The 144179-nt window shown below is 39.7% G+C and overlaps 1 protein-coding gene and 1 pseudogene across 4 annotated transcripts; both read left to right on the forward strand.

Annotated features, from left to right (window-relative positions):
* The first annotated feature begins 17769 nt into the window (after positions 1–17769).
* On the forward strand, positions 17770–88600 carry FAM110B (family with sequence similarity 110 member B). Of its 4 annotated transcripts, none has more exons than XM_075213548.1 (3): positions 17770–17916; positions 52956–53034; positions 85148–88600. In XM_075213548.1, exon 3 carries the CDS (start codon positions 85465–85467, stop codon positions 86575–86577), a length of 1113 nt encoding a protein of 370 aa, XP_075069649.1. In that variant the 5' UTR covers positions 17770–17916; positions 52956–53034; positions 85148–85464; the 3' UTR covers positions 86578–88600. The 4 variants fall into 4 exon arrangements, with proteins under 4 accessions (XP_075069649.1, XP_075069650.1, XP_075069651.1 ...); XM_075213549.1 differs by having other exon boundaries at positions 17770–17875; XM_075213550.1 differs by lacking the exon at positions 17770–17916 and adding an exon at positions 34098–34156.
* On the forward strand, positions 60410–61247 carry LOC142159528 (cyclin-dependent kinase 1-A-like; annotated as a pseudogene).
* Positions 88601–144179: the final 55579 nt, after the last annotated feature.

Below are 144179 nucleotides of genomic sequence, written 5' to 3' on the forward strand. Positions count from 1 at the left end.
AAGTGCCTCAGTGGTTATGAAGTGCCTCAGTGGTTATGAAGTGCCTCAGTGGTTATGAAGTGCCTCAGTGATGCCGCTAGTTTCTTGTGTTCTCCTAAATACTGGTTCAGCCTCCTTTTTGGCAACAAATGCAATGTAAATTCTCAGGATGCTTTAATATAGGACAGTAGATGTACCCAGGACTGTGAACACCTCTCTTTATAGTAGAAACCTCGTCCTTGCATGTGTTCTAGAACTCTGACTATCACATGTTACATCTAAAAGAATCATTATGGCTTTTATAGATGGAACAAACTTCAAGTCACATCAAAGTCCTGATTTTCTGTTAAAGAAAAAGAATTGGGACCATGTAGAACACAATTTGCTGTGTCCTGTAATTATAACTTTGGATTCTTATGTTCAGTTTGCTTCAAAATGTCTTTTTATTCGATTGCATTAATCTTTTGAACATTACAGTAACTTTCTTTAGTTGTCATTGTGACCTTTCTTACAGTAAAACATTGCATTTATCTTTTCTATACGTCCCTCTACCAGCTAATAATGGTTTTTAGATGACTTGGTTCTGAAGTATTTTTATCTTTTGGAATATTTCCTTATTTTAATTTGTGATGGGTTTTCCCCCTCTTCTTGCAGTCACAAGGTGACAATGACAGTTTTATAGGAGAGGAGGGAGAAGCTTTGTAGTTTGTTAATAACCAAGAGTTGCTGAGAATAATGACTTATTGCTTGCAACATAATTGTTTAATAATTTGATATCTTAGGAGAGTAATGGATAAGGAAAGCATAACTGCACTCTTCATCAGGATACATGATGTTGTTATGATATACAACATAAAGCATAAACTCATTTTATTTTATTTAGCTAGAACCAGAAATAATCAATTTCCAGAAAAGATCATGTTTTAAGGTAATAGATAAGTTCCCACTTCCCCATATAATGTCATCAGTCAACCTGAATTTCTATTCTGTCCAGCCATTCTTTGTTGATTCATATAGATGGTTTGGACTCTCATGTGGAGCAATTTTTGACCACTTTGGTCAAATGCAACCAAGTCCTGCACTGTGCAGAGGAGGTCACATGACGAGGTAGTCTACTGTCTCATTCAGGTCCTGGGCAAAGCCTCACAATGAGTGTAGTGGTTATAGGGCATCTTAGAAAGTGACTACTACATCATTGTCTTCTATGTAAAATCCTAAATGGGTGAAGGGGTGTGCAATCCCCTTGCAGTAGAATTATCATAGTAGCTTTTTCCAAAGTTCAGACATGTTTCTGGTTTTCTCATTCTATCCTATTGATTAGCCAGGCTGTGTGTATTTTATATTAAGTACAGACAGTTAAATTTTTAAAAGTACTGGAACATCTGCACTTCTTTGTCACTGTTTGTCTTCTAACCTGTGACTGAGCGGAGACTCAATCTACTGTAGTTGTTTCTTAAAAACATCCTGAGATGTGTATTCAACTTAACAGAAGATGTGTGTTTTTCTTAGACATACGTTTTGGATTCCTAATAGAAACCTTTTCTTGAAAGAGCTACAGTACCTAGACTAAGCTGAATATAGTTTTTATGAGAAATGCTTTGCAATGCTATTCGAGTTTCCTGTTCCTCTATTCTGCACAAGAGGAATGTTCAGTTGTCATAATGATTCCAGTATGTGACTTACTAACTGACTGAGAGCCAGCAAAATCTAACAAGGTATGTATGACGTTGTGGGAAGGATTGGATGTGTTTAGTTAGCTTATGTACAGATTGGTTTGTTGCGTCAGTGGTTAGGTAAATGTATAAATTAACTTTTTAGGCAACTCTGCTATGACAGCGTTTGTTTGTGGTTCTTTCACGGTTCTATAATGTAGTTTTAAAACCTTTTTGGACAAATCTAATTCAGCATTGAGAATGAGATAGATAGATAGATAGATACAGTAGGTATTGTATGAGACCCCATGATTTTTCAGATATTTTTATAGAGATATCACAATATGCAAATTTCAGTGTAACCAACTTTTCTTTTATATCTGAGTAGAACAAAGATTCTTTGTTTTTTGCAAATGTAGTTAATGTATTCATGACATGGAAATGGGCAAATAAATACAAATCTCTGTTCACAGTTCAAAATTAGTTTTTCTGGCCGCTTATAGAAAATAAACTACTTTTAAAACCAAATTTTCTTGTTATTTTATTGTGTTTTTAAAAAACAGCCAAAAAACAAAACCTCTTTATCATGTAACGTTGAGGTGTCTGTGAATCCCTATGCTTGCGCTCTGAGTTTTCTAGGCAGTATGAACAGTGATCATATGAGAAAAATGTATTCCGAATGGAGAAATAATTAGATCCGTTTCTGTGTTCTAAATGCTTAGGATATGGAGACAAACGTTTAATTTAACTCAGACAGTTTGTGGGGTAATATCTGCGCAAACAACCAGTATAGATAGGAGATAGCTGCCAAAAACGGGGACACTGTAAAGGGGGGGACCTCTCCCCCTGGTTGTATTATAGAGAACCACAAGAAAAGACTTGGGGTTATCCCCAGGCGCCTGTAGTAATGGGACAATCAAGGAATATGTATTAGATGTTTAATGTGATCAAAACCTAATTTAACTCGGATACTATAATCTACAATACACGCATGTTTGACACACAGACATTTTGAGCTAACTTAGAGTTTGATGAATTTGCGTAAATTACTCTGCACAGAAATATCCCGCGCTATTAGGTGTACATTTTGAAATGCTCATATCTTGGGACACGGCAAATCAAAACGGACTCGTAAATGCGTCCGTTTGAGGGAATGTTTCAAAAGTATCAAAATATGGTTTAGCATATCCTCATTTGGCGGTATACTTGAGACACCATTTAGTGTTCTCCACAGCTGGGATGGCATTAAGAAGTAGCTAGGTGGGAACAGTAGCAATGATATTGAAAAAAGTTGGAGGTTATTGCCCCACACTTTCCAGGATTGGTGGTCAGTGGTCTAACACACACTGCTGGCTGTAGTGCTCACAGAGCGCCTGTTCTAATAGGAGAAACAATGGTTTATTCTATTATATTAGGACTGTTGATCGCTAAGAGCTGGGTTGCAAGTAAAACCAGCTGGGTGGAGCACCTGAGAAATGGGTGCTTGGGGGGCACTAGTGAAGTGGGCACTTCCATGCCGCGATTCACGGGGAATCGCATCACTTTGGCCAAAATGACGTGATCCATTGTGACCCTCCACTCTTCGTCTCCACACTTCTCCCGGAGGTGAGGAATAAGAAGGTGGTAAGTATGATATAGCTCAAGCTACATACTATAGTGTTTTAGAATAATGTTTTTAAATTGAGTACTTCTTGAGCAATGTATGTATTGTTAATTTGTAAAGATAAATGGCTATGACTGTAAGAGTCCAATACAAATCCTGCTTTCTGGTGATAAGCAAACACAAGATTGATGGTTTTAGGAAATGAACTCTTCACTCTTCTAAACAATGACAATGAATGATCCGGGATTAAGTGCCATTCATTGTGTCATTGCTCACAGGAATACCTGAATGTGACATCGTCCTACCTGGTTATCTATTCAGAAGATATACAATAAAATAAAGGGGACTAGGAAACATTGCTTGTTTCTGTCAAATTCAACAGTAATGCAAAATAAAATTTGTTTTGAAGAAAAGATAGTGATGTTTGGGTGTCTTGCAGCTGTGAAGAGGTTTGTGTTTGAAAACCTTGACTGTATAGATTGCTGGAGGAAGAACGTAATTGGGTGCTAGACGAGGTCTCTAAGAGTGCGTCGTTGAGTAATTATGTGAGAGATTCAGGGATCGGATTTCCACAGATTTCTTCCATCTGGCAGCTGTAAAACAAGGGATGAGAAAATAATACTCTGCTATTTCACATAGTGTTGGAGAAGGCCCATTGTATAGAAGTTCCAGTAGAGTAAGTAGCACAGGGTATAAGCCACTAAGGCTATGTACCACTGGTACAATGTTTTTCTAAAGCAAGGTATGGGCATGTAGTCTAAATAGATGTGAAAATAAACCACTCTACACAATGAGACCATACATATTTACATGCGTTTGTACTATGTTATATTGAACATTTCTTATATCATTTCAGCACATTTGATGCATGACAATGCATCCAATATGGTCATTAAGCATTTCAGCACAAGTTTGTCTCCTAACGGAACAACATTGCTGTTAAGGACTACAGATAAGCTTCATTATAATTGTTTTAATGTACAGGCATTTGATTATCTGTTCTTTTGCTTATTATGGTTATAAGTGTTTTGGTTTTTTTATTGGCAGCTTTGATCTATTTTGGGTATAAGCTTTAACGTTCTCTATATGGTACACATATTTGGAAAGGTCTTCTGATGGGAGGTTATAGTTCGTACATATTGCACTATATTGTTGTTTTGGGAGTTTCTAGACTAACTTGGATCCACTTTTGTGAAAAATTGAAGAGGAGTCGTCTTTGTTTTCACCTTCATTCATGGTTTATCACTGATAATAAGTTTGTATTGCGCTATGTGTGGCGCTTCTGTTTTTTCGCTTTTTTTATTGTAGGTATTGCATTCCCTAACAGTTGCTCAAGAATGGGAAGCAGCCTATTGTATGTTTAATTATTTTTGTTGGGTTTGATATAGAACCAATCACTCAATTGTCACTGAGCGTCTTTTATTATATTTTTATTTTTTGTAAAAATAGAGATATAGATAGATAAATAATTAGAGAGAGATATCTCACAATGTACACAAAAGCATTTAATAGTTACCATATGCGGTATCCTATTAATGTATGTAGCATAATATAGTGTGTAATGCTAGGATTACCATATTTGTGCTAAAATGTAGAAGGAGAGAGTCATTGCTTTAGTGTAATTTTTCCTATTTTAACAATTTTGTATGGTTGCTGTTTTGGTTGGTTTGTAAACCACACATGTTAAATAGTTAGCCAGCATTCTAGCTAAAGGCCGAGCCCCTCCGTTTCCTATCCTCCAAACTCCACCTATCTCTCATTTTAGCTGTTCCTAGGAAGCCCTGTTCACATTTACCCCTTAGCCCGCAGTAATGGGCCTCAAGATTGTGATCACACAGGATTGCAACTTCCAGTGGTATTACTATAATTATGACAAACTTGACAACTCTCCTGGAATGTCCTGGAAACTCCCGAATTCCAGGTAGGACTTCCGGGAGAATAAGGCATCTTCCCACTTCCTAGTGAAATTAGAGCCACAATGACGATTCTCATGGAATTGCGTAATTTTAGCCCTGCCCCCGCTGTAAAATGATGCAAACGGATCATTACATCACAGGGCGGAGCCAAAAATGACACAATTTGTCAAGGCCCGCCCCCTCCACTCATTTCCTACCCCCTCCACCCTCCACCCTTTCCCTACCCTCTCCACCCGGGAACTCCCGGAGGCAAAGATGAAAAAGTTGGCAAGTATGAATTCTGCTTATCCAGAAAATCGTACTCGTAGGGTAAGAAATACATAGTTATGGTAATACTGTTGTACCCAATATTTCTAGTGTTGAACAGTAATGACCTCATTACTTCCTTCATAATATGGATATTACAAGACACTTTGGTTTTCTTTGACTTGCATAAAAGCGCTTCGACTAGTAGCTTTGTTCTTTTATGTTGCATAAAACTTTGGATGCTTACGATATCCCTTATTATGTTCGGGTGAGCTAGATCCTATATAATTTGCTAGTCTCAAATTTCCCTCATGTTCCCTTTGTATAGACATACTTGATATGCGGTCTACTGCATTGTATGGTCAGAGAAGACTTTGATAGAGAGTACATGATCACATGTCTAAAATCAGCATAGCATTGTATTAAAATATTTTGCTGACTGCTAAAGCTAAGATCTGTTCTGGTTGTATGCAAAAACATCATATTGGTAGTTGGAGGCACTTGTCTTGTAGTTAGTGCATTATGAAACTGTCTAATGGAGATCATCAATGTAACCTTTTTACCTTCAGGCTTCGTGCAGATTATCTCTTAAGACTTTGACATTAGCACCTTTAACTTGGAGAAGTGGTTCAGGATTCCCTGTGCGGTCTCTACGGCCAGACATTGTATTTATAGTTCTTAAAATAACATTTGATACCATGAGCTGCATTACATAATGCACTTTCAGCTTGTGAAAGGTAATGCCAGCCTGAGACTCTCAAACCCTCTTCGAGCATTTAATTACAAGCAAATTAACTTGGTGTTCTAGGTTGCAGTTTTCATAAAACAAAGCACATTACAAATTATGGTCTTTGTGCTTTTTATCCATGGTGATAGCCGTAGATTCATCGCCTAAAAAAGACTTGAGAATATAAACACTATGGGGGAAAATGAATATTGTAGTACACTATACGAGTTATTTTGTTTATATAACATAACTTGCACACAGATGACATTTTACAGTTGATTTATTCATACTGTGCTTATTAGCGATCACGCAGCTTCTGATTTCTGTGTGAGTAGTTTGAATGATCTCCCGTCATTTTAACATCCCCAAAACACTTGCCTCATTTTATTTCAACGACTCTGGCAGTGTTAATGTTGCATCTGGATGCCAGCAGCCTGTGTTTGTGAAGTATAGCGTATGCATAGTACACAGACAGAAGGTCGGTCATACCTTCCAACATCTTAGAATCGTGACATTAGGGAGGTTTGTCATTGTGCTGCTGCCATCGGAATGCTGGTCAATGTACTTTAGCTGTGGACATGCAGGTTGCACTTTCCAGTGACTTCATCCCATGTTGAAAGAACGTTAAACATAAAATACATGTTGGCTTCTATAAAGGAGCCACTAATAACATTCAAACGTGTGTTTTTGGGAGCGACTGCAAGTCACCAGTAACAAGTGAGCGCAAAGTTCTCATGGATTTTTATTGCACCCCTGGTTCCTGAAGGCCTGGCACTCCCGTTGTATTAAATTGTGAGTTAAGAGTAGCATTTTTTTTGTGTTCACAAGCAGCTACCAACAATCCTCCTTAAATAGCATACCAGACTAAAAGAAAAACATAAGTTAAAGAATCAGCACTTGGAAAATCTTCTGCACTATTTCACGTGGCTGCTTGGAAGGAATGAGTAGTGTCGTTTCCTTTATTCTTTGTGGCTGTTACCTATTGATGTGTGTTTCTGTCTTGATGTTTTGACTTTCTGTGCCGTGCTTCATATAGGAATCCCACATTTACTAATTGTGCTGGAATGCACAAGAGATTACATTGACTTGCTTCTGATCTTGCGGTTAGCCACTTGTTGTGAAACATTTTATGTACTAATCATATTGGCAATATGAATGTATATTAAGTGAGATTAACTGGTCTATGGAACTGACATTACCATACAGTCCAGACTATTATTTTTATATATTGTTGAAGGAAAATAATGTATTTGTAGCGGAATTTCTCTTTTTGCAGAAAAATCCCCACTGGAGCCAACTTTTTAAAATGATTGGTGATGCTCTCGTTACCCCCCCCCCCCATGCTTTTATCCGTGATTAACCAGACTGATTTTTAGGTAACATGATTTTTTTTTTTTTTTTTTTTTATATATACTATACAAATTCAATTAAGAAAAACATGTCTCCTATGCATTTCTCTTCTTTGAAAATGCTGCTGGGAGGAAATCAAAAGAGAGAGGTTGGTGGTCACAAGTAGAAAAATAGCCAATGCACAAGTTGTGTTTTTTTCAATTAGTTATGTTAAAAATTTATATTGTTTTTATTAACTTTTATTTACAATACTGCAGCAACGTACAGAGCGGTAGTACAAAGAGGTTGGAGACAATTCAATAAGGTTAACATAGTGCAAATCCCAGTGAAGAAACGAGGGAGACTTAAAACAAGAAGGATGACAAAGACGAGTGTAACAAACAGTCGTATAACAAAAAAGGAAATAACCAGGATGACATGGGCAGCAGGATGGAGGAAGCAACGCTGGGTAACAATGTAGCAGAGTGCATAAGAGACAGGAGGAGGGTAAAGCCTGGAAGAAGTAGGGTAGGAAACAAGGAGGGTGGGGGGGCAGAGGAGACAAGAGGAAGTATATAGAAGAATATTTATTATATAATGTCCTATGAAGTATCTATTAGTTTATTCTATTTAGAGAGTAGTGCTGTTACCCGTTGGCCCATATAAATCTGGATATGAGGATTGCCTCGTTGCTTTGAAACTTGTGTATTATAAGCAGTAATAAACCATCTATTGTAAAATAGATGGTATTAGAAGTCACTTTGTATAAAGTCACTTGTCATTTTTCATTGGCTACAAAAGTAATCTGGCATCTAATATCGTTTGTTTACAGTAGCGTGAATATTGTTCTCATTATAGCCATGCTGAATACATTGAAGGTACTCCCTTTTTATCAATGTGTTATTGAAACATTCATTCCACAACTTCATTTTTGACTAGACCATAGAAGTGAGCTATTTGTAAATCTCATGCAGTACCCACAGATAATGGGAGGTGTTTAATCACCAGGAATAATTTTAAAACCACACAAAGAACCACTAGACCTAAAATATAATTTGTATTGCATGAATAAGCTACTTATAACTTTCACAAATGTGTAACTGTCTCCATATCATGATGGAGTTTTAAATATTCTACATTGGTTTTGTTTGCTATGTTTAAATGATTGTGTTCTCAGACTCTTCAGATAAATGAGTCTGGCCGCAATGTCTTTTCAGTGGTATTATTGGCTGCAAGTCTGATCTGCAGAGGAAAGAAATCTTCCCTACATGTTATATAAAATTTCTCCCTAAAACTTTTTACATACATATTTGTGGATTATATTTTCTAGAAGTCAGTTTGTTCTTTAAGTTTAGTGTTTCCTATTAATGTGTAGTATTTTTCCCATGGTAGAAGCCAACACTGTCTTCCAGCTACATACTTACTTATCCCAAGATAAACATTAGGTACAGACTTTGCTTTTTATATCTGTCTTGCTGACAATGTTTGATTTATTTATTTTTATTTTTATTGCTTAATCTATTTATTTGTTTTCCTAACAGCAATAACATGGCATTCATAGATGGAGTTTAGATTTTCAGAATGTTTACTTACTGAATTAAATTAAAGCCAGATGTATGATATGTCACAGGAAAGTAATTTGAAACCATGTTAGCAGTTTTTCAAAGGAAACCCCACATGAGAGTTTTAGTGAGTGTTTATAAAAAAATGTTGCTGAGTCTCTCTGCAATTCATAGCCCTTATTTAGTTCCAGCACCTAACTTAGAGACAATTTTGTGTTAACTGGGGACCTAGTGACCTCTGGGAAATCTTAGTCCTGGACTTCCTTTTCTAAATGTCTTTCTCATCACATTGAAGTTTTACTGCAGTTGTAAACGAAATGTGAGCTTCAGTTTCGCCTAACGGGTGCTAAATTTTATATAGTTCACGATTAGTTGTTTCCCTTCCGCCCCCCAAACATTCTTGTATAGCCACTCGACCGGGTGGTTTCGCCCATCATGAACAGATCAGATTTTACGATTAAGGATACACATGTTTAAATGGGAATAACTTTTTTTATTTTGCAAATGAGTTATATATTTGTTCTAGTCTTGATTGTGCTTTTTTGGTAGCAGATTGGAACAAATATCCGTATTAATAAAAATTTCTAATGCAAGCAAAAATAGGAAAAAAAAATAATTTTTTTTTGTGATGCTTCTCAATTCACTCTGTTCAGCCCATGAAATTTACCCTATGAGTAATTGGCTAGTTCTCTTTAGTACAAGTGTGTTCACTATATTTTAGGTCTGCCTTAGTTACAGGGCCACGGGGAAACAAAATACACACCTGCGGGCATAAAGCATTGGCATTGCACATGGTGATATGAGCTTAAATGCGAGGCTACATGGAAACTTAATCCATGAAGCTCTAGACAAACCGTTGTTGTGCCGACGTTGACTCCAGAGGCAGTTTGTGAGCTTGTTTGGCTCACCGCTTTGCAGCTGCGCTGTTGTTTCTCCAGGACGTTTCCGCTTCACACTAACAGCCCTTAAAGTTGACTGGGGTAACTCTAGCAGAGTGGAAATTTGACAAATTGACTTGCCGTAAAGGTGACATCCTAGGACGGTGCCACATTGGGTCATACTGAAGAGCTCAGTAACATTCATTCTACTGCCAATGGTTGGCTATGAAGGCTGTATGCTTAAGTTTATGCACCTGTTGTCAATGAGTGTGGCTGAAATGGCCAAACATATGAATAAGAAGTGGTGTACACATACTTTTGGCTATGTAATGTACTGTCCATCCCATGTTCAAAGGCTGGGACAGCCCTCTAATAGAACAAGTAGCCCAAAGTGATCTGGGTAAACAAGAGTCTTGTAAACTTAAATGATTTGAATTTTGAAATATATGAGAGAGAAGAGATAATGGTAAGAGCCATGAAATGGGAGATTGTAAAGTACATTAAAGTACACATTTATTTAAATCTTATGGAATTGACTCTGTGGTAAAGTATGACCGTTCCGTGGCATTGATTTATAGTTTAGCAGAAGTCCTTGATTATAAACACCAATATATATATATAATATATATATATATATATATATATATATATATATAATATTTTTGCAATTAGGACAATTATTGTCAACGCTTTTAGAGAACACTAAAAGTAGAGAAAAAAATTCTCAACCTTTTCAGATAATAAATACATAACTTAAAAAAGGGCACCGACTTCATGATTTCTAAGATCTCAGTTTTTTTTTTTTTAGAAAAGGGGTGCTTTAAGAGTCCATGCACACTCAGTGATTATATGTGTGTGTGTATACATAGTGTGCATACATTTATAATATATACATGTAATATTTATAAATATTATTTTGAGAATAACATTGCACCTACAGGCTCCAAGGTGCCTAGCAGTAGTCAGAAAATGACTACAGACACACAGGTTTATAGAGGTCATCTTCCAACCAGATGTACTGGAGTGCGAAATAAACATCCTAGCAAATACAGTTGCATAGTTTTGGCTGCTGCAGTGAATACAGTCAGGAGGTTTGCAGACATTTTTCTCACTGCACTTGCAGGCCCCAATATGTTTTGGACATGATTTGTTCCCATGGTCCAATCTTCTCCAAGTTGTCCACCCATGTGCGTGCCTGAATTGCAAAGTGATCCTGTTGCTGAACGCGGCATTATCGCCATGTATATGGCCGGCTTTAGTCCATATAAACCACTGACTGTACACTTAGGTTTAAGCTGTATTAGAAACTGTAACTGACCATAGTGCCCGCAGGCCCCTCCCTTGACCATGCAGGATACTTATGGGGTCTGGTAGGTCGTTCGAGAAACAACAAAGAGCATCTTGTCACACTGGGGAGTGGTGGGCTCACATGTTGCATGTGAGCGAGTGCTGCATTTGCATGAATCCCTGACAGGCTCTGTTCTAGTGTGGCCTAAAACTAACATGCCAAATAATTCTGTAAATGCTTGTTTGGTTGTGTAATGACAATGAGATTTACATTTTCCATATGTTTTGTAATGCAATATACCACTGTACATTGGAGTATTATTTTATCCTATGTTGTATTGCAAGGTTTAGGTTTATTTTCTTTACTGGACTTTTCTTACTGCTACAAAAGAGCTATTTTCATCTGACCTTTTTTGTTCACTTCGCTGACGAGGATATGCCTAGCGAGAAGCTTTCCATGGTCCAGCAGCCCCAATATGGTTTTGTAGAGTAACATTAATCAGTCACACAGGTTGCAGCTTGCGGCAGCTGATGACTACCTATTTCTAGGAAAATGCTTTGCTATCTGCAGACATTAAAGGAGAAAAACAAACTAAAGCAATGTTGCAGAATAAACTACAATTTGACATGGCTTAAAAACAAAAAAAACTTTGGGGGGAATTCAATTCCAGATTAACGTAGCATTAATCCTACTACCGTTATTGGGGTAAATTTAACCCCTGAGCTGTGAACAAAAAGCCGGCGTTGGAACTACCATAATAACGGTATTTAAGCGCATTATTACTGTAATAGTGTGCAGGCCGCATTACTTTTTACGGTATCACGGCCAATTGAATTCCTCCCTTCATGTCTTACGGAATAGTAAAATTATATTAAATTATAATACAACATACTATTGAGTCAACCAAATCAAGTTGGTGAATACCTACATAGCTTTTCCCACTATTGATAGAAAAAAATTACATTTCCCATGGCATATAGTGTGCTGCTGACCTCTTTTTTTTGCCTGGTCATTTGCAAGTGCTGATGTCTCCCGAAGGTGCCTGAAATGCCAAGAGCTGTCCTAGAAATCCCTCCATGGTTTAGAGACAAAACTATTGCATTTTATTGGACAGATCGTCCTATTCAGCCTATCATTTTAATCTAATCTAATAAATTAGTGATGGGCAAACCAATATACTTAAAGGGCCCATGTGTGGCCCTTTTGGAGGTGGGGGGGGCCACATATTGCCTAATTTCAAAACCACTTTGGCACCCCCACGTCACTCATGTCAAAATGCACCCACATGCCCACCTGCTCCAAAATTCCACCACATGCCACTCCGATCTTCCACTTGCTCCAAAATAGTCCCATATGCACTTGCCCCCACATCTATTCCAAAACAGCACATGCCACTCTGGCCTCCTCACATATGCCACTCTGATTATCCCACAAGCCTCTCAGAATTCCCCACACTTGCCTGCACAGACAGAGCCCGCTGAGAAAAGAGGGAGAGATGTGGTCCAGAATGCACTGCAGTAACTCCTCCTCTGATTGGATGTGCAGTGTGCTTAGTAGGTCACATGATGAGGAAGCCAGCTTTCAGTTTTATTCTTTGCTTGCAGATAAATACGGTAAGTAAGATTGAGAGCAGCTGGCTGGGGGCCACAGGTGAAGACTCAGTGGGCCGACTGTTGCCCACCACACTGCTCTAAGCATGTTTTGCGCATGTTCAATATATTAAGTGTTGTTATTACTAATAATAATAACAAAAAAATATTGGACAAGTAAAGTGCAGGCTATTATAATTTTGATTATCATTTATTGTTTGTGTGTATTTCCTTTTTATGTGTTTTTGTTTTTATTTATTTTTAATGTTCATGCCACTCTGTTAATGGACACATTATATGAACGTTTTCCAGAAACGAATCCTGTCCCGGTTGTGGTGGGGAGCAGCAATTTTAATCTGTTTGGCTATATTTACTCTTGTGGGCACTTTTCTTTTTTTTTTTTAATACCAGTTTCCCAGTGGGAATATCAGATTTAGCTCCTTAACCAATGAGCCGACTATGAAAAGAGGGTGGAATAAGCTGCGATCATGGGAAACACAATGTATACACACATCTGTTTTTTATGTAAGTGAAACATCAATTGCTGATTTTTCCTAAAAGCTAAACACGTGTTTAATGGAAATTACTTGGTTAAACTTTCCATTATTTCATACATGTAGAAAGCGAAGCAGGCTGCTATAAGGTGTTTTTTACGTTTCTGTACGTTTGCTCATTGGGTTAGTTTATTGAATTTATTTCAGTAAGTGACATGAGGTGACGTAACTGTTTGGATACAAGAGATCCTGTATGTTCTCATCACATTCCATAATGCTGTTCTGAAGACCTCTGAAATTGTTGTAGAGCTCTGTACCCTCCTTATTATGAAGCTCCATGCACATTTTCTATAGTGAGTTTGTCAGTGTCATTAAGCACAAGTGTGGCAAACAGAAAGATGACCACAAGCTACATTATCCCTTGGGCAGTTGGTATGATATTGCAGCGTTCATGGCCCCAAAGCATGCAAGATGCCCAATGATACAGCAAATATTGATCAGATAACTATATAGGGCATGTTGTAAAATATGTTTGGAAAATGAGTCTTCAGCCTGTTTATGCTGATTTCCTTTAGAATGCAGTAATAGACCCAACAAAATCCAGAGGAGAACTGGAGCCAATATGACCACACGTGTGTAGCCAAATTGCATAGTGATCGTGCCACTTGGCACTCAAGCAAATATTTGCACTTATATGGCCACCTTTACACTGCATGTGTGGTGTGCACATATATAAATAAATGTGTTTAATTTTGCTATTAATATGTTAAGAGTTAATATTTAAGTGTGCCTCACTGATGTATAATTCAGACCTCCTGACATGCCATCAATGTGCGTTGTTGTTGTTGTTAATAATATACATTTTTATTTGTAAGGCCTCACAAAGTGTCCACAGCGCCGTACAGGAACAAACAATGTTGTGATAATCCCAATCTAGTTAAGGTATGAGGATTTCTGATTACAGATTCGCAGTTCCTCTGGCCTTGACCTTTATCTTGAGGAAAAGATGTAGTAAATGTGATAGGTCAGGCTACAGCAGAAGTAGGATCGCTGTCAGACATACATCTTCCCTTGGGGATGTCATGTACTTGTATGATATTTTTATTTTTTTATTATTCTATCCTGTAGTGAAAGAAAAAGGGCGGTTCATTGTGTAAATAATTTTATTAACAGCGGCTTTAGAAACTGTTGTGTGCCAGATAGTTATATGCTTATTGTAAGCCTCCTGGGAAGTGGCTTGCTGCAGTATATGCCTCAGTTCAATTGGCAGTGGAACCTGTATTAAATCCTGCCTGCCCTGAACAAAGTTCGCTTTTTGTTTTGTTGTCTTGGATGGAAAATCAGTTTATCTTTAAATTGATTGTTAATAAAATCTTTTATCTACAATATATATATATATATATATATATATATATATATATATATATATATATATATATATATATAATTTATTATTACTGCAAGGTATTCCAGCTTAGTGTTTTTGGCTCAGAGTGATCATATGAACTTTGTGTCACAGGATCTTCAGCCCACACAAAGAAGCCCTTTAAATAATGCCTACGGCATTTATGTCATTGGGGCATTTTATTGCTGATTTTTATGAAGAATGTTGTGTACTAAAAGTTGTACATTGCAATTAGGCATTTGCTAGGGCCAGAGCAGACTCCACACATGTTCTGACCGAGAACACTGCATGATGGGTTAACAGTATTGGGATTTCCTGTTCCGCTGTGTGTCTAAATCACACCTGACCAAATATGGCTCTTCGCTTACATAGCAGAAGTTGGCGTAGGCCCAGCATCTGGTCACATGATGATGGTGCAGCTCCCAGGCTCTGATAGGCTGGGATCGCGGTTCTGTGCAAATCAGCTGGAAGCTGCATCATGTGATTCCGATGCAAGGACTCCTCTATTGTTGTTATTATTTATTTATAAGGCACCACAAGGTTTCCGCAGCGCCAAACACAGTACAAACAATGGACAGTACAGGGAATAACAGTACAGAACAATAAACAAGTAGTACCAAAACTTCAGAGGCTGCAGGCAAAGCAGATGTAATGGAGTAGGAGCAGAAGAGAAGGTAGAGAGACAGGAGGGAGAAGGGCCCTGCTCATAAGAGCTTGCATCCTAAAGGGAGGGGAAACACGCCCGGCACAAAGGGAGTCAGAGGGGGGAGAGCAAGCGCACCCCCCCCCCCCCCCACAGAGGAGGAACAAGGGGATGGGAACGAGCATGGAGAGAGGGTTAGGTGGAAGGCTGGTAGGCTTTAAGGAAGAGATGGGTTTTGAGTGCCCGTTTGAAGGAGCACAAGTTAGGGGACAAACGGATGGAGCGTGGGAGGTCATTCCAGTGGAGGGGGGCAGCTCGGGAGAAGTCTTGAATTCTAGAGTGGGATGAGGTGATCAGAGTGGACGAGAGGCGACGGTCATTGGCCGAATGCAGGGACCGGGCGGGAGTGTGGATGGAGAGGAGATTGGAGATATAGGGGGCAGTAGAGTGGGAGAGGGCCTTGTAGGTAAGGGTAAGAAGTTTGAAAAGGATAGGGTCGGGGAAGGGGAGCCAGTGAAGGGCAAGGCAGAGAGGTGAGGCAGAAGAGGAGCGGCGAGAAAGGAAGATGAGCCTCACAGCTGCATTGACTATAGAACGGAGAGGGGCGAGGCGAGAGCGGGGAAGGCCGGTGAGGAGAAGGTTGCAGTAGTCCAGCCTGGAGATAAGCGCGTGGATAATGGTTTTGGTAGCTTCATGATAAAGTAAGGGCCGGATGCTCTAGCGGTTGCTTCTACTATGAAAGGGGATAGGGAGTGATGAATAACAAGGGTGGGTTATAATGAATAATAGGGATGGGGTGGAAAGAGAGCAGTGATGAAGAAGGGTGGAATATGATGAATTGGAAGGTGGAGGGGTGGAATTACAGGATAGAGTGATGGGGCTATGGTTGGAAATCGAGTTGGCGATATATATTTCCCAATCAGCACTGCCAAACAGTTGAATAAAAATAAATTTTGCATTTTATGGTGAAATTTATTTTATGTTCTGAAATAAATATTTTTGTTTTTAAAGAGTTTGTATGAAACAGATTGGGACACTTGGTTACAGTGATATATACACCAATTACCAGTTAGCCTAGAGGGAGACATCTTAACCTCTCTATGGCATAAATGCTTTTATACCAAATGGGCTCTGTGGGCTCCATTTGTTCCAGGACCTCTAAGTACATGCAATTGTTTGCATAGTTTGCCTTGCTTTGAATCCGTTCCAGCATTGATTGCAGCATTCGATCCTCAATGCTTAACCCAATGTAATGCAATTTACTGGTACGTTTTCTTAGATTTGCATTTACAATAAATAAGTTGATTGATACATTTGGTACTGTTTTGTGGGATGTAATGAAGGCAGATATGGTTTTGTTTTCATGTTGTGTGTGCGTGTGGTTTTGTTTTTTTTTGTTTTGTTTTTTCTTCTTCAATCACAATGCGTGTAAGGGAATTTGGTCTGCACACCACAACAATTCTAATTTTTCTCTGGATGACCCTGCTGTGACAGCAGTGATATAGTTAGGGGATATGGGATCATTATGCGCTTCAGAAAGACTATTGAACACAGCCTGTTTTGTTGCCTGGATAAGAAGAAATTAATGGTGCTTGAACTTGAGAAATACACTGCAGAATCAGAGGGGACATGATTACAAACCCTGCACATTTTTCATGTTTTCATCACTTTCTGTTTCTTATAAATTATAATGGTTTTTCTTTATGCTGCCATTAGAGTGAGGGCTCCTTTTTTCAAAAGTGTAACCTCTATTGCTATTAATATTTATCCACTTTTATTAAGAGCACTTTCGCTGACTGTAGTGAGAAACGGATATATATACAAATAGGGAGAATTGCTTAAAGAAGAACTCCACCCATTTGAGACGTGAGGAGTGAGTGTTGGAGTCCCTCCTCCCAATGAATTTCAGAAGTGGGGCCAGCTCCCAAGTGGCTTCTTTCAACGGTTCCTCTCCACCTACAAGGCTGGGGAGCTGTGTCATTGGAGGAACATAACTCGGACACTAAATCCTCAACATGGTATTTGCATATAGCGTGTGTCAATATATTATGGTCTCTACTCAATAGTGCACCAACCAATGTAAGACTAATCTTCACACAACTGACAGGTTCCTCTTTAATTTTAGACTCGTGTGGAATATCTTCCTTTTTGTCATGTTCCACATTAGATTCCCAGTCTCTAAATCTGAAGGACAGAGCTTTTGGTCACTCAGAGCCTAACTTGACTGATGATCATGATTAAGACACATGCTATATGTCAATATATTTTTAAATATCTATTTATGTGAATGTTAAAGATGGTTCTTTCATCTTCAGGCAATGTGTATTTTAGATGTTGTGTCCATTTAAAAGGAACGTGCAATAGAGATAATTGATAAAAGAAATACAAATATATCACACTCTGACTTTATACTTTTGTGATCATGTCCTTTCTATTGCTTTGTACAGGTACGCAAACACTGAAAACCTGTACCAGCCACGACCGTCCGATGTCCCTCTGCGATAGTGGCGTGATGTCACCAGACGTCTTCTGAGCAGCAGTTCCCAGATATGGTCTTTCCCTCTGTAAGGATTGTTGCAAGCAATGAATAGTAATGTACTTTGAGGTAAATGTGTGAGGCCTCTTCATTTTTCTTTCATAAATGTCTGCTTTATCAGTTAATGAGATCACCTCACCTCGTATAAACACTTAGGAGCTCATGCTGTGTTTGGTTACGCCTGATTGTAAAATATGCAAATTTGTACTGCACATGCCCACATAAAAAGTGTACATCTATGTCCGTATGCAGGACTGGCACTTGCGCCTCCTTACGCTTGGAGAGGAGGAAGGGGAGAGAGAATGAGCATGTACACACAGCGTAAGTGCCTGCTCGCGTAATTACAAACTGTGGCAGACCTGCTTGGAGATGCAGATACGCCTGTCAGTAGGTGTGTCACTTACAGATACAGAGTCGCCAGCACAAGCCGCTTCTGATTGGCTGATTGCGGACAGTGCTTTCTTCGTTGCTCGTACATATATTGATTTTGTGGACGTACTTTAAAACTATTTTTTGTTTGCTTCTTTCATTCGTTCACAAGAAGGAAGATTATACCTGGTTTACTAAAGAGTTTTTTTTTTGTTTTTAAAGTATTATTTAAATCAAACCTAATAGCGAATGTGTTTTCACTATCAAAACAAATATTAAAATTATTTTTTGTGCTTATGACCTGGCTGGGTGTAAGTGCACCTGGGAGTGCGTCTGACGTAAACCTGGCACTTGTGCTTCTGATGAAGAACTTGAGATGCCTCTGACTAAGTATATAGGCGTAAATACAATATTTTTAAGTGTTTGATTTGAGCTCTTTATTTTAAATGCATAGATGTCAGCTCCTTAATCACTGGTATTGGACCAATGCAGAAAAGAAGTTAACTAATTCTATATTCTATTAATGATGTGACCAGAAATTGGTTTAAAATAAAAAATGTAGTTGCCCAAGAATTGTTTTTCCTAACTCTTAATTTTGAGAACAGTGCAAATTGATAGCAATAATTTAGTTTTAAATACAATTTTATTTGTTTTACTTTTTCTAAGCCTATAAGTCTAAGTCCAGCACTTTCCTTTTACTTATCAATATGTGGCTATATACAGTATATGCTTTATTTTTACATTTCTAAAAATGTAAATATATTCTTTAGAACCAAGATCTTACAGAAACATGTTAAAGCTCCACACTGGAACGTTACACTGCTAGGACTGGCAGAATTGCGCTTCACATTAGCCGATAAGAATTCCCGTTAAGCTAAGCTAACCATGCTTCTACTTTTAAGTAGTGTTGATTGTTGCTTATGGGATATGGGGAAACTGGAGTTCAGTTCACTATGCAGAGATATTTCACACGATTTACCACATTTTTGGATAATCTTGCATTGGTAGCTCACAAAAGGCCTATTGTTACAGTTTAACGTTCATTCAATTTGTTTAGGTTGAGTAATAGTAGATCTCTAATGCTACAGTAATTATACTACCAGATGTTCTCTATGCACTAGCACAGCTGATAACATTTGCTATGCCTGGATTACTGATCTGTGGGGAAATGGCAAAATATAGAACACACAAATAAAATAGCTCAAGGGGCTGCATTAGACACATATTTTTTTTTTTTTTTTTTTTTTTTTTTTTTTTTAACATATTTTATCTTATTTTTTCTTATCAGACTTCTGTTTTTTTCTTATGATACAATTTTCTTTTTTTTGTTGCTAATACTTCTCAGTTATCCACAAACTGTATGTGATATTACTCACACTGTTCTTGCTCATTAGCCAGTGGGCGCAGAGATGTTGAAATGACAAGATAAGCATGTCTCTGTGCAATTACCTTTTTGAAGAGTTACTAATGACACATTTTGTTTGGTATGAAGTCGATCTGACTCAAGTAAACTCTTCTCCTAGCAAGGACTCCAGCTGACAGGATTTACAGTCTGTCACATTTAAATCTTTGTGACGTGACACATCTAATACTAAAGGAAACATACAGGATGTTTATATGATGTAATGCTGTTTCTTTAGCACTTGAAACTAATAAGCACAGTGTAGCTCTGTTTCCAGGTGAACGTTGGCAAACGCGTATTGTGCGTTCCTCATACACAGGTGACAGACGCCACCCGCTAGCATGAATTTGACACGATTCCATATGGAAATGTTTTCTGTGAGATAATAGAAGACTCACCAAAAAAAGGCTAGGGCTTATTTAATAAAGGAGAACAAATGGGTATTTTTCCAATTGGCATCTATCCCTAGTAATTGAAATTTCATGGGCCCTAAATTAACTTCTATGTCCGCTCTGTGGTGTTCGAAGAAGAAAAGTGATGCTTGTTTCAACTGAGTTGCCGAAGATCCATTCCACAAAAAGTCCAGTGTCCATTTCTGTGGTTTCCATTCACTTAGTAGAAAGATAACTTTTTAACTTTACCTGTTTTATAATCATTTCAACTCTTTCACACTCCATTCTCAAGATAATTTAAAGCATCTGGAAAATATTATGATTTAAATTTAATAGGAAGATTCTGTTTTCTTCGTGGTCAGCATACTGTATGCGATGTGTCAGTTTATTTGCTTTGTAAGCATTGAGGAAATGTTCCAGATCTACTTGCATGAAATTTTCTTGCACATTTGTTTTGACAAAGTGCAAATTGAAATAATCTGTGGTTTTGCTGGACTCCTGCGTTTCACTCACTGACCATTACAGGTTTCTCATCTTTTATTTATTTATGGCTTTTCCCAGCTCTGTTTTATGTCCGGCCTTAGACTTTTGTGGGAACATGAATCTTAATTTTCTCCAACGTGTGATGTGATTCCTCTACTGTTGCTATGACAACATAGACATTTGGTTTTAGTATGTTGTTTAGAATGTTTGGTTTTCTATTTTGTCTCCTTTTTAGTATTATTTAGTACTGCACACAAGATGTTTCTCTGTACAAATCCTTGTAAGGTCCAATTACAATTTACATTACAATTTTTTGCTTCTTAGAGAGCAATTTGTCTTTTGTGTGTATTTCTTAAATCTAGTATGTCACCAGCACTCAATATTTTAGTTTGTTCAGTGTATATGGAGCTGTTAAAATAAAACTGAATCTATCCTGGGCTTTGTGTAGAGGCTTTATACAGTAGTGTTCTTTTCGGCACTTCTGAAGTGCTGTGTTGCTCTGAGCCACTTAACCCCTACCCTAATAACATCCCTTCAATGCTGTGTGCACCTGCTACTTGTATGGCCAGCATTGGTGGGGTATCACTCAGGGGGACATATCTCCCAACTATCCCTGAATCAGGAGAAAATTGCTGATAATCTTGATGGCGGAACCTTCAAATGGGAACTATCCCAAGTAAATTGGGATAGTTGGGAGGTATTATTTATATTTTGGTTTTATACAATGAGTTGGTCAGATTAGTAGATTTGCAGTATTGGACTGGCCCATTGGGTTCCCGGAGAGATCTCCAGTGGGTCCCACTGCCCGATTGCCCCCACACCCCTTTCGCTAGGGTCCAGGGCTGGAATGCAATCGCCAGGAACCCCACAGAGGTAGAGGTGTAGGAGCAGCCTGTGCTGTTTGGTAATGCAGAGGAACTTCTCATTGTCTCTGCAGCGCTCTGATTGGCTGACAGTTACTCAGCCAATCGGAGCACAAACATGCCCCCTACTCATACAGCCATGGACAAAGCTGAAGGAAGCACTGCAGTTACGTTTATGGGAGTGTGTGTTTGAGAGAGAATGTGTGTCAGTTTGTGTGTGTGAGACCTGTTTTAGTGTGTGCCAGTGTGTATGTGTCACACGCCGGACTCCCGCTGTCTCCCCGGGAGCTGGCGCCTGTCCCCGCTGATTCCGGAGGCCTCCTCCACCAGGATCCCTCCTGTTAAAGTAAACTCGCTTACCTGGTTCCACGCCGCTGCCACCGTCCAGCGCTGTCTGTTCCCTTCTTCCGTTCGGCGCTCAGTGTTCTGCGCATGCGCAGAGCTGTCTAGCCCTTTTCTGTGCTCTCACTGCCCTCTATTGGCTGCCTAATAGGAACTGCACTATATCTAACCCCTATGACCAGAACTCAATGTTGGTTCTTTCAGTCAGTCCCTGACTCTAGTATTGGATACAGCTCCCGTGTTTTTGCTCCTCTCCGAGTTTCCAAGCCTCTATCCCTCCGGGAACACCACCTCTAGGTGGCTACGCTACCGAAGCTCCGGTCAGCACCCCCAAGGGGCAACTATATTCCACTTCTGCAAACCAACTTCCGAGTATCTACGTTGCAGTACCTTCCTGCTATTTCCACTCCCAAGTGGCAAACGTCGCTGAACATTACCGGCATCATCAATATCAAGTGGCAAGTTTATTCCTAATTGATTCTACGCTCTCTCTATTGTGGTTCACTGGGAACTTCCTTAGGGGACCGCGACCTGCAAGTGGAAGCCGCAAAAGCCCATATTCCCTTGCGGGAATCACTGGTGAACACCTTTCACTTGTTAGACTCCGCGCCCCTAGCGAATGTAACGCCAATCCCGGCTGAACTACTAGGATCCGGTTTTAACCCTACTGGTACGTGACAGTATGAGACCGGCATTAGTGTGTGCCAGTGTGTATGAGACCGGCATTAGTGTATGAGACCGGCATTAGTGTGTGCCAGTGTGTATGAGACCTGTTTTAGTGTGTGCCAGTGTGTATGAGACCTGTTTTAGTGTGTGCCAGTGTGTATGAGACCGGCATTAGTGTGTGCCAGTGTGTATGAGACCGGCATTAGTGTGTGCCAGTGTGCATGAGACCGGCATTAGTGTGTGCCAGTGTGCATGAGACCGGCATTAGTGTGTGCCAGTGTGTATGAGACCGGCATTAGTGTGTGCCAGTGTGTATGAGACCGGCATTAGTGTGTGCCAGTGTGCATGAGACCGGCATTAGTGTGTGCCAGTGTGTATGAGACCGGCATTAGTGTGTGCCAGTGTGCATGAGACCGGCATTAGTGTGTGCCAGTGTGCATGAGACCGGCATTAGTGTGTGCCAGTGTGTATGAGACCGGCATTAGTGTGTGCCAGTGTGCATGAGACCGGCATTAGTGTGTGCCAGTGTGCATGAGACCGGCATTAGTGTGTGCCAGTGTGCATGAGACCGGCATTAGTGTTTGCCAGTGTGCATGAGACCGGCATTAGTGTTTGCCAGTGTGCATGAGACCGGCATTAGTGTTTGCCAGTGTGCATGAGACCGGCATTAGTGTGTGCCAGTGTGCATGAGACCGGCATTAGTGTGTGCCAGTGTGTATGAGACCGGCATTAGTGTTTGCCAGTGTGTATGAGACCGGCATTAGTGTGTGCCAGTGTGCATGAGACCGGCATTAGTGTGTGCCAGTGTGCATGAGACCGGCATTAGTGTGTGCCAGTGTGCATGAGACCGGCATTAGTGTGTGCCAGTGTGCATGAGACCGGCATTAGTGTTTGCCAGTGTGTATGAGACCGGCATTAGTGTTTGCCAGTGTGTATGAGACCGGCATTAGTGTGTGCCAGTGTGCATGAGACCGGCATTAGAGTGTGCATGAGACCGGCATTAGTGTGTGCCAGTGTGCATGAGACCGGCATTAGTGTGTGCCAGTGTGCATGAGACCGGCATTAGTGTGTGCCAGTGTGCATGAGACCGGCATTAGTGTGTGCCAGTGTGCATGAGACCGGCATTAGTGTTTGCCAGTGTGTATGAGACCGGCATTAGTGTTTGCCAGTGTGTATGAGACCGGCATTAGTGTGTGCCAGTGTGTATGAGACCGGCATTAGTGTGTGCCAGTGTGTATGAGACCGGCATTAGTGTTGGTCGGACTGGCCCACCAGGGAAATCCTTGGAGGGTCCCAAAGCCAGATGGACCCACATCCTACACTATGGTTGATGGACAGGCTGGTCCCTTCCACTGGACCAGTCGTCCTATTGTTTTGCTGGCACAGATTGAAGTGATCTGGATTCTCCCCTCCTGTCCTCTTCTAGTGATCTCATCACGTCTCAGCTCATCACGCACCAGGGCACATGTGCAAAGGGTGGAAAAGAGGTTAGAAGTCTCGGCTTGTGCAGTGCCGGTTGAAAAATAGAGAGAGGACCAGTCGAAAAACTTCTTGCTTCATCACACAAGAGATACAGCATATACAAATGCATTAAAGTTTTGCAAGAGGGAACTTTCTTGTTCCATGTGGCGTTGTGACAGGGGCTCATCTGTAGGATGAGATATTACTACATGCTACATGATATACTACAATATGACACTAGTCATGTCCTCTGTGGGCTAGCCCACTAGTCACACACTCAGGTGACTGGCCACACCTCTCTGGAGGACACATACTATTATATCCCCCAGTGGGCCCTTCATGTCTCAGTCCGACACTGTAGATTTGTATTGTATTTTAGTGAAACTAGAGTAAGACCCATCCGTATAATGTATATATGTTTTATTCTGAACAGATCTTTTTGTTATTTACTTCCACCCCTTCACTTCAAATCAACAAGGTGAATGAACAACAACTCTATGTAGACTGATTCATATGGGAAACTCAGATCTGCCAACACCCTTTTCTCCTATAAAAATATCTTGTTTCACGTTCTTGAAATGCCTTTTGCTTTGCACTTAGTTTAATCCAATTATTTATCCAAGTGAAAAGCATTGAGCAAGCTCATTTACAAAGTAGACCTGCGTTAAGCCAAGTAACAATAAATTTACATATAGACAATAGTTGAGTATACAATAACATGGGTAGACATTTAATAGATAGGATGAATAAAAATACACTTGGGTAAAAAGGATATTTATAACAATGGAGTAGCAAGTCCTTAACCATCTATGTTGTTTTTTAATGCATAAATCTTTAGTTTTTCTGTAATAAATTATAGTCCAGCAAGGAGATTAAAGTTGATGCTACAAACTATGAGGCGCACATAGTCCATTTAACGTGAACCCAGGCATATCATGGCGGAGCACACAGTGTTAGCTGTGCTAGGGGGTATTGTGTGTTCACGCTAAGTTCATTAGTACATCCGTAATATCATGGAGGGACATGTCGGGAGAGCTGGGCAACCAGATGGGACGGGGGTGTCCGGATATTGGAAATTATTCGGAGTGCAGGAACTGATGCTAGAAGTATACAAGGAATAAATGAGTAAAGGTGATATTTAGGGCAGTAGAGAAGTTGAGGTCTCGGGGGATAAGTTATGCACTGAGGGAAGGGGGATTTGAAAAACAGGGATGTTGTGCAAGTGGAGGGAAATATGCTATGATCATTGAAAGACGTTATAGGCTTCTGTTATGTATATTATTTTAGAAACGGTGTTCGTTTCAGTGATTACTGTAACACATAAAGTAAATGTCATTCTCCCTGATCCTAAAGGAGTTTTTCACTGTTGGTGGTTGGTTTTCATTCCCTGCCCACCTCACCCCTCTAGCACATCCTTGAGTTGGTAGGGTTACTGTGTATAGGGGTCTCTCCTGGACTACTGATGTATTAATATATATAAGCTGCAGGAGAGAGTTGGCAAGGACAAAAATGACAGCTGACTGCTTATTGCAGAAGTCGTGTTCATTTAGTCAAGAACCAGTTGGCATTACTACCCATGCTTCTGATCTTTTTCTTTCCTACAGGTTTACATTAACTTTACATTGAGTTTTCCATTGTGGAACTCGTGGTGGGGTGAGGGGCGCTTTAAACTCCATCAGATGACAGATCATCTGTTGTTCTCTTCTCCCAGCTTCATTTCTAATCTTTATCTGCCTAACCCTTGCTCCAGGCCTTCCTTATTTAGCAGGAATTGTTGCCTCTTTGTATTTTTGACATACGCTAACATTTTTAAATCTTATTAGTGTTAGGGGTTGAAATACAGTGATAACTTATGGTTTCTACCCGCTAACCATGTAATGAGCTACTTTTGGGAATGATGAAGAGTGGGACACATTTTATGTCACAATCTCAGTTGTAAAATACTGCAAATATGGAGGTGTGCTGAGCTGCACATATCTTAAGATACGGCATACTACATAAAATACCTATGCTAGAGGAAGATATGTTTAAAGCGCATGATGCACTTTAAGCATGTGACAACTATAAGCATATCCTGCAGTATGGGGACTCCAGTGATCATCATTAACTTGATGATAATTGGTGTTTTAAAAAAAAACATGCCCACAACCCCTCCCCTTCCAAAAGAGCTACTAGCACTCATAGCATAGACTGGTATCAGCAATCTCGGAACACGAAGAGTGTGGGGCCCCCCTGAAAATTCCACTACCAGCACTATGGCAGGGAATCCTGCTGCATGGGATTCCCCTGTCATAACCGTTCTAGATTGTTCAGCACTGGGCAAAACTCCCTAGGGAAATTGAGCCCTCATCACATGGAAAACAGTCCAGTGCTGAAAGCACTAGGGCTCTTCTCACACTGCTGGGATGGTGGGTGTTTAACAAATTATTTTTTTTATGGTGCACTACTGTTCTCAGCAAGCCCTAAACTGCTTGAATATGCTGACGCTTATAGAACTACAAGTGCCACATACTCACTACAAGTGCCACATACGAGCACGCTGGAGCTCACTGGGACCTGTAGTGTACCTGTCAAAACAAAAGACAGGAGGGGAGGTGCCATGCTGTTCATGGTAGTGGGGAGCTTTTTTTTTTTATTTTTTTGCTTAGACTTATTTAGGTCTTCTTCTTAGACCCATTAAATCTCTAACTCGTCACTAATGGTTGTAGTGCCCAGTAATACCCCCTAATATGCCAGAAGTAAAAGTAATAGGCCAGCAAAAATGCAATGTCCCTTTCAAAGCCAGAAGTGGTGTTACTGTATTTTCCTATAGAAACGCTGCCTCACCGTAAGCATCGCAGTCAAGAAAATAGCCCCCGAAAACCCCAATAAAATTCAGCATTATTTGCAGAAGTGTTAACAGATTTTTATGATTCAGAAACCCAATTCATCACTTCTTCAAACTTGGCTTTCTGCATTTTACCTCCATTTGTAAATGTGAGATCCATTCCTCATCCACTCTTCTCATTGTTTCCGTACTTGGCTTTTGAATGCTTTGTTAACAGCAAGATCTAACGTTTGAAGTATTTTTGTTTATCCCAAGAGTATTATCGCTAATGACGCACTGATTTTCACACACTAATTTTTCACAGACGGTAGTAAATGAGAACGCGTTGGATCATGATTAAAAGTCCATGGGGGTATAAAAAAAAATCCAAACCAAAAAAAAACCCTTTTCCTTTTGTGCCAGATTTCATGAAGCCAATGAAGCATAATAATTTTGCACATCCATCCTTTCTCATTTCGCCAAATTACTTTATCTTTTGAGAAGTCCAACTTTTGGAACAGTTTTACGTTTGAATATGAGCATTGGATTTAATTTGTCGCCGTTTGAGGCACAAGCAAGATGATTTTTAATTTCCTGTGGTGCTTATGGAGACTGTTTTCTAATTGCGGCCAGGCCACACCACTTTGTCTAGTACGTTTAGGCCACGGCATCTTTTCTATGTAGTTTTTCTCTCTTCTCCAGCGTCTAACACATCATTCATCGATTTCATTTTCACGTCCTGTAGCTCTATTTCAATCTCTTCTGCTCTTTTTACTACCAACAGTTTAAAACTGGAAGTATAACTTGTGCCATCTTTAAACATCGTAAAATCTGATCCACCCATTGGTAGGTCAGGTGACTGACTTGCCCATTTCTATGGCAACAATAACATTCCTTGTTTTATTTGCGTATAGACGTAAGCGCCACAGCGTTTCTACACGGAAGTATAGTAGTGCCCAGTATTCTGCCTGGAACACCATCTCTGGAGAAGAAACCAGAGACAGGTGAACACCTAAAGCCTGGATACCTTGGAATCCTCCCTGGACCTCTGATTTGTGATTTTGAGGACAGAAAGCTTTGGTGGTTGGACGGTTACTAGTGTCGGCAAGCCTCTTCCAGCATCCCCAGACTTCTTTCCCTTGTGGTTAAAACACACTAAACCTTTGTCTGCAGCAACTGTGAATCAAAAGTGATTAACCCTCAATGGTTGGGCTATTTATGTATTTTGACAGAATACTTGTATTTACATTCAAATGGCGTACGTGTTTTAATATGTGGTTATCAGCAAGTCTTTAAACTATAAGAAGCTGGCTATATATAGTTAAGTGTGATCATTTAACAATGTCAAATAGCTGTAAATAGCTGCTTATGGAAGAACTTAAGTTGTAAAAATAACCCAAAAACCTGCAAACATAGTAGATTTAGGCAGTTAGTAATTGCTGGATTCCGTTTTATTTATTTTTTGTCATTGCTTTATTTCAGGGGTTAGAATTGTGTTTATACACTACTCGCGCACATCTATCTGCTAAGGGAATGAGAGACGACTCCTGTCTATTTTATTGGTTATCCTACTGAAAACATCCTAGAATAGATAGTTTACTACATGTACAACAATTCATATGCTAATGCTGGGAAGGAACACAAAGCCTTGCTTGAATGAGAGAGAAGGAACAAAGAATGTGTTCCATAGGATGGTAATAATGTAGACACGGATGCTTACAAGATTCCAGGCTACCGCACTGAAATATTTTTGAACATTACTTTGTTAACCTTGGCTCTTTGTTTAAAGGAAGCTTATTTTAAAAGGTGCGTTTGAACGAATGTGTTTCATTTTATGTCATTGAAATGTCCATTTCCACTGTTTCTATTGAAATAATGTTATATGTATCGTTATCTTTTCTTTTCACTGGCTTGTAACAGTAAGTAACTTTTGATCGGTTAAAGCTCTCCAAAACCCTATTTCATTGCTTCAATCTGGCTGTCTCTAAATTGTTTCAGAGGCCAAGTAAGGCTATCTGCATACTACACGTTTTTCAGCTAATTATTGTGCTAAACACCAGTTAAACGATTGTTTAACCCGATATCACATTAGTGTGTGTACTTGCATGATGACTGACAGTCGTTCCAAAGTACTGATTTTCGTTTCATTTGATTGCTCGTTCTGTTTAAAAATCTCGTTCCAACCACATTTCGATCCTGCAGTGTATGTGCACCTCACACGACTGTCTCTCCAGAGAGAGAGTAAGAACCTGTCACTGTGTCTGTGGTGTTATATGTAGTGTGCGCTGTAGGTGGATTAATTTGTCTGTTCTGAGACTGAATATTTTGTTGTCACAGCAGCTAACGAAATTTATAATGACATTGGGGAAAAGTCAAAGTTTATTTCACTTGTTCTAATCAATGTGACTGGAATGACCGACTACACTGCTCTTGGACCAGATGAAGAGCACAGATCTGAAGGTAAATAGTGTATAGTGTGTAACATGAATCTGCAGACTTATTGGAACTTCAGTTGTTTGTAAAATCATTAGTGATAACAAATTGGTCAAAAGCTTTTGCATTGTGTACCTAGTCTAAGTAATCGCCTAAACTGCACTCATTGATTAGCCCCAATATGGTGAGATTCAGCCCTTGTTTGACTTCTCACTCAATATTCTATATGAATTTTGTCCTATTATAGTCATATAAACTATATATGTGCTCCTTTGTGTGGGGGTCACAAGTGGCAGTACAGTGTTTTTGGAGTTTTATCTTGACTTGGGGAACTCTAGACACCTCACTCCCACACCCAACTCTACATCTCCAAACCCACTAGTGATGCCTCATTATGCTTCTTCTGCACTTCCTGAGGCTTAAGGATGGTATGGGGGCTCACAATGCAATCTATGTTGTTGTTGTTGTTTGTTCTGTGGCGCCACAGATTCTGTAGTGCCTAACGTAGTACAAATTTGACATACATGAAAATGAAAGCAGTAGTAGTGACCTGTATATGGGTACAGAGCAGAATAATAAAAGCATGGATGCAGTTAACAGAACAAATCACATGGCATACAGAAACAATTCAGCAGAAGAGATGAGGACAAGCGAGGAAGACAGAGACTAGAAAGATAGGGTATAGGGCCTTGCCTGTCAGAGCTTATATTCTTTGTGATTGGTAAATTAGATGTTTCCCATAGGTTCTCTTCCTGAGACAAACTTGTATTAAGTGTCTGTGTGAAAAGCAGGGCTTCATTGTGCTTATGTGTCTATTTAAGTTGCATTAGTACCAAGGGAAATATTTTCTTGACATACTCCCTCCTGATAGCTGGAGCACTTGGGACTTCTACATGCAGTAGCTTTTCCCGGGAACTCCAATTTGTCTCACAACTCTGACCAGAAACCTGGAGTATCTGTGAGTGAAAGGACCAATAACAAGCCAAGGTAAAGAGATTGAGAGGACCAATCACAAGCAACACTCGGACACCCTCCCCATGTCCTGCCACCTTCCTGTACAATGGTTAACTTAATGGAATTGCCGTTTCTGTGTTTTACAGGGGAACAAAAAAAAAAAAAGACATCAGAGCCCTGGCAAAAATGGGTGCATATAGCAGTCCAAAGGGCTTCAGGAGGGGGCAGGTTAAGAAAATAATTTTCCTAGGTGCTACTGCAGCTTTAAAGAGAGCAGTTACGTGTTACTTATAAAATTGACTAGCTTTTAAGTTGTGTAAATATAGTTGGAGCTTTGGCTAATTGAGAACCCTTTTAAAACTTATAAATGGTATGCAATATATAATAGGAGTATGACCCTTTAAGATAATTCAAAGTCCTTTTTAGAAAATGAATTTGTGGACAACTGTATATCACTTGTCTTTGTCGTTTTGCTGCTAGCTTCAATGAATTAATAATGATATATAGTCTATTTATGCATGCAGTATTGCCATTCAGACTCCTAGAGATGATGTGTGTCTATAATCTGATCAATTACCTTCCCTATACCAGTAAGAGTTTGACATCTAATGTTTGTTAACGATCTTTCCTAGAACTGACTGGCAATGAGTTTGAGAACTACATATAGCGGTCACTAGGCCAGCTAAAAGGATAGTTATATAAATCTACAACTAAGCCTCAGTGGAATGGTCTTTTATCCCTGAAGATGGTGTTCCCTTCACCAACCCACAGATATTTTGTAAGCTGAACCAATGTTCTTGAGTCATAAATTCCCTAGAGTCCAAGTTAATGGTCTTACTATCTCTTCTTTGCTACTATAAGACCATATTAATGCACCAAGGAATTCAGAAATAATACATTTTTGACTTTTGAAGTTATTACAAATATAGTAACATTACAATTATCATTGGTGAATTTGTCACAGCATACTTGCTACCAGTGCTTTTTTTTGTAAGAAAAAATGTGCTGGAACTCGCATCACGTAGTCAATCACTGTACACGCACCCACACACGTCAGTTGTGTAACGAAACATAATGGTCACTGCCCACAAGTAAGCACTTGGCACGCGACCACACGACTAATCACAAGCTGAGCAGTGCCACAAGCCGAGCAGTGCCATCACAACCAGTGCGGACGAAGTACGCATGCATCGGGCTCCACACACAAGCAGCCTGCATGCACCGTTTTAATGATTTTTCCGCCGACCTGCTACGCTCGACAGCGATTGAATCAAAAGTTGCTTTTAAAACTTTGAAAATCTGTTGAAAAAAGGCGCTGGAACTTTTTTTCGGTGAGTTCTATGACAAAAAAAAGCACTGCTTGGTACACAGTGATTTTTATGACGCCTTGGCACCCGAAAACAGACCAAAAATCTGCATAGTATATTCTTCAGTTTCCTTTTTGGGGGGATTGGTTAAATATGCAAGATCTTTAGGGTCTATTTCGCAAATATAACCACTATCCTATATCTAAGCATTTGCATTAGACTTCAGTAAGTTTCCCTTAAAGGCCCCCTAAGAGTTTCTTCTTTTATGCTGCTATGCATTTTAATTAGTCTTGTTGCTTCCTCTTTGAAAATTAAAATTGCACTAAGCGATAACCTGTCTGGAATCATATACGTTATCTCTACATCATATATTCCATGTTGTATATTTTAGTAACCTTCTAAATGGGAAAACTGGAAGGGTTGCCCATATCAACCAATCAGGTTCTAGCAATCATTTTTCTATAATGTATTAGATAAATGATAGCTAGAATATGATTGGTTGTTATAGGCAACACCTCCACTTTTACTATGTAGAATATTTTATATGTGTAGTAAAGTACTATGGAGAATGTCGGGTTATGCGAGTGCTTTACATGTTTACATTTTGTAATGATGTTGGCAGCAGATATAATTATTTTATTGCTTTATTTTACAATCCAGCAAATTGTTTGGATAATTTATCTCTTTGCTGGATGATAGAGCAATTTAGTATCAAATGAAGAGGCTCTGTGTGTTATTGTGGCCTCCTCTCTGACCCTTCTGATGTAATAACTAATTTCATGTTACTCCTGGCAAAACAAGTGCCCTAGATTAGTGCTGTTTGCTTAGAGTGAGGAAGAATATGAATGTGTTCGCAGAGAGTAGAAATATCCAATTACTTAAATTCATCTTTGAAACCTGGAAAAGATAAAGTGTCAACTATGGTAATGAAATCACAAAAAAAGCACAAGAACACAGATGGCACTGAGACTGTAACTTTGACCTGTGGAAGGTTATAAGAAGTGTAATAAATCCCTGACATAGTCTGATTCTCTCAGGCTCCTATACCTCCATATATTCTGAATATTTCTTTATGTCCAATACTTGAGGGAGATTTAAGAATCCGTACACAGGTGTATATTTTTATGAACCAACCTTATAAAATTTGAATCAATATTATTAACTGGTGGATTCAGCGCTTTGCTATATTTCTTTTTTTCTAACTTTTTATGGTAACAGATTTTTTTCAAAACGGGATTGACAATTCCTGCCCAGTATATTTTCAGAATGCCCCCCCAAATGATGTTTATTCCCCAAGCCTTATGCATTCTGGATAAAAGATCCCATACCTGCTTTGTATGTACAAGGTAGTTCTACAAGTACTGGAGTACCAGCGTTTCCTGTCTCTGCTGCAGATAATGAAAGGGTTGGGGGGTCTATTTGGCAAATGTCATCTATTTTTTTAAGCTTGCCATTAGTAGAAGCTCAATTTAAATGACTTTATGCACTGTGATGGCAGCTTCCTCCAACTTTATCTGTCTCTTGTAAAATCATCTTTTCCAAACTGTGTCTGGTCACGTTTATGGTTTGCCTACATGTCTGGCATGTTTACAGTGGAAACTGCTAGATGTCTACTCTGATCACATCTCGGAGACACTTTGTCATAGCTATGAGGCAGTATGAGGAGGATAACTAGCAGAACATTTACTGTGTCTTGGTGCCCACCCCCCTCAAGCCCGATGCCTCCATCATGGTGCTGTCACAACCAAGTCGCCTTTGACATATTACACAAAGTGCTTCCTTGTGATAGAGTAGGAAACACATACTTTTCCCAGAAATACGCTTTCTATGCTGTAAACTCATACTGACAATCCAGTTGGCAACATTTTCAAGCAATTTCCAGAGACCCTTTGAGGCTAAGCGGGTGCTTCAAAGCACGTCCTGTATGATATGATCTTGGTAGATATTGGGAGACTACAGACCCCATCATGGTTTTCAATATGATTAGAATGTAATTTAGTTGCATGTTCAGTGCTCCTGTTCAATAAATATGCATTTGTGAATAAGAATGAATAGTCAATATAGTGGGTATATAAAATAGCAGATGGTCAATATAGTAACCCAGGGACATTTCCAGGGGAAACAATTACAGGGACAAATCTTCAAAACCTGGCACTGTCTCTGTAAATGGGGGACGTTTGGCAGCTACACAGTAAGTGCTGTAAACTGCAAGTTTGAAATACACCCCCAGCCCAGAAAAGGTCCATCCTACCTGCTGTAGTCCACTTTTACAGAAGGCCATTAACCTCTTGTGGGTCTGACCATGTGTATTGATAACTGCTTTTATCTAGTCAGAGTAAATAAGCGCAGGGGCTCCTAGTGTGTGCACACTGAGTTAATGAATTATGCATATGTAGGTTAAAGTGACAAGTTATTTTCATGATTTAAGCGGGAAGAAAAATAAAAAGCTGTTTGGCAACATGGTTTTATAATAACAGAAGCAAATAAATTAAAGCTGAGCAGTGATGGCGAACCAGAATCTTTATATTATCTGAAAAGGTTTTCACTTATTAAAATTTAATTTGCTCATGGGCTCTGCTTCAGTAGTATAGTTCTAGCAAATGGCTATAATTAGATTAGGAGCCTTCTAAGCGATGGTGACAGTATCAGAGCCTCTGTGAGCATGTGCTAAATTCTGCCTGGATCGCTTTCCTATTGGCTGCTGATGTTGCTACTTTACTCCCTTCCATAGGTTTTCACTGTAATCTTTTTATGCTGCATTAGAGACACAGAGGAATTGTATGTTCTGTCAGTGGTGAAGGTGCTCGTAGCAGAGACTAAGAGACCAACCGGTGAGACACATTATTCTCCCTTGGAGGATATTGCCACTTTGGGGCTCTTGTCTGCAAGCAGAGGTCAAACAAGAGGGTACATCTGCCCTTTGTAATTTGTTCTGTATTATACAGGCAAGCGTAAATGAATGGTCTTGATCATACAAGCTGTTTAATGTGCTTTGGGGTATTTAATTTGATTTATATTGTATTATGAGAATGTCACAGCAGAGGATGTATGGTGGCAGTCTGTTTCCAGCAGGTTTTATTGTTTGTTTGTTTTGTTTGATGTGAATTCTGTTAACTTTTAGCACTTATTTGTCTTCTATTAGCCATGTTGTTTGGATGTGCACAGAACAATTGAAGAATAATTTCGTAAGTTAGTATTTTCATGGAAAGGAATACATTTTATTGTCTGTATATGATTTTAAAATCGACTTTACTTTAATATACACTGCCTTTTTATGAACGTATTAAGCTTTTGCTGTCCTGGTTAGTTTTGCAGCTTTTTGTTATTTATTTTCGTGTGTGTGTGTGTATATATAGATATGTATTTATGTTGCAGGTTAGTGACACGTTGTATAAATGGTGATTTGTGTGGGTGCAAGTGGTTTAATTGTAAACATTATAGTAGGCGTGATGATTTCTAAAATGTGACTAAAACACAAACTTCACAATTATGTAGATGTCAGAAGGAAGCTTCTCCCAGGAAAAGGATGTCACTCCACTAATGCAATGCTTGTTCATTTAGCAACTAATCTATAAACACATATTTTTAGTGTACTTTTGTGAAAGCCGTTTCCTGTGTCGCTAAATAAAGGCAGACCATATTAATATCTGTTAAGTCGCTAGGTCATAATGCTGGCTCCCTGCCACCATGTGTTTGGTGGTTTTGTCTAGATAAAAATGAAATGCTAAATGGCTGAATTGTTTGTGTCTGAAAGTGTGTGTGTGTGTGTTTGTGTGTTATGATAGATCACGTGCTTATCTAGCACAGCTTTCAGCCTCTAAACTTTAACTTGTGTAGACATCACAACAGTTTATGTAAGGTAATACAAATATTTACTTTCAATCTACTAAAAATTACTTTAGTACATAGAAACATTGTTGCACTGTCATTTTATACATGCTTGATTGAAAGTTGAAAAGATGGGTCACAAATGGTGTGCCAGATATTTTAGCTGCCTTTTTTTGGCATTACAGAGTAATGACATACTGTCACTTAGGGCCTTGACACAATGGGGCCCCAACACTCATTTATCTTAAAAAAAAAAAGAAATAATAAAAAAATAATATATATATATATATATATAATTATTTTGTTTTTTAAATAAAGATTTTAACAAGATCTCTTGTAAGCAGTAAAATGGAAAAGCTTAAAATTGTATGTACTTTAGTTCATCTAGCGATTTGAAAACTTCCTGTTATTCTATAGACCCTCATACAGATGTCTGCTGTACATAGACACCACTTAGTCCTGGCAGAAAACATATTGTGATGTGCTATTGATGGAAGTGCTAATGGTTTTAAACCAATATGGATGAAACTGCATCTTTAAGACGCATTGTGCCTGCACGCCCGTATATCCAGGAGACTTCTGGAATATTGGGTGACCTGTCAATAAGTTTAAGCTATCCCCACTGTGCTGCCAAACTACCAATATGTGCACGTGATGACACCACAGGTGCACTTGCCAGTATGTGCATATATCAAGGAACAGCAAGAACAATTGAGGATTCTTGTGAGTCCGCACAAGGCTTGCCCTTTATTTATCAAGCCCTATTCATTTATTCACCCCCTTACCACAAGCGATTGGACCCCATGCTTCTGCATGGAAAATATCCTTTATCAAGCAGTGTGGCAATAATTACACATCTGCTCTTCTTGATTATTACTGGAGTTGCCATAACTTTTGTAGTAAAATAAATGAAATCTTCCTTTCCGTCCGATTACACTATACAGCCTTCGGTGGCAGTCCACCCATACACAAACCCCATCTGGCAACATGCTGCGCACAGTACTATAGATTCCACATGTATTACTGATTAGTGGTTACGCTCCGGAACGGCCAACAAAGGTACAACGCACAGCCGTGTTGTAACCACGATCTCCGGACTTAATTGATTACCCCCCCACAGTGTGAATGTGACATACCAGAATAGGCACTGCAATGTCTACTCTATTGTTTGTTGCTCTCTGTACATGGTCACCAAATACAGCCACATGAACCTATTCCTATATTTACCACATAGTACAGCGCCATCTGATTATTCCACCACATTTCACAGAGTAGGACTCGATTCTTGTGTCCCAATAATGTTACTGCCCACAGCATGGTCATTGGTTACAGGACTTTTTACGGGCTGCACCCACTTTATGGATGTCAATCCCTCGCACCACAAGACTTTTCTCTAGTCTTCAAGCGTTCTCTGAAAACCCACCTCTTCAGACAAGCTTATAATATTCCTCTACCACCCTCTTAATCCCCCCTAGGTCACCCTATTATCACCCTCTACACAGCTAACATAAGACAACAACCCTCTGACCAACATAGTTGTGTGACTGAGCATACAGCCCACTAAATACTTTGTAACCTTTGCATTCTAGCTGGACAAATATTCAATATGATGTAGCACTTACACTTGTGCATCAAATCATTGTCCCATAGATTATAAGCTTGTGAGCTGGGCCCTGTTGCCTCTGTCTGTTATGTATTACCCAGTATTGTTTTATTACTGTTTGTTCCCAATTGTAAAGCGCTATGGATTCTGTTTGCACTATATAAATAAATGTTGATGATGATGTGGAGATAAAGTTTTGCCTTCTTGGTGAACTCTTAATTGGCAGAAGATCACCATAGAAATGTAAAGGCTAATGTCAGGATGTTTTAGTAGATAGTCCTGTTTTCAGTATATTTACTTTTGGTGGAAGATGAGGGCTTACAAAAAACACTACTTTTTTTTTTTTTTTTCTTTTTTTTAAGGCAGCATATCAATAATAAGTTAGATGCTGCTGTTATCAGTAGCATCAGCAAGTAATTCAATACAGATGGTGAGAAGTGAATAGGGACTGGATAGACTATTAAAATGTGAAAGAATAATGAAAATAATTAAATGAAGCGATTTATTAATAAATGGTTAAGAAGTGAATAGAAGAAGTGAATAGATTTGTGATTAAATCAAAATAAGGATTAAGTGTGGAAAACTACTGGCTCTGTGTGGGTCCTGTTGGTTTGCTGCTGTTTGGGCTCATTGATGTTGAATTATCTTAAATTCTGCAAGTTCCTCGCCTTGCAATAGTTTAATCTGATGGATCGAAAATTGCTCAGTTTGTTCTCATTTGCCTGTAGCAGAATACAACCAGACAGTTGGGGCAGTACATTCTAGCCAGGCCTCAGTAAGTTAAGTTAGCACCATTCTCAGATGGCGTTACATGAAAAATGTGAAAAATTTTACAGCCAAATGCAGAACCCTGCTATTAAAAGGAGCAACATTTTCAAAAATGTTCCACTTAAGTTCCCAATAAACATTTACTAACTGAGCAAAATTATTAGAGAAGGTGAGATACTGTAAATGCTGATTTCCAAGTCATTTAATCATGGCTCAGTGATTCCCACTTGTATGATGCTTATTACCATAATTCTGTTCCATTTTCCAGCTGACCCCATCATAAATAATGTTATGAGTTCTACTCTTACAATGAAGAATGAGGGGGTGGAGATGTGTTACTAATTCCTCCGTATGAGTCACTGAGCCATAACTGTTCACCTTCACTTCTAACTGGAACACTCTGTATGTCTTCTAATAACCTCCTCTGGTACATGTCTCCTAATTTTATAGCCAATGAAATGACATTTAAAAAAGTTCCCAAAGGTCTATGTCTCTTGTACAGATTAGGGTTCCTCATCCTGGGGTATGCTAATCATTCCCTTAGACAGATTTTTTCTTATTGGTTAGGAACCAAAGCTTCATAAAAACAAATTAAAATGCATAATTTTAAACCATTACAAACATAAGTGTTCACTAAAAGTTTGCAAAAATTGGGGGAGAAACTGTGTCGCCCTCTTCTATTGTAATGGCTATATCATTAATGAAACAAACAGGTATACGTGTTTATGGATACAAACCATTTTGATTCTGTAAATTTCTGACTGAATATTATTTTAAGGACAGCTTGAGATGTGATGACATTATTCTTTCATATGTGCATTGTATGTCAAAAGTAGTCTGAAAAGGTGTAGTGACTCCCTTTACAGTAGCTCTATAGAAAACATGGTTTTCGTGTGGTATTATGTTGGCACAGAGGATAAATGTTATATTGTTGGTGTCTTGGTGATTAAGTCCTTTTTGTTGTAAATCAGAATTCCTTCCTGTCACCACTTGGTACACTCTTCTTTTTGGAGCATGTACATGTGCCTTGTGTCTAAACATGCAGCTTTGGCTCCTTCCTATTCCACTAGTTATACCGCTTTCATACTGCCGCCCCGGCAATATCCTGGGTTTTTCAAGCCGGGTTTTTGCCGGGGCTCGGAGCGTCCCAGCTCAGAAACACCATTCATACTGCACCTCGGACCCGGGAATTTCCCGGGTTGACCCCATTCATACTGCACAAGTCTGTGCCCTGGCAATTTGTGGGAGTCATCACCAGAGCAGTTTTCATTGGCTGAAAAATGGTGATGTCATTGAAAGGTGACTGGTTTTTTTTTGTTTTTTTTTTTCTTCCACGGGCTCCCACCGATGACATCATTCTCCAGAGACAGGCAGACAGCCAATCAGCTTGTTTTCTGTGCAACCCGGGTTGAAAAACCCGGGTTGCACCATTCATAGTGCGGGCAACCCGGGTCCGACCTGGGAATTACCCCTCGATAAATCCTGGGTTGAATACCCGGGTTTTTAGACCCGGGATTTTTGACTTGTACCATTCATACTGCACCAAGACCCGGGTCATTTGAGCTCGCACCGGCAAAAACCCGGGATTTTGGTGCAGTATGAATGGGGTATCATATGGAGTTCTCTGTAGCCTAACTCTTAAACTTTGAAGATACAGTCTGTCGTGATTGCTTCACCTCCAATGTGGTGTTGACATAAATGCATGAAAGAGCAAATCTCGCCTCACTTGGGCCTGAGTCATTAAGGAGAGCAAGGCAAAAATAAGGCGTACATTTGATCCTGGACAAACTGTTATAATGCAAGTGGTGCAAAGTAGTTTATTACTTTGCACATAAGTTAAATACTGGCTGTTTTCATGTAGCACACAAATACTTGAAAGCTGCTGCATAGCTAATGTCTTTATTGCATGATTATTTCTATGTCTTTAGATGTCTGTGCCACATTGATGTAATTCATATGTCTATGTCCTGCTTGGTGGTGTTGACCAACTTTTTGCACTTCAGCTGGTATAATTCTGCAGTGATTTTTCTTCCATTCTGCGAGTCCCTTTTTATGATTATGTGAATGTCGTCTTACTTTTCTCTGAGTTTCTTCACTTACAAATTGCTTTCAAGACTAGATACATATTTATAGTACATTTACTGTTTAAATGTAGTGTAGACTGGGCAGGAAAGGTGACCTTGTCCTGTTCCTTCTAAGTCAATATACTGCCCATTAGCTATGGTAATTCTTACTTTATTTAAGGAGAGAGTATAAGCTTTTATTATTGGTCATATGAACCTTTGTTTTGTTTTCTTGTGAATTGATAGGTTGATCATTGGTTCAACCCATATAATTCCTGTCTACTCTGTTTAGGTGAAAGGTTCACTTTAAATGGTAAAAAAGGGCTTAATCTAGGACCTAATGCTTTGTCTGAAGTATATTCTCCCCAACTTTGAGATGAGAGATACTATGTTGTTTATTCTGCATCCCAGAGATATGATCTTAGTCTAACAATATATTTGACATTGAAACTCTGCTTTTATGATTTCAAATTAATTTCAGTAATTTGGGATTAAATAAGGACACAGTGCCATGGTATTGAAGGCTAAGCCAACAACTTACAGGGGTAATAATAAATAAATTTAGGTGTACTATGAATATAGAAAGTGGGGGAAACATTATTTTAAAAGGATGAAATATCGGAGGTTCCATTGCTCAATAATGCAGGTTTATTTTGTTTTTGTTTTTTGTTATGTTGTATAATAATGAAATGATCCACATATGCAATAAGTTTCTCAGCTACACACATAAAGGTAAAGTGCTTTCTTCCTCTCTGTGCCTGCACTGCACACACTTGATTTGTTAATGCCACAGAAGGATGTCAGTTTTGAAAAATTGTCTGCTGACCAGGAATGCAGTCAGTCGATAGCTGCAGATGAATCTCTATTGATTCAGTGACATGACTTAAAACGTAAGCGCCAGAACTGCTCTGCCATGTAATCATTCTTATAAATGCTTATTTTTTATCATTGCGCAAATAGCGCATATATGCTATAATTTATAGTTAACAAGTAGGCTCTTTCGAATATAGTTCATGTAAATAAAAATAAGTGTTCAATTGTTTGCTGTGGTGTTCCTGCATATATGATATTAAATAAGCTTCTTCGCATTTCTTTCAGTACTTTATAATCTACTCTAATGTGTATTTGAATGCCCATAATGATTCATTAACTAGAGGAGATTGTAGGTATACAGACAATCCCTTGAAAGGACATATATGTAGTGGGGACGTTCGAAGTTGCTGCAAATATTTCGGAAATCCATTCATGTGCTGGAACGTGCTGTTCCACAGAGGTGCATAGTACTGACAATACAATCTTTTGAGTCTATTTTACTTCTTTAATCCACAGAATGCCATGTTGCACTGTTTGTTAATTCACATTTCACAGAAGTTATAGTCTATGAATAAAGTATAGATGAATATGACGGGCAAGTCATTCTGCTATGTGGTGTGGTTGGGGTAGAACTGTAAGAATTTTAGGGCAAAATTGCGGTGGTGAGATTTTGTGGCCAGAGGTAGAAGGAGGTGAATATCTCCATACACGGTCCTGTTTGCTCATCTCTAATAGGTAAGTATAGTTTTCCTGGTCAGTGGCCCATTGGAACTGCTCCCTTCATTCCGTAAAGTGATCTCAATATCCTTCAGGGTGATGTGACACAACAATCATCCATGGATTATGTAGTCTTATTTATGGCTGCCGTCTGTCCAGTGGCTCAGTTTGAAGGTTCTAATGGTCTAGTGCTACTCCCACTAGATACTTTTTGGGGCCCCTTTTACAGCCACTGAAGAGGGCTTGCTAACAGGTCAGTGGCTCCTCCCACTACGTCCTGGTTATTTCTATCTAAATACCCTGTACCCTCCTCTCGGTGGCCCTGGCTTCTACTGCTTGCCTGCTGTAAACAAGCAACAGTATTATCGCTATCCCCCACTTTGAACTTCCAATTTGTTCATGACAGCAGTGCAGGACCATTGGAGCCTTTGCAGGGATCTGCTAGTTCATGGCAGGTAGGGGGTTAGGAGGAGCACACCAATCTAGATCTATTTAATAAATGCAATTATGCAGAAAAATGTGGGGGGTATTTTTTTGCAAAATGACTTGTCCACACATTTTACTGAATATTTATGGAAAGCTAAATAAAAAGGCAACTTCTTAAAAGTAGGGTACATTTTCCCTATAAAATGAGTGGATTTGAGCTGTTCCCTCGTTGAGCTACTTCCTCTACGATGAGAGGTCCGTTCCTGGATGACCGATCATGCTTCGGATTGTAATTGTACAAGAGCTAGAACTCTGCCAGTTGCTTGCCTGTAGTTTGCAACATCGAGTTCATCAACTTACACCATGAAAACCAACAGGAGGAAATTAACAAATTAGTATTTCATACAAACCCATAATCACTGTAGATTATTCTCTTGCAGGAGTGGATGGAATTTAAACTACATGTCACAAATGATCTGGTACAGTGTCACACATTAAGCCTTAACCTGTACTACTCCCTCCCGCAGTGTGCATACTTCACCTGCCAAGAATGTCATACACTGCCTGTGATACACTAAAAATAGGCTTCCACACTATGAAAACAAATGAAACCGCCTCATCTGCAACAGTGCTTAATTGCATGATTTCACAAGCACCTAGGACAATGCAGTCTCCCCTGTAGGTGACACTTAATGCCAGAACTATGAACATGTATTAAAAACATTGGAATGTGGTATTATAATGTTCCTCTAATATTTGAACTCAGATAAAAGGGGCTTCACATATGTATGTGTGTTTTTGAGAGAATGAAGAAGTAAAGCTGAAACTGGTCAATACAGCATATGGGTCTTGATAAAGAGAATTTATTTTTCATAAATCCAATACATTTGTACACCATATAAATGCCCTATAGTTGGGTATGTAAATACAGCAAAACCTCAGGTTTTTTTTTTGTTTTTTTTAGAAAGATTGGTTTGAACACTGGGAAGGTTGAAAAGAGAGAGCTTAAAAACACCAAACTTCTAGTAATACAAGGATAAAAATACACGCAGGGCAATTTGTAATTGACTAATGTGGTTCATTGGGGCATATTCAATTGTTGAATATGCCCGTGGCGTTAAAAACTATTACCGTTATTACGGTAATAGGAAGCCAGATTTTAGCTCGCAGCTCCCTGAGCCGCGAGCTGAAATCCACCGAGAAATGTACCGTAATACCGGTATTTACGCACACTATTACCGTAATGATGGTAATAGTGCATGGGGCGCGTTAAATTTGGCTGTACCGCCAACAATTCAATATGCCCCATTGTGTAAGACTTTGTTTCAGTAAAGTTGTTAAAAAAATAACAACAAAAAACATCTAATTTTCATGCTAATTTTAAACTACAATTGAATATCTGTGATTCAGCTTCTGATGCAGCTTTGGCAAGTAAAAGGCACTGATGGCGAGTACTGTTGTGTGCTGCTAGAATATTTATGAATACATTTGGAACTGTAAAGATTTCGGGGACATTTACTGGAAAACAGGAATTTACGATTTTAGCTGTCATGAGGGACTAGCAAGATCGGCCTTGATTTTGTTAGAAAAGATGTGTATGCGAGCGGATACTGTAACTTAGTACATGTATATTCAAGGTCGGTGCAAAAAAAAATGCTTTATTGGAACTTCCAATTCAAGGACTGTACAAATGACACCAGAATTTACCCTGAGATTAGAGAAAAATCGTGTTTTGTTTTTGTTTGTAAAGAACAATTTTCTGTGTTTAAAAACAAAAAACAAAAAAACAGATATGTCAACAGGACTATGGAAAGCTGAGTGGTGTTGTGCTGAAAGGCACAATAAAGGAGATATGAACAGTCATGGCCAAAAGTTTTGAGAATGACACAAATATTATTTTTCACAAAGTCTGCTGCCTCAGTTTTTATGGTGGCAGTTTGCATATACTCCAGAATGTTATGAAGAGTGATCAGATGAGTTGCAATTAATTTCTAAGTCCCTCTTTGCCATGAGAATGAGCTTAATTCCAAAAACATTTCCACTGCTTTTCAGCCCTGCCACAAAAGGACCAGCTGACATCAGGTCAGTGATTCTCTCGTTAACACAGGTGAGAGTGTTGAAATCATTTGTCCTTCCTCAGTTAACCATGGTTATGTGCAAGGAAACGTGCAGTCATCATTGCTTTGCACAAAAAGGGCTTCACAGGTAAGGATATTGCTGCTAGTAAGATTGAAGTTCTTGTTGACCAGATAAATGGTTGATTTAGGTGCAAAGGAGAGAAGTTTAATAGTTGTGAAGAGGGCTTCAGGGCACCCAAGAACATCCAGCAAGCATCAGGACAGTCTTCTAAAGTTGATTCAGCTGCGGATTCGGGGCACCACCAGTGCAGAGTTTGCTCAGCAATGGCAGCAGGCAGGTCTGAGTGCATCTTCACACACAGTGAGGCGAAGACTTTTGGAGGATGGCCTGGCGTCAAGAAGGCCAGCAAAGAAGCCACTTCTCTCCAGTAGAAACATCAGAGACAGACTGATATTCTGCAAAAGGTACAGGGATTGAACTACTGAGGACTGGGGTAAAGTCATTTTCTCTGATGAATCCCCTTTCAGATTGTTTGGGGCATCTGGAAAAACGCTTGTCTGGAGAAAGAAAGGTGAGCGCTACCATCAGTCCTGTGTCATGCCAACAGTAAAGCATCCTGAGATCATTCATGATGGAGTACCTTGCCATAAGGCAAAAGTGATATCGAGATGGCTCTGGATTCAAAACATCAAAAGTTTGGGTCCAGGGCCAGGAAACTCCCCAGACCTTAATCCCATTGAGAACTTGTGGTCAATCCTCAAGAGGCAGGTGGACAAACAAAACCCCACAAATTCTGACAAACTCCAAGCATTGATTAGGCAAGAATGGGCGGCCATCAGTCAGTATGTGGCCCAGAAGTTGATTGACAGCATGCCAGGGCGAATTGCAGAGGTCTTCGAAAAGAAGGGTCAATACTGCAAATGTTGACTCTTTGTATAAACTTAATGTAATTGTCAATAAAAAAACCTTTGACACTTATGAAATGCTTGTAATATTACTTCAGTATACCATAGCAACATCTGACAAAAGGTCTAAAAACGCTGAAGCAGCAAACCTTGTGAAAACCAATACTTGTGTCATGACTGTACCTTTAAGGCAGACCTGAACAAATCTATATCGTATCTAACAATGACCAGCAAATGATTGCTGGAAATATTATATAGTCTAAAGACCAATCCTTAATAGACAGCTGTCCAACACATTTTACAACATGGTGCCCCTCACAAATAATTACATCGGCCTGCGGTCCCACAAAACTATAATATCAGCTGGTCTCCTGGTTATACTGTATCGCCAGAAATATATACACCAGCATGTGTGCCTCAAAATAACGATGAACCAGCCGGTTCCTCAGTGTTAAAGGATTAAACACCAGCCTGTGTCATGCTTACGCCGGCCCATCTCCCCTTATTGTGCACCAGCCTGTGTCATGCTTACGCCGGAGCATCTCCCCTTATTGCGCACCAGCCTGTGTCATGCTTACGCCGGCCCATCTCCCCTTATTGCGCACCAGCCTGTGTCATGCTTACGCCGGAGCATCTCCCCTTATTGCGCACCAGCCTGTGTCATGCTTACGCCGGCCCATCTCCCCTTATTGCGCACCAGCCTGTGTCATGCTTACACCGGCCCATCTCCCCTTATTGCGCACCAGCCTGTGTCATGCTTACGCCGGCCCATCTCCCCTTATTGCGCACCAGCCTGTGTCATGCTTACGCCGGAGCATCTCCCCTTATTGCGCACCAGCCTGTGTCATGCTTACGCCGGAGCATCTCCCCTTATTACCTTATTACGCACCAGCCTGTGTCATGCTTAGGCCGGCCCATCTCCCCTTATTACGCACCAGCCTGTGTCGTGTTTACGCCGGCCCATCTCCCCTTATTGCGCACCAGCCTGTGTCGTGCTTATGCCGGCCCATCTCCCCTTATTACGCACCAGCCTGTGTCGTGCTTACGCCGGCCCATCTGCCCTTATTACGCACCAGCCTGTGTCGTGCTTACGCCGGCCCATCTGCCCTTATTACGCACCAGCCTGTGTCGTGCTTACGCCGGCCCATCTGCCCTTATTACGCACCAGCCTGTGTCGTGCTTACGCCGGCCCATCTCCCCTTATTACGCACCAGCCTGTGTCGTGCTTACGCCGGCCCATCTGCCCTTATTACGCACCAGCCTGTGTCGTGCTTACGCCGGCCCATCTGCCCTTATTACGCACCAGCCTGTGTCGTGCTTACGCCGGCCCATCTCCCCTTATTGCACACCAGCCTGTGTCGTGCTTACGCCAGCCCATCTGCCCTTATTAGACACCATCCTTTTCCACCAAACCATTTTTTTGCAAACCGTTCTGGGCACCCACAATAGTATTATACTTAGTAATTGCAATTTTACATTTTTGGCACCCTGAAAATTTAAACACCAGCCTGGTACACTGAATACACTGCCAAGCTTGCTCCCCTCCACCATGTCACTGCAAGGCACCTGCTTGGGAACCATTAAAATTGAGTTATGCAAATTGTGCTACACATGTCTCCTGTGTAGAAAAGAGGGGAGCGCACAGAGCAAGGTACTTCTCTGCAGCCGCCAGGGCATATTGGTCACCGTGGCTACCTGGCAACCAGGATTTGTTATACAACCTCTTGTAATGTAGCAAGTAAAATGCATAGGTTATGAATTTTATTTGCCATTTTTGAGGTTTGTAATTAGTTTACAGAACTCCAATAATAGTCACCTGTATATAAAACTGATCATTAAAATGCACCCTGTGATTTTATGTTGATAGAGTAGGAAATTGTACATTTTGTCATAGCTGCTTCAATACGTAACTGAGTGCGTGCTTGGCTTTCCATGTGGTAGAAAAAACGGCTGACTAAGTTGGGCTGACACATTACCGTTTTGCCAATTTTCTGTTTCTTTTAAAAAAATCTACTGAGCAGTCTTTGTGCTTTTATCCCTGCAGACAGAGGGTAGTGTCTATAAAATGATGTGGGTGGGTGTTTTATACATAGTGAATTACATGCCCCTTATTGAAAGTAAACTTATTTTTCCCAACCTTCTTCCCTCATTCCCAAAAAATGTCAGTAGTTTCTGGAAACCTATTCATTCTTATGGCTAGTTGATAGGTACAGGATGTGAGTTCATCTGATTTGGACACTTGAAGAAAGAAATAAAAATAGAACATATTTTTCTGCTTCTTTAAGATTAGAAAACATTTAGAAATCAATAAGTTAAAAAAATCACCATTATATATGACGGGTACTTTTAAATGCTTTTCAACCTCTTTATCTGTCCTTGAGTGAAGTGAAGACATTGTCTCCCACTTCACCCGTTAGATATTCACAGGCAATGAAATTCAACATGTCTGTTTCCAAAACAAAAAAATTCAATGTTAGGATAACAATTTATTTAGCAAATTACTTGTTAAATGTGTCCTCTATAGTTAAAACAACTTTCAGATACAGTAAACATATTTTGAATGAAAAAGGAGAAAAAAAAATAATTTCCTTGCATACTTGTAAGATCGAGTAACTGCGTCATTGCCTGTGGGATAAGAATTTGCCAGTCAAGGCTAGTTTTAGATATGTATGTAGCATAATATAAGTGCTGATATTACGTGGAATGTGACATAGTATAGTGGGGAGAAAGAAGCTTAGAATATGGGCTCTGGCACATTGTGATGACTAAATGATTTCCACTGATTGCAGGAGGACTGCTGTATAATGTGGGAACATAGGTGGGTGTTTAGGTGCAATAAACATGAGGGGAATATAGAATGTGATTCAATGTGTGTTATAATGTAAGTAGTGCGTGACAGTCTGTTGGTTATCACATTGTATGTATTGCAAGTCCTAGCTGGGCTGATGCAGAGGAAGGCAAAACAAAACCCCAGTTTGTAGAGAGAAAAGTTCCTCCATAAATAGTAATCGGTTTAATTCCCTTTAATCACCTTTTAATAAGGCATCTATTAAGCTGGGTACACACTACACTGTTTTCGTCCAATAATCGTCTCAAACAGCTGACATACGACCACTGGTTCAAAAGTCGGGTCAGTGTGTGCAGTGACACAATGGTCGAAAGTCTGCCCAAATGGACGATTATCGCCTCATTTGGTTGTTCGTACCGTTTAATATTTTCGTTCCAATCTCGTTTCCGCTGTGTAGTGTGTTTTTTTTTAAACATAATCTGCCATTTCTCCTCCCAACTTCCAATTTCTCAATGCCTTTGTAGCAACATACCTTCCTCTCGTCTATTAATAATGTTGCGTGGTTTAGTGTCATCTGCAAATTAGAACTATTTTTAGCCACCGCTAGTTTATATAGCGGTGGACATAGGATCTGATGCTGTGCAAAATGCGTTCACACCAAAACCTGCAGTACGCGTATATTCTGAATCCCACAGATCTTAATATCTAAATCTGCATATGCACGTAATTGCGTGTCAGTGTTTAATGCTTTATGATGTGCTATTAGGCATATCCTCATACCGTCATGGTAAGGTACAAGTCATCAGTTTGACAACTGGTGCTTTTTTTATTACACTAATATAAAGTGTAAACAGCCCGGGCGGCATTTCATGTTGTATATGAGGCTGTATCCAGGTCATACTCGACCACATTTATGCGAACACTTCTTTACTGTACGCTGCCTTCACTTGCCTGTTTCTTAAATCCGTCATCCAGCCTCTCTTTTAGAGAAATGAGTTGTAAGTCTCACAGATGCGAGCAAATCTGCATATGCGTGCGTTCCCTTTGTGGGCATGTGCAATGCAAATTTGCAGCTTTTACGCTGCACAAACAGGAGTACGTTTCGCTCTGCATCAGCCCCTTAGTGTAAAGTGTGACCTTGCATAATGCCCATGTGTATGTTTAATACAGTAGACTATGGAATCTAGTGATTTTGTGTTGGTAATGTAGAGTGGGAAACACTGTGTAATGTGCAGGGTTCAATGGTGCAATTAATCCATGGCCAAATCACCAGCCCTCACTAAACACTGGTCATATTGCCATCCTCCACTCTGGCAACCACTTCTATACACTGCTTCAGTGCAATGTTTACACAAGTGCCGCATTTATCTTACACAACATTATTAATACTTTGGGTATTCAGGTTTCTAGATTGATTGCAAAGTGAATTAAAACTATTTTTTTTTTTTTTATATACATATCTACCACTGTTAAATAGAACTCACAGATCATCCCAACTACACATATTCAATTTAACAGGTTTTCCCATTTGGTCATAACCACTTGTGACAAACTCCGCCTGGAATTGCGATACAAAACGTGACCTGACACTCTGGTTTGGAATGCCTGGTGTAAAGGAATATCAATCATGTGAACGCTGCACTTGTAGAAGTGCGTTAATTGGTGGATTAGCAGGAATCTTTACTTCACATTCTTCTTGGACTAGCAAAACCTGCAGATCATTGGTATGTCCTTTCCCCGTTAAAAGAATAACACCAAGGAATTGGTATATCATTCAATATACGGAAATGACTTCTTCTGTTACAGTCTACAACAAAGGAAGGAAAAGATAAAATGTTTGTTTGTGGTAATGTTTTTGTATTTTCAGCCCTTTAAATGTGCATTGCATAGGAAGATTAGGAAGCGACAAAAGCTGCTTTGCTTGAGCTGTTTTGTTTTCCGTGTATGACAGATAGATAGTCCGTGTGTGGGGTCTTTTTAGAGGTTTTGTATTTTTTTTTTTTTGCCTGCAGAAAAAGTTAAGGTATTTGAAAAACACTGACTGCTTAGCTGTGGGTCCTACGTTGAGTCCTGTGTCATCTTTGTGGCCAGAGGCAAATTACTTTAGGTGGTGGGGGGTTCACTTTAAATAACCCATGTAACCCCTTCCTTACTAGTTCTTTGGTGGGGCTCCCATTCACCCTATTTAGCAGGATCCCAGCACTTGCATAGGGTCCATCACCTTTCATACACTTTAGCTTTAATTTAAATCATTAGAACTACTGCTCCCCTGCTACAGAAAACCAATGATTACTGTCCGCAGCTATTTCTCAATGTTGTTTTATGCTTGACAGGGGAAAAGCGGCTAAAACTCAAATGAATATAAGAGAATTTGTAACTTTGATCACTATAGACTTAAGGGATTTAAACTTTTTTTGGTCACAGTGTGTGCTATACTGAGAATTCTACTTGCAGATTAATACTGAAGTGCTCTACGAATTCTTCATTGTCTTCTATGTATGTTTGCAGGTGTAAGTAGTGAAATGCTAACTGCTGCCACCATATTTATAAGGCAAGTGCAATTAAGCTGTTTTTTAAGCTGAAAAGAATCTAATTGTTTTGTTACACTTGATTTTAGTTACCATTGTATTAATGATATTGTATTTTTAAATTGTAAGTCACTGTATTTGCAGGTAAAACATAGAACCATTAGCACCTTACAGTATATCCTGTCTTTACATTTCAGTATCAGGTTTTTAATCGGATTGAGTAGTCCCATGATGTTTTTAATCCGTGCTTTAAACTCTTGAGTATAGAATGGAAATCCAGATTTTAAACTGGCCTCCAAAGGCTCTCTTAGATCCAAAAATAGCCCGTATTAGTGAATAACTTCAGCTAATTACTTTTAAGTCCCTTAATTTAACCTTTTCTTTACATAGCAACACAAGTTGTAGGAGTCATGTGTTTGTCTCCGAAAATGAATCAAACATTCCTAATAAGCCCTAAATGCCCTGACACATTGACTGACTTGTAAAGGGAACATATACAATAACCTGATTTTAAATAGAATTTGTAATAAATCCATATGTCAATACCATTTTAAGTTGTAACGCCATCGGGTTATAATAATTTAGGATTTTTTTAAAGCCCTAATAGTTTTAGAGTAGTGCACACAGACTTTCCCATTGTACTTTCCTAATGGAGCATAAGAACTTTTACATGATCACTGTGACTAATATACAGTACCAGATCTATGACCAGTGGTGGGGGTGTATATGGTGATATACCATACCGCCACTTCTTCTACTACCTTCATTATAAAACTATCAAATTCACTTACATTCCCATTACATTTTCCATACCGCCACTTAAAATTTCCACTTCGACCACTGTCTGTGCCCATTATACATTGCAGCTTATATGGTATATAGGGCAGCCCCATCTAATTAGTAAATAATGACCGAACATGGCCTTATCTGTGTAGTTTGTATGTTCTCCCTCTGTTTGCGCGGGTTTCCTCCAGGTACTCCGGTTTCCTCCCACACTCCAAAAACATACTAGTAGGTTAATTTGCTGCTATTAAATCGACCTTAGTCTCTCTAAGTCTGTGTGTATGTTAGGGAATTTAGACTGTAAACTCCAATGGGACAGGAACTAATGTGAATGAGTTCTCTGTGCAGCGCTGCGGAATTAGTGGCGCTATATAAATAGCTGATGATGATCAACACTGACACCATCCATCCTTGGACAGATTGAGACAGCAGCTAATTACAATTAACCAGCTCTGTGACTGATTGTGCCTGTTGCAATCCTTTGTGTTTGTGTCTGTCTGTAAAAAATAAAAGTAAGATAATAGTAATGAGAGGCCTAATTCTAATTATAAGATACCTAATAAATTAAACAATAACTCAAAAAGTAGCAATTCAGCTCCTACCATACAGCAAGAGGATATGAAAGATCCGCGCTTCCCTATATGTATGAATATGGTAGGTGCTGCCTTGTTGGAGAATAATAGTATGCCGGGGGCGGGTACTACATACTACTGCAAATGTAAATATCTTTTCCACTACTGTAAGTGAGGTTTGTGGTTAATACAGGATCATGCTGATCTACTTTTCATATCTTCTAAATATAATGGCTTTCCCTCCCTCCCTCCCTCTATACTGTGGGCCAGCAATAGCGGAATAAAAAAATATTTTATTGGCAAACTGGTTTTTTGGGGTTTTTTTTCAGTTTTGCTCGAGTGGCAGACTAAGCTCAACAATCAGCAAAAGTTGTATCCTCCAACCAGTGCTGCTAATCATTTGTTTTTACATTTGCCTCATTATGGCTTTCCACAGGTTAATACAATCAAGTTACTAAGCTAACCGTTGAAAATGTGGTTCAATTAACAGAGTGAAACATCAAAGCAGAAGGTGTTTGTGTATGGGGCTTTGAGTCACGATAATTATACAGTAGGCAGAAGGAGAGCACCTAACAAAATCATTTCATGACTGTTTGCTAGTTGTCATTTTGACACAGAGTTATTTTCTTGAAAATCCAAAGACAACAAAATATCCAGCATTTGATTAGAGGGGTTATAATGACAGTAATCTAAATGCGTGATGAGACTGCCAGTATGATACTGGGCAATGTGGTTTCTGAGCTCACTACGGCTGTCTTATATTTCAGGTCTTTTGAGTACACAGGCTGCTTTTTAGTGACTAGTGTAGTAATTTGCAACCCTAGAGATCCATTTTTGTGTTGGCGATATTTTGGAAGATTACGTAATTATTTTATTTTTTAACCTTAAACTGACCTTGACTAACAATGTTTTGCTTATTTATTTTACTTTTTTCTATTTCAGTTATAGTATAGAATATTCAGTCTTACAGTCATAGTATTCTTTGGCAGTAAATGTACAAGAGCTGTGATATTTGAGAGGTAACACCTATTTTATGTGGTTATAGAATTGCATATATTTTGGTACCGCGTTTATTTTAGTTATGTCGTCAGATATATGGAAGAAGGCGGTAGTGTGTGAGTAGGTTACATTTTCCTTTTACTTAGGTTTAAAAAGAAAATAAAAAAAATCTGATTTAAAAAAACCCCAAAAAAACCATGTAGGGTCTTCCGTTTTCTAGGGCCCCCATTTATTCGTAAAGTAAATCCATGTTCTCTTTCAAGTGATATCTGTAGAGCAATGTTGAGCAACAGGCAACCTTCTGAGGCTTCACCTGTGTCCTCAGCTCCTTCCTGCATTATTGTCTGATCTGTTGGTTATAGCTTGTAACATTTTCCTAAAATGCTTGCCGATATGTTATTACTGATATCTGTCTTTCTTTAACTTATTACTGTGTTTAAGGTTAATGTGCAGCCCGTTTTGAAGGTTAGAGAGCCTCCTCCATGTGGACCCTGAAGTGCATCCGGTTGCTGTACAGTGTCCGGTCCTTACATACTTTGCAACAATTTTAAAATAAAAGAATACTCAAACTCCATTACACCATTTATCGCCATAGAGTGGAAAAAGTTGTAACAAGTTTGTAATTTCTTCTAGACAATGGAGAAATTAACTGGATAATTTTGTCATTCCTCATGGTCTATCTTTAACCAAATACAACTTGATAGGTCACTAGTTTACACAAATGTTTACCTTTTCTATATATTTTTTTGGTCTTGCAGATCTGTGATGCCTTGAATATCGAAGTGAAACACTGGGAACAAACTGTGTGTCTCCAGGACGAATCCATGCTTTTGGCTGGTGAGTAATAATGAGAAATGACCATGGAGATGGAGGTTCCCAACCCCGGCACACTGCTATAGAATAGCTTTTTTTTATGTGGCAATGAGTAGCGAAGAGGTTAAAAATACAGTGATTGAATGTCTGTAACACCCAGAGACTTGATGAAGGCCCAGCTGAGCACTAGCGTCGGCTCAATTGACAGGAGCAGAGGTCAGTTTAACCAGACTGGCCAAATTGGGTGAGAACGGGGCTTACGGCCCTTCCGACACTCATGGCAGTTATCTACAGTAATTCCTGAATGCATTTACCAACAAATCTAATAATGATCTGATCAAGCTGCTTTTATTATCTGACATGGGGAATGTTTTTATGACCCCAAATTATGCAATATAAAGGTGATTTATGAATATCATTGCAGAATATCGCAGCACTTGTGTCTTGCACATGTTATCATTTATAACCATAAATGTGTCATGTGCGGCGTTGCCATTTGATGCATCCTTTGCACAAAGTACCCAAGTCTACTTCACGTGCTCTGCACATATGTATTACCTTAGCGTGCTCAACTCTTTGAAAACATTTCCGGGAGTGCTTTACATCGTAGCATGTAATGTGTGATACTGATTTGGTGGCCGTTTGAGCACTACAATCCTTATCACCTGTTCACTTTGTTATAAAGTATTATTTGTACTCTTAATATTCCTTTTGAATAAGACTAAAATTATAAATGCCGGGATATAAGCATAGGCAGTGAGAATTGATTTTTAGTATAAATAATAAAGGGAATCCTACTGTTTATTTGGTTTAATTTCTAGGTACTATCTACTAGTACATAGTGCCTAGAACATGGCACACATTCTACTGGGCCAATGAAATTGAAACTCGCTGTATTAGCACTTGCACTGGGACAACTTGCATATTGGTATAGCTGGGTTCAGTAATTTATCCATTGATTATACATTATTATATTTTACTGGACATCTTAATGCCGCTGAATGTAGTGATCCCTGGTTCTTTGAGGGCGCTCCCCTTTCACGGCCTGGTCTTGTTTGTAGTCTTGATCGAATTACGGACACCTTGCCACAGCTAGCGTCCGTATCGTATGAAGAAAAACTGTTACTGTATTATAATTTTAAGACATGCTTTGATTAGAATGGAAAATATATTTTATCTATTTAGTTTTCCTTCTCTTTTCATATGGATATTCAGCAAAGCAAATTGCTTTTAGATAGGCATGCATGTGATCTGCCATATAGCTAGTGATAATTACGTAGTATAAGATAATAAACCTGAAGCTTTTTATAAGTGTGTATAATGTTTTCTGCTTGTTCAATTGTTAAATGCATCTTCTCATTGATTATTTCCAGTAAAATATTCAGAGCATCACAGGATTTCCATTTTTTATTTTTTTTTGTGTGCGTGTTTATACAAAATATTCGGATATGTTCATCCTGGGTAGTTCTTGCTCATCAAACGTTGGTCTGAAGTATTGAGATTTTTACTTCAGAAGGAACTCCTCTCAAATGAAAGACCTGCTTCTGCCCACTTTGAGACAGTGACAGGTGGGGAGTTTGACTTGGGCGGTACATCTGTCAAGTTGTAACACAGGTGTCCTAATGTGAGCTCAGGGAGGAACGAAAAGTTCTATGGAGCATAAATATGTATATAAGTGTATATAAGAATAGCTGTTCTTTGTATAATTCCATAGAACAATTAATCAGCTGGTGTTAGAACAGGAGCCCACTGTGGAGTCTTTAGCAGTATATTTTAGAAATGAGAAACTTTTCGGTCTGTTAGTAAAAGGGGGTTGGTTTTACAAAATGGCACCAGGAAAAATGTTCGGAGAGATTACCTACCATTAAATAGACCTGTGGTATAAAACATTTTACACACAGTTCTGAATTGCTACATTTATTTTGCTCACATCTGAAAAAAATTCCCTGTGCCTATGTAACACTGGGTTTTCACAATCCTTATCCTAGTCCATACAAATCAATTCACAAACTTTTAAAAGAAAAGAAGTCTTGCAACAATTTGCATAACTTGGCCAAAAAGTGAAACCACAAAGAGGATAAAAAGTAACATTTCCAGTTAGAAAAACACTCTAATCCTGTTTGATTTTCCATTTCTTTTGTCTAATGGAGAGAATATTGAGAATAAACTATATGTATGCCTTATTGTATGACTCTGTCTATTTTCCATGAAAGTGTTACTAATTCAGTTTGTAGAGGTTACCATTCCATAGAGTGCCATTCATTTATCCCCCTATATCCTCCCAGAGCCCAGTTATCAATCTCATTCAAGTGTAATAATCCTCTCACAGTATAAAAACATGGATCGTGGTACAATGATATCACGTTGGGATTGACCAGGATCCAAAGTACCAAGAGAGAGAGCAGACCGAACTAGAGAACACAACTATTAGGGTTACGCAAAGCCTTTACAGAGATCATATAAACCAATGATGGGCTACAGGCAGCCCTGGGGCTACATGTGGCCCTCTAAGACTACACCTACGGCCCTGGCTCCTTCCTGATATATTGTCTGACATACTTGTTATAGCGTGTAACACTTGTTTTATAATTCCTGCTGATCTGTTATTACAGACAGGTATCTCTATTTCATTCAATGAATTGTTTTAACTTATCACTAAGATTAAAGATAATGTGTGGCCCTCTTGAATGTTAGGCGGCCACACCATGCGGCTCTTGAAGGGTATCTGGTTTCCCTGGTATAAACCCATGTCTAGCATATGCTTTCCCCTAAGCAGACTGATTCTGTCTATGGAGGTTAGATTTAAATAACAATTCTTTTGTGCTTTTAAAATAGTCAACTAGACCAGTGTTTCACAAATCTGGTTCCCAAGAGCCGCTAACAGTTTGTTTTCTTCCCAGAATCGTAAGTTTATTGATTAGTACAACCCGGGAATCTTTTACAATATATTGGTCAATAATAAATATACCTTTGCTTCAGCTAGGTGTATATTGAAAATATACAATATTGGTAGTCCCTGAAGACCAGATATGGAAAACACTGAACTAGACCATTTCATTGGTCCATGTTCTTTAGGTGGGCAGCAATAATTAATTAAGCATAGAGAAAAAGAAGAAAGTTGTTTTGTATAGATGAAAGCCTCATCACATCATATGTATTAAAGCTCCCTATGCTGCAGCATTTTGCATTCCTTGTGCATTCTATCTGGGATTCAATGCAAGGAGATATTTTGTTGAAGAGCCAATTATAATTACATTGTCACTTACAAATTGGCTATTCTAGCTTTGCACTGAAAACACTGTTCTATAACCTTGAAACAAGTTTTGTTGATACTTTATTTTGTTATTTAAATTTGAAAAAAAGAAAACTTACTCCTTTCTTTTAACATGTTACATCTGTCCTTGCTGAATGCTGACACAGTTCTGTGTTGTAACTGTGAGATGTGGTAAACAGGATAATCCCAAAATATAGTTCCTGTGACTCACAAAGAGAACATAATAGACATAATTGTAAGTTACTGTTTGGAAGGCTGAGGTTATGTAAACTTCTACATCTTAATAGAATTCTAATTGGGGAAGTGTGAAACATACAGGCGAAAGATTTGATGTTGGGGTACCTCCTCCTTGTAGCTACGTCAGATGTTAATTATTATCCCAGAGTGCTATAAAAAGGTGAGGCCAGTTTCTTATTGATGGTGTCCAGCAATAGTGGTTTGGTGCAGGTTCTAAATTATGTATTTTTCATATCTCAAGCTGTCATGTTGTTCAAGCTGTTGTCATTTTTTTGAGCTGTCCAGTTAATGCCCGTTTATACTCTTTTCTGTGGTTAACAGTTGACTTCAATCTGAGCTACAGATCTTGCTGTTTTTAGAGGACTTGTGATCTGGTCACGGTGCTGGTTAAAAAAAATAACCAACGTGGATTTCCATAGAATACTCAGCGCAGGGTGAACAAATAATGTAGCATTCAGGAACCAGTCAGCCTAATCTGGGAGCCAGCGGAATCCTTTAGACAACAAGTGAAGATCTGCATCCATTGACATCAATAGAAATGTCGCTGAAAAATAACGACAGTAATTTTTGGTCACCTGGCTCCTAGGATTTATCCAGCCCTGGCTTGCATGTTTTTTCTTTCTTCTTCTTTTGTGAATGGTAATAATAATAATGAAAAAACAGCGACTTTCTTTTTCATGAGATAAGACCAATCTAAATTTAGTTTGGTATGATTGGTTAATCATATACCTAACTATAATCCTACTAAATCCCAAACATTGATTTGATTTAGATTTCTCTTCTGTTCATTCACTTTGTATTTTGTTTATTGATAATCTAATATATATAAGCCTAGCGGCGTGTGTTAGTGTGTGTGTGGGGAAAAAACTATTTTCTCAGAAAGGGCTCATCCAATTGACCTGAAATTTGGTATACTGACATTATTAGACAAAAAAATTATAATAGTGAAGTCAGTTAACTTCCATCATCCCCCCTTCAACCTGTGGGAGGGGTAGTAAAGGCTAAATTTACGAGTTGAGGGCTCCAACTCTTGACCGTGTGGGTATTTATTTACCAGAGCCTGTGTTTGGTCATGGACAATTGTATGTCGCATTTTCACGAGTACGGAGAAGGAGTGATGTGAAAGTGCAGGTTATAAATACTGCCCTTCAAGGAAGACTGATTGAGCACAGCGATAAGGTGTTTAGCAGAAACGTTGTGTATCGAGAGGTTTTAGAACAGTAAGACGATGGAGATTAAGGATGTGGCGATGAAGATGAAGGATGAGGTGATGGAGAAGAATGATGAGGTGGTGACGTGGACAACCACTTTAAAAAAGGGCGCTTACGTCGGGAAGTAATGCTCCTCCCCTGAGGAGGCCTGGGCTAGGCCCAAATGCATGACAAGAACTTTTTTAACACCTTAAGTAGCTTGATTTGACTAGAATGCATGAGTATCATGCACTGGTTAACTTGTAAATAAATAAACTGTTAACACTTCTTTTTTTTTTAAAAAAAAGCATTCTTACTTTGCAGCATTTTTTCCACACCTGCCTAAAACTTGTGCACAGTAGTGTATGTTACAAGCAGAATGTAGAATCCAGTTACTATGTAGAAGCTATATGCTGCTTATGTTACAAGCAGAATGTAGAATCCAGTTACTATGTAGAAGCTAGATGCTTTCCATGGATTCCTGAGGGCTTAGTCACACCAGGTTTTTGCATCTGCTTTAAAGGCAGGGCGGACAGTATGCATTGTCTGCTGTTTGTAACATGCACAGTGACCTGGGCACCTCCCCTATTCACACTATAGCACACACTAAAGACAACCCCACAGTTCTAGTAGCGTCATCACGATCTCCGTGCGTTATCATGTGAAAGGGGGAGTTCCACTGTGCTAGGGAATAGTGAGCCTACTGTGAATGAGCCCTAAAGGCAGTGTGTCCGTCATTGTTCTTTGCAGAGGCAAGTTATTCCATGACCTATCATTGATAAAACTCCCAGTCAAATTATTTGGCTTCTCCATATTCTGTTGTAAACTATCAGAGAGCACAGACTGGGGAATGGGGGGATTTGAGACACACTCCGTCTACTGTAAGAGAATGGCAAGTTTAAGGAAAGATCTCCATAGATGGATGATTATATCAATCAAAACCTAAATTCATGGATTATTACTATACATTAGCTAGATGGCAATCTTGCACAGAATTGCATATTTGACTACATATCGGTCTGCATCTTGCGTACATCTGTAGAGGTGTATACAAATTATGGAATAAAATAATAGGGGAAATTATGACATTTTCACTTTACAGTTTCTCCATTATTCTCATTCTGTTTATATAATGCTAGCTTTTATGCTCTGGTATTTACCGTACATTGTTGACATATTTTTCAGCATTTTAAAGTTTGTGTGTTGTTTGTTTGTTTCCTGCATCTGCAAAAGATTATTACATTTGTTTCTGCAGTGGCTATTAAAGTGTTCGCTATGTTGCCATGGAGAATTCCCAAACACAAATTTCATGCTTACTAATATTTCTTAACAAGTCTTACAGCTGATTGTGTATGTGGCGTTGGTATAATAATTATTTATTATTATTATTTATTATTATTATTTATTATTATTATTATTATTTTGGGCTAATTCTAATTACATTACCTTTATCTTGCAGCCAGGGCATACCTTTTTTTCTTTGGTACTCCTTATTAATCTGTGCCTTTATGCCCTCCTTCGTCTCTCCCTTCTACTTCATTCCCTCCCCATAAAACGAGACACAAAAAAGTCACTTGTCTTCTTGCCAAGTATGTGAATTGAGTTCACTTAGTTAATGGAGCCGGTTTCCATAGAAACTTGCGAGTTGGATATCCCTCCAGGCTTGTTTCAAAGAAATTAACTCCATGCTAGTGTAGAAAATTAAAGTCCCTTTGCACATGTGCTCCTTTCTTTCAACATCTAGCCAGACATGGCAGTCTATTTAATTGTATTTTAATTACCATCTAGTAGTGTGCTCTGTGTGAATGTGCAAAGGAAGCATCAATATGGGCTGTTCCCGGCAGCCCTACAGATAGAAGATCTTTCCGTTGTAATGGTTTTACTCTGGGCAAAACCTATTGATGTCCTTGTGGCATTAACACACAGAGCACCAAAACGGCATCTAGGATGGATATTGCTTAAAAGGAAGTTGTGTACGAAGCAGTGACACCATTAAAACAAATTCTTTACATAATGCATGATTGTTATGGCTTTATTTAACTGTATGCAAACACTCCCATTATAAATGTTTAAAACTGTAAGCAATGTTTTTCCAAAGGTCGGGTCAATCCTTTTCCCTCTTTAGAGAAATTACAGTTTGTTTAGTCCTCTTATGAATTGTAAAGACAATAAGCACTTTGGAATAAGTGTCACATGGATGTTTTTTTTTTTTGTTTTTTTTTTCTGAGAACTCGTTTAATAACAAATAAAACGTGAATGGGAAGCAGATCGTTGGTGTCACAAGTGTTTCACATGCCAAAATGCTGTGTATAGTAGTTTTGACAGCTGAAGTTTTCCTACATGATAAGGAGACCTCATTTCCAATTAACGTTTTTTTGTTTGTGAATAAACACAGAACACTTCAGCCAGAAAAATGCATAATTCAAAATCGCCCACATCGCACCAGCCTTCGTATTAAGTACATAGTTTACTCCAATTTTCTATAGAATAACTAAGTGAAACGTTTTTTGTGTCATAATCACTTGAAGTCTGTTAGAGTGATTTGAAAAACAACATTAAGATAACTTAGAGACGAGGTGGATGAGCTTGGCGTGGGCGGTTTGTAATCTCTTCATTCTTGAGGAGTGTCTCCATCAGAAGGAATCTCTTCTTTGTGGAGCTTATATAGAAATCCCACAGGCGTGGATGAATATGCAAAATGGGGTTGTGTATAAAGGGAGGCATAAAGCAACTGGTCAACTGCCATGAAGAAAATTTGAATGCAGAAGAAGGTGTCCCAAGTACAGGAATCTGAGAAATCTATTTTCTTAAAAGCTTCAGCATCCTAATATTGTGTGCATTCCAGGTGCTCTTATATAAGGTTCAAGGCTGTAATTATTTTTTAGTTTTACTCTACATACTTGAAGTTTTTGGATTTCATCCCAAGTGGTCAATACTTAGACACAATGCTTATTAATAGTTACATGTATCAGGTTCTACAAGGCATTGTATTTTGCCATGCTTAGGAGAGTATTGCACAGAGTCCCGAAGCTACAAAATATGTTAAGAGACAGCAAAGGAGTAATAAAGCTTGCGGACTTTGGGCTGGTCCTGGACTTTGGAACCCCTGTTCGAGTTTACACATGTAAGGTGGTGACCATTGTGCTATAAGGCACCAAAACTTCTCTTGGGCTTTGTGAGATACTCAACACCAGTTGGTGTGTGGATTATAGGTACTATATCTACACAGATGGCAACAAAGAAACCTCTCTTCCATGGAGATTCTGAAATTGACCAGCTCTTCGGAAAATTCAGGGCTTTGGGAACACCCCAAAAGGGGAGTCGTTTGCAAGACTACAAGAATACATTCCCTAAATGGAAAGGAAGGAGCCTGTCTACCAATGGGAAGATCACTGATAAAGATGTGCTTGATTTGCTTTCTAAAATCCTTGTCTACAACCCTGCAAAAAAAAATATCTGCAAGAAAAGCCCTGCTTCATCATTACTTTGATGATTTGGATAAATCAAATCTTCTTGACAATCAAATTATAAGTTAAAGTCCTGCCACACAGTTCGTGCCCTGCAGACTCATTCTGCAATTCTATGAATCCTCACTTTTTAATGTTTATCTGTCATGAGATTTGTTCTTTTTGTGTATATTTTATTTTTCTATGGCTGTAAACTTTGCAGTTGTTAGTTTACTTACACGTGAACCTCATACTTTAACACTTAATATTGATCCTTGTGCTATCCACAGAAAATATGTAAATAAAGAACTATATTTACCACCCCCCCCCCTCAAAAAAGATAACTTAAAAGCAAACAATGTTTGAAAATGCTATTATATATAATGAAAAGATCTTTTTTTATTTTAAAAAAGTAAGTTGAATTACATTCAGAAAATTGTTTAAAAGTTAGATTAACGACGGAGTACTAATGTTTACATAATTTCCATTTTATCTTTTATTTTTTTGCTCATAAAACCGGTTTTAATAATATTAACGTGGTTGTATTGTTAGTAGGAAAATAACATAAACTGTTGCAGTAAGTGCTGTAGAAGTTTGTTATTTTTGGTACATTTAAACGCTTGTGTTACTGCCTAAGGCAAACATACATGGTTTGTTTCCTGCAGTAATTCATTCAAGTCATAAATTGTCTTTTCATTCAGTGTCACTAGCCATAACTTATGACAAATGTTTGCTTTTAATTTTGGACTGCACCCACTCATGCAGGTTAATTAAGTGGAGTTCTCATTACGTTATTTACTGCTGAGTGTCTGTGTGTAATGTATTATTTGCTGGCTTCAAAATAATGCATGAAAACTGCCCGATTTAACCTGTTGAGTAATAGAGAACTAAAATACCTTCATTTATTTTTATTTTGTAGAGCGGTCTACTGTGCTCCAGCATTGGGCATGTAATCTTAAATTCTTAAAGTATAAGGAGCCAAGTATGAAATCATTTGTGATGTTAGACATAATATAATATTTCTGTGATGGATAAAGGGTTCTGAATATTTATAGCACATAGCTGATGCTTTAGATGTATATATCTCAAGCAGTAAACTTTTTCTCAGACATTATTTCATGAGTCATCCTATAGGAAGCTGAAACCCACATTGGTTACTGAAATTGTTCTCATGGAACATTTTCACGTGGCCACAAGTGCAGCCGTGGCATTTCAAATTTTAAACCTGTTAAACACTGCACTATTTAGGATACATGAAGAATGCACTGTGTGGATTTGGATCCTGTAACTTGCAGGATCCCAAACATGGATTTACTGGGGGAAGATCATGTCAAACACATCTTATTGACTTTTTTGAGTATATGATTAAAGTAATAGATCAAGGGTGGCCGTAGATGTAGCTTGTCCTGATTTTAGTGAGGCTTTTGACACTGTCCCACATCGCAGACTGTTGAATAAACTCAAAAGCTTGGTTGAATGGATTAGATCTTGGTTGCAGGATAGAAAACAGAGAGTTGTAGTAAATGGATTTGCATTCACAGGAGGGAAAGGTTGCCAGTGGTGTGCCCCAGGAATCTGTACTTGGACCAGTGCTTTTTAATATCTTCATTGCAAGTGGTATTGAAGGGAAAGTATGCCTTTTTGCTGATGACCCAAAGATTTGCAACAGCGTAGACACACCAGGAGGGGTAAAACAAATGATTGATGATCTAGGTAGACTAGAGGAATGGCAACTACAGTTTAATGCAAAAAAATGCAAAATCATGCACTTGGGTCTCGTCATGCACTTGGGTCTCGTCATGCACTTGGGTCTCGTCATGCACTTGGGTCTCGTCATGCACTTGGGTCTCGTCATGCACTTGGGTCTCGTCATGCACTTGGGTCTCATCAACCCAAAGTCTATATATAGTATTAATGGCACTATAATGGAATCTACAGAGGAGGAATGGGATCTAGGAGTCACTATTTCAGGTAAGGTAAAGGCAGGTAAGCAATGTAACAGAGCAAGGAGAAAGGCAAGCTAGATGCTTGTTTGCACAGGGAGAGGAATCATTAGTAGAAAGTAGTAATAATACCACTGTATAGGTAATTGTACAGCCTCATCTAGAATACAGTGTTCAGTTCTGGAGGCCATATCTCCGTAAAGTCTGTAATGTATTTATATCCTTCTGAAGAAGGGCAACTAAAAAGGTGCATGGCCTACATCCCAAAACTTACCCAGATAGACTAAAAGATCTTAATATGTATCGTTTGGAGCAGAAAAGTAAAAAGGAGGGACATGATAGAAAGTTCCAAATATATCAAGGGTTTTAATAAGGTACATGAGGGAAACATTCTTCAGAGGAAGATAAATATTAGAACACAAGGACATGTACTGACACTGGAGGGAAGTAGGTTCAGAGGAAATTTGAGAAAAAAAACTACTTCACAGAAAAGATAGTGGAATAGTCTCCCAGAGGCTGATACAGTAGAGCAATTGAAACATGATTGGAATAGACGTTAGGCTATCGTTACAAAAGACTGAAAGATCGAGTAGGCTTTGAGGTTACCATAGGTTAAAAAATGGGCAGATTAGAATGTCCAGGTGGTTCTTATCTGCAGTCACACTCTATGTTTCTGTGGACATTTTCAGGGCAAACCGTTTTATTAAGTTCTATTTTGCCACTCCCACTATGTTAGCATATGACCACCATATTATGCAGCCTTAAAGGTTATGTCTGGACTTTTTTGCATTAGAGAAAAAAAACTGACAATTGTTAATCAAACTTTTTTTAAAGCTCTTTTGGCTTTTAGGGTGGTTACCCACTAGCATAAAGAATATGGCAATGATATCACATGCTAAACACCATCACATGAGAAACCGTGCAACAGCAGTATCCAAAATATGCCCCTCATGTCCGCAGTCACCAGCACAAGTGGTCTATGAGATCATTGGAACCATTGGGTTCCATCCATATACCCATTTACATGCTAGTGTTTAAAAGTGCTAATAAAAGCAAAGTTTTTTTTTTATGACAATGGTTAAGAGGTCTCAAATTGTTTTACTGTAGTGAATGCCAACAGAATTCACTTGACACCATCAATGCCAGCACTGGTTACTGCTCACCAATTAGCAACTTTTGTTGTTTCTGCGCTAAAAATCACAAAGTTGCCAGTAGGCACCTCAATCACTCCTCGTAGTCACACTGAAGAACATCTGGCAACTTCAGTACATAGTGAAATATAAGAATGTGATCTTTAATAAATGTTCTGGTACAGTTTCAATATAAGCTGATTAATTTCTAGGTAAGGAGAGCTTTGATACAACCTTAGTAGTGGTGACCAAATAAAACGGTTTGTAGAATATCGCCAATTTATGACAGTAATACGAATAAAGGGGCATATTAGGAATTTTAGGGATAGAAAAATAGTTTGAAGACCTGCAATTAACTTGTGGGCACTCTTTACCAGACAGCAAGCATGCTGACCTCTCGATTGTGTGACTATATAAACATATATTAAACCCATAATGCATTGTCTATTAATTGAAAACTCCTTTTTCATTTAAAAACTATTAGTTATGTCTAGTAACCCAAATTTACAAACCATGTTTTTCAAGTTTAACACAGCAAACCCACCTTTACCTGCACAATTGCTCGAAATACAAATGGTGAATAATAATGAGTGATATGATGCAGAGAGGGGGTTGTTACTATTTCATGAATCCAATAGATTCTGCCTCCCCGCCCCCCTTTCCCCACTCCCCGATAGCCGAGGAACAATGCCTGCTTATCTATTCATCAGAGATCGTGGAAACGTATGATTCAAAATAGTTATAGTAAGTTAAAATATTTTAGTTCTTGACCATATCTTTTAGGAATACATTAATTTGTTACTGGAAGCTGGGAATTCCTTAATTTTGTAATCGTTTTGGCACTGAGTGGGTTAACCTTTTCTTGAACTATGAATCAAGAGCAAAATCACATGGCGTTTTCAGTACAATGGAGAATCTGTTCTCAAATGACCCCTGTAACGGAGTTTAATGGAAAGTGAGGCAAGTTATTTCTTTATTCATACTGCTCCCTCTAGGAGAATTTGACCATTTAAATTAAACCAGAAACAATGTAAAATGCTATGTCATAGGACTTAGACACTATTAGTCAGACAGTCGATAGCTGGTCAATTAAATTGTATTGTACCTTTTTATAATGTAAGCTCCCATGGGCAGGGCCCCCTCTACACACTGTTGCATGTTTACACCTATATTGTCAAGTCCTTCCAAAAGGTACAAAAAATAACAAATAAGGGCACAATCTTCTGCTTTTGGCTGCGACATCAATACCTGGCGCCAGTGTCCATGGGTAAGAAGCTGCCTCTCCTTAATGTTAGTGGCCGCTGTTCTGTGTGTAGGTGTCACATAGACATTAAACACAGGATGAATAACGTCACATGACTGATTCAGTGTTTTAGGCACTGAGCCACTAACCATTGGCGTCCTATGCAATGGTAGCCCTGGCCGCATCTAATCCAGTTTGACCGCACTTGGACCACCATTCACACAAATGTTGGCTTAGTCAGAAAATGCTGCATCTACTGTAAGGTCTAGGTGCATTTGCCAAGTTCGGCCATGTTACTAGAAGGGACCATTTCCATGTGATTTTATTACTTTACCTTAGAGTAAGTGTTATTTCTTGAATTAAAATACTTGCTGTTGAATTGATCTGCATTTGGTATATTTCCATCTTTTTGTTGTATAACATAATATATCATTTGATTTCAACCAATATATTCCACTCTGAACTGTTAAACATGCTATAAATTGTCATTGATCCCTGGATTATGTATGCTATGGAAAGTATGCAAGCACTGCAAATGTAACCTTAAGTATGAATACTGCCATCTTATATTAAACACAGAATATAAGACTTCTTGGAATTACAGTACAATATATGTGTTGGAGAAAGCCAGAGACATTCCTGTTCTCTGAATGAATCATGGTGTCAATTTTTTTTTTTCTCCGAATCTAAAATTAGACAAAGGCTTCGTTATTTCCTTAATTGTACATTGACTTAGAAACTATAGCTTTTAATAATAGTAACGCCTTTTCATAACTTTTAATTGCGTTGATCCAAAGGAAGGCGTTCTTCCTGCCTGCAGAAAGTTACAATTTGATTCCCTCGATTAACAACCTCCATAATGCCCTTGGCTAATTACAGGTACAGATACAATTTATTGTCAGAAAGTAATTCAATCCATTTTTAAATTCTGTTTTGCCATTAGTGCCTCGTGTGGTACGGAATTGCACAGCTTCCTAAGCAGATAGTGAAACCTTGTTTTCATTTGCAACGGATGACCCGTTTTCTTCCATATGGTGCTTGGTACAAAGTTTCATTTGACAGATCTTTGTATTGAAGTCTGATATATTCATGCAGATAATTTTTGCCATATCTAAGGCACATTTTTTTTTTTTCTATGCAAGTAGATATATTTTTTCTAATTTAGCCCTTTTGATTCCCATTCTTACCAAGGTAGCCTGCCACTCAACCCACTTGTGTTCTCTTATGTCCTTCTCAAAGTGAGGTGCCCAAGCCTGTACCCCATATGGAAGATGTGGTCTAACTAGTGACATATACAGTGGAAATACAATGTTTAATCATGTTCATATATACCTTTCTTTATGCATCCCAGGATTTAGTCATCTTTGCAGCCTCTGCCTGGCACTATGTGCTGATGGTCAGCTTTTTGTCAGCTAGTATTCCTAACTCGGGAAAGGGCTCATTATCCATCCATGTGAAACACCACAAATTATGTAACCAATTTTGAACATTACAACTACATTTTGGGGGGTAGTCAGTTGTGCCATCGAACATGGCCGCTGCACATACTTCCGGGTACTATGGTACCCCAACATCACGGATTTTCCTTTCCTTTGCACCTCTATGGGGTGCAAGGAGAAATCCGCAATGTTACATCTTCATGGAGAGTCCCCGCAACCATTCCGGAGGCACACTGTGGACAGTTGAATTCCCCCTTTTGCATTCTACCAGCCCTCTACCCATGTCGGTTTGTTTTTTTCTCTAGACCTAGTGTCCTCATCTTATGTACTAGACTGTTACGTGGAACAGTGGCAAACATTCACTATATGAATATATTACATGCGTTACAAAGATCCAGTTTAAAACTTACCACTTTTTAAAAATGAATCATAGTCATAACAGGTCAATTATAAAGCCAAGGTGATTTTGTGTTATCAAATTATTTTCTACAACATATTTCAGAATAGCATCTGCAGAATCCCTTCAAATAATTTACTTAAGTCAAAGTCACAGATCTGTAACTTCCTGGTTTTGATTTTGTTCCCTATTTAACTATTTGTAGCACTGTCTGAGTCCATAAATAAATCTAGTAATAGTGGTCCATCAATTACTGACCTTGAATCCTTTATCGTACGTGGGGGTATGTCATCTGGGCAAGGTGCTTTTTCTGTTTTATTCTCGTTTAGGTGTAATGTCACCTTATTCTGCATTAGACCAGCAGCATTTGTTGGTGTGCATTGGTTGAATTTTTTGTAGTTTTTAACCATTCCATTTTAACTTTAAAATTAACTTATTTGACCCACTGTCATGTTACAGCATAATCGTATTGATGGTGGATGTGTGGGATTTACTCTGAAGTTTGTCACGACATTAACTTGAATAGAAATGTCATGGCAAGTCGGACAATATAAAGGTATATAAGCTCTTATCCGGAATACTTGGAACTTGTTGTTTTTTTTTTGGAGAAGGTTTTTTTTCTGTACTATGGAGCACCATGCCTAGGATCTACTAAAATACATTTAAAAGTTACCCCTTAGTTTCCATACCCTACCCATGGCATTGCCTTCCTCATTATATTGCATATCCGATCTCACAGTAACTCTCCATGTATGTGTGTGTCACTGATCAGCAGCAACAATTCATGTCTACGGCAAGTTTTCTGTTGGAATCTTCAGTACAAGGCTGTTCCCATCAATCTCTGGTTCAAATGTGGCATTTATTGTAGCCCAACCTTCCCTAATAACAGCCAAAGACTCCATTATAACCTTTGTCAAAAAGATTTGGAGTGCAGTCATGTGCTTGTAATATACACAACTTTCCCTTTACTTAAAATAAATGCCTGTCCCGTAGCAGAATATGTTACCCTGCACTTTCACAAGTCAAGTGTTAGACTGTAGGCTCCAATAATGTATTTCCAGCCCTGGATGCTAATGATTGGAGAGAGAAATTTTGATTTAAAAATACAAATCTACAGTACTGGAAGACTGATCGTGCAGAAACCACAATGACCTCTTTTGTTAAAATGTGCAAGTTGCGTACAAACATCACGTCAGTAGGTTCTAGTGACATCATTAGAGCATGACGCACACACTGGCTGCACACTCTGTGTGTAGGCAGCAGTTACACAAAGCCCTTTTCACTCATTTAAACACATGGGATGGAGCAGGCAGCATTGGGAAAACTGCAATGTTCCTGAATGAGCATGACATCGGAAGTGGGTGTGGGTCACTGGAATCAGGGTTTCTATTTCCAGTTCCATTTTCATGCATTGTACTAGTTTAAAAAACTCCTAGTATAATGCATGACATTGAGGCCAGTGGTTGTGAGGCCATAAACTTAATACCTGGTGCTTGTGCCTCCTAAAATTAAGGGGCTCTAGATGATTTGGTGCCTTCTGTAATTAACAGCAGGAGCACTCCTTGCCGTTACAGTATTGTGTCAAGCTTTAGCTCAATAGTTCCTTAAATCCAGGATATTTTCTTTTTTTTTTCTTTTTCACAGCGTTGTGTTCCTGTGTTCCGCTACACACGTTATAATAGAAAAGTTACACAAAGCCCTTTCATTCATTTACTCTTTAACAGTCCCACTTGTCACCCACATTGGTTTGACAGGGCAAGATTTCGGGTATATCGTAAACATTTTTGTCATGTTAAGGTTTACAGGCTGAAGCATATATAAGAATGTGTATCATAGATATTGTGTAGGCCAAAGTTGATTGTAAGAGTGAGTGGCCTCTCATTCCTGACACCTACCTTATAACAGCTAGTTCTATTAAGACTTAACAATGTAAGTTCCGTTGTTGGTCTCAGTGGACAGGCCATAACATGTTATAATAATAATACTATGATTAGATACATATTGATTGTAGAAGGTTCCCAAGGCAGCGAGCTCCTCTGGTAACCTCTTTTTCCAGCAATGAACACCAGAGCAGGTAGTGGTTGCTTACAATTAGTCTACCTAATTGCAGTTAAATGCTCCTCTGCTACATGTAGCTTATTTGACCATACATTATTATGCAGCTCTGTGACTTCTGAGCGGTTAATAGCTGCAATTAAGAAAATAGGAGGGAAAGTGGTTGAAAATGATCACTGCCTTTTTGTAGCGTTTTTTTAAAATTTGTAAGGTTTAAGCATATATGTTGCTGTTACAACAACTTTAATATATTACTTAATCTGATGTGGTAATCCTATGTTCTGTTGTGATTTTTTTTCATTTTGTAATCGTTATGTACAAGATTTACAAAGTTTAGTCAAAGTTAAAGAGCAAGTAAAACAATAATGCATATCAAAACACTTGTATTGAGCAGAATACTAGATAGGAAATAACTGAAGTGTTTAGTCTTGTGTAGGTCCTCAATGCTCTGTCTACCACTGTTAAAAGGGAGGTGCTTCGCTAACTGAGCAGACAGAGAGTGGCTGACAACTTTGTATACTTTGTTTAAATGTAGTTTGTGGATTGGTGGATTCATTTACAAGGCAGGGCCAGTTATGTCACAGAAATATTTGACCTCTATTTAATCCCTTTAGGATACTGGCCTAAAGGTGTTGGAGGTGGTCCAGTTTTAATATAGTAGTTAGTTAATAAATCTTTTCTGAATAAAGCTGTATAGTTATGTTCGATTCATATTCCAAAATTCAATTTTAGAGTTTTGTGGTCCTTTTTTCTTTTTTTTTAAATTTCTTTAAATGTTTCATAGTAAGATAGTTGATGAGTTTGGAAAAAAAAGCACCAGTCCATCAAGTTCAACCTATTTTGGATCTCCTGCGATCCCTCACTTTATATTTGAAATTGATCTAGATTAAGTAACCGCAAATCTGTTTCAATCGGGGGAAAATCCCTCCAGACCCAATATTGCAGTCCTATTATTTCCCTATATCCACTACTATAATTCATTTTAATTAACAGTCATATCCCTGGATAATACACCTTTCCACTAAAAATTTGCCTAACCCTTTCTTAAACATATATCTATTGAATCTGCCATCACAATCTTCCCTGACAGTGAATTCCATATCTTGACTGCTCTTACTGTAAAGAACCCCTTCCTTTGCTGGTTGTCCAACTTCCTCTCCTCTAACCTTAGGGGGTGATGGTGTGTCCTGTATATAGTCCTTTTGGGTAAAAAAATTCCTGTGAAAGTTCTCTGTATTGACCCTTAATGTATTTGCACATAGTAATTATATCTCCTCTTCGATGCCTCTTTTCTAAAGTAAACATGCCTAAACTGGCTAACCTTTTCTCATAATTTAATGACTTCATACCCTTTATGAATTTGGTCGCTCTTCTCTGAACCCTTTCTAGTTCCAAAATATATTTTTTATAGAGTGGTGCCCAGAACTGTACTCTATTTTCAAGATGAGGTCTTAACATGATTTATACAGTGGCAAAATTACACCATCTTTCCTTACATCTATGCCCCTTTTTATGCATGCCAATGCTTTATTTGCTCTTGCAGCTGCTGCTTGACATTGAGCACTATTGCGAAGTCTACTGACTACGAGCACTACCAAATCTTTTTCCATTATGGATTCCCCTAAATTAGTCCCATTTAATTTATAGATTGCATGCTTGTTTTTGATCCCTAAATGCATAACCTTACATTTATCTATGTTAAACCTCATATTCCATTTGGCCGCCCAATCCTCCAATTTATTTAAGTCCCTCTGTAGAGAAGCTACATTTTGCTCTGATTTTATTACCTTACAGAGTTTAGTGTCATCTGCAAATATGGAAACTTTACTCTCTAAACCATCACCAAGGTCATTAATAAATATATAAAAAAGGAGAGACCCCAGCACGGAACCTTGAGGTTCTCCACTTAAAACTTTTGACCAATTTGACAATGTTCCATTTATCACAACTCTTTGTTCCCTTTTCTCTAATTCGGGGTTTCCCAAACCCAGTCCTCAGGGCTCCCCAACAGTGCAGGTTTTCCGGATCACATGTGACATAATTAGGACCACCTGTGGATCTGTTACAATGTGTCAGTCAGTAATGAATACACCTGTGCTCCAGCAAGGAGATGTGGAAAACCTGCACTGTTAGGGAGCCCTGCGTTTATACAGTGCCCTGGGTTTGGGAAACCCTGCTCTAACCAGTTTTCAATCCAAGTACAAATGTTGTTTCCTAGACCCAGTTCCCTTATTTTGTAAACCAACTTCTTGGGTGGCACTGTATCAAAGGCTGTTGCAAAATCTAAGTAGACCACATCTACTGTGCTGCCCTGGTCTAAGTTCCCACTAACTTCCTTGTCGAAACTAATTAGATTAGTTTGACATGACCTATCCCTCACAAATCCATGCTGATTCCCACGAATACTTATTGCACACCAATTAATCATGAATACTATCCCTCAATATACCTTCCAGTAGTTTCCACACTATTGATGTCAGGATTACAGGTCTATAATTCCCTGGTTGTGATATCGTCCCCATTTTAAACAACGGCACCACATCTGCTATTCGTGAATCCCTTGGTACTGAGCATGATGAGATTGAGTCCATGAAAATTAAGAATAGTGGTCTAGCTATTTCTGAGTTTAGCTCCATAAGAACCCTTGGGTGTATGCCATCTGGACCTGGAGATTTATTTATCTTAATATTTTCAGTCACCTTTGGACTTCTTCCTTTGTCAGCCAAGTATTAGTTACTGGTACGGTTTCATTTACGTTATGTATTATTCCTACCATTTGTTCCTCTCTAGTAAATACTGAAGAAAAGAAAGTGTTTAATACCTCTGTTTTTCCCTTAGTATAATTTATCAATTCACTCATCTCACTTCTTAGGGGTTCTATATTATCTTTTTTCATCCTTTTGCAATTTATATACTTAAAAAAACTTTTCGGGGATTGTCTTACTTTTGCAACTTGTTTTTCATTTTCTAATTTAGCCAATCTAATTTCCTTTTTGCAAATTTTTATTAAATTCCTCAGACTTAAACAATTTAAATGTACGCTTCTTCCCTTGCATTTCTTCCCTTACCTTTTTATTTAGCCACATTGGTTTAGACTTAATTCTTTTACATTTATTTCCCATAGGAATGAACTTATAGGTATATGTTTCCACCAACATTTTAAAGACTTTTCTTCCGTATTTTCTCCTTTAAAAACCCAGTCTATGCACTTTATAGACTCCTTTTAGCATATTTAAAATTTGCCTAGTTGATCTCTTATACCGTTGCTTCTGGAAACTAATTTCAAATGAGACTATATTATGATCACTGTTTCCCAAGTGTTCCCTTACTTGAATATGTGATATTACGTTTACATTTATATGAAAAGTTGCTTTCTTTAAATTTAAACTTCGTTTTGCAGCTAGTTTCAGTCTGTTTTATCCTGTTACCCTTTGTCAGGTTTAAAGATAATGGAACTCCCCACCTCTCACTAAAATACTTTGAAAGAAAACTTTTGGACAACCCCTTCTCAAAATAAAATATACCCCCTACATACAACATATAGGGTCTCCCCTGTTACTGGAAGTAGGGAGTCCATAGCATTCCATCAGGGTAATAAGTGCATTGCATGCCGTCCATGAGTCCACTATATAAACCCGCTACTGGGCACCAGGGGAATTCTGTGAAAGGTGGACCCCCTATTTGCTGTTTCAAGAGATCAAATGGACAACATCTTTGATCCTTTTCATGCCACTCTTTTAATACTTTACAGCATACTTACCAACTCCCGGAAACTGTGACTGGAGGGCGGGAGGGGGCGGGACGAGGCCAATCACGTCATTTTGGCCCAGCCCCCCGCAAAAACTAAATTCACATCGTGGGGGGCGGGGCCAAAATGGCGCGATTGGCCTCTCCCCGCCCCCTCCCGCCCTCCAAAATGGCGTGATTCACTGAGAATCGCGTCAAATGATGCGATTCTCAGTGAGATTAGGATGCGGGAGAAATGCCAGCTTGCCCAGGAGACTGACCCGAATTTCGGGAGTCTCCCGGACTTTCCGGGAGAGTTGGCATGTATGCTTAACAGGCCGATTGCTTCTTATATTTCAGTTCAGACACGGACAACCGGTGGCAGACGTATGTGCCACCTGTAGCTCAAGTCATGAGGCATAGATGGTACAGAATTGAACATGTAGTGACAACCAGAAAACTAATAAATAAGTAAGACCTACTAAAACATAACTTACCATTAAATGCCCCTAAGCAAAACAAAAAATAAATACCAATAAAAATGTATCTTGTTCATTGTGTCACCATAAATTTTATTTCTGTAAAGGTGACCTTTCTCTTACTATTCTTTTTATATAATACTTGAACTTGTTTGCATTTTTTTTTTTTTTTTTTTGCTTTATTTTGTTTTAGGTGTTTTTGCAACCCACTGTTCAAGTGACTAAACTTGAACTTTGACTGTGTGAAATGTGATGTGTGTTTAAAGTCCAGGCATTTGCAGTACATTACAGAAAATAAACTTATGCAAGCCTATGCATTGAAATGAGAGAGCAAACAATAGGAAATGACAAGTTCTTTATCTGCCAAATTGCACAGATGGAGTATTTGCTAAATTTTCACATTGTCAGCTGTCCCCTTCATCCTTAACCCTTCCTGATGCCTGAGTCCTTGTTGACACCTGATAAAGAGAGATTTTGGGTAATCACTGGTACCTTTTGCAAGTGGAGTTTAAGCAATTATGCATGCTATCAATTGAACAATCTATGGTAGTGTGTGTGGTCTGTGGCTTTAAATATCTAGGTAATAGTCACATTTTTGTTACTTCTGCCCCTCTGTTTGCTGTCCTCATGCTAAAGTGATTAAAATCCACAGAAATGCCTTGAGCAAAGACTAATAAAAATACAGGTTACCGTTAATGCACAATTTAAAGATCTTTGTAGTGAAGGCAATGTGCAGCCAAGAGGAGTCTTTTTTTGCTTTTCTCATCAGTAACGCTCCTTTGGAAACACAATTCCTTTGTTACCGTCTTTGTTTCTTAAAGAACAAGTAAAGCCACCCTTTAAAATGAATATGTATTAAAAGAGTGTGTTTACTGTGCTGAATAGTGTGCATGAAATAACTGGGGGGTTTGTAATGTACAAATAAATTTTTAAGGCTATCTTTTATCTGCAGCAGTTACCATGTTAGGAGTGAGGGGCTTCTCTCAAGTGTCAGCTTTAGAGACTTGTGCAGAAATGTACTGATTGGTGGATTAATACATACACAGGATCACTGATGTAACAAAACTCAACAGACTGTTCTTTTAGACCTGCATGAAATACCATAAAGACATTATCTTAAACTGTATAGTTTTACTGTATAGTGAAGTGTAAAGGTTATACAGTACTGCAATGGAAAGTCAGCTTAACAACGTACATAAAATCTGAGCATTTCAATTATAGAGTCCAGTAGTCCTTTTTTAAGCTACGGACTCATGCAGTGAGTTTCTGAATTTTAAGCAAAACTAATTTGTATTCTATGTTGTATGAAATGATTTGTACACACATTTATATAGTTAAACACCCACTTTATTTTTTCACAGAACAAGAAGAATTTGGTGTAAAATATGGGAAAATTTCAAATATGAAAGTCTAAAACGGCAGCAAATTTTAATTAAACTAAAAGTAAACATGCACCAGGCAAATAGCAATTGACAACAAAGGTTTATTGTGCTTAGTAATTTGTCCCAAAATGTAAAATGTCTACACGTGGTATTTTGCATGGGAAAAAAAAAAAAAAACTAAACAAAAAAACATCTGTTCATCACAATAAAATATTGTCCTAATTTATCCTAATTGTGGCAAATCTATGTTGGAGATTTTGCATTACTGAAATATGATCCAGAGAGGGAGGTGGAGCAGATTCAAAGTCCCAGGGTCCATGCTTGGCTGGGGGCCCTAGCCTGTCTGTGTAGTGGAGGAGTCACCAACCTGGTGAAGCTATGGAAGGGGCCCCAAGGAATTGCTGTACCTGGGCCCCGATATTTCTCTTGGTGACCCTGAACATGGCAAGTTAACTATATGTACGCCAGTTATTTCATGTTTATTATGCGGCTCACTAATACAGTCTTTGAGATATAAATAATGTCTAATGGTGTCCCATTCCCCTTTAAATTCTGCATTATTAAAGAGTGCTCCTTGTTTCATGCCACCAAATAGTAACATAGGGTAAAACTATAGTTCCACAAAGATTGTCTATAAACTGTGCGACATTTAATGATATTTATAGATTTTATTGCATGTGTTAAAGTGTGTTTTCGCCTGCTAACAGTGAGAGAAGCCTCTCTGGGTTGAAATGTTCATTTGAATGAGACCATTCCGTTCAGTAAGTACTAGTGACACCACCTCCCAACACCTGAAGTGTCCAAGATGGGAGCCAGCCACACCTCCACCAAAGGGGAAAACGTTACCCCTAACTCGCATGTCCTCTCCTACATACACCCTTGAATTGCCACACGCTTCGGAGGCACCTAACTCAGGAGCGTGCAGCTCCCGTTCACCATCGTTCCTAGTGAACTAATAGGCTGTGCATTTATTCTGACCAGAAAATGTTTTTCTTCTTTTTAAAATATATGAAGCACCGTACAAGAGTATTACAAATCAAATGTATGTACACAGTACTTTTAGAAGCATCAACGATGCCGAATGGTCGGGGTTGCCCTGTCAGTCACTGCTCTGCTTAGATTTGGTTTTCATGTTGGCAGAACCAATGGCAGCAGAAGGTCTGTAACATAATGTGGTGGGTGAGTTGATCAGTTTGTTCAAGGCATGATATAAGTACGTACGAGATGCTGAGGCTTCACTTATTTATATCCTGTAAGAGGCGAACCCTGACGACTACATAATAGGCAAACTACGCATTTTGTCCTATTTATTGGTGTTTCTGTTTGTTGACTATAAAATGCAGACTACTTATATCCAAGCTTTTTATTATACTCACAACATACATAAAAGTGAGTTATTTAAAAGGTTAAGTATAAGTGGTACTTCATATCCATAGAGAAGCTTGCTGAAGTGCCATCATACTTCATATTGTCTCATGCATAATGTGGAACTTGCACTGAATAACTAAAGATAGCAAAAAAACAATTTAGCTTTGATCCATTTTATATAGCAGTGAAGACATAACATCATTGCACATAGTGTATACATTAATGCTTTTAGATGGAAGTTTATTAAAAGCATTAAGTTCACCTACTACAGCCTTTATTTAAAATGAGGAATTTCCTAACAGCTCACCTGAGTCAGGTTCTTATTGTGTGTGTCACATGTTTTACTTAAGGTACAAGTAGGCAGAATGCAGGTTTGTATGTCTGTTTTAGAAGTGGTTCAAACACATTTAAGAGATAAGGGCTAGATTTACTAAACTGCGGGTTTGAAAAACTGGAGGTGTTGCCTATAGCAACCAATCAGATTCTAGCTGTCATTTTTTAGAATGTGCTAAATAAATGACAGCTAGAATCTGATTGGTTGCTATTGGCAGCATCTCCACTTAGGGGTATATTTACTAAACTGCGGATTTAGTAAATATACCCCTAAGTGTCCAATCATGCATATTCATTAACTTCTTGAAGAATCCAGAGAAACTGGCAGCATAGAGTGAGTCGTAGGTATTGGTCAGGTAAATACCCAGGCACTTTACCTTGTTCTGCTGCCAGGGAAAATTAGACTTTGTGTTAAGGATTTGAAGCACCATATGCTGCACATTCAGCGGTAGTATTTAATAGCACTGAATGTACATTCTAATCTTGAAGTATGAAACCTCCCCATTTAAACGCAGTTCTTCAGAGTGAAGGTATAGATATGTAGGTTTTTTGCTTGTAAAGCCTCTGGGGCCAGCTACTATAACAGTGTTGGCTAACCTGTGACACTACAGGTGTTGTGAAACTACAAGTCCCAGCAAAAAGCTGCTATATATTTGCAAAGCATGCTGGGACTTCTAGTTTCACAACACCTGGAGTGTCACAGGTTAGCCAACACTGTACTATACCTATTGTATATGGGTTATTGCATATCCTCACAGCTAGAGGCTCCATTGTCGGCGCAAAGAGAAGGGGCAACATTTGGTACCATTGGATACTCCTGTTTGTTTGCACCATAGGTTAAATCCACAGCTCTTCTAGTGTTTGTCAGCCAGTCTCATGAAACAATTTTTATTTGCAATGTGGGAAATGACATCTTACAGTTAACTCTACATATATGGCATACGAACAACCATGTAGAGCAATTCAATCAAATACAAAAGATATTTTAGAAATCTAAACTTGATTTTAAATGCCCAATTGTATCTCTCGGTTTGTGGTCAAATGGAACAATCCTAATTAAACAATCTAATCATGAATTACTTGAGATTTTGAAAATGCATAGTAATGTGATCTGATGGTTCAATCTGCCGGACTACAGAGCGGTGAGCTTTTATTTTTCTTAAGTAATGGGCGATCAATATGGTCAGATTTAAGATGATATTACTAAAAGGTCTTGTGGATTACATTGTCGTCTTTTAGACAGTTTGTGTGACATCCAGCAGTAACTGGAAGAATATGATGGCATCACAATACAATATGTTACATATATCAGCCTTGTGTGTATAATCAAACACATTTTTTGGTATAAAATCGAAGTGTGTTGGTAGCTTAAGTCACATTGGGGAGGGTGAACCAAATAATGAAGATGCTTTTACAGGAACATACTTTTTAAATCGTTAATGTATAGACTGGAACATAAATTGGTCTGTATCCTACCCTTAAAACAGCTTACTGATGGTTGATTGCTAGGAATCTTTTGCCTCAGTTCTATTGGGTAGCACATGAAGCACAATTACACTACAACAAATCGGTTCATGTAAAAGTGTAATTTTCCATTATGATTGTATTTAGGAATGCTTAATATGTTGTAAGCTTCATTTGTAAATTGCTTTTTAAAATGTGCCTGAACAAAGCAACTTTATGTATATTTAGCTCAAGGCTTTTGAATAAAATTACCAAATGGAAATCAAGGGTGCTAGGCAACGTGTTACCAGTTGTGTAGGGTAATTGATAAGCTTAAAGTATAGAAATTGTAAATGACAGTCAACCTTCATTTTTAGGCATGTGAGGGTGTGAGCGCCTGCTGTAATTGTACTGGAGGGCTTTGATGTGTAATCAAGCTTGACGTGCCATGTGCAGGGAAGAATGTTTTTCCATTTAGTCTGTTTTGAGTTCTAAGCACATTTAAAACTGCATTAAAAGTCTATAGACTGTTTCTGAAATGTGCCTGATACTTGTGAAGTGCATACATCCTACTTATTAACTAGTTTTTGAGTATGAATAGTAATATACATTAGGTTTCTTAGGCTGTGTAGTTAGTATGTTCCAATTGTAACTTTAGCTGTTTAAATCAGTGTTGCATTTTATTTAGTCTTTTAGAAACCTACTTGAAAAAATATATTGGAGGATAACTGGCATTAAAAAAGTAAGGCTTAATTGAATCTAGCAATTTTTTCATTCAAATATTTTCTGTATATTCATTTATCATGATATATTTCTTTAGTATTGTAGCAAATATACACAATCAGTGGCCACTTTATTAGGTACACATTGCTAGTACTCTGTGGGACCCCTGTTTTCCCCTAGAACAGCCTGGATTCTTCGTGGCATGGATTCAACAAGGTTCTGGAAATATTCCTAAGAAATTTTGGTCCATGTTGACATGAGAGCATCACGTAGTTGATGCAGATATGTCAGCTGTACTTTCATGCTACAAATCTCCCATTCCACCTCCTCCCAAATGTGCTCTATTCGTATCTCGATTTATGTATGGTGACTGAAGGCTATTGGAGTACACTGAACTAATTGTCATGTTCATGGAAGCAGCTTGAGATAATGTGGGCTTTGTCACATAGTGCGTTATCTTGCTGGACGTAGCCATTAGAAGGTAGGTAGAAAGTAGCCATTTAGACGATGCTCAATTTGTATTATGGGGCCTAATGTCTGCCAAGAAAACATTTTCCATATCTTTACTACACCACAACTAGTCTTGCGCCATTGACACAATACGGGACTGATTGTTTTTACGCCAAATTATAAACCTACCATCTGCATGTTGTATCAGAAATTGAGATTCATCAGACCGAGCAATGTTTTTCCAGTCTTCAACTGTTCAGTTTTGGTGAGCCTGTGCTCCTCCGCTCCTTCCTTAGCTGAACCTGGTGTGGTCTTCTACTGCTGTAGTCCATCTATTTCAAGGTTTAACGTGCTGTACATTCAGAGATTAAGAGAGTATTTTCACACACAACTGCGGCTCACTGGATATTTTGTTTTGCACACCATACTATTTAACTAGAGACTGTTGTGCATGAAAATCCCATAAGATCAGCAGTTTCTGAGATCCTCAAACCACCCATCAAGCACCAATAATCATTCCACGGCCACAGTCACTTCGGTAACATTTCTTCCACGTTACAGTGTTTTTGGTGTGGACACCAACTGAACCTCTCGACCAGGCCTGTCCAACCTGCGGCCCTCCAGATGTTGTGAAACTACAAGCCCCAGCATGCTTTGCCAGTAGACAACCAATTGATAGCTGGAAGGGCATGCTGGGACTTGTAGTTTCACAACATCTGGAGGGCCGCAGGTTGGACAGGCCTGCTCTAGACCATGTCTGCATGCTTTTATTCATTGGGTTGCTGCCACATGATTGGCTGATTTGATATTTGCATTAACATACAGGTGTACCTAATAAGGTGAGTGTATTTTATAACCTACAAATGTCAGGTTGCTGTAGTTTTACGGTTTTATTTTGGAAAAGTAGGTGAGATGAACTTATGTAAATATGGATGTATGATGTTTAGAAACTTCCATCTTATTCCTCAGTTAATGCACACAGATCCTATTTGACATGCAGTGAGACCATTAATCCTTATGTAATACGTTCAGATCTGTTCACGTGAGCGTATGTTTAAACTGTTCATACTGCAAATTTCAACATGCACTATTTTCCTGCTTCATGCTCTAATTAAGTTCTCCATATGTTTGTGTGAACAGCCACTAACCTATTGCATGAGAATAAATATCCATGTTGAATATCTTTGCCTAGAGTTTTCATTTGCAATCCATAAGGAACGCACCAGAAGACAAACGGCTAGATATGCTTGTCAAACGTGCTCTTAGGGATAACTGCATCCAAATATTTTTTTTTTCTCCTATAGGCAAATTCTCCATGTGAAATAAATAATCTTCTCAACTTGTTTCCATTTTGACAGCTGCTTTGCAATTTCATTTAGTAGTTGCCAGGACCCCTTCCTGCATCACATTGATTGACATCTCCCACACATTAACCAGCATTATGTTCTTTCTGCATAAGTACTGCCCTAATGTTATGCTAAAATAAGTGACAAGACTACATGATTCATATTCCCCCACACCACTAATACTAGCCCCCATTATGCCACCTCTGCAGTAACTCCTACTGTATAAACCATGAATCAGTTCTGCAGCTGATTAATGTTATAGTTAGTGAAATCTGTGAAAATGGAATTATTAAATTGTATTAAACTTGGTCTTTATGAAAACAGACATCAAATACTCTGCATTTTCTTTCCAAATCATGTCCTTCTAGTTACCAGTTGTCCCTTTGCAGTTTATGAAAGTTATTGTGTCTAAATGTAAGACGTTTACAATAGAACCCAGCTTTAATTTCATAACACCGTTTTAGCAGAAGGCACCATATGTGTACTAACACAAGAAAATACTTGGCAGACTGCTTGAAATATTACATTTTTGCATAACACACTTTTCTGAACATGGTAAATTAAAAATGTTACAGTAAAACAAATCCAGCAAACTTGGATACTAAGAATATTTTAGACTTCACTGTCTGCCACCATGAATTAATATTATCTCATTTAGTAATTCATGAACAAAACATTAATATAGCCGATTTGGCGCTTGTTCCAGCAGTTCCTGCTATCTTTTATTTCCTCTTTTGATTCCCTTATGTATGAAATGTTGAAATTAAATGAGAAGATTGACCCACTTTCCCCAGGATGAAATGTTCTGGTCCGTGTTTCCCACTTTTGTTTTCTATCCCAGTAAGATGTCACTTGTTTGATTTTGCATATGTTATTTCAGTGTAAGATCAGTGGTAAAAATGGGTGAAAAATGTTTTATTCCTGTGTGAAATGGGTCATATAAATCCAGTAGGTATTCTGCTAGGATGTTTTGCGCTGTTGTGTTGTGTTGTGTGAGTAGATGCACACTTGTGTTTTTTATTTTATTTTTTATTTTTACTTGTTGAGACTTGGAAAAGGGTCTTTGTTAAATGGATATTGATTTGTTATAAATTTGGAGTAACTTACACCAATACAGACACTTGCATAATGCAATTTACCAGTTGCTGCATTTTTATGATGGAGGAAGGGAAAGAACAGCACTAGAGTTGGGTTATGATTTCACCACTATGTATCAATGAATGTAATGGCTGTACTTTACTGGAATGGCAGAATTTGATGGCAGAAAAGACCATTCAGGTCCAATTAGCCTGTGTTTAGTTGTTAGTGCAATAGTTGGGTGTTGGATATATTTAATTCTCTTAACAAGATTATGTCCCGTGCAGTCTCAAATTATTTTACTACGAGTCCACACCACAACTGTCTGGAGACTATTGATGGATGGATCACCTTTTATACCTTTCCAGTTTCACAGTGTGTCCCTTTAATCTAGGAATCCTCTATTTAAAAAAAATAAAAAAATATTGAGTTTCTGAATGGTTAATTTCTTTTGATATATTTGAATGTTTGTCATATCACATCTGTACCTTCTCCATGTAGATGTCCAGCATTTAAATTTTGTCCTGATGAGTTCTGTTTGGTCCATTTTAGTAGCCCTTCCCTGAATGTTTTTTTTTGTTTATTAAGGTCTCTCTATATAGAGATATGGCCTCCAGAACAATATACTGTGATCTATAAAGTGGTAATATAACCTCCCTAATTCTGCTACTAAACAAACAAGTATACTATGGATTATTCGAACTGCTTTACTGACAGATTGAGAACTTTTGTTTCATGTGAAACTAGAACTCCTAGCTCCATTTCCGTTGTTGTTGTTGTTGTTGTTGTTGTTGTTGTCATTACTTACTTTTTAATTCTGTATTCTGCTTCTGGATTTTTGTGGCCCACAAGCTTTATTCTGCACATAGAAATATTTGCATCCTCAGCAAAAATACATACTTTCCTTGTGGGCCACATGGAATATGATTAATAAACATATTAAACAAAACAGGATCCAGGACTTTTCCCAGACCTAGTTACTTTCGTCTTGTTTACACTATTCACTACAACACACTGTCTTCTGCCCTTTAGCCAAATCATTATCTATTCCTTTATCTGTCAAATCCAAAGATTTTTCACTTCTGTATTTATCATGGGTTACTGTATCAAATGCTGTCTAAATAAGTTATGTCCTCTGATCAACCCTGATTTATCCCTAAATAGTCCAAAAACATACACTAGACTTGTTTGCCGTGATCTCCCAGCAGCAAATCCCACAGATCTTGGCTACAAAAACTGATTATAGTTGGCAGTGTGTAGCTACAATTACCTGCTTGCGTAGGCAAGGACATTTCTATCATCATTTTACATATAGCACACAAGCCCAACACTGCAAAGATGTTGTATCAAGTAATTGAGCATATTTATGAAAACTACTGTACAGCAAACAAACACGTTGAAGCCATAACAACCAATCAGATATTTGCTTTAATTTTCTAAGTTGTACGAGGAAAATGACAGCTAGAATTTGTTAGGCTGCCGTAGGCATCCTCCCATTTATTTCCGCTGTACACTTTTAATAACTGTCCCCCACACTGTGAAATATGTCACTAAAAACATGCAAATATTCCACTTTGTAAAAATGTTTCTACATAACCCATGAGTGCGGCAAACCTAACATTCCACAGTACTGCAACGTAACTACAAAGCTCATCTACCTAATTATTCTTTAAACTTCGTGGGTATGTAATTGCATTCTTTCCAAGTGGAGCTTCTGTAAGTGGCTTTTAGGAGACGAATGTCTTAATCGCCTCTTGATGAGACTTCTAATGCCTTTCAGTACATTTCAATAATTTGCTTTATTGCCAGCCTTCAGGCATGGCCTGCTAATAAGTTCTGCCCCACCGGGCTGACCTTTCACTCTCCTGCTGTGACTGGGACTAGCATCTGTGCTGTTCTGTGTGATGGAGCTGGGGCTTTATGACTTGTTCACATTGACACAAAAGTCAGAGACTGTGGTGTTAAATTAAAACATTTCCCCAGGGTACTGTTTAAGGAGATGCCACAATGCAATACTACACTGGTTGAAACTACAACAGAGGTATCTGTCAGCTATGGAACCACTTGATGGGATAGACTTAAGATCGTGTTAAAACATATGAACAGTTTTAGCTGAAAAGGTTAAGATGAGCTGTATCAGCTAAACCCTTTATTCATATTTGTGTGGCTTGTAGGAATTTATATCTGTAGTACTGATCTAGTGAAAAGTACATCTCATAATGAAGTGTTTTCTTTAATTAATTTATTAGAATTGGGTTATATGCTTAATGTTTACCTAGCAGACACAGCAGCTTTCAGCACAGAATGAGGCTTCCCTTTATTATTTATTTATGTATTTATTTATTTATAAAGCTTAAATAAATTGTTTACGTTTGGCTAACAATTCCCAGTTTAACCCAGTGGTGCTCCTGTTTCACCATTACCTGGAGCCAAGATACAGGACAGAGCTGTTTTCTTAGCAGGAGAAAACTCCAAGCTGCCAGTTTGGTACATGAGAGGGGGCGGATTGGTTCTTGAAAACTGGGACCAAGGAGATTCTGATAATATCTAGTTATGTAATTATTAAATATCATGATAGAATTTTGGTTCAGAAAAATAAGTTTGCAGAGTTGATTTGATTGTCTTCCAATCAACAATTCTGTCAGATCTGTGGAAAAATATCTCCAATTTTATTTTAGCAAATGCCGTCACCAAATTTTAAGATTATAATTTGATGGCCACTAGTAAAATTATTTATAATGTGCAGTTTTTCATCATCTAGATTAGTCCTGTAACTTTGTTCTAATTATTGAGTGGCTAAAAGAAAACCGTTACATGACTGGTATAGAGAATGAAAAGCTGCATGTTCTGCAATGGTTAAATTTAGTAACAGTATTTGGTATTGTAAAATAGGAAATATTTTTCCAGAAATCTGATAGAATTGTTTATTGGAAGAAAATCAAATCAACTCTCCAACTGATTTTTCATAAGCCAAAGTATCATTGTATTTAAATAAAAATGAATGAGACTACCATTGTTTTTAATTTCTATGTACATGTGAAATGTATTAGATTATTATGTTATTTGTTGTTAGGGTTTTTTTTCATTTGTTATGTTATTATAAATATTCTCCTGGCTAAAATGTTTAACTGTTAATTTAAATAAACAAGTCACCTCTGCACACTAAAAATACATTTCATATTAAAATTATTAATTTGTTTAATTGTTTTGTGTAATTGGATTTAGTTTGCCAGAGAATATCTTAATGAGAGGGAAACAAAGATTTGTTTCATGTCAACTATTTTCTGACTTGTTGTGCCATGGAATGTGAATAGCATCTCTTGTTGGGAGTGAGGTAGTTAAATGCCACCTAATGCTTTTTCTACTACAAGCTAAAATGTTACAATATTTTTCTGTTGCTATAGCTGTGATGTCACATGCTGATACTGACATATGATTGGTTGTTTTGTGTTTCAGATCCCTGCCTGTAGTAGAACACAAAGCGAAGACAAGACTCCCACATCTATCAGTGCGAATAAAGGTTTCCGCTGAACAGATTAATACAGACTTCTGTCTGGTGGCCTTTTTGTATCAGAGCTGCCTTTTTTTTTTTTTACCAGGAAATAAAAAACAAAATGTAATTTAATGAGCTGTGAGATGAGGAGCTGCTGCTAATTCTCCGATTTCAGGCTTCAGCTGTTACTCATTGTGCTTGATGCACATGTTTCTGCACAGTGAATTTAGGAAACAGAAGAAGAGAATCCAAAACGGCTGCAGGGGAACAATCGCCAAACATGCCTATAGAAACACTACAGCCAGGTAACATGGGGAAACCTGTTAGCCCAGCTGTGGCATTCACATCTGCTGTCCCTCTACGAATATTGAACAAAGGACCTGACTATTTCCGAAGGCAGTCAGAGCCTAATCCCAAGAGGCTCAGCGCAGTGGAAAGACTAGAGGCTGATAAGGCAAAATATGTCAAGAGCCAAGAGGTTATCAATGCCAAACAAGAGCCCGTGAAGCCGGCAGTACTTTCTAAACCTCCCGTTTGCCCTGGCGGTAAAAGAGCTTTGGCTAGTCCAACTCTGAAGATGTTTAACAACAATTCAAAGTCAGAGAGCTGTGTACAAAGGGAGAATTTAAAGCTAGAAATACTGAAAAACATTATCAATAGCTCTGAAGGCTCCAGTACAGGTTCTGTGCACAAACAAAGCTCAAGAAACTGGCCACCAAGTAGGTCAGATTCCACTGACCAAAATAGACATTCATTTGCAGAGTCCTTAAAGATTTACCCCACCCAGAGTCATGGTAGCCCTCAAGAAAGCAACTCCAGCATCAGCAGGAGGCTTCTAGAAAAATCAGGTGACACTTTTTTACATGTTTCTCATAGTTCTTCAGACATTAGGAAAGTCACAAATGTGAAACAGATAAAAGCTATTCCATGTAGCAGTTCAGCCCCACCACTGCCTCCAAAACCCAAACTTTCCACCCTCACTTTGCTTAAGTCGCCTGACAACGATGCATTGGAGCCAAGCTGTGGTGTTACCCGAAGGCCGTCACTCCAGCGATCTAAATCCGACTTAAGCGACAGATACTTTCGCGTTGATGCCGATGTAGAGAGATTCTTTAATTACTGTGGACTGGATCCTGAAGAGCTTGAAAACCTTGGGATGGAAAATTTTGCAAGGGCTAATTCTGATATAATTTCTCTAAACTTTCGCAGTGCAAGCATGATCAGCTCAGACTGTGAACAGTCTCAGGACAGCAACAGTGACCTTAGAAACGACGACAGTGCCAACGACCGTGTGCCGTACGGCATTTCTGCCATAGAGAGAAATGCCAGGATCATCAAATGGTTGTATAGCATTAAGCAAGCTAGAGACTCACAGAAGGTATCCCATGTGTAGGAAAGAGCCAATGGTAACTTAAGAGACTACATTTTGTCTGTGAATATTCAGTTGTGAAAGGGTTGTAAAGTCTACTTGAAGTCTTGTAAACTTTTTCAAACTGCTCTGTGTTGCTTGTTGTGCAATGTTTTCAAGTTGCATGCCTGTCAACATGTGAACTGACCTGGCTTTCACTTGAACAAATACTACAAAGCCTAGTTGAATAGACTCACTATCTTCCAAAAGTTTAAGACCTAGTCAAAGTTTAAAGAGGTTTTACACTTTAAATAAAGACTTTATTAGATCCTCTGATTTCCCAAAAATATATTTTGGTGAAGTTTCCTCCCCTGGAGTCTTCACCACTTTCTGTAATTAGCAAGGTCCTGGCACTCGTATAGTCAAAACCTCTGATCACCTTAATCACGGTCAGCTCTCTCGGTAGCCAGAGGGATCTGATGCAGCGCAGAAGGTGATCGTCAAAGAGAGCTGGGACCCTGGGAAATTACAGTCATTGGGAAGGGAGGGGATTTAGTACATTGATTATTTCAAATGTAAACTCCCTTTTAATGGCTTTGTTTTTAAAGTATACCAATTGCCTACAAACAGAAGAGGCTACCATATTGTGGACAAGATCAATATTAAAAGCCTATCGAAGTAGTTTGGCGTCATGTCTCAATATTGGTTCGGCCCACAGAATGACTGCTTCCACTGTGGATAGGCAACAGGTACGCTGTAATGTCACACTGTTTACATGACAATGAAAGGTAGGACATGTATTTAACATGCTTAAGTCTTAATGGTTTTGTTTTGTTTTTACTTTATATATACATATATATTTTCTGTATTAATGATATATTTCCATTTTAAACCTTTCAAAGCAAGAATGCTGTCAGGCATTTGCTTACACCTTTTAGGTTTTTGTTTGTTTTTTTTTATTTAAAACAAAATGAAAATAATGCAAGCTTTGTATTTGCAATATCCATTTACTTTTTTTTTTATTATTGATTCTTTTAAAGCCCTATTAAGACAATCTTTTGTCTTATAGATGTTATTAGTTGATAAAACTGCTCCAGGCAGCACAGGAATGTGCAATAAAATTGGCACTTTTGCCATTGCCAAGCTACATTTCTCCTGATGCTTTACCAGGTAATAGCTGAAGAGCGTCATGGGAGGTGTAGTCCAGGAATATTTGCAGTACCAGAGTTTGCCCATCCCTGATGTCTTTCATTAAGTTCGGTCCTTTGTGACCAAGGAGAGTATGTACCGGCTTTATTTTATAGTCTTAAACTTTTGACAAGAACAATGAGATCCAACCTCTGACTTCTAGAAGCTGCCTTCAACAGAACGAATTATTGCAACTCCATGCTACAAGCCATATCAGTATACAACAAAAATCTAATTCTGGAATAGCCTCACTAGCTGGATTCTAGCGGAATGAATTGTATTTGTTGTCTTGCATATGTTACATCTCAGTCTATGAATGTTTGTCCCACTTGAAAGTATTGTAGTTTATAAATTTAAAACTGCTTTTACTTTCTCATGGCAGTTTGTTCTGCACGTCGGCCTTCTTATAGATTCCTATATTTTCTCTTGGTATGTTGTTTTTTGGTTTTTTTTCTAACACTGTCTTTCCAATGGGTAAATTTGCTGGAGTTCCTCTGAGTAGCTTTTTAAATATACCTGTCAGCTACACACAGTGGTGGCAGCCAATTTGTGTTCTAAACCAATATTCAAGAGAATGTAGCGTATGGCTTCACTAGGGACTGGTCAAACCAGTGAGGCACAAAATGACTGACTTTACTGTATGTCGATGACAAGTGCACTTCATCAGGAACGACCAGAGAATGCAGTGTCTGCTCCGTTGTTACAGTATCCGTGCTTAGGGGCACCTGTCGTTGTTTAATTTCAGCAGGCCAATATGACAAAAACAAAACCTTTTTTTATGGTGTAAATGCTGTAAGGATTTGTATATACTTCATTTGCTATTGAGATTTTGGGAAAAAAAAGTGTTATACTAATAAATAGCTCTTGGTTCAGAAACAAAGTCCACTGTTTTCTTTTGCAACCTAATTTTATTGATTGCAGAAATTGTATTGTATTGATATTCGTTGTCTTCTACATCATCAAGGTATAGTTTTTTTAGTTGGCAGAGCGCCTGTTGAGGACCTATAAACAAGACCTAAGTGAACATGGATAAAACAAGCTGTTGAAATGGGGTGGGCTAGGCCAGTATATAGGCAACCATAGCTTCAAAAGGTTTCTTCGCTCCTGGTAGTGATGTGAGTCTGAAACGGACGCAGGAATTTTGTAATGTGAAATGCATGTCTTTATGAATATATACAACACGGTTGTTGGGTTTTTTGTTCATGCCTGCGGACCGCATTTAGCGATAAGTTCTGAGTTCTGTCCCCCACGTTTTTTATCTTCTCACAAATCTAAAATCGGTAAAGTTTGTGAATGGAATGGGACGTTACAAAGAGGTGCAGAGGAGTCGTTGCATGAAGGACCGTGGTGGTAGAAGATCTAATGCCAGCTCCGTTCAGCTGGTGCACACAGTGAGTTCAACTGTCATTTCTGTAAACTGTCATTGCTGTTGCTATCTCTGTTTTTCCTTTGGAGACGTCCACTGCCTTGGTGATAACAGCTGCTGCACATGGGAAGCTAGGTACACCCTGCAGAGAAATTGTCCCAATGCGATATTGTTAATGATTTTACCAACTACTGAAAGTCCCGATCAGGATGCCGATTGATGTGTACACACTAACACAATTTTACATGATTTACATTCAGATCTGTGCTGCTATCATTTGTCATAACCAACTGCTGAAAAGACTGTGACTCTGTAAACTCTATGGAGATCTGCCTACACTGCTGGTCATGAGTGCAGACACACTTCACAATCTGCCCGACATTGTTTATAGTCCGGTTATAAAATCAAATGAAGCGACACCATGTGCTTTGGAACGATAAAACATGGTCATGTACACACTAATGCAATATCGGACCTAAGAGTCGTTTACTGTGTGATTGGCACAATAAAACCTGTAGTGTGTACCCAGCTGAAGTCCTGGCTCTGTTTGCAGCAGTGAGCGAGATACTACATTAAGACACCAGGCTAATTGCAGCTGCTGCATGTTGGCAGTTAATGGTAAGAGTGCCGATGCAGCATGATAGCAAGAAGAGGATGGAGGTTCAGTTATTATAAATAGTAAAGGACAGTTCTGCTTGACAGCAGCTGACTATATTAAGGTTTCTATAGTGACTGGTTCTAGTCCGTACCCCCACCTTCTGCCGTCTCTCCACCAATAGCTCTCTCACTAATAGCTGCACTGACATGCCATCTACCAAGGACTGCTCTAATATTGACTGCTGATAATGGTGCTGCCTTGTAATAACAGACTTTCCCGTCCAGCTGCTACAATTGTTCTGCTTCATTAAGTATCAATTGTTCCACAAACTTCATTTGGGCAGGGCCAGCTTTACCTTTTTGCTTCACGTCATTGTATGTAATTTGTTTGTCATGGTCCCATTGGTGTACACCACTGTGTAGTATGTCGCCGCTTTATAAATAAAAGTTAATAATAATTTGTTATGTAAAGTAGACACAATGGGCCTGAATCGAGAGCAAAGCATAAAAAAGGAGTAACTTTACACCTGGCCAAAACCATGTTGTATTGGAGGGGAGGTAAACTTAAAGTGGGGACAGATTTATAGTTGGGATAAGGCATCTCGTAGATCAACTTTAAATTTCAGTGTAAAAATAAAGCTATCAAGTATTTGTGTGCTAGATGAAAAAACAGCCAGTATTTAACTTATGTGCAAAATAATAAACTAATTTCCACCCCTTACATTGTAACATGGTTTGTCCAGGGTCAAACTTACCAATTTTTTTTGGGCTTTGCTCTCCTTAATGACTCAGGCCCAATATATATCATTCTTGTGAGATCTTGTTATGCAACAATTGTATACTTTTTATTACATAAATTTATTTTAAAGATTATATTAAGAATGCACCAAATAAAGAATTTGGTTCTGGCTTCTTCCACGTACCCAAGGGTTTTTTGCAAGGTTTGGGTTTCAACCAAATTCAAAGGATCCACCAAACTGATTTGGAATTCTGATTTGGTGCACAAGACAGTTTTATTTCCATGAGCTATTATTGCAGATACAATTTTCTTAAGACTTATCAGTCTTTATTTTTATATAAGTTGGCATTTGGGGCAAGTTCAGAATCTGGAAAAAAATCTTGTAAAAAGGCTTGGGGGTATATTTACTAAACTGCGGGTTTGAAAAAGTGGAGATGTTGCCTATAGCAACCAATCAGATTCTAGTTATTTATTTAGTACATTCTACAAAATGTCAGCTAGAATCTGATTGGTTGCTGTAGGCAACATCTCCCCTTTTTCAAACCCGCAGTTTAGTAAATATACCCCTTGGGATTTCTCAAAATATGGATTATGTGCCACTCTAACCTACTTTAAGAGAAGTTCATATTGAATTGCCAAAACATTTACTTTATTCCCATAAGTTACAAATGTATACATTAGCGTAACTGGGTTTGACTATTCTGCAATCTTTTTTGTAACTTAAAACACATTTTCTGCTCTTACTGTTATGCCACAGCTTCCACATTACACTTACTGGTATGCCACAGCTTCCACATTACACTTACTGGTATGCCACAGCTTCCACATTACACTTACTGGTATGCCACAGCTTCCACATTACACTTACTGGTATGCCACAGCTTCCACATTACACTTACTGGTATGCCACAGCTTCCACATTACACTTACTGGTATGCCACAGCTTCCACATTACACTTACTGGTATGCCACAGCTTCCACATTACACTTACTGGTATGCCACAGCTTCCACATTACACTTACTGGTATGCCACAGCTTCCACATTACACTTACTGGTATGCCACAGCTTCCACATTACACTTACTGGTATGCCACAGCTTCCACATTACACTTACTGGTATGCCACAGCTTCCATATTACACTTACTGGTATGCCACAGCTTCCACATTACACTTACTGGCATTCTATAGCCCCCTCCCCCAAGAGAGTGCTCCCTTGACTGCCTCTTCCCTGTGTGTTGGAAGATTGCTAGTGGTACTCTGCTGGCCTTCCTCCCATGTTTGGTACTTTTAAGTGTCCGTGTGAGTAGGGTGCAGGAGGCATCTGCTCCCCAGGACAGTTCTATAGTGGGCTACTTGCGCTTAGTCCCTGGGCTACTTGAATTTTTTTTTCTTTCCCTTTAAAAAGTTCCTAATAGGCTGCTGAGCCCAGTCTCGCTCCCTCGGGCTAAAATTTGTCAGCCAGCCCCAAGTGTGAGTACAGTTGACAGAGTACGCTCCCACTGTAGCTCATGCCATGGCTAATTTTGAAGCTCCAGCCTTTCAACACTGACCGGTACAGAAGCTACAGATACTGTGTAATACATTGTCAGACTGATCCTGGGCAGTGGTTATGTGCCACCGGCTAAAGACTTTGGTGAGCAATGGTGAGGGAGGGTTGACTAAAAACACAAACGCAGAGTATTTGTTGGCAAATTTGACCCAGGTTCAAAGTATAAAGTAGCTTTGTTTACAATCCTCTAAACATTGTGTTAATTTTGTATGACACTGCGGTTGACACATGGATGGAGGCTGGCTGTAGACCGTAGACTGCCAACCCCCCCCCCCCCCCCCCCCCCCAGAGGAAGACACGATCATATACAGGTAAGTGCGTAAATGTTTAGGACATCTTAACTGGAACATGTATCTAGTGAGCATACCCAGGTTAGGGTTTTTGTTTGCAAAAACAAACCATCAGTTCTTTTTTTTTTTTTTTTTTTTTTACATTTTAACCCTTAAAAGTATGTATATATATATATATATATATATATATATATATATATATATATATATATATATATATATATATATATATATATATATATATAAAATTATTGCGCACTACCTCCGTTAGTTTAGTAGAGATATTAGATTAACATAAACATTTCTTACCCCAATAGCCCTACATTTATGTACTGCCAATTGCATCAAAAGTGTCTGATTAAGGGTTTTTATTCTACTTAGTCTAAATATGTGGCACCCAAATGATTATTCTAAAATGAATCCAATTTGTATACCAACATAAATTTAAGGCATGTAACCCTCTATTTCTGATGCGTGAGCGCACATGCAACATTATGGTGAATTTCACTTTCTTAATATTGCATTTCTACTTAAAAATTATTTGCTGCAGGAGATATACAGTATAATATAGGTAACTATTTATTTCATTTGTAGGAGGACCTACAGTTTTGGAATTTATTTACTGGGTGTGTGGGACCATCCCTGATCCAGTAACCAGCTCGTTTCTCTGAATGTTAAATAGTACCCACTGGAAAACTCATTGGTCTGGAATTGGAATCCATGCCCCCTGGTGATCATTCTTGTCTTTGTATGAGGGCCTTGTTCTCCCTTTGTTGTAAAAGGACATTTTTAGTGTTAAGTGAAGCTTAAACAAAAGTGTTAACACTATTGGCTTATTAATGATAACACAACTACTACTTGTGCTCAATACAAGCTGAACAAAACAGACTATTGGGCTGCTGAGATAAAAATGGTAAAACAAAACCAATAGATGCATGTCATTATTGCGTCATACGAAACACGCTATTGGTCATTACACAATACTTAGATTCATTCAGTACATCATATGCAAAAGGAAACTTCATTAAATAAAGTCCAGAAATATACAGATATGAGGTCTATCAATTATACGTGATCTCCAAGTGTCTTTCTACAGTCACTGTGACTAAACTCTGCTGCACATGGTAATGATGAGTGAAAAGGAGGGGTACGTTTTATGTGTTAGTAAATATGTGGCATTGTGCTTCAAAGTACCTAAAAAACAAAAAACACTCTTGTAATAGGTCCCATACATGTTTGTTGAGGAAAAATAGAAGGGTGTTTTAATTAAAGGCCAACTCCAACAATTTGTTATATAATAAATTCTGTCTCACTAAATATCTTTTTTTTTTTAATGTTAATAACTACCCTCTCCTAGTTGCCTGCTTTTATATCGGGCTGGCTTATATTCATGGTTCGGTTGGGGAAATCTGTACATGTTTTTATGGGAGCTGCCAGTGGTGTTAAGACGCATCCATGTTCATGGTTACTTCAATCTGAGTTTGAATGGGGAAAACATTTACATTTTCATAAACCTTTTACTCCAATAATGCCACAATAGGCAACATAACACTTATAAATGGTGTTTATAACAGACAATATAAAAAACATATGGAGCCAGTTTTAAGCTAGTACTCCAAACCCCCAAAAATATAGTAAAATAATACCGCTTAACATAATTTATTCCATGTTGCATTTAATAATTTTACAGTGCTTTGCTGTGACCCCTTATTTTCACTGCCAGTCATAAGGACTGCAGAAGAATGCAGACATGGGTATCAATGATCCCTAAGCCTACACGATTTTCAAATGCTGTCATTCTGAAAGAGCCCTTGGTATCAATTACTTAAATTAGGCAGAATTATTATTATTATTGTGTTGTATTTGTAATGTGCCACAGTGCTCCGCAGCGCAGGGGATCAGTCTATTTAGGGCAAACTGATGCAGAGAAGTGTGTTTCCAGTGAAATGGTTAATATATGTAATAAACTGTTTTTGAATTTATGAACCACACAAACAATTTTATATGCTTACTTACCGGTACTATTCATTGGTCACTTTTTGTTCTCTAACTTTTTTAGATTACAATATTCCAGAATCATAACTGTTATATTGTATTGAAAGTTGTGTAAATGAACACAGCAAAGTGTTAATTTAAATAATTTATCTTTAATATTCAACTTATGAACAAAATTTAATTTTTATGTTTTTTGTGGTGACCATGGAGAAGTTGCCGTCTGAGCCGTGAGGGGTATTGAATTAATATGACTTTTTTACCTTACTATATGGATGTGCCTTTCACTGCACTAGATTTCATGAAAATTTGACAGAACTTTTACAAACGAGGTTGTCGTTATTAAAGAACATTAAGATAAACATTTTTATGATTACTTATGAAGTACTCATCAGTGGATTTTCAGAGCCACACATAGCTTACAGTGATACATTACAAGAAAACTAAAACACAACATGCCACCAACTTTGAAAAATAAGTCCTGTAAAATAAAAATAAAATTTCCCCAAAGCAATCTGGCTTTGATCATAGCATTAATTTGCCTGTCTGATGTAATGCAGCACATCCTGTACCCCCAGTCACCGATGTTCATTTAAAGATGTGGACGCCAGACACTTGTGGTTCATAATAGTATAAATCTGAGGTTTTCTCTCAACCATAAAATATATGAATGTGATGCAGTGGTCAAATGTTACCTGAATGGACTACGGAAAAAAATATCCAAATAAGAATCAATCTTCATAATCTATAAACAAAGATCCTCCTTTCTGTTGACAGATTTCTCTGCGGATAAGGTCATTAGCTACAAAAACAAAATTTAGTTCATATTTTGATTCACGTGTTAGTATATTAAGTTCATTATTTTTAAGTTTGCCATCATCATCATCACCATTTATATAGCGCCCCTAATTCCGCAGCGCTATACAGAGAGCTCATTCCCATCAGTACCTGCCCCATTGGAGCTTACAGTCTAAATTTCCTAACACACACCCAGAGAGGGAGAGAGACTAAGGTCAATTTTGATAACAGCCAATTAACCTACTAGTATGTTTTTGAAGTGTGGAAGGAAACCGGAGCACTCGGAGGAAACCCACGCAAACACGGGGAGAACATACAAGCGCCACACAGATAAGGCCATGGTCAGGAATTGAACTCATAATCCCAGCGCTGTGAGGCAGAAGTGCTAACCACAGAGCCACAGTGCTTGCCGTGTCTCTGTCCGTCCTACCCTCCCCTTAGATTGTACGCTCCTTTGAGCCTGGGCCTCCTCTCCTCCTGTTCTCCACCACCTTAACTCTGCTCTCCAGCTCCTTGTCTCCTCCGTGAGGTCCTCCTGCCCTTCTGCCCCTCTAGCTTCACCGCTGGGGGCTCTCACCTTTCATCTAGCTGTACTTTGAGCTTCTGAGTTACTGTGCTTTTTGTTAACTGTACCGTGCTGTCTCACCCTGTATCGTGTTTCTGTATGTCTCTGTACGGCGCTACGGATACCTAGCGCCGTACAGGGATACCTATGGCGCCTTATAAATAAAAATTAATAATAATAATAATAATGGAAAGGAATGTGCTCCGATGCCCCGCCGTCTGACACCTTTCCATTTTTTCCAGTGTCCACAAATAGTGGATGCCAACTATGTATTCCGATCAATATCAGAATAATGCTGAAGAATCCTTTTATAGTTGTAGTATCAGGATCCACTTTTTGAGGGTGGAATAATTCTTACATGTTTGCCATCTATGGCAGCACCACAAAATCAAAATCTTCAGCAATAACTTGCCATTGCTCAAACATCGCAGGAAACTGTAAGAGAAAGATTGTTGAAATGTTAAATCGGTACATGCATGTAATGTTATACTAACTAGTTTGCATTCTGTTTTTATTACACAGCCAGCTGTCTTATCTGAAGCCGGGTTCTGTGATGTGGCAGAACAACAGGGGACAACACCGCATGTCAGCCAGCTGCCAATAGACAGCCAGGATATCATAGATCTACCAACACAGCCACAAGGGGATCAAAGTGACAGAATGAAAAAAAAATGGGTTCCGTGATCAAGAGCAAAGTGATGTGCTCACATGAAAGATGATAGTGTGCAACCCACTTGATGTCAAAAGAACCAGACTAATTTGACCTGCCAGGAGGAACTCTTGCAAAAAAAAATACGTAATGCAAGTAGAGCAGTGCCAATAGAGAGAAAGTTTGGTGTACAACCCAATTTGTAGGTCAACGAGGAGGATTTTTCACAAGACAATGCATTAACATACTCCCCCCAAACACAGGAGAAGGACATTTCAGGCTGGCCCAATCATATACATTTCATCCACTACCACTCCCCATGCAACATCCCGTCATGGGAGGCCAATCCGTTACCCCGACAGCCTACAGGACTTCTACACGTATGGGTAGCACAAGTATGCTACAGTATAGAGGGAATCCATCACCATTGGAAGACAGTCAAAAATGTTCTCTGCATTATGAACATGTATATTCATAATGTATGTGTATTTTGTTTAAAGACACAGTTTTTATATTTTGCTTTCCATCTTCAGCCCATCTCTCGTCTGTACATCAGAGATGGGTCTCATACCCCTCAACTCTCAAAGCAATATTTGACCTCAATTCTCATAAATATTCATTTCGCTTTCCCATCTTCAACCCACCTGATGTGTAGAGATGGATTCCATATCCAGACACCATATAGGTCAGAAGCTTCATAGCTACAGTTTTTTGTACTGTATATTTTGTGTGTGATTTTTAAAATGTTAATATATATTAGGGATGTGCACCGGCGACTTTTGAGGTCTCGTGTTTTGTGTTTTGGATCCGGATTTTCGTTATTTTTGAGGTTCGGATTTGTCTCGCAAAACACTTGACGAAAGGTCTCGGTTCGGATTTAAGGTATTGGATTCGGATTTTTTTTGAAAAAAACATAAAAAGTTTAAAAATCAAATTTTTGGGCTTATTTTCACTCCTAGGCTATTATTAACCTCAATAACATTCAATAACAAGCATTTCCACTAATTTACAGTGTATTCTGAATCTGAACACCTCACAATATAGTTATTAGTCCAAAACGTTGCAACAAGGTATCTTTCTGGACTGCGTAGAGGAGTGGGTCACCACAATATATATTAAAAACCCTGAACTTTTATGATTCGCACCAATAATTGTACCTGGACTGCGTAGAGGAGTGGGTCACCACAATATATTAAAAACCCTGAACTTTTATGAATCGCACCAATAAATGTACCTGGACTGCGTAGAGGAGTGGGTCACCACAATATATTAAAAACCCTGAACTTTTATGAATCGCACCAATAAATGTACCTGGACTGCGTAGAGGAGTGGGTCACCACAATATATTAAAAACCCTGAACTTTTATGAATCGCACCAATAAATGTACCTGGACTGCGTAGAGGAGTGGGTCACCACAATATATATAATAAGAAAACCATCAACTTGTTTGATTCGCACCAATAAATGTACCTGGACTGCGTAGAGGAGTGGGTCACCACAATATATTAAAAACCCTGAACTTTTATGAATCGCACCAATAAATGTACCTGGACTGCGTAGAGGAGTGGGTCACCACAATATCTTAAAAACCCTGAACTTTTATGAATCGCACCAATAAATGTACCTGGACTGCGTAGAGGAGTGGGTCACCACAATATATATAATAAGAAAACCATCAACTTGTTTGATTCGCACCAATAAATGTACCTGGACTGCGTAGAGGAGTGGGTCACCACAATATATATAATAAGAAAACCATCAACTTGTTTGATTCGCACCAATAAATGTACCTGGACTGCGTAGAGGAGTGGGCACTGGGCACCACAATAAAATATATAAAAAACCTTCAACAGGTCTGCATTACACTACACATACGGCTGCTCCTCCATCCTCTCCATCATATACATGTTGGAGTTTTAGCGTGTGACAACCTCTTGTTTTTGATAATGTCAGTGCATTTTGAATATTTTTCAATTTGCCCCACACCACTGAATGTACTTTATCTATGATACGCATCTATCTATCTTGACTGCGTAGTGTGGTGGCCCCGGTACACAATTTGGTACCGGGGCCACAATAAAATAAATACACCCTCCACGTGTCAGAATTCCACCAAACAAGTATCTGGACTGCGTAGTGGGGTGGCCCCGGTACCCAACTTGATACCGGGGCCACAATAAAATAAATACACCCTCCACGTGTCAGAATTCCACCAAACAAGTATCTGGACTGCGTAGTGGGGTGGCCCCGGTACCCAACTTGATACCGGGGCCACAATAAAATAAATACACCCTCCACGTGTCAGAATTCCACCAAACAAGTATCTGGACTGCGTAGTGGGGTGGCCCCGGTACCCAACTTGATACCGGGGCCACAATAAAATAAATACACCCTCCACGTGTCAGAATTCCACCAAACAAGTATCTGGACTGCGTAGTGGGGTGGCCCCGGTACCCAACTTGATACCGGGGCCACAATACCTCCTCCAAACATGCTACAGACAATTCGTCATTGAGATCCCATTAAGTATGTTAAAGACAGACAGGGTCCAAGTGTTATTAGTTGACTTTGTAAAGAAAAAAACTGTCCCTGTTGCACATAGTCGTGCAATGAAGACTTACTTTTTCATTTAAAGGCACGATCTTTCAAGTGTAGTGTTTGTAAGTCTAAGTCATATTATACTTTTGGTAAAATTGGTTTTTTTTGTTCCTCTTTATGTTAATTAATTAGTAATAGAATTAAAGTAGGAAATAGAATTAAATAGAATTAAAGTAGGAAATAGAGTGGTATAGAGTTGTAGTGTGGTATAGATAGAGTGGTCCACACAATATAATAATAAAACCCTCAACTGGTCTGAATTCCACCAAACAAGTATCTTGACTGCGTAGTGTGGTGGCCCCGGTACACAATTTGGTACCGAGGCCACAATATAATTAAAAAACCCTCCACGTGTCGGAATTCCACCAAACAAGTATCTGGACTGCATAGTGGGGTGGCCCCGGTACCCAATTTGATACCGGGGCCACAATACCTCCTCAAAACATGCTCCAGACAATTCGTCATTGACAGACCCCAGACAGACAGGGTCGTAGTGTTATTGTTTGACTTTGTAAACCCAAAAAAATGTCCCTGTTGCACTTGCACATAGTCGTGCAATCAAGACTGACTTTTTCATTTAAAGGCACGATCTTTCAAGTGTAGTGTTTGTAAGTCTAAGTCATATTATACTTTTGGTAAAATTGGTTTTTTTGGTTCCTCTTTATGGTAATTAATTAGTAATAGAATTAAAGTAGGAAATAGAATTAAATAGAATTAAAGTAGGAAATAGAGTGGTATAGAGTTGTAGTGTGGTATAGATAGAGTGGTCCACACAATATAATAATAAAACCCTTAACTGGTCTGAATTCCACCAAACAAGTATCTTGACTGCGTAGTGTGGTGGCCCCGGTACACAATTTGGTACCGAGGCCACAATATAATTAAAAAACCCTCCACGTGTCGGAATTCCACCAAACAAGTATCTGGACTGCATAGTGGGGTGGCCCCGGTACCCAATTTGATACCGGGGCCACAATACCTCCTCAAAACATGCTCCAGACAATTCGTCATTGACAGACCCCAGACAGACAGGGTCGTAGTGTTACTGTTTGACTTTGTAAACCCAAAAAAATGTCCCTGTTGCACTTGCACATAGTCGTGCAATCAAGACTGACTTTTTCATTTAAAGGCACGATCTTTAAAGTGTCAGAAAGAGAGAGAAGACACAGGAGAGGAGAGTTGTAGCTGGGGACCTGGGGTGGAAGCTCCCAGGCTCCCCCAGCATTGCCTGGAAGTCTGAGCGTGGTGACTGAGCCAGGGCAAGGAATGTGTGCCCTGGATGAGGGGGAGAACTCCATGCCACTATAGTGAACCCAAGAGAGAGGGGGACACTGCACATGGAAGAGGCCCTGGAGTGAGGGCTGCTACAAGAGGCATGGTAGCTGTAGTGTCAGATCCTGAGGCTGAGAGTACACAGAGTGACGTGTCAGAGCACAGGAGACATTATCCCCGCAGAGGAGGGATGAGCTGCAGTTGAGAGGTCTGCTGTTGAAATAGGACATGCACACTTTAACAAACCAATCATTTCAGCGACAGGGCCTACCAAACAACTTTGACTGAAATGATTGGTTTGTTTGGGCCCCCACACCAAAAAAGCTATTCATCTCTCCCTGTACAGACTAAACAGGCTCTACTGAGGCAAGATGTCGTCCTCATCCTCAACCTCTGATTCCTCTCCCCCTACAGTGTGTACTTCCTCCTCATCACACATTATCAATTCGTCCCCGCTGGACTCCACAACCACAGGTCCCTCTGTAGTATCTGGAGGGCAGTGCTGTACTTCATTGAGGAATTGATTATTCATTTTTATAAACATCATTTTTTCAACGTTGTGAGGAAGCAACCTCCTTCGCCGCTCACTGACCAGGTTCCCCGCTGCACTAAAAACTCTTTCCGAGTACACACTGGAGGGGGGACAACTCAGGTAAAATAGAGCCAGTTTGTACAGGGGCTTCCAAACTGCCTTTTTTTCCTGCCAGTAACAATATGGACTGTCTGACCTGTCTACTTGGATGGTGTCAGCAAAGTAATCATCCACAATTTTTTCTATTGTGACAGCATCCAATGCAGCGAGAGTAGACATGTCTGCAATGGTTGGCAGGTCCTTCAGTCCGGACCAGATGTTATCAGCATCCCCGCCAGTGCCTCTTTTGGGAAAACTGAGCTTTTTCCTCGCAGCCATAGATGTGGAAGAAAATGAGGGTGGAGCTGTTGGCATGTCACGGTCCTCTTCAGAGGACAATCTCCTGACCAGCAGGTCTTTGCACCGCTGTAGATTTGTGTCCGCCGGAAACAGAGACACAACATACGCTTTAAACCGAGGATCGAGCACGGTGGCCAGAATGTATTCCTCTGACTTTAAAAGAGTGACCACCCTCGGATCCTGGCAAAGCGTACGAAGGGCTACATCCACAAGAGCTACATGCTTGCTGTAATCGCAATGGCTTACCAGCTCCTCCCTCACTTTCTCCAGCTGCTTCTGCAACAGCCTGATCAGGGGAATGACCTGACTCAAGCTGGCAGTGTCGGAACTGACTTCTCGTGTGGCAAGTTCAAATGGCTGCAGAACCTTGCACAACACGGAAATCAGTCTCCACTGCGCTTGACTCAGGCGCATCCCCACTCCTTTGCCTATGTCGTAGGTGGCTGTGTAGGCCTGAATGGCCTTTTGCTGCTCCTCCATCCTCTGCAGCATATAGAGGGTGGAGTTCCAGCGCGTCACAACCTCTTGTTTGAGGTGATGGCAGGGCAGGTTCAAGCTTTTCTGATGTGCCTCTAGTCTGCGGTAGGCACTGGCTGAATGCCGAAAGTGTCCAGCAATTTTGCGGGCCACCGCAAGCATCTCCTGCACACCCCTGTCACTCTTGAGGTAATGCTGCACCACCAAATTAATGGTGTGGGCAAAACATGGGACGTGCTGGAAATTGCCCATATTTAATGCCCGCACAATGTTACTGGCATTGTCTGACACCACAAATCCCCATGAGAGTCTAAGTGGGGTAAGCCACTGGGAGATAATTTCCCTCATTTTCTCTAATATGTTGGCAGCGTTGTGCCTCTTATTAAAGCCTGTAATGCACAATGTTGCCTGCCTTTGCATGAGCAGCCATTTTGTAGATGCTGCTACTGATGCAGCTGTTGCTGTTGCTGCGGAAGGGGATGCATCTACCCAGTGGGCTGTCACAGTCATATAGTCCTTCGTTTGCCCAGAACCACTTGTCCACATGTCCGTGGTTAAGTGGACAGTGGGTACAACCGCATTTTTAAGAGCACTGAGGACACTTGATCGTACTTCTCTGTACATTTTTGGTATCGCCTGCCTAGTGAAGTGGAATCTCGAGGGGATTTGGTACCGGGGACACAATACCTCCATCAACCCTCTAAATCCCACTCCACTGATGGCGGACACCGGGCGCACGTCTAACACCAACATTGCAGTTACAGCCGCAGTTATACGCTTTGCAATAGGGTGACTACTATCGTATTTGGTGGTCATGGCAAACGACTGTTGGACGGTCAATTGTTTGGTGAAAGACTTAGCGGTCTTACGACTTCCCCTCTGGGAAGATGACCGACTAACAGCAGCAACAGCAGCAGTGGCAGTAGTAGGCGTACCGCTGCAGGATTCCTCGGATGAATCCCGTATTGAGGAGGACTCAGTCTGGCTGGTGACTTGGGCTGCAGGACTGAATCTGATGGAGATTGTGGAGGAAGTTGACGAGGAGGGTGTTGCTGGTGTGTATCCAACTGGACCACGGGATTTAGGTGTCCCTGTACCGATGAGGGTCCTAGCCCCAGTTCCTGAACTAACCACTGAACTATGAAGGTTATTCAGGTGACGTATAAGGGAGGATGTTCCTAGGTGGGCAAGATCCTTACCCCTGCTTATTTGAGCTTTACATAAGCTACATATTGCCATACATTGGTTGTCTGGATTTGGATAAAAATAACTCCAGACCGAAGAGGTGCATTTTTTGGTCTTCTGACCAGGCATGACGATGGGCTTTTTCATCCCATGGACATCAGCTGTTTCCCCCCCTGGTGCCTCATTTACAATAACCACATCACCATCCTCATCATCAAGTTCCTCCACAGCGCCAGCTACATCATCAATAGCCTCCTCCCGAGCCACCTCTTCCCGTACAGTGATGGGAAGGTCAGGCTTGACAACCACCAACACCCTTGGACTCGCCTTGGGGATTTGTGATAATTTCTCTTTAGAAGGCAGAGTTGTTTGCTGTTTTGTTGCTGACAGCATAACTCTCTTCAATTTTTTGTAGGGGGGGGGGAGGAGGAGGAGGGCTAAGATCCGTGGGTGAAGCTGAACCACTAGTCATGAACACGGGCCAGGGCCTAAGCCGTTCCTTGCCACTCCGTGTCGTAAATGGCATATTGGCAACTTTACGTTTCTCCTCAGATGATTTTAAGTTTCTCTTTTTGCTACTTTTTCTTAACTTGGGCTTTTTGGATTTTACATGCCCGGTACTACGAGATTGGGCATCGGGCTTGGAAGACGACGTTGATGGCATTTCATCGTCTATGTCATGACTAGTGGCAGCAGCTTCAGCATTAGGAGGAAGTGGGTCTTGATCTTTCCCTACTTTATCCTCCAAATTTTTGGTCTCCATTATATGTAGCACAAGATACTGCAGAATGTGTGAACTTGGTAATATTGCAGTACCAATGGACTTATAATGCTGGATTGGTTTTGCAAATTTGGTTATAATTATTATATATTTTTTTTTTTTTTAAATTTTTTATTTTTTTTTACTTTTTTTTTATTTTTTACAAACTTGGGAATAATGGGGAAATAACTATGCCCTTAGAAGCACAGAGCACAGGACACAGCACCACTGGACTGAACAGGACACGGCACAGGACCCAGCAGCACTACGGAACTCAGCAGGACAGAGCACAGGACACAGCACCACTGGACTGATACTGCAGAATGTGTAAACTTTGTAATATTGCAGTACCACTGGACTTTTACTGCTGAATGTGTGAACTTGGTAATATTGCAGTACCAATGGACTTATAATGCTGGATTGGTTTTGCAAATTTGGTTATAATTATTATATATTTTTTTTTTTTTTTTAAATTTTTTATTTTTTTTTACTTTTTTTTTATTTTTTACAAACTTGGGAATAATGGGGAAATAACTATGCCCTTAGAAGCACAGAGCACAGGACACAGCACCACTGGACTGAACAGGACACGGCACAGGACCCAGCAGCACTACGGAACTCAGCAGGACAGAGCACAGGACACAGCACCACTGGACTGATACTGCAGAATGTGTAAACTTTGTAATATTGCAGTACCACTGGACTTTTACTGCTGAATGTGTGAACTTGGTAATATTGCAGTACCAATGGGCTTATACTGCAGGATTGGTTGTGAAAATTTTGTGGTAATTAAAAAATATTAAAGTAGTTTTTGGTATTTTATAAAAAAAACTTTTTTTTATTTTTTTAAACACAGGGGAATATTGGGGAAATAACTATGCCCTTAGAAGCACAGAGCACAGGACACAGCACCACTGGACTGAACAGGACACAGCACAGGACCCAGCAGCACCACTGACCTCAGAAGGACAGAGCACAGCACACAGCACCACTGGACTGATACTGCAGAACACAGCACAGCACAGCACTAAACAGCACAGCACTAAACAGCACAGCACTAAACAGCACAGAACTAAACAGCACAGAACTAAACAGCACAGAGGACCACCTAACACACCCTCCCTCTACCCTGATCAATGCCCGAGTGAAGATGGCGGCGACTAGCGGGGAATTTATAGGATCCGAGTATCGCGAGATCCGACAACGGGATTATGAGTCAGAGCCTCAGTTTCACTTTTGAATTTGGCGCCAATACCCGGATCTGTCTCGGATCCGACTCGGATCCGCAACGTTCGGGTGGGCTCGGATTTCAGAAATCCGAGCGCGCTCATCCCTAATATATATAGTTTCTATTTTATTTAGAACAGACTATTTATTTTACCACCCTTCATATATTGTCCATGCAGAACTTGTACAATAGCGTCACAGGTCTCAGGTATTATGAAACCCATAGCTTGCAGTGAAATTTCTGTGCTGTGTTTCAGATCAGTCCTTCCAAAAATCTCAGGATAGCAACCAGTCTCTGCTCTGCATATATGGGTATCTTCCTTCTGGATGAGGGGTTTGACAAGCTGGAGCAGCTCCTGGAATGTGGGTTTATTCAACCCCAGGAAATTCTTGATCATCAGGGTTGTTGTCCCGTATCTCCTGTATCAGGGGCATAGAAGAAAATGAGTCCTCTGGAACCACTCTTTGGTACAAAAGATCCGATTCTTTCCCTCTGGGTCTGTGCTTGCAGTGTTCTTGCCATAACGACAAGCAAAAGACCATGAGCTTGCTGTTGTTCAATTGTGGCCATTACATTAAAGTAAACTAGTAAATGTGCAGTTACAAACGAACGTATACTATACACAAAGGGCCTGATTTATTAAGGAAAGTAAAGCAAAAAAATTGAGTAACTTTGAACCTTGGCAAAACCATGATGTTTTGTAGGAGGAGGTAAATTTAAAATGCAAGGAAAGATTTCTAATTGGGGTAGGGCATGTTCTAGATCAACTTTTAAGTTTCAGTGTACAAATAAGCTATCAAGTATTTGTGACCTACATGAAAAACAGACAGTATATATCTTATGTGTAAAATAATAAATTTGCAACCCATGCATTGTAACATGGTTTTGTCCAGGAGAAAACTTACTCCTTTTTTTGCCTTACTTTCTTTAATGAATCAGGCCCAAAGATATGTTAAAGAATGAATGTTGATGGCTTATTTTCTTTTCGGAAGTTTGTGGGAGTTTTTTGCCAGTGATGTTTAGCCCTTTCATTATGTCATTTGAGTGTGTACGGTGTCACAATCTTTTGAGACAATGTTATGACTGACAAAAATTGTTTCAAACGTATATCATACTTGCCTACTCTCCTGGAATTCCCGTAGATGGATAGAGAGGGCCCTGCTTGTGGGAGCTGACAGTCGAGAGCAGACTTGGCTAACCTGTAGCACTCCAGGTGTTGTGAAACTACAAGTCCCAGTATAAGTGGTTAGCACTTCTGCCTCACATCGCTGGGATCATGAGTTCAATTTCCGACCATAGCCTTATCTGTGTGGAGTTTGTATGTTCTCCCCGTGTTTGCATGGGTTTCCTCCCACACTCCAAAAACATTCTGGTAGGTTAATTGGCTGCTATCAAAATTGACCCTAGTCGGTCTATCTGTGTGTGTAAGGGAATTTAGACTGTAAGCTCCAATGGGGCAGGGACTTATGTGAGTTCTCTGTATAGCGCTGCGGAATCCGTGGCGCTATATAAATGGTTATGATGATGATACCCTTCCAGCAATAAGCTGCTATAGATTGGCAAAGCATGTTGGGGCTTGTAGTTTCACAACACCTGGAGTTCCACAGTTTAGCCAAGCCTGGTCTAGAGGATCTCTTATTTACTTACTTACTTTTTTTGGTAAACATGTGTCTTAATTATGCCAATAGAATTGTGTACAATTATATGGCTTGCCCTGGATTTCTCACATAATTATGTATTTAAGTATTACACTCTACAACAAATGTTTCATATCTTTTGAGTGGGAATTGTTCTTTGAAATAGTTATTTAAATCATACACATCTGTTATTTAACACCACTCATTCAAACAGATGCTTTTTATTCTCATCTGAATAGCATGAAAAGAATTGTTCAAACCAAATGAAACTGTGTGCTGCTATTGTCTGTCTGTAATCTAGATAATGCTATATTGCTTGTTCTTATTTTACCAAAATGATTACTCTTTGTTTTAATAAATGTAGAAAAAAAAAAAAGTTGTCATTGCACATAAAACAAAGTAATTTATCATAGCTGCATTTCACTGCCCTGTGCAGTACAATGATTTTTGTTTTTGTTTTCCTAAACAAGTATAATCATCTTTAAGTGGATTTGAGATAGAGATATTACAATGCATGAGAATGCAAATCTTTAACAAACATATTTTTGCTGTGATTGTTAAATTCCATTGAATCAATAAGTAACAAATCGATGGAAATTCCATGTATGATACAGTCAGCTCTATCCTGTGTTCCTTCAAAGTCTACCAAATTACGTCACCCATCCCCAGCATCCAGGGCCTTCGCTACCCTAAGGTAAACTTAGGCAGTTACCTAGGGTGCCAATGGTTAGAGGGCACACACTGAATGAGTGACATTTTGTCACTTATCCAACGTTTTAATGCCCCCACACGGAGCTCCGACCGCTGACACGAAGGAGAAGCAGTCAGCTCCTTCTTACATGTGACGCTGCTGCTGCTTCTCCTCCATGTCTGTGTTGCACCGGGTGTGTGGCACTTGGCTATGATGTCACAGCCAAACGCCACACTTCCTGTCCCAGGAGGAGAAAATGATATACCCACCTCCCACCTGGTCACCACCTCTGAAGGAAGGGGGAGGGCACCTCTGAGGTGGCGGACAGGGTGTGGAACCCTGACACATTTTGCATGAGTCACATAGAATACTTGTGGTACCCTACTATCAAACACAATGAATATATACCATTGTTTCATAGAGTAGTACTTTTAACAGAAACCTCGCAACCCTATTTTGTGCAGTTGAGGGACCCTGTTCTTTTTCTTATTTCTCTTTGTGTCTTCTTGTTTGACTTCATTCCTCTCCTTACATCATGACACTGTCCCTGTCACATGTAGCCATGTCCTCCCTAATATAATTACACCTGTGGACAGACCACTGCACTCCCATGAGATAACCTCATTTATTACAGTTTGTTCTGTCCCGACCGCTTTCAAAACTGCCATATCTTGGATGAGCAGGAAATAAATATTGAATACAATAAGATGTGTAGAGCCTGGTCAAATGGACCTTTAAAAAAGCACCACAACTCCACTCTCTTGGCCATATACCTTCTTACGCTAACCTTAAGAATCTAAGTATATGGAGGTTTTTATATCTGCGCAGTTGGAATATACCTTCAAGAAAAAAACCTCTAAAACTAAAACGCATACCTTAATTTCTGCTCCCTATAACTGCATCAGACTTCCAAAATTGTCCTATTTGGTATCCATATTTTTGCGAGAACTAGCTGTTTATATTCAGTGGTACATGTCTGATGTTGTACTAATGGGTATATTTTATCAAAGGGTGAAAAGGAGGATAAAATGGTTCTCTTTGGCAGTGATAGTGCTATTTAATTGAGGCAGGAAAGGGACCATTGCCTGTCTGCATTATGGTATCCTACAATAAATAAATTCAGAATTGGAAAATACTTGTATTTGTCCAACATGCATAAACAGTTAGCTAAGGACATAAGACAGTGTGCTATAGTCAATGTGTAAGCTCAGAGGAACCACTAGAGTACTTCAGCCCTGGGTTCTGTTGCATGAGACCAACATATGGCTATTGTTAAGACTTAGATGTAAAAACAAACGAACACAAAATGCATAATCACCCAAACATGTACACACATACAAAAGGACAGATAAGGTGGACTTCTATGTATCTATGTTTCCCAATTTCTAATTGTGTGTACTGTTCACATTATGCAGACAGTACTGACACATTTTGTGCCAGTGCATTCAGTGCCAAAATCCTAAAAATTAAAAAGTCCCATTACCATAAACTGTGTGTGTGTGTGTGGGTGGAGAACCCTTGCAAACTGTTTTTCTGTAAATACAGTGTCTGTACTGTAATTTATTATACTTATGATATTTTATTTTTATGCCTTAAGTTATCTTTCCAGTCTCTGCTGTTCACTTTGTCTTCATGAATCAAATTCAATCAACTGTCCATGAGAAAGGGTTGAGATGCATGAGCAATTGGGACATCGGGTCAATGGCAATCTCCACTTTTGGACTTTGCTCATGATGATATGGCATTGTATCCCTGAAGCTGAAGCAAGCAGGACATCTACCAGAGAATTCGTGATTTTGTCAGGCTGTTATGCATAAGTCTCTCTGCTGTGACCGACCATGGAGGAAAGCTGAAGTCAAGTGTCTGGAAGCAAAGTGCCTTTTTTTCTTCTTTACCTGTTAAAATTTACACCAGGGTTGATCGAAAACTTAGAATGGAAAATATCCCAAAAACTGGCCCAATGTTGTTGTGTTGGACTGGCCTACTGGGACACTTGGAGAATCCCTGATGTCCCCCGATCCCTGATGGCCCCATCCTCTACAGCAAGGTAGTGGTGCTCAGCCTATGCTGTACAAATTTAACCTTTCCACAAAAAATGCAGATGGCCATGACACCCAGCTCTCTGCATCTTTAATTGTGGTGGCCGTCAATGACATCCTAACGCTGAATGCGTTGAAGAGCTGCCGCCTGGAAGAGCTAGAGAAGCATGGAGCCAGGAGCCATAGACTATACGAACACTACACTACACACTGCTATTAAGGTGGGGAAGTACTAGTACTACACTGTACACATTATTGGGTTGGTGAAGTACTAATACTACATACTATTATTATGGGGGAGTATTAACACTAAACAATACACTACACACTTATTGGGGCAGGGGGTTGTATTAAAACTACACGCTTATTAGGATGGGGAATGTAGTAGTGCTAAACACTATTGTTGGGGGAATGCAGGGTCAGACTGCCGACCAGCGTACCGGGTGGGCCCTGCTGCATCAGGGTATTACTCTCTACCCTAGTGACAATTAACCAATTTGTATGTTTTTGGACAGTGGGAGAACATACAAATTCCACACAAATAGGGATCTAGTTGGAATGTTCAGTTGTAGTCAGCATATCGATGCTGACTACCCCGACAACACTTACCCCGACATGAGGACACCAAAGGGCTTCTTGGCGACGAGGATTGATGACGCTTGTGTTGGAACGCGACTGGAACCAATCCCGATGAAGCAACAATCCGGCGTAACTTGATGACGTCACTTACATCCGCAACGCTATTATCGCTGCTGTTAAGGGGTAATGTAAGTATGTCCCCATGTAGAATGTACTTTACAAAGCGTCGTACATTCTACATTGGTTCATACTTACATTACTTTTCTTTGGTTTCTGGTGGAGGAGGGGTCAGGGTGTTGCTCTACCAAATGGGAGAGATGATGGAGAATGGTGGAGCCAATTACGCCCAGCCCAGAATGGCATCTGTAACACACAGTAATAGAAAGTAAGACATCCCGCCTTGCTGTTACTTCCCATTACTGCAAGATTACTATGGGACAAGTCCTGACTGGTCCATACCAAAGTTGGATAGTATTGACTATTATTGACTACCTGTAGATATGGTGTCGTACATTCAGTTGCTGCTTGTCTTGCTTCTGAGAGGTGGGGGCCCTGTTTGGAAAAGGAATCCGTACATAAGTATGAAAAATGATTAAAATTTAATAAATGTGCCACTTTCCCCCAGAGATTAAGTTAATATTATTCACATTAAATTATATTTTCCCTATTGATTCCTGATCTTACATTATTAGCTTTTGACATGCTGGAAGACACAGAATACAAACACTTAAGCATGTTTTATTTAAAGAAAGTGAAGTTGCACAGTCCCCTGATTTGCCAAACACTGTTATGTAATACAAGATAATGAACTCAGTCTGACCTTTACATCATAGATTATTAAAATGTAAAATGTCAGAGACATAATCCTATGTTGCTAAGGATTAATAATTTTGAGCTCTTAGCAAATTACTTTCTGTGTAATTGTTTGAGGAACATATATGAAATACAACACAATACTGTTGGAAGCCTTTCTAAAACTTATAAAGATTTTTTTCTGTTAGAATAATGATTATTCTTATACTTATTGTGACAACAATTGAGTGGTTTGTTTAAGTTATACCACTTTCATACTGCCGCCCCGGCAATATCCCGGGTTGTTAACCCGGGATATTGCCGGGGCACAGGGCAGTATAGATAAGAAGATTCCCGGGTCGGGCGGGTTCATACTGCACCTGCCCGACCCGGGTTTTAGAAAAAAAAAAGTGTTAAAAAAGATTTGAATTAAAAAAAAATACATAGGAAATGTTTACTTAACTTATTTTCAGCCAGCGGTGTCTCCGGTGCGTTGCCGCTTGTCAGGGGGACCTCGGGGTACTAAAATGATGTCATTTCTAGTCCATTAGAAATGACGTCATTTTAGTACCCAGAGGTCCCCCTGACAGCCTACAACGCACTGGAGACACCGCTGGCTGAAAATAAGTTAAGTAAACATTTCTTATGTATTTTTTATTAATTAAAATCTTTTTTTTTTTACAGTATGAATGGTGAGACCTGGGAATTACACGGGTTGCACCATTCATACTGCAGGCGAGCTGGGTCCAACACGGGAAATACCCCTCGCAAAATCCCGGGTCTAAGTCCCGGGATTTTAGACCCGGGATTTTGTGGTTGGACTATTCATACTGCACCAAGACCCGGGTTTTTCAGCGTGCCTCTGCAAAAGCCCAGGTTTTTGGTGCAGTATGAATGGGGTATAATTAATAATGTTTAAAAGAAAAGAGATGGAAGACAGCAAACTAGAAACTGATAGTTGACTGAGGCTTCTGTTGCTGCAGTGTAAGCTGTTAGTTTTGCACCTTAATCTTCTTTAACTTCAAGACAAAGTTGAGTGGTGAATTATCTGCTGTTAACTAGTTATGGGCCCAGGATAACAGAGGCTTAAGAAAATGTCAATTAGTAGCAGCTTAATGAAGTCCACAGTGGTCAATCTGCCAAGCCAGAACTACCATTCATGGTGCTTTAAGGAGAAGGTGCTGCTAATAAGGGAAGGTGCATTAAAATATACACAATAGGCCAGGCCTATTCCACTCCCAGGTATAGGGTTTTTATCTGTTTCTATCCAAAATGTCTTAGCCTAGATCAGGCCTGTCCAACCTGCGGCCCTCCAGGTGTTGTGAAACTACAAGCCCCGGCATGCTTTGCCAGTAGACTACCTGTTGATAGCTGGAAGGGCATGCTGGGACTTGTAGTTTCACAAACATCTGGAGGGTCGCAGGTTGGATAGGTCTGGCCTAGATGTTGATCAAATTGTGCACATATGTTTATGTGAAACCGCAAAATAAATTTTGGAGAGCTACTAAAAGTACATGAAAAAGTAAATCTTGTCAAAGAAAAATTGTATTTCATCAGCTTTTGTTTGAAATCATTTTCTGATAAAAGACTGGTATATGTAGGACTACATTAGGCGTACCATAGAAATGGTAGAGCATTGGAGAAGTAATAAGACCTAGCAGGAGTAGCTCTCCTGGCCGCTATGAAACTATTGTGATCTCACCAGACAACGAGCTTACCAAGCTTAAAAATGAATACGAGCTGAACATGAACATTTTATATGCACACACCTGGCCACCAAAAGTGCGACTGATTCTAGAAAGCAAAAATGAATCCACTTAAGAACAAGGTAACACCAGAGTGATGCATCATCAAGCTTGCATGGTGTATTAACTCCGGAGCACTATGACTAAAGGTTTCTTCTCTTACGTTGAACAAAGTAAGATATAAAAGTTATCAGAGCTATCTGATGATCTAGGACCTCACACGGCCCTGCCCAGTCCAGTCATTTGAACAGACTCTGGGCTTTATATATACAGAGGTGTGTGGACTGTGAACATGCAGACCCCAGGAAGAAATAAGTATTTTCTCATGATCATTTCAAGATATACAATAGTCTACCTGCTTCATAACAAGAATGAAGTATCAGAGAATCTTTCAGAGTATCCTGAAAAAGCCAAAAACAAGATTGTAAGACTGCCAAAAATACTACATGCAGATAATGGGGCACAAACCATCTAAGAAATAACAGAATTGTGCTGGGCGGACATAGGGGAAAATGCTGCCTCCAGTTCAATATGCGTTATGATCAAAGAAAATGTATAAAGTCTCTTATATAGGTGGTATTAAGTCCCGTCCCAACTTCACTAGATGTTACCCGATGCTTTGGGTGGGTGCTCTGGGGTGGGCACATTTCTTCACATCTGGTAGGAATGGCCGAAATTAACCCAATTTTGGAGTGACATCAAGAACCTAATCCAATCCTGCTTCAAATTGACATTCCAATTGACCCTAACTTATTTCTTCTCCCCCTCGGATTCCCCACAGCAACTCGCCATCAAAATAAACTGGCACATCACATAACTTTGTCCGCAACATGCCAAATCACCACGGATTGGAAACAAACCGCACCTCCCTCCCTCCCTCCAGGCTATCATTAATCAAACATGGCATGTCTACCGTGTGAAATTTATGACAAGCATAATCAATAACTCCTCTAAATCTTTTAATAAGGTATGGGATCCCTGGATATCCTTCTTCCAATACCGCCCCCCCCCCTCCCATAGCATAACGACAGCAATAACCCTCTAAACACATACACCCGCCCCCCCTCCGTGGTTTCAGCCATGCCGCCTACCCCTCTTCTCCAACTATTGTCTTTCATTTCTCCCCCTTTTTGATCTCATTTCCCCTTCTCGGCTTTCTACGTTTCTCTCCTTTTGTTCATTTTCTCTTCTTTTTCCTCCTGTACCAAACCCTTTAAAAAGCTATGGTCTCTTTAATTGGTTTAGCCACATCTTTATATGCTGTAGCTTGTAACCACCGCTGATATATGCCTGTTGTTGGTGTATCACCAATCTCTTATGTTAATGACCTTTAATAAACAAATCTTTAAAAAAAAAGGAAGAAATAACAGAATTGTGTTCCAGACCACAGTTTTGTACAATTCCCAACATCATAGTATAGCAGAGAGAGAGTAGCAAAGTATGCTCTTTGACATAGACAAAAAGGATGTTCTTTATTATTATTAACTTTAATTTATATTGCGCCACTAAATTGTTGTACAGAGGGTAAATGCAGCATAGTACAAAGATGTAGCGGGCAAGCAGAGAAGTACAAAACAAGCAATGGAAAATTATTTGACATTCAAGAATTATTTATGCAACTGTCATACAGAACATGCAACATGATATAAGGACACACAGGTGGACAAATGTGGTAGCAAAAAAGACAGGAGGAGAAAATGCCCTGCTTGTGAGAGTTTCCAATCTATTCCAGAGGGGAAAAGCCCAGATGAAGGGGGGAGGGGCGCAGTAAGAATGTGGGAGGAAAAAGCTTGGACCAGCAAGAGTGAAGTAAGTTGTAAGACTGGTTAGCGCTGATTGGGAAGTGTGCAGTGATGTGAAGTTGGAGATGTAGGTAGAGAGGAGTGGGTGAGGAGTTTGGATTATGGATTCTGTAGGTAATTGAGAGCTAGGGTAGAGATGAGGAGAGCGGGGAGGCAAAAGTGTAGGGGAGGGAAAGGAAAATCATTCCTGCAACGGTGTACAGTATTGTCTATGGTAAGAGATGAGTGAGGGGGTTTGGACACTCTAGAAGGAGGGAAGAGGATGAGCTCAGATTGCAACACAGGATTGTTTGAATGGTAGAGCAAAAAAAAGATTCAAGCTGACCTTCAAACACGAGGTACCATCCATGGCCAACTTAATGAGAGGAGCCTCATGAGGGCCTCACTGCTGAAAGAAGGACTGGAGTTTACCAAAACACACCTTAACTAGCCAAATTCCTTCTAGGAGAATGTGCTGTGGACAGATTAGACCAAATTCGTTTTTTTATTTTGTTAAAGCACATTATCCCTATGTTTATAGAAAACAAAAGGAAAGTAATAGCTCTCCTATGGGTGGGGTACGGAATAATGGCAACCATTATTCCGTACAATATTTACCCCAACGTGGTGACCCCGAACGGCTCCTTCCCGACGTTGCTCCAGGACGACTGCTGCGACCGGCTACTGTAAGGGATCGCGACCTATGAAGAATCCGAACAGTCTTGATTATGTCACTGCCGACCGCGATGCTCTTTTTTCTTTTTGCATCGACATGCTGACTACCACCGTCTGCTACAGTTAGACTTGGAGGAGGTTTAGTGATGTTTTGGGGTGGCTGTGCTGTATTTTGAATGTGTACATCTGGAGATTATCAGGCGATTTTGGAGAGCAATATCGAAAACATTGTCAGAAAGTTTGGTCTCTGTTAAAGGTCATGGGTTTTCCAGCAGGACAATGATCCCAAACACACTTCAAAAACCACAGAGGAATGATTCCAGACAAGATGTAAATGTATCAAGCTGAGAGTTTTCCGGCAGGTTTGAAAAACCAATCAGATTCTAGCTATCATTTGTTTAGTACATTCTACAAAATGATAGAATCTGATTGGTTGCTATAGGCAACATCTTCACTTTTCAAACCCGCCAGAAAACTTTCAGCTTGATACATTTACCTCCAAATCTAAACCCATAGAATCCCTGTGGAGAAATCTGAAAACAGCAGTTAGGAAAAGACCCCCTTCAAAACTCGGAGAACTGGAACAGTTTGCACAAGAAGAGCAGAGGCAAACGCAGGATTTGAGGAGGGCGGTTTCTACAGCACACCACCAGTGGGCGTGACCAGAATGCATGGGGGGTAACTATAATTTTAGACAGTGCTAGGTAGCTCTCCAACTCTTCCAATTCCCCTTTAAATACACGAGCAATGCTGCGTGCACTACTGTTAGGTGTATGCAGCTCCCCCTTCATGAGCAGAGCAGTGTGAAGTGGGACATACTCCCCAACTGTCCCTGTAGTCCAACAGGCAGCCAATCACGAGCACCCTCGCGATTGGCTGCCTGTTGCTGCCACTGACTACCAATGATGTTTTTTATTAACTTTCTTCTTCACCCCTTCCCCACTTGTGGCACCCCCCCCCCCCCACGAGGGAGGGGTGTGGAAAAAGAAAGTTAATAAAAACATAAGGCACACCAGGCAGGACAGGGGTTTCCAGAGACTAGGACCTCCCCTCCCCCCCCTGCGTCCGCCCCTGAAGAGTGGACCAAATTGTCAGTTTAGTGGAGGAAGCTCATCCATGGCTATAGGAAGCTGTTCTTTCCAGTTATTTTGACCAAAGGCTGTGAGACCAAATACTGTTGTTAATTTCACCTTATGTTTAGCGGCAATTGTGGGTTACTTGAAAAAGGTGCAAGGGTACCAATATTTTTGTCCACAACTGTAAATGTTAGAGAGAGGCTGGTTTTGTGCTGTGCTGAGGTTTATCAAAGTTGGCTCAATGTAGTGGCCGTGTGCTACAGCAGGAGAGGACCAGCTCTAGGATGTTTCTAAATTGCTGGATATTTTGGATGTTATGATTACTGAATTGATTAATGAACTGTTACCTGGCATGGATGCCTGTGGGTTCAGCCATCCACATTCAATCTCCTCATGGAGGCTAAAGCAGAAGGAGAGGCAAATCACCTACACCAAATACTCTTACATTTTTGTAAGGTGTTTCTACTAGTATATAAAAATCTCTCGTTTCCTATTGTTTCATTAACCAACTTAATTGTGTTTATTCGTTGGACTGGTGGCCACCAGGCATAACCGAGCCATGCAGACCTTGGCTAACATAAATAACTTCAATATATATTGTTGTGTCATTCGTCATATATTTATTAAATGTAATGCAAAAATGCAAGCAGCCGGCAAGTGTAAAGGGATTGAAACAAATGTTTTTGTGATGTACCTGATAACTCCAAACTAGAAGGTTTCAATGTTTGGGCTTTCCCAGAGGGAGATGCCAAAAGGTCCCAGACTCACAACCACATTTTAGGCAATTGGTCACAGAAGTAAGATATGCTCTATTTAAAATAAACACTTGTATCTGCTGAAACTTTAATAATGCAGTGGAATAACAGGAGCTACTTAGAATAATCCCCCAAACTTTGTCATTAAAGGGACCTAAATCCACCTCCTATTTCCCTCTTAATTGTAAAAGATTGTCAACAGTCGATTCACATAGAAAATAAGAGTAGACAAAGGAGGTAAGACTTCTATAACCAAGAGATTGAAGCAGCTCTTTGTATGGCTGCCTCCGTCAGATTCGGTATCCCATTGTCAAATTGTGCCATCAGAGCATATCTGATTTGAACATAGGAGAAAAACCTTGTCCGGGGTATATTATGCTACTCTCATAATCGCTTGCTACCTCATAGAGGTGTACTGACTCCACCTGCCCTTTTTTTTCCATATTTTTACAGCCTATACCAATAATGGGGGTGCACAGTTATTAATCGTACCTGCCAATAAGGCCTGTAATGCAGTGTGGCTACTATCAAATTGTCTTGCTAATTCCCAGAGTGTCATGATAGTCAGGGTCAAAAATTCAGAATTTGAGGTAGGGCAGATTTGAAACGTAATAATTTAGCCTAAGATTGGAGAGAGCAAATCCTCCCGAAATCCTAGACCTGTATAAGGAACTTAATTTGACTTACGCTTTCTTCCCTCTCCATACCAGAAAAGTGAAATATTGATCTATTCTATGGAAAACAGAGGGCGAAACAAATACATGGGCTTTATTGAATTACATAGATAAATTTTGATTGCATCACCATCTTTATTGAATTGATTTTAACAGGGTATGTGTTACGACAACTAGTGCGGCATAAACAAATAGAAATAGTAGAAGAGGTGTTCACCTTTAGCAGCCGCCTTTCCCGTAGAGAATGCTCAGAGTAGTATAAGTTTATGCTCACACGGCAGCGCGCAGGTACAGGAGGTAGAACAGGGAGTAGCAGCAGGCCAGAGATCTGCGGACTGGATAGAGCACCGGAGGAGATGTCAGGTACCAGCAGGGTCGGGGTCACCGCCAATGGTTCCGAGTCCGCATACATGCAAAAGGTCAAGGTAACAGGTAATGGTTCAGAGTCCGGGTACAGGCCAAAGATCAGGGTCACAGGCAATGGTTCAGAATCCGGGGACAGACAAAAGGTCATACACAGGTAAATCAATCCAAGGTTCAACACCAAACAAGAACAGGAGCAGGAAGCTCCTTTAAATTTCGGTGTACAAATAAGCTATCAAGTATTTGTGTGCTACATGAAAAAAGAGTCAGTATTTAACTTATGTGCTAAAACAGAAAACTAATTTTCACCCCTTGCATTGTAACATGGTTTTGTCCAGGAGACTTAAATAGGAAACTTCTTAATTTAAGTTCCTTAATGAATCAGGCCCCTGGTATCCAGATAGCAGTATTACACTAATTTTTTCCAAAATATACTTCACCATTTGGGTGCCTCTTTTTCTTTTGTGTTTTGCAGATGTAGCATTAGGGAAACACACATAAAATTAGGGCTACTGTCTTGGACTTCTAAGGGGATGATTTTATGGTAATTTTGATGTAAAGGTTTGTTTTGGTCAGATTTGTACTGTTCACACACTTTTGTGATTTAACACTTAACCTCTTCACTGTATTTAGCCTATACGTATAACCCTTTATTTGGAATTAAGGGTCATTTCCAAAGTAACTATAGGAAGAATCATGGAAAACTCATGCTGAGTGTGGCAGTCACCCGTTTGAGATACACTCCAGTGTTTGTAGAAATCACTGACAGCCGCAGTTAGGAGATGGGAGGTGTGTTTGTGTATGCAAGACTGTAATTCTGTGCAACTACACCATAAGATGTGGCATTTGTGAATGTTATTTTGAGATAAGGGGTTAAAAGTTGATTGGTTGCTATGGGTGAAAACACATTTGTATTTATTGACCATGTTACATAGGCTGCCAAAAAATGCAAACAAATCTGCTGATCCCAAATGTGTCTATATCCGACAAAGAATCCTGATCAATTTCCAATTTAGATGTGTGTCCCAAATCAGATAAATATAAGTGTGTAGCCAGATCCTACAGGACACTATTAGCGTCCTGTAGGATGATTACAGAAAAGGTCAGATCCTGTTCTCTGTCCAAACAAATTTACCTCCAGTACCCATCAACATCTTAAAGGTACTGATCAGGCGTTGATAAAGATCTTTTTGTTTTTCCTAGGTATATATACGCTGTGATTTGAAGCCCATTAAGTCTAAAACTACCATATTGGGCAAACATAGCACGTATAGGCACCAATTATCGTAGATTGTACTCACTGTACATTATGGATAACCCCAAGTAAAAGGGGACCTTCAAAGTGTTTGGCACTCAATAATATTTCATATAATTGGGTACAGAATTTAGGGAGCCTCTGAACTGAAAGTAAGGATGATCTGCTCATGTTTTTGACAGACAGGCAGCCTGTAGGGGTGTTTTTCACACAATGAAAGTCACACAGAAAACATGTGTGGTTTTAGCATGCGGTGAATGCATGAAATCTATCTGTTAAAGTGGCCTCTAAAAATGTTAGCTGTCAATGCCTTGTTTGTTCTGGTTATGGTAAAACGGCCAATATGATTACTTGAGCAAATGCTGTATGGTCATACTGTGAGGTTTGGTGACCTTTGTGCTACTGGAGATTAAGTTGAGGGCTAAATGAATTAAGGGTTTCTCACATTTGTAGTAGCCACATGTTGCTCAGAATATAATACTTTTATTTAAAGTGTTGCTTAGACATTATTGTGTAATATATCACAGGACTGACCAAGTCTTTTTCAGAGCTTAAAGTTGGAATGAGTCATAGAACATACTGACTCAATTCACTTCATACACAATATATGATAATAATTCTGTATAACATTTTATGTTTTTATTCACATCAGTACACCATTTTCTTTTAGAATTCACATCTACTTGCATGAATCATCTGACTTTTTTAATAAGTCAATAGAAAAGCCTAATGCCAATGTGCTTCTTTGTTCTTACCAGCCAGCATTATTCAGTAATGGCATTGTCAGTAGCTACATAAGTGTACCAAATATCCTAAGTACTTATATCATATCTCCTGATAGTCTCAATATTTGTGGGACAATATCGATTCACTGCAACCTAAGTGGGCAGCGATTAGTCATTTGGGCGGCATGACACTGTAGAATGAGAATCAACACGGTGGCCTAGTGGTTAGCACTTCTGCCTCACAGCTCTGGGGTCATGAGTTCAATACCCAACCATGGCCTTATCTGTGTGGAGTTTGTATGTTCTCCCTGTGTTTGCGTGGGTTTCCTCCGGGTGCTTCGGTTTCCTCCCACACTCCAAAAACATACTGGTAGGTTAATTGGCTGCTATCAAAAATTGACCCTTGTCTCTCTTCTCTCTCTGTGTATGTTAGGGAATTTAGACTGTAAGCTCCAATGGGGCAGGGACTGATGTGAGTGAGTTCTCTGTACAGCGCTGAGGAATCAGTGGCGCTATATAAATAAATGGTGATGATGATGATGAAGAAAGTGGCATGAATAATCAGGGTCATGGACAGATTTTGTACAAATCAGATTAAGTGCAAAAATGAGACAATTCTCTGGTGTTTCTCAAATTTTTGTTTGATCGATTAAATAAATTAAGCTACATTCAAAAAAAGTCAAATAAATTCTATTATGTAATGTCTATGATAATCTGATATCTCATAAAACCAATTCAATAAAGCTTGTATGGCTGGCAGGGAGATCTCAGAGTTAGTGTTTGCCAATAGGTCATCATCAGCAAATAGACATATTTTGTGCAATAGGGCAAAGATCAGCCGTGATAGGGGACTGCCTGCCTCATTCCATTGGTTATTTTAAAATCATATCACACAAATCCACTATTAAAGACCCTGGCTCAGGGGAAGGATTAGAGGCGGGAGAATGGCATTTGGCTGCGGGTGAGAGCTGCAGCTCTCTGTTGATATCACAGACTGTTCCATTAAGGAAGAAGGTTCGTTTGAAAAGTTGTACTATTGATGTGGTCTTAGGTTTGGATGAGCAGGATTTAAAAGCCCGATATAAACTGTTGAAATAACTGACTCAATATTTCATTATACTACACAGCCGGAACTTTACATATTTTGGGAGATTTACCTGTGGAGATATACAATCAGTATTTTGTCTCAAAAGACACATTCTTTGTGTAATGCAAGATATATTTAACTGGGGACTGCACCCCCAGTGTTGAATATATGGATTTTGACTCCTAAACAGGAAAATATTATTTCTTTAACATGGTGGAATTCTAAAATATTTGAATGTTTTTATATGGTTTTTAAATGTGGCTATATTTTTTATGATTAATTTTAGTGATTTTATATTAGAATAAGTATTAAAAAAAGCATGTGTTTTTAATTATAAGCTGGTTGGTGGTCAATAATATTAAAAAAGGCACCTTTTTTTTTTTGTTCCCAACCCCAAGAAATTTCCAACATTATAACATCAAGATATTTTTCTTCGTCGCTGTAGATGTAACCGGCCATTTTTTATTTTTACTTTATTGTCTGTGTAAATTTAATGATTTATGGCAATATTGTGACTGTATCCCGTATGGTGATGATGGTATAATGGCTTTGAGCCCTGCACAAACTGCACCTCGTTCATTATAGTAATAGGGAATTATGTCATTATTTTTTTTAGCCCTGTTATCCTTATCACAAACTTCCTTATGTTTATAAATATTTCCCTAGCATTTTGATTTTTTTTTTTTTTAAATTTTATTTTACCAAACGTGCAGGGGGGGATGGAAAGAGGGTCAGGGGGGTTGGAAAGCGATTGAGGGGGGCTGGAAATTGGTGCTGTGCAGCCTGAAATAATGCTGTTTTTTTGTGCTAAAAGAACTAAAAAAAAAAATTAGCTTAGCAAGCTTAGGTAATTTTGACAACATATTGGGCAGCACGGTGGCTCAGTGGTTAGCACTTCTGCCTCAAAGCACTGGGGTCATGAGTTCAGTTCCTGACTATGGCCTTATCTGTGTGGAGTTTGTATGTTCTCACCGTGCTAGCGTGGGTTTCCTCCGGGTACTCCGGTTTCCTCCCACACTCCAAAAACATACTGGTAGGTTAATTGGCTGCTATTAAAATTGACCCTAATCTACCTCTCTCTGTCTGTCTGTCTGTGTGTATGTTAGGGAATTTAGACTGTAAGCTCCAATAGGACAGGGACTGATGTGAGTGAGTTCTCTGTACAGCGCTGCGGAATCAGTGGCGCTATATAAATAAATGGTGATGATGATGATATTACTTCTATGGGTGTACTTTTACACATTTGCCAGGCTCAGCAGAGGTCTGAAGTGTTCCATAACTTGAAACTCTCTGCAAAGGTTCATGTTATGCTAAACACAGTAGTGGCCAGAGGACTAATACTTTTTGGAGGCACATGCAGATATATATGTGTGGGATAACTGGGGAAGGGCGTTGATTGACAACAAACACTTATTAGGCCCATCATGCCGGCCAGCTGTGGAATGGCAAACGCTGCCGAGGTCTAGGGTAAATCACATGTACGAAGTGAAGGCTTTCTGATGACTACACTTTAATGCTGTCCTCCCAACCCCAAAAATATCCAACATTATTACATCAAGATACTTACATTCTTCAACAGCCTGTCCCTCCATGGGCTCCGCCCTCGCCCCACTTCTTCGGCATTGTAGATGTAACAGGTGGAGCACGGTCAGGCATTCTGTGGGAATAAATATGACACATTAGCTGCTTTCTAAAGGTTATCTCTATCTCACACTTACATAGGGACAGTAAGATAATGTTTGGTTGCAGTGTGAAATATCCAATAACACACATAGACAATGAGTAGCCAAAGAAACACACCTCTACTCCACTTATAGATGGACCTGACCTGGGTGGTTTCTATTAGTCTCATACTTTGTCCAATGAAGGTTATTTTCAGCCGTATTGCATTGTAATGTTCCAGATTCAAAAGTTATGCTAGTGTTTGTAAAATAAAAACAATTGTAACGGAGGTTCAACTGGTGCGCACCATAGTGATGTCGGCAGTATGCTGAGAGTAAGCGCCCTCCATCCAGTGGCGGATCCAGGGGGGGGGCGATCGGGGCGATCGCTCCCCCTAGCAGGGGCTTGCTGCCGGCGGCTGCACACTGTGCAGGTCCGTTCAGCAGTGACAGTGTGCTGCCCGGCTGCTCTGATTGTGTTTTAAACACAATCAGAGCAGCGGGGCAGCACACTGTCACTGCCGAGCGGACCTGCACATACTGTGCAGCCGCCGGCAGCCTTAGAAATCAGAAAGGGGGCGGGGCCTAAATCGCCCCCCCCCTAAAATCGCCCGGGGTAGGACAAATGTCTGGGTCCGCCCCTGCCTCCATCGCTACAAGTGTGGAACAGTGAGAGCATACGACGGAGCTCCGACTTTCCGGATATACTCAGTAATAACAAGGAGAACAATCTAACTACAGGATCCATTATTGAATGCAGGTATCGGTCCTTTCTTATTACATGGTAAGAGACTTGTGTTTTATCCTGTATGGAATCAAATGAGATCCGTTTAACAGCGCTGTAGTTTCTTCTCCTCTGAAACATATAACAGTTCCATACTATAGTGACTTATGCAATGTGAGTATCTTGATTGGTGAAGACCCTCCTGCGATTAAAACATTCACAACGGGAGTGCATGGCTGAAAGTAGCTGGATTGCACTATATGTGTAAAATATATATTTGGACAATTTTTGTAGGTGCACCTACGTTGAGATTTGTCCCATGTGGCACTGATGCAAGTTCACATGTTATTATGTGGTTAGAATTCATTACCAATTTTATGTGGTTTATATATTGTTTTAATAAAATATTTTAATAATCTTCGTGTGCACAAGTAGTTTTACGGCAGACTTGGTATACCATCGCATCATCGTGGTGTGTGTGTATATATATATATATATATATATATATATATATATATATATATATATATATATAATTTTTTTTTGGGGGGTTGAGATCCCCAGCGTTGGTACCTAGTCTGAGCAGTCATTCTCAGTACCGGACAAATATTTACATTTATTGTCTGCAAAATGACAGCTAGAATCTCATTGGTTACTATAGATAGACAACATCTCCACTTTTCAAACCTGCCAGAAACTTGCAGCATGCTAAATTTACCTCATGGACTTCAATCAGCTCATTAAGTGACCTAACCGGCTAATAAAGTTTAATATTAATACGATCGGTTCTCTCTCCTCATTTAAAGTCAGATTTAATCTCTTTTTTAGGGAAGATTATTTCATAATTGAATGTGAGCAATATTACTTCTATAGAACTTATAGTAAGATAAAAGGGATCCTCAGATGTAGAAGAAGATAACTGGTTATATAGTGACCCACGTGCAGAACTTCATATTCCGTTTACTCAGCCTGCAAAGGAGATAGCCATGTGCCATCTACACCCTATGGAAGACTTGGCCGCTGTGGCTAGACAAATTGGGCCAATGGTCCAATTTTTGTGGCTTTGTGTTTCTTTGCAGAGAGATATTCATACTAATCACACATAAGATGTTTAAGAACTATTTGCAATTTACCAAAACAGAAAAAAGACATCTTGCACTTTCCATAGCTTTAGTACGATTCTGCCACATATGTTTGGCACAATTAGACAGCAAATTTGTGTTACATACTGGTGTAGCACAGTGTATTTTTCAGGTATGACTGTTCTCCAAAAGAATTCAGGATGGTAAGAAGTTAAGTGATAAAGTCTCATTGTAAAGTATTGGACTATAAAATCACATTCTGTAGGACAGCCAGGGCCGGATTAAGGGAAGGGAGGCCCCCGGGCTAAGGGTACTGTGAGGGCCCCCCCCCATGAGGCCCCCCGTGAGCTTACCCCCTTCCATTGTTCAACTCCCTGTAGTGCTTCCACGGTACGCTGTAATCTCCTTACTGAGGAGATCTCGTGAGAGTAAGACTATGACTCATAGTCTCACTCTCACGAGATCTCCTCTATAAGGAGATTACTGCGCACCGCGTAAGTACTACAGTGACAGCAGGCAGCTAACAGCATAACATTTGCTGTTAGCTGCCTGCCATTCTCCTTGAACAGGTGGCAGTCGGAGTTGGGGGCGGGGACACCACCGATCCGAAGAATGCTGGCGGGCCCCCCAGTTGCCTGAGGCCCCTGTGTTGTATCCCCTTTAGCCCTATTGTTAATCCGGCTCTGAGGACAGCAGAGTACATCTTTAGGCTCTTGTATTAATAAGTATGTTTGCTGTATTTTAATTTTAGTTTGCTCATTTCATCTAAAAATGAGGAATATTATGGCCAGACATCCATGATATAGTGGAACATCACACTCGGCTAAGGAATAGGTTAAAGGTCTTTGTTTAAGAAAAAATAAATAGTCTTAAACTAAACTGCATTGTATCAATCTGCTTTGTTATTAGCAGTGGTGGCAAGGTGGTCAACATTGCTGGTTACAGCGCTGGAACCATGGGTTCTATTATAGAGCACAAACTGTGTGGTGTGAGTCCCAACTGTGTTAGGGAATAGTCTTAAAGTGAACATTACCTCATATTTCCAGCAGAGAGAGAGAGCAAGTTGCAAGTTTATTCAGTCCATACTTGACTTTCTTATGTCCGCATCCGGGACCTACCTGGGAGAGGTGGCCGTTTTGGGGGCGGGGCTATGCAAATCACACCATTTTGGTCCCACCCCCGTGATGTAATGACACAAACACGGCATTTTACAGTGAGGGGTGTGGCCAAATGCCGTAATTCCCTAAGAATCGTGCATCGTGGATCTAATTCTGCCCACTTCACTAGGAAGTGGGCCACTGCGGGAGGCTGCCTTACTCTCCCGGGAGTACAGGAGACCTACCCGGAATCCGGGAGTCATCCGGACATTCCGGGAGAGTTGACAAGTATGTTTCAGTCTCAACAGCAGTAGAGCTCTTATGTGTGGAGGAATCTAGCCCTGGAGCTGGTCCTGGAGCAGTTGCTCCACTAAAGAATATCTGACCCTGCATATAGGTGGGAAGAGAACCAAGCAAAGGCTTTATCTTGAATGCCCAGAGAATGAAGAATTTGATTAGGAGTGTTGCCGACAGCTTTTAATAGAGATAGACAGATCAAGGTCATTAGTAACTCTGCACAAGGCAATCTCACTTACACTGGAAACAGCCAGAAATTATAGCTAGATTGAGTACAGTGCATAAGCTGGACATGCAAGACTAGTCAAGATTAGCATTTTTAGGGACAAGTATCTGTGCAGACTTAAAGGAAGAATGGAAGTGCCAGCAAATGTGGAAGAATAAAAGTAGACTGGGATATTCAAATGCCAAGATAGTTTTCACAAAGTGAAAATTTCAGAGCCTTTACCTGCATCCCCCCTGCAGTCTGCTCCTGATCTTATCCTATGCTTTGGTAAAGTAGACCGGAGGCAGCTGACATCCGTGTCCCATGACCTCTGCACAACGCAGGGAGGCCATACTGCATAATGGAGGAGGAGAGATTGCAGTGAAATGATTTTGTGAAATGAAAATGTATAACTGGCTTTTACGGGTTGCTGCACATTAGAAAATGATTTCCAGATGGTGGAATAGGATACCTTTTATTAATAAATTAAGCACTTAAATAAACATGTACAGGATCTGTGTAGCTTGTGATGTCCTTTGTATAAGTGTCTTGTTTTATATCCTGTTATGCCAAATTAATAAATGTGTTTCCTGTAGCTAATGCCATTCTAGTATCCACACGATCCCAGTATTAAACATTGTGTCAATGAATCGAGTGTGTAAAGATCGGAATGCTTATACTTATGATTGCTTATGAATATAAAATTTATGGAAAAGCGTGATATTCTTTTATATGGTGCTTTGAAAATGGCTAATTTTATTTATTTTTGTGTTCTTTATTAATTACTTTTTTGTTAACTGAAATAGTTTTTAAGTTTTGCAATTTTCAAAGAGGGGTAGAGCAAAAAAGGGGGAAAAGGGAAGGCGTTAAATTGGGGAAGGGACCGCAGACGCTTCTTAGACAGCGCCGCGGCTGCTGTATAGGACAGCGCTGGCGAAACGGAGCTGCTGCGCATGCGCATCAGCTCTCTCTCGTGTTTTTTTTTTTTTTTTTTTCGGTCGGCGGGGAGAAACCCCCCCCGACAATCCTCCGTGCGCCCCTGTAACTCTCCCTAGCAATTTGGATGGGGGTGTGAGGAGAACACGACTTCTGAATGGATGACCAGCAGATCATGTCCAATCAGGAGCCGCGTTCACTAAATATTGAGTTGGATGTTTAGATTTAAACTGACAGGGAGTGACTGAAATCTACTAATCTGTAATTTATTGAATTACAGATTCTAATATTCTTAAAATGAAAGTAAAAGTAGATAATGTCATCTCAGTATCATCCGTATATCTAATCAATAGTCTTTCTAACATAGCTAAACAATATAACTGATGGATTTGATTTTGACTATAAACCCTGCATTTTATACAAATATAGAGATGTTTTTTCTTCCTTGTATATTTGTACGAAAACATTTTCTCACTTTAATTAAATCACAGAAAATAAATAAATGAATTGCGGTCGGTTGAACCAGAGTTACTGCATTATTCCCTAAGTTACTGCTGCTGGAAGATAACGTACATTTCTTGGACCACTGAAGGCATTTGGCTTCACCCGGAGCTCCGCGTCATCCCCAGATATATGTTATCTATTAGAAGCACATTTGCCTTTTAGTTTAATGATCCCATTCCTTTGTGCAGCAGCCATTTCTGAAATGCTACTGATAAATCCAAAGATAGTGCAGCTAGAGCTTTGTCTGTTCTGTATGTACAGAATACCTATAGATAGACATAGATAGTACAGCAGTCAATAACAAGCAGTAATGTAAGTGATTGAGTAAAAGCTAGAACACATCAAAATATTATGAACATTTTTAAATATGATCTTTTTAAACACTTGTGAAGCAGGAAATGTCATAGTTCTATTTCTTTTATTAGAAAAATGCCCGGAACATTTCATTCCATACACCTAAATAACACAAGAGTCTTTGATTTCATTTATGACCCCTACTTACTACTCTGCAGTGATAACAATGTCTTTCTATGGCCACTGATACTCTGCTGCCTGCTGGCACTGGCCCGGAGCAGTAAGGTTTCACCGAGCTTGTCTGAGCAAATGCGATACATGATCTGGCTCATGCATGCACAGTGGAACTGAAAGAACAGGCTTGGGCTTTAAGTTTCACTTAGGGAGAAAAAAACTAGAACATTTATAAAACATATATAAAAAAATTATTATTTTAAACATGTTCCGAGGAGTTTTATTTAATACATAGAATAATGGATGAATGCCATGGTAAGGTAGGGTATCAAATGATGCCTTTCCAAATCCTGCCAAATGGACCAGATCACTGGTTGCTGACAGATTACAATGCGCTGCTTGATCGTCCAGTCTTAGTTATTATGACAGGTCAAAGACTTCCCAGCTAATGGAAACATGCTTTATTTAAATAATAAATATTAGTTTGCTATTCATTATCCCATTCTATTGCCATCCCATCCATGGGCAGCATGGTGGCATAGTGGTTAGCACTTCTGCCTCACAGCACTGGGGCCATGAGTTCAATTCCTGACAATGGCCTTATCTGTGTGGAGTTTGTATGTTCTCCCTGTGTTTGCGTGGGTTTTCTCCGGGTGCTCTGGTTTCCTCCCACACTCCAAAAACATACTGCTAGGTTAATTGGCTGCTATTAAATAGCACTTAGGGCTAGATTTACAAAGCTGCGGGTTTGAAAAAGTGGAGATGTTGCCTATAGCAAGCAATCAGATTCTAGCTGTCATTTTGTAGAAGGTACTAAATAAATGAAAGCTACAATCTGATTGGTTGCTATAGGCAACATCCCCACTTTTTCAAACCCGCAGCTTAGTAAATCTAGCCCTTAGTCTCTTTCGTGTGTGTATGTTAGGGGATTTAGATTGTAAGCTCCAATGGGGCAGGGGCTGATGTGAGTGAGTTCTCTGTACAGCGCTGCGGAATTAGTGGCGCTATTTAAATATATGATGATGAGATGGCGATAGCGAAAGGGGGAATGCTACAGTACATGTATTGTGTACATGTACTTGTTAAATAGGTTCACCCATGCTTTGGATGGGGAAGGCTATCACTGAAGAAAGCCGGTGAATCTTATAACCGGCGGGGTTTATCTCTGACGACAGCATTGCTATGGCCGGTGTTAGCCCTTGTTAAATAAGAAATTGTCACGGGCACTAGGAGTCTTTACCCAGGGATCACCAGGTGATGGACTTACCAGAGCAGTATAGGTGGTATATGGTACACTGGTAGCGGGGTGATCACGGAACAGGAGACAGCAGATGGTAGAGAATGCTCGTGGAAAGTCTATGACTAGCAGCACTGGTAATATGTAATAATAGTACACGAGGAACTGAATGGACAAGGGTAACGTGAGGGTAGTCAGTGGTCTGCGGATAGCAAGTTGTACCACAGCTATAGTGAGGAGGAATGCCCATAAGTAACGAGGAGGTGATGAGAGTCAGCGGTCTGTGTTTAGCAAGTTGTACCGCTGTCTAGGTGAAGGAATGGAATCCGGGTGGAGGTATCCGGGAAGTCAGTGGTCTGCGTTAGCAAGTTGTACCACTGCTATGTGAAAGGATACTGGAAACAGGTGACTCAGGAAACAGGGAACAGTGGTCTGCCTCTAGCAAGTTGTACCGCTGAATATATATGTGAGGAGGAACACGGGGAGAGAAATGCAATGCAGAGTATACACGGCACACTGAACTTGATCCCACAATGACATGCACAATTTAGTAATGACTGAACAGCACTGCACAATAATGCAAAGTCATAAGAACTATCCAGGCAAAAGGTAACACAGTCAAATGATGGCAATAGTCTTCAGCGGATAGTAAACTCCAGAGGAGAACAACTCAGTCCAGCAAGATATGCAATACACCAGCACAGTCAATGATAAGTATGCATACCGTGGTTCAGGAGAGCAGGCTGTCAGACAGAAGTGCAGAGATACCTGAACGGCTGGAGGCCGGCAGGATATGAAGTCCCAGGAGGGTAGAAGCGGTAATCTAGTAGGTGCAGCGCACAGGTAGGTAGACCAGCAGGGATGGAAACAATACTCAGGAAGCAGTAGTATATAGAACTGGACACCTAGAGAACACTGAAGAGTAGAGATGGTCTAGACGAGATGGAAGCAGCGGAGCGTTGATCCAATGCAGACAGGCGAGTTGACACAAGCGGAGACACTGTAGAAGCACGGAGAGCGGATCAGCTGGCTGCAGACTCGAGGAGTACTGGAGGGTTGCGATGAGCAGGGAACTGCAGATACACGGAGGCAGCGGATAGGAATCAGCTGGAGCAGTCACGATGAAACACGGGAGAGTTGAGGTGAGCAGGATACTGTAGATACACGGAGGTAGCGGATAGGAATCAGCTGGTGCAGTCTCGATGAAACACGGGAGAGTTGAAGTGGACTGCAAACTGAAGTAGCACAGAGGCAGCGGATAGGAATCAGCTGGAGCAGTCACGATGAAACACAGGGGAGATGAAGTGGTCTGGAAACCACAAACGAACAACAGGAATCAGCAGGAGCTGAACACACGAGGAAACACAGGAACACCTTCAGAGGCTCATGGGGAATGAGACTCCAAGATCAGGCAACGAGGTATTGACCTCAGGTGCTTTAAATAGGGAGTGTTGCCTGATCAGCCAATTAACTAAAAGGAACATGAACTGAAGGTTTGAAAGGGCTGCACATGCGCAGACCCTCAGGATGGTGGACGGCCACGGTTCCTAAACACACGAGAAGTAGCACTCACAGTCCGGTGAGTGACAGAAATGCTCATTTTCGGCAGAGATAGGGCCTTTCTCACTTTGATTAGTACACCCCATGGTAATCCAAAAACATAGAACAAAATCCGAAATGTCAACTCAATCGTTTCTAGCAGTTCATTCTATTATTGTTAGGCTTCCGGATTGATAGCGAACTTGCAGAACAGATGACAGAGGTCTTCACCTATGGTCAGACGTAAGCTGAGGTCAGGGGGCACAAGCAGGTAGAATGGTCAAATAACATGCCAAAGGGTCAGGGTCACAGGCAAACAGCAAAATCCAGAGTACAGGCCAAAAGGTCAGGGTCACAGGCAAGCAGGCAGGGTCCAAGGTACAGGCAATGGTCACAACAGCAGATCAGGGAGAATGGTATCTAAGAGCAGGTCAGCACAGCACAGGACTCAAACGCTATAACCGGCAGGGAGGCTAAGCCCTCCCTGCCTTACATACAAAAACCAACCAATCAGGGCTTTGCCCTGAAACAGTCCTCAGGCGCAGGTTAATTAATTAAACTATGCATCAGCCGACAGGCTCTGCCGATCTCCCGCGCATGCGCCCGGCTGCTCTGATTGCCGGGGCGCAACAGTATTAATTCGGCGTCCGGCCTTTGCCCTGGGCTGAATACCCGTCTCCGTGATGACTAGGACTCCCGTGAGAGGGGTAGGGAGTCACGGCGAGGCTAGCAATTATCCATGTTTTGGTATGGTTGTGTAACTATTCACTCCCAACCAAACACACACATTGCTTGCAAGGTTTTATTTTTATTAAACTATTGCATTGCAGGATGTATATCCACACTTGAATATCATCATTCTACCTGTGTTGCCATGAATAGTCTTGTGATCTTCATTTTTCAATCATCCCTATTGAAAGTTACATCTAAGCTGCTTTGTGCAGCTCAAATGGATTGGTAATTTGGGCTGATTATCAGTGAGATATTTGCTAATATTGATAACCTTGCATCTGATGTCAAATGCATGGGAGGTATGACTGGCAGATGCTGATCCCCGCTGCTTGGCAGGAGGGAATGGTGAGAAGCTGGCATGTGAAATACTTCTTTCTCTTTCCACTCCCTCCCCTGATCGTTACTAGGAGGTTTTTCTCAACCACAAGAAAAGACTTTAGAAGAAAAAAGTTTAAGGAGCAATCATATAAAAAGGTTTATTAAAAATGTATGTTTCCAGTATGTCAGCGACAAAGCAAAGGTTGTGCAAAAACTTCACATCGGAGAACTGATATATCATGATCCCTTCCACACAGCTGTCTTGGATGTTATGGGATTCCACTGACACTGAGTGGTACAGAAATATCTGTAGGATAATGGGACAGAGGAATGAAAGAAGGAAAACTGATTGGGGTTACTGTTGATTTAACTTGGCATGTCCAATAGTAAATCATCATATCCACTATAGTTCACTTGATAAATAGTTCTGGGAGGTTTAGAGAACATCCAGACTGACTTCTAGTCAGTTCTCTATAAATGGCAGTATTTCTTCATTCACTTTGTTCTGGTGCATTAGGATCATTTCAAACCGTTTTATCTGCTCTTATACAAATACAACCTAATGATTTATTTACTATAGGTTACATTTATCTGCAAATGAAATAATATACAATATAATTGTGTATATTCTAGTTTAAGATCTGTAGAAATGTCAAGGTTCTCAGACCAATCAATACATTGACCTAAACATAGTAAGCGGTTTTACTTGATTTCCATTCACATAGTTCGTATATAAAATGAGGTAGATGCATCTGCCATGAGTGTAATGAACACAACAGCCACTCGCATTAATAGGGAAATACATACTACTAATACTATTCTCTCATGTTCCAGGTACTTTCCCCATGACCATTGTTTTCATATGCTCAAAAATGAATATCCTTTGTCTGCTTAAGCCTATAGTAGTGTCATCCAAATTCATTACCAAGGAATGCACACATTTCCAGGTTGTTTTGCACACAAATGACACTCACCTTAAGGACATAATTAAGTGACATAATGTATCTTATTTTCTAATCTACTAAACCAGGATTAGGTCCAAAATCATCATACAACTTTCAGAAATATAGTTATTGCACATCTATCAGATCTTAGGGGTTATTTAGTAAAACATAAAACCTAAACAGTGATGAGATTCACAGTGATACATAATGCAGTACCACTGCAATTTACCATGCACTGGCTGCTCTGGGAGCCCCGGTGAGCCCCCCTCTCCATGAAGCATTTTACTGTTCATCGGCAGCATAACACTACCAGCGAATGGAGAAAGTGCTGTGAACATGGCGTTACTTGGCTGCGAAAAGCAAAGTGTTTTGCAGCTTAATAAATTGAATAGTGCTGCTGTCCCCATAGAGGTCTATGGTGACAGCAGTAAGTTACAGTAATGGAGTTAAGCAGGCCACAAGGGCCGATGGCTGTATGGGCTGGTATGGCTCCCAGCGCTCTTGGGTCCCTGCACTTTATGGTCGAGCGATGTGACATCATGACGTGCGATTTCATGCGCAGCCACATAGGAGCCTTCGCAATATGCAGTTTAGCTGTCAAGGGCGCAGAGTGAATGCCAGCAGACTGCTGAGGTAAGTGGTTTCCATTGTCTTTTTATTGTGTTATTTGCTTTCCTATCGGTGGATAGGGAAAATGGTGCAGGGGGGACAGGGACAGTTACTCGGGGGGTAGAGAGTAAATAAAAATTACTGCTCCGGGGGGAATAAGTGAACATGTCTGCAGGGGGGTGGGGGAGTAAATGAAAATGTATGTTAATATAGCGTGTGTAGCCGCAGTATTTTAATTTGGCGCGTGTGGGTGGCCACAGTATTTTAATATGGCGCGTTTGGGTGGTTGCAGTGTTTTAATATGGCGCGTTTGGGTGGTCCCAGTATTTTAATATGGCGTGTGTGGTTGGCCGCAGTATGTTAATATGGAGTGTGTGTGGGTTGCCGTAGTATGTTAATATGGCGTGTGTCTGTGTGGGCAGTATGTTAATGTGGCGTGTGTGTGTGGGAGCAGTATATTAATATGGTGTGTGTGTGTGTGTGTGGCAGCAGTATGTTAATATGGCGTGTGTGTGTGTGTGGAAGCAGTATGTTAATATTGTGTGTGTGTGTGTGTGTGTGTGTGCGGGAGCAGTATGTTAATATGGCGTGTGTGTGTGGGAGCAGTATGTAAATATAGCGTGTGTGTGTGTGTGGGAGAACAGTATGTTAATATAGCGTGTGTGTGTGGGAGCAGTATGTTAATATGGCGTGTGTGTGTGAGAACAGTATGTTATATAGCATGTGTGTGGGAGCAGTATGTTAATATAGCGTGAGTGTGTGTGTGGGAGCACTATGTTAATATAGCGTGTGTGTGTGTGGGAGCAGTATGTTAATATAGCGTGTGTGTGTGGGAGCACTATGTTAATATAGTGTGTGTGTGTGTGTGGGAGCAGTATGCTATATAACGTGTGTGTGTGTGAGAACAGTATGTTATATAGCATGTGTGTGGGAGCAGTATGTTAATATAGCGTGAGTGTGTGTGTGGGAGCACTATGTTAATATAGCGTGTGTGTGTGGGAGCACTATGTTAATATAGCGTGTGTGTGTGTGGGAGCAGTATGTTAATATAGCGTGTGTGTGTGGGAGCACTATGTTAATATAGTGTGTGTGTGTGTGGGAGCAGTATGCTATATAACGTGTGTGTGTGTGTGTGAGAACAGTATGTTATATAGCATGTGTGTGGGAGCAGTATGTTAATATAGCGTGTGTGTGTGGGAGCACTATGTTAATATAGCGTGAGTGTGTGTGTGGGAGCAGTATGTTAATATAGCGTGTGTGTGTGGGAGCACTATGTTAATATAGCGTGTGTGTGTGTGGGAGCAGTATGCTATATAACGTGTGTGTGTGAGAACAGTATGTTATATAGCATGTGTGTGGGAGCAGTATGTTAATATAGCGTGAGTGTGTGTGTGGGAGCAGTATGTTAATATAGCGTGAGTGTGTGTGTGGGAGCAGTATGTTATATAACGTGTGTGTGTGAGAACAGTATGTTATATAGCATGTGTGTGGGAGCAGTATGTTAATATAGCGTGTGTGTGTGGGAGCAGTATGTTATATAACGTGTGTGTGTGAGAACAGTATGTTATATAGCATGTGTGTGGGAGCAGTATGTTAATATAGCGTGAGTGTGTGTGTGGAAGCAGTATGTTATATAGCGTGAGTGTGTGTGTGGGAGCAGTATGTTATATAGCGTGAGTGTGTCTGTGTGGGCAGTATGTTAATATAGCGTGTGTGTGTGGGAGCACTATGTTAATATGGCGTGTGTGTGTGTGTGTGGAAGCAGTATGTTATATAGCGTGTGTGTGTGTGTGAGAACAGTATATTATATAGCATGTGTGTGGGAGCAGTATGTTAATATAGCGTGAGTGTGTGTGTGGAAGCAGTATGTTAATATAATATGTGAGGAAAGGGAGGATCTTAATATAGTTTGGGAGGTTGGCTATTTAATGGTGGAGTGTAGGTGGGGGCTAAGTATTTAAGGTGAGGTGACGGAAGTTTTAATTTAATGCTGAGGTGGTTTAGGGCTACCAATTGAATATGGGGCTGATTTTGGGGAGGAGGGCTATTTATTAAATGTGAATATGAATTATTTAATTCCGGGGATGGTTGTGGAAAATAGTTATATTTATTAAACGTAAATGCTATTTAATTTATTGCTGGGACTGTTTGGAGGGAGGGAAATATGTTTTAAGTAAATGGGTATATTTTTAATTTAATGTTGGGGCTGGTTGGAGGGAAATAGGTCTACTTATTAGATGTGAATATTATTATTGTTGGGAATGGAGTGAGGCCTAATTATAAAACGTGAGTCCTAATGATTTAACATCGGGGCTGGTTGGAGTTTTCTAAATCTCATGTACCAATTTCTTTTCAAGATAGGACATCCAACATTCCAAGATTAAGCCAAGCAAAAACATACTGGTAGGTTAATTGGCTGCTAATAAATTGATCTTAGTCTGTGTGTGTGTTAGGGAATTTAGACTATAAGCTCCAATGGGGCAGGGACTGATGTGAGTGAGTTCTCTGTACAGTGCTGAGGAATTAGTGGCGCTATATAAATGATGATGATGATGATGATGATGATGAAGCAGCAGGGACTGATCTAAAAACACAGCTGCCGCAAGTGGTGAAAGTGACAAGACAGGTAGGAGAGAGCAGGACAGTCTGCCAACTGTCCTGAATCTGGTGGGATAGTCCTGAATTGGGGTGACTTTCTTGCTTAGTCAGGATTTGGACTGACTGCAAGGACAGTTGGGAGGTATGTCCCGCTTCACAACGTACTGCTTGTGAAGGCAGAGCTGTGTGCATCTAACAGTAGTGCACATGGTATTGCCTGTGTATTTGTCTTAAATGTGTCTAAAATGATAACCATGTTACATAATGGGGGCCCTGCTGTTTTAAATATCTCGGGTCCTCCGAGCGTTAATCCAGCTCTGGCTAGGGGAAGGGAGCTGATAGCAGCTCCCAGTCCTTGGACAGGAGACACCCTGCAGAGCAAGCCGAGGAGCTCTAAGTATCACAAGATTTGGTAATCTGGTGAGACAAAGAGCTTTCCTGCTCACTCTACAGGAAGTTCCCACCCTGATGGATGTCAGCACCATTGGAAGCATAGATAAGTACAGTGTCATAATGTGGCTGGGGGGGCATGATAAATGTAATGCTTTATTACAATATATGTATCAATGCCCAGGGCCCTCTTAACAACATTATGGGTCCCCAGGCAAAGCAGTGCACCGGGGTCCCTATATATATATATGTAACGCCCCCCTAGTGGCGTTAGTAAAACCCTGCACCTCAGTAAATACAGGAGGGGTCACTTAGAGGGCAAGCTAGAAGTTTATGAAAAGTTACATAAACTGGTTACCATGGGGATAACCCAGCCCAGTCTGTGAGACTAGGGGAGAAGAAGGAGGGGCTGTCAAAGAGGGGGAAAAGGAGATACAGAAAAGGAAGAGAGAGAGAGGAGACACAGGAGAGGAGAGATGTAGCTGGGGACCTGGGAGAGTGGGGTGGAAGCTCCAGGATCCCCCAGCATTGCCTGGAAGTCTGAGCACGGTTTGTCCAGGGCAAGGAATGTGTGCCCTGGATGAGGGGGAGAACTCCATGTCACTATAGAGAACCCAAGGGGACACTTTGCATGGAAGAGACCCTGGAGTGAGGGTTGCTACAAGAGGCATGGTAGCTGTATTGTCACAGCCTGAGGCTGGGAGTACACAGAGTGAAGTGTCAGAGCCCACAGAAGACATCCCCGCAGAGGAGGGGTGAGCTGCAGTTGAGAGTTACACAGAGTGTGTCAGAGCTGCATGGAGAAGAAGCTGCCTCCCTGTTAGCATCCATGTGAGTGCCCCTGCAGAGGAGGGTGATCTGCAAGACATGTGATTTATGTTATATAACATCTGGATAACATTAAGAACTGTGCAGGAGGAGTAATGAGATATATTTGCAACCATTTTCGTATTGCTCATTAAGAACTGTGCTGGAGAGAGTAAGGAGCTGTATATATTTTTCTTTATTGCTGCAACCCTTATGATTATTGTGCTGGAGGAAGATGAGTGTAAATAAAGAGTTCGGTTTGTCATAGAGATGGTCTGGCGCCCAAATTATTGTGACTTCTATTACACTGCACCAAAGTGACATCCCCTGTGTCCCACTAACTACAAATAAACACCTGTATGTGCAGGGACCCCCTGGCCATTTACACCCATGCCCATCAGCTAGCCAGGGCTTAAGAGAAGGAGGTGCACTGTGTACCCTTTGCACCCCACAATACACACAGTGACAGGGGGTCACATATATATATATATATATATATATATATATATATATATATATATATATATATTGTGGAAGTCAGCAAATTGGATAAAGTCATTTCAATTAAAGTCTAGCAAACTTGGTTGTCTTTGTCTGAAAAGATGCGTACGGTACGCATCGACGTACAAGGGCACGCTACAGCGTGAAAGGGCGTACGCATCCACTACACGTGGCAGCAACAGTAATTGGTCTTTTACCATACATTCGCACAAACACGCATACTTATAAAATAGTACACATTATTGGTAGTTGCAACACATAGTCAGTTATGTCGAAATATAGTAGTATTTATATGTTATATCAGAGTTACATGCATATTAGTGAAATACACAGAACGGGTTAAAGGAATAACATCATGAGTGGTATCATAATGAACCTTGTTACATATCCTACTGTTTGGTGCGCTCTGCGAGGGAATCGCAGAGTGCATACGCAAGTTATGAATGATAGGGAATTATGAACTACTTAAGACTAAGGAATTCTGGCGGGAAGAGCAGAACATACCCCCTGCAGAGATGACCCCCTCCTTTGGATTCCTTAGGATGAACCAGCCAATGATTGACGACCCCTTGGACATTCCTGAGACCCGGACCAATAGATGCAAGCCATACCATCTTCATTGTATTACTGTACTTGATTGTGTATATAAGCAGCAGCTTGTGATCCAGAGTGCAGACTTCTTGTCCCCAGACTTCAGGATTGAATGACTGCACTGGATCCAGAGCGCCTGCGTTAAGTAACGGCTGTATTTACTATTACATCGCTTGAGCATATTTTTTCCACTTATTGCGAATAAATCTTTGTGCGTTGGAAACACAAATCGAGGTTCGACAATCGTTATTGGTTAGCGACAATACGCACATTACAATATATATATATATATATATATATATATATATATATATATGTGTGTGTGTGTATGTAACCGCAAGGAAAGTATTTTCTTTGTTTTTCTTTTTTTGGCAGGATTTTTATTTTCAGTGCTGTCTTGAACGGGCCCCTGGGCTGCAGGTCCCCCGGGCACCTGCCCATTGTGCCCAATGGGAGAGACGGCCCTGTCAATGCCCCATGTTGACCACACCTCCAGCACAATGTGGTCATGCCCTTTTTCCGTGCCGCCGCAGTTTATTTGCTACTCCTCTATGGAGGGGGGCCCCAAAAGTTCCCAAATTTCTCTTGCTGGTCCTGTACATACCATTATCTAATACTGGTAAGCGCAAATAGAGAGTCAAGCTGCACGTAATACATTTGTATCTCACGAGACATCGTATAACAATGACTTTTGCAAAAAGTACTGTAATATTATTATTATCTGGAATAGAGGTGGGCCTGTGTGCTTTAAATGCCAGGACTGATTTTTAGTACCAGTCCAGCCGTGGAGTTAATGCTGGAGAAATCTCTGATTTCCCTGGCGTTTACCTATTGTTAAATAGCAAAAGGAGTGAAAAAATCTTTGGCTCTTCATTGCTTGTAAAACAGATCCCTTAGTCCTAATTAACTTGACCTTTAGCGAAGTGCTGATTTCAGAAAAAAATGTGCAGTTGTTAGTGTAGCTGGTGCACTGCCACCTGTCTTCTATAGCTGGTATTGCAGCAGATCCTCAACTACTTTTACAGGACCCCATTCGCAGTAGTGCCCACCTCTTTCTGCACTCTTGAAAGTAAGACAACACTGGAGGTTTCTTGTTAATGTGCCAAAAGTTTAAAACTTTGCATAAAATAATATTTTTATATACTTGTGACTACCTCTGCAAATTCTGTATCACTTATATTGTACTTTAATGCTTCGAGGCCCTGCTTCATTAGGAACATAAATGCTGATACTTCCTTTATTTGGCGTAAAAAATTGCTCTGCAAATGCTCAGAAATGGACTATACGCCAGAGAATGCAAGTGCACCCAATGTATCTTTGAATGCAAATTATACTTTCCACGGTCTACAATTTTAAGGGGCAGAAAGGGGGAGGGAAGGGGTGAATGCAAGTAGTTAATGTACAGTAGGGGAGTGCAAACGTCAAGCACATGCACATCTGTCCAATTCAAGCTCTGGGCGGGCCTGAGTCATTAAGGCAAAAAAGGAGTAAATGTTCTCTGGGACAAACCATATTACAATGCAAGGGGTGCAAATTAGTTTATTATTTTGCACATAAGTTAAATACTGGCTGTTTTTTCATGTAGCACACAAATACTTGATAGCTTTATTATTACACTGAAATTTAAAGTTGATCTAGTACATGTCCTACCCCAACTATAAATCTGTCCCCACATTTTAAATTTACCTCCCCCTCCAATGCAACATGGTTTTGCCCAGGTGCAAATGTTACTCCTTTTTATGCTTTGCTCTCCTTAATGACTCAGGCCCGGCATCTCTAAGGTCAGGTGTAAGCGGCGAGTGATTGTGATTTCAATGAAGAGCAACTGTAATAATGCATTTTTGTATTAATGATTATATTATTAACAGGTGTTAATATAGGTAATAATTTCTTTTTTTCTGTGAGTTCTGAGATGTATATATATATATTCAACTAGAAACGTTTCTTGAAATCCTCTCCGTGTTGAATGCGAGCATCCCTGCTTGCAGTTTAAAAAAAACACACAAATTGTGTTCACTTTGCGTTTCTTAATTAATCAGGCCTAGAGTTTTTTATCCTGGTTATAATCAGGACTTATTCAATCTTTTGGCTGGCAGATTGTTCAGGTTTATAAATGTCAGCTGTGTCTTGTATATTCTTGATGGTGTGCCGGAATTTACAACAATTCCCACCTCATTTAAATATATAATTCTGTGAAATAAAAGGTTGTTTCTGCTTCATCCTGATGTTTATGTCATCCATAGCCTGTAGCACCAAAGATTACTTATCCCCCACACACCTTTTCCCAGGTCTGCCCATTAGATTGAGGGAAATGAAGTAAGTATTTATGTGGGTGGAAAAACCCTTTAAGGTGTATGAAGTTATGAACTAACATTTTCTGCATCCAAAAGTGCTTAGTTATCTGTTTCCTTCTTCTCCTTTGCTGGCAGTTACTTTCTAATGCCAGTGGCATTTTATGGAAATTAGAGAGTGGCATGTGAAGAAAGAGATTCAGTGAGTATTCTCAGTGTACCAATATTGTATGAAGAGAAAGAGCCTTGACACTATAAATGAAAAGATGATTTTTATCACACATATAACTAATTGCACAATATATATTTTATATGTCAAACTAACACAGGGCCAGTTCTATGGCAGATAAATTCTACATTGTGATCTTTTAATCAATTATTTTTTTATTTTTGTTTTGCTACATTCTTAACCATGCTGAACGTAAAGTAGGTCAGTCTAGTTTCTGTTTATGGCACATCCATTTAAACAATGATGTTTTCTATGTGGGTCTAAAAATTCATAAATAGAGAGACTTCTGACACTGTAATCAAAGTGGATGAATCATGTAGTTTTATAGTTGCAAAGTATAACTGTATGTTGTGTCAGTGGCTAGTAGAACATAGTGTAACTTGTAATTCCAGAACAGCTGTAGGTCAAGCTCTAAGATGATGAAGCATGATATAAACATACCTCCCAACATCTATCTAGGCAAAACCTGGACAAAATAAGCCCTGCCCCTAATCTGGGCAAGGCATGCCCCCATGTCACCCAAAACGCTCCAGTGTCCATCCGGCCACTTTCATGAACAACACTTTCATCAGGACCACTTTCCAACACACTGCGCCCCTTTTGGGGCCTGTGAATTGGATCTGTTCCAACTAAATGCGGACAGTTTGGAGGTTTGTGTAAATGAACATGGCCTCTTGTATGTGTCACATTTTACTGGGAATAATTAGTTCTATATCTCTGATCTGCATTTTTACTTTTAAATGTTTATGTATTACAGCTGTCCAGTAATGTGGAATGCAGAGAATACTTCAGTTAAAAACTCCCATTGTTACTATAAGGGTAATCTTGGGCCTGATTCAGAGTGAGAACTATGCTCGCTTACAGAGCGTATCATTGCGTAATTTCACACTGCTCATGCTCAGAAAATGATCATACGCAACTGCAGCTATTCAGACCTGCAACTTTTTGGCACTTACAACTCCTTGCACCTGAAAAGACATGACAGGAGGGGAAGGGGTATTATTATAACGTAGGCAAGGTACAGTAAGGACAGGTTCGAGCAATCGCATATGGATTCAGACTGCAACATATTCACAGATACAAGTGATAAACTGTTTTATTTGCAGGAGGTCAGGGGCAGGTTCAGTAGCAGCATCCAAACTAGTGAACTGCTTATAGTTAGAGGTTTGCAAATGATTGGCAGACACTTACTGAGACTTTGGTAGTTGCCCATAGATTAGGATTGGCTGAACATGTTGTAGCAAAGATAAAAAATTAGATATTTTTTGTATGCGTGTCGGGAGGTTGTTCCTGCTGAATTAGCTGTCTTACTCAAGTTTAAATGGCGCTTCATAGGAATTACGTTTGTAACATATATAATAAAAAGTTTTAGTACATGTGTGTCTTTGGGGTGTGTCTGTTGTCAAGCGGACTCATCTGCGACTCGTTCAAACTTGGACATATCTTCATCTCTGAATAAAGCGTGTTTACACATATACTTACATGTGACTTTTTCAATCACAAGTTACACTTCCGGTGGCGTTCCACTCTGACTCAGACCCCTACTGTGTACTGCAAATGCATTCAAATATAAATAAGATTTTTTTTAAATGTGTATTGAAGGTATTTTAATTAAAGCGTTCTAACAATTCCATATTTTATATTTAACTTTGCCAACTGTTATCAGTTCATATACAGGAAATGGTTTTGCCCGTTTAGTGACAAAGAGTCTAATCTAATCATGATTGCAGATATCCTATAAGAAGTCCTAGCCAATATCCTTCAAAGTGCACAGGCTAAATGGTGCTCTGATTTATACAAAGACATCTTTGTCTGAAATCCCCGCTGTTCCCCTCTCCCTGAAGGACACTGCTGCACAATACTTTATTTCATCTAAAAATTAAGATATTAAAACCAACAACACTTCAAATACTGCTATTGAAGTAAAAGATATGCTTCATCACAGTAAAACGACTGGAGTAATATGTGCTTTTAAGGATGATAAAATGTCTTCATTCTCTTTTTCTCAAATAAAGAAAAGGGAAGCTTAATCATTCCAGAATGCCCTTTTATTCACTATAAAACACATGGCAAGTTTGAAAGTATTAATCATTTTTTCCTATTCCATAAAAAATAGTTGTACATATATTAACATCACAATAAAACATGAGTTTTGTTTCATATGTTAAGTGAGAGGAATATATGAAGATTTGTGTCAGTATTGCTTTTATTCACATTTAAAGTGATGTCTGCTTGCTGTTCCGCTAATTGTGCTAAGTACTGTAACTGCTTCACTGTCACTTTGGACTGAAATAATTTAAATGAAATATGTTTGGAAATGCAACAAAAGTGTCTAAATGTCAGTAAATTGAAATGTGCGCTGTTTGTGCTGTTTGGCCTTCGGCGTAAGCTGTCACAGTTGTTTCTATCAATGTGCGCGATAGACATTTAGAACTTTTTGTTTCTTACATTACTTATATGGCCTATTTGATACTTCAAAGGCCTGGCTAGATAGATAGACTCGCACTTCATGTAAATCAAGAATTAATGTCATGTTTAAGAGTTGATATGGCATCTATGCTTTATCATTTTTCTTTACTATTTTTTTTGCAAGAAAATTCTTTCTTTATTGAGAATATTTTATGGTGCAATTGAAATCCAATTGAGTCTTTATTGATGTATCTTCTCCCTACCTCCCATATGAGATAATGCACCAACTACTGTAAATGATATGATGGATATTAGAAGTAGGAGGGCTCAGATGACCAAGTAAAAACATGTATGCTAAGTGCTTTAATACAGCTGGAACTCCACTGGTACTAATGTCCAGAATAACGTACAGTGGGTGGTGTATTATTCCTTATATTAAATAAGTTTTAATAATGAATAATAATTGATGACATGAGAACTCATTGACTATAAGCAATGACATCAAAACTCACTGATTATAAGCAATAACATCAGGGGGTAAATGTATCAAGGTCCAATTTTTTCTGATCTTCAAAATCGCTGGTAATCTCTGGGAATTTGCTGCGATTTCGAACACTCCTGTGTTTAGCTAACTCTCCCGTGATTAGCAAACTCTTCTGTGTTTACTAGCTGCGAGATTAGTAAAAACACATCACTGTTATACTGCCCCTGTCTATACAGGTGAAGGTCCGGCAGCTGTCAAAAGTTTAAAAATAAAGAAATGTTAAAAAAAATAAATGTGTGGGGTCCCCCCGCCCGACCACCATTAACCCTAGTGCTGCCAGCCTACTGCTGGTTGCGTGAAAATTGGGGAAACATTTGCGTGGGGTCCCCCCCAATTTTCACGCAACCAGCAGTAGGCTGGCAGCACTAGGGTTAATAGTGGTCAGGCGGGTGGACCCCACGCATTGTTTTTTAAAAACTTTTATCTATTCTTAAACATTTGACAGATCTCGGGACCTCCGGCTGTATAGAAAGGGCAGTGTAACAGTGCTGTGTTAACTAATCACGCAGCTAGGAAGCAGCGTGCTGTATGTAGAGATTTTTAAAGCAAACTCGGGAGAGTTTGCTTAATCGCAGCTTCATACATTTGAGACTTGTATAGCCAGAGTGGCAAACAGTCAGGACTTTGATCTCTATCGATTTTGGAAATGGCGATTTTACATAAAATCTCACTTTAATACATCTGTGAGATAAAACACCCGCGAGAAAATTGCTGGATATTCAAAATTGGACCTTGATACATTTACCCCCAGAACTCAACCTTGATACATACATGTCACTTGTGTATGATACAGATTTATTTACAGCGCTTTAGACGTATATTAACTTTCAAACACTGGCTAAGGACAGGGGCGTACAGAGGATTGTCGGGGG

This window comes from Mixophyes fleayi, chromosome 5 (genome assembly GCF_038048845.1).
Source record: "Mixophyes fleayi isolate aMixFle1 chromosome 5, aMixFle1.hap1, whole genome shotgun sequence".
NCBI classification, from domain to species: domain Eukaryota; kingdom Metazoa; phylum Chordata; class Amphibia; order Anura; family Limnodynastidae; genus Mixophyes; species Mixophyes fleayi.

Bases quoted from the DNA above. Each gene is read 5' to 3' on its own strand.
- FAM110B (XM_075213548.1), top strand. From the start codon at position 85,465: ATGCCTATAGAAACACTACAGCCAGGTAACATGGGGAAACCTGTTAGC.